The sequence below is a fragment of the Tauraco erythrolophus genome, chromosome Z (assembly GCF_009769465.1).
Source record: "Tauraco erythrolophus isolate bTauEry1 chromosome Z, bTauEry1.pri, whole genome shotgun sequence".
Taxonomy (NCBI): Eukaryota; Metazoa; Chordata; class Aves; order Musophagiformes; family Musophagidae; genus Tauraco; species Tauraco erythrolophus.
In genome coordinates, this window is record NC_141496.1 from 77,201,761 (window position 1) to 77,345,939 (window position 144,179).

At 39.1% G+C, this 144,179-nt stretch overlaps 2 protein-coding genes across 2 annotated transcripts in view; one reads left to right on the forward strand and one right to left on the reverse strand.

Annotated features, from left to right (window-relative positions):
- The first annotated feature begins 466 nt into the window (after positions 1-466).
- On the forward strand, positions 467-72,660 carry FANCC (FA complementation group C). Its single transcript, XM_009982346.1, has 14 exons — positions 467-631; positions 2,246-2,330; positions 7,947-8,041; positions 40,839-40,958; positions 41,784-41,848; positions 45,725-45,889; positions 48,890-49,046; positions 55,051-55,103; positions 58,039-58,138; positions 62,814-62,889; positions 63,674-63,755; positions 67,312-67,483; positions 70,441-70,641; positions 72,517-72,660. Exons 1-14 carry the CDS (start codon positions 467-469, stop codon positions 72,658-72,660), a joined length of 1,680 nt encoding a protein of 559 aa, XP_009980648.1.
- Positions 72,661-96,804: 24,144 nt separating this feature from the next.
- The window catches only part of AOPEP (aminopeptidase O (putative)), a 188,370-nt gene continuing 140,995 nt past the window's right edge, over positions 96,805-144,179 (reverse strand). The window contains exons 10-12 of the mRNA XM_086629909.1: positions 108,454-108,621; positions 107,159-107,275; positions 96,805-97,176 (exon numbers count right to left, since the gene is read on the reverse strand). Of these exons, the coding sequence (XP_086486035.1) occupies positions 96,805-97,176; positions 107,159-107,275; positions 108,454-108,621 (657 nt within the window). The remainder of the gene's footprint in view (positions 97,177-107,158; positions 107,276-108,453; positions 108,622-144,179) is intronic.

The window sequence follows — 144,179 nt, forward strand, 5'->3', positions numbered from 1 at the left end:
ATCGATTACAAATGTAGAACTGACAGCAAACAAAGGCCCCCTAACCCTATTTGTTTTGATTTATCTGGAAATGGGCATTTTCAGTTTTTCATCATGCAAAGCATTCTAAATAGATGCACACTCACATTATGATAATATTCTTTGAGTGAAATATTGGTGAAGACGAATTCAGATAATAAAAGCCTGAGATGCAGCTGGGTGGTACATTCTAAGGTAATTTACTGATTACTGTGCTCCCTTTGCTACTTTGTCCCAATGGGGTTATTATTTTACCTTCTTAATACTACAAAGAAAATTGACACTGTTATAAGATGTAAATACAAAGATACCTCCCTCTCCCTCCCTTCACATGTCAACACAAAAGAAGGTAGCAGAAGTCCTCCTTCCCATTTTCATTCTTGGTTCGAAGCCAGTGTTTAGTGTTGCCTGATGTGGAGTTACAGTCTTTTTTTTTCAGGATTGTGGAATGGCCCAGGACACTACAGTGCCCACACTGAACTTTGAATATTGGTTGGATAAAGCTACTGAATGGGGTCAAGCCACCACGTTAGAATCCCAGAAGGATGTGTGCCTTCACTTGCCCCAGCTCCAAGAGTTTCTACATCAGGTTTACGAAACTTTAAAACATATGGTAAGTGACTTTAAAAGGAAGAGTGACCTATTTTGAAGACACCCTTGGAAACAATCCGCACCGTGTTTTGACAGGGCCAGAAGCTAACAGTAGCGAAGAGGTTTGTGTTATTGACCTAATGTATTGCTGGATCAGTTAGGCAAATTGGGGAAACAGTCACAGGTAATGCAAACAGGAGCATGCTTCCTGTTTCCCTGATTTATTGTGAAAGGAGCTTTTTCTTCTTGATTGGTTGTTGTCACGTGAGATTTCCCAGCCAATGCTCTCGCCTCCTTAAAAGACTCTTTAAAATAAACAACAATTTGATTCTGGTTGTCAGGTCATAAATTGGATTATTTAAAGGCCTTAACATGCAAAACTGTAACTGATCCTTTAAATCTTAGAGAGCCTGTTGACACGTTAACCCCAGTGTTGTGGCACACGTAGTGAATTCTAGCAGCGTGGTCAGATCGTTGGCATATGCTGCTGGCTGCTCTGTTTAGTAATTTAATTACTGTCTGCGCTCACTAGAGTGCTTTTTTAAAGAGTAAATTTAATTGTTTACACGTTTAGTTCTGTATATGTTTTTCTGAGCATTGCTTTTTCAGTATATGTATTCAGTATAATTAGCTTTAGAAATATTGCATTATGACATGAGACTGACTTCTTATGGAAATAGTTTTTAAACATTTTTCTTATCTGAAGGCTGCAGAGTTGTTATTTTTCTCTGAACTGCATTTAACTTTTAAATAAAAGATTTTTGGAGAGTGCTGTTGCTTCCCACATTCTATATGTCTTTTTCTTAAGAGGGGAAAAAAAAAAAAACAACCCTATTTTTAGTGTTGGTCTTAGAGTAATCTGAGGCTTGGCCTGAAATGGACCTTGTGAATATGGCCCCAGAAAGTCTAGGGCTAGCCCCAAACATGAGACAAATGTAAGGATTTTATTGCAGCAGCAGGAGATGGTTATCGTTCTTGCTACTAGCATGTTATCTCAGCACAGCACTGTTTTTAAAAGCCTTCATTTATTAGATAGTAGAGCTACAAAAATGGAAAAATAAGACTGATTACACCGGATTGTGTATAAACTGCGCTGTCTACTACTTTTATAGTGAAGCTGCTTTCTATTTGGTTGAAAGTTAAATTGCAGTTTGTTACTGGCTAGTCATTACTTAAGTTAATTTAAAGAAAGCAAGTGAAAGTAACAGAAAGATACTAGTTTTATACTGTAGTAGGTATTCATTTCTTCAGAAACTCTGTGAGACAGTACATTAAAGCAACGAGAACCAACAAAAACATGGCTTAAGTGTGCTTTTATTGTCATGAAATCTTGGTTACTAATGCTATTTTCTGATTGGTGGATGTGAAGCAAATGAACAACTTTTCTACTGTAATTAAGAATTAGGTGAGGAAATCACTTACTTAAGCTTTAACTTATTTGAATTATGACATTATAGCAAATTCCAGGAAGTTCTGCTTTTATGACATACCTGCAGGTGTTTTGGTTGCAGAGCATTTCAGAGCAAAACCATTGGGATTGTAATTTACAACAATCTGTATCATTAACGGTTCTCCTAACCTACTTTTGATGTGTAGTATACTTATTATCTTTTTATTTGTTTTTATGTTTTAACAGGATTCAATTGTAGCAATCCAGCAGTTCCCTTTAATTGGCCAGCTTCTAGGAAGGCTTTGTTGGAATCCTTTTGTTATAGGACATGGTAAGAACATGTAATGATATTTCTGCAGCAGTTCCATAAACTTTATTCTGTAGGAATTAGGAAAACACAACTTGTTATATACTTTGATTTTTTTCCATAAAACACAGCATTCTTTTTTACTTAAGTAAAATTTTGAGATGACAAGATTAGATAAGTTATTTAAAGTATGTGGCATTGAGAAATCTTAAATTTACTTTCCAAGCTAATTAATTTCATGGATTAGTTACAGAATCTTGGTTTGGGAGCAGTAGGTTTTAAAGCCAGTGAGTGTTTATGTGCGTCATGATTTCCGTTCTTATTTTCTTGTTATATTAATTACATTTTTGTTAGGTTCTCAAAATGTACAAAATCTAGTGTTTCTAGATTTTCTTCTTTTGATTACTTTCAACAGAACTTTCTTCTGTTTATACATCAGGATATTCTATTATATATGCTAATATAGAAGATTTAAAATTTATTATACTTGGTTTGTTTTTTTAATTGGTATGAAGCTCTACTAAGTTATGATTGTGTTTGTTTTTATTGAGTTTATTCTGAATGTGTGCTTTCCCCATCTTGCAAACTAGTGAAAATGCACATAGAATCAAAAGCAAAACAGTGAAATGGCAACGTAGGAAAAAAGTGTATGAAAAACCTAAAGCTTCTCACTGCTGGTGTATATGTGTTTAAGTGAGAATGAAGAAGAGAAAAGAAATTGGGGACAGGAAAATGGTGGGGAGAGAGGAGATGCTATTTGTGCTACCTCACCAGCAGTGCCAGTACATTTTTCGGGAATCGATATGTTGATAAATGACTCGGGATCTACTTTTAAGGAGAAAACTAATTCTGAGCTTCTGTGTGAGCCCCTTAAAATAATCTTTTGCCAGTCTTCTGCTACTACTACAACTACAAAAAAGTCACATTTTACCTCTTCTGCTATATTCTTGGTTTTGGGGAAATACATGAAAGGACAATTTTTATGTTCACCTGGAAGGGCTTATTAAGTCAAGCACAGCATTGAGATAAAGTGATTATATGTCTTCTGGTTTGGCTTTATCCTGGTCAGCTCTAAGCACAGGCAGAATGAGCTTCTCTGCAGAACACATGGTAGATGTGTGTTATGTCAGCACTTCCTCTCTGAAAGGAAAATTAGGGGAGGAACCATAGAATTACACATAGATCACTTTCGCAAGCAGCAAATGTATGCTTTTGTGGCACCTTTTGAGAAAATCCTTCTCATACTTTATAGACGTATTTTTACAGTGGAGAGGTTCCCTTTTTAACCGTAGTTCCAGTTTTTGAGAATATTGATAACTGTTGATGTTTACAATTACACACATGCTTTTCTTCTAAGTTTTTTGTTTGGAATATTCAAGTCTTTAGACCATCAGTTTTTCTGAGCTGGCAATATATTGTGGTATGGAAAGTACCTTCATCTATATATTTCATCGAAGTTGAAAACCTAGCAATACGTTCTTGGTTTCCTCTGCTTTTGTCTTCTTTGGGATTCCTCAGCATTTTCTAAAGGAGAAAAGCACTTATTCTGCAAGTTTGTCGTTACCTCTAAGGATTGCAAGAGAATGGAGTTTTACTACAGAGGCTTTTTTTGGTGTCAAAGTTGCAAGCAAGCCAGTTCAGAGAACTTCACTTTCTCAAAATGCAATCCTTTCCTTTAATGCTTAAAGATGAGTCAAAGAGATTTTCTGACATCGACAGACCTGAAGATGTCTGCTTATACATTCCCACCACTGCGTCTTTTTAGAGCCACCGGAGCACTCTTTGGACTGCTGATGTTTTAGGTTCAGCAGACTTTCATTTTGTTTGGCACTAGTTCTGAAGATATTCTTTAAGATAGTGCTGGCTATAGCAGATGCTGACTCTCAAGTGGGTTTCATGTAATTTCTCATTTGGATAAATAGCTCATTTAGGCATGTGTCTGAGACCAGGCCACCCTTGCAGTAGAAGGAACTAATTTTGTTCAATTCAGTCTTTCATGCTAATAAATGGAGGAGGAAAAACATTATACTCTGCATCATGTCCAAACCACAATACCTATCACCTTAGATGAAACTCTGTTGGTGCTGGAAGCTGACACGGCTGACCACGCAGTGCAGGAAGCGTGGTCTCCAAGGGGAAATAATCTCCTCATAAACACTTCTGAGCAGGAGGTGACCAAGTTAGCCTTATTTAGAACACTAATGTGAAGGAAGCACGACCGAAGAAAATCTTATGGCTGTACTTGTGGTCCTAAACCATAAGGAATACATGAGGAATTCAGTCTTGGTAAGGAATTCCAATGTTTTTTCTGTGGGCTAGGGGATTATCTTCTCAGTAGGACCCTCCTGGTTTGAGTTTTGAGCCCAAATGTCTTGAATCCCAAACTAATGCTATAAACGTTGGGGAATTTCTTGGTGGCTCTGTATGTCAGTGTATGTGTGGGAGCATGCATGCTTATGTATGCCTTCATTTCCACAGAAAGTGCAGTTTTAGCTTATCAACATTTTCTGATATATTTCAATAAAATTTTACAACAAACTCTAAAAAGAATATTTCTGGCTTTAAGATTAGGGTTTTCTTATTAGTTCCTTGCGTCTGGCCTTGTTCATTACAGGGTATTTATAAACTGACTGTATGATAGGATGATTGAGACCTCACTGGGTTGTGAGAAAAATATTGCCTTTTTTTTTAAAAAAAAATTTTTTTTGATGTGAAACTGGCAGGGAAGAAGTGCAATCTGATTCATTATAAAGGTTTGGTCTTTTGTTTGTTTATTTGGTTTTTGTTGGTTTGTTGTTTTTTGTTTTTTTTTTTAACAGCTTCCAAGCTGTCTTACATTTCCTACAGAAAATTTCCATTCTTTTAGTTGGAGTTACAACATTAACCTACTTAAGAAGTCCAGTAGATAGTGACATTTTTGGGGATATGGTTTTCCCCTTTGAGTTACTAGTTTTGTTCCTCTGGATGTATTAATCCAGTAGTTATTTGGGTAGTGATCATTCTTTCATACCATAATAAGATCAAATGCTTTTGTTCATATCCTGATAATGGTTTTCAGTGCATACCATGATGGTATGTTTTCCATGGGGATCACAGTTACTAGAAAAATGGGAGGAAAAAACCCACCAGTAAGTTTTCTGTGGCTCTCTGTGTTTGGTCTTTTGATGTGATTATCTTTTGCAGCTGCCATAACTATTTTAAGATCTGTCCTCCTTATTCTTAATCTTCCCATCTTTCATCTCTAGTTCCAAAGCATTTGTGAATAGAAAACAATGAACCCGAGAGCGGTCCTCAGAGTGTCATTGGGTACTTCAGCAAGGGGACTGTATTGTCCCTTTTCCTACTTTTCACAAATCTATGGGAGGCTACTTCAGTTTTGGTTGTAGCCAAAAAGTAATTTTGACTGGGAAAATTGAGAAGCTGTACAAGACTCTTACTTTTTGGGAACTGCTGGCATAGCTATGACACAAATAAAAGTTGGTTTCAGTTAGGCTGAGATTTGACTGTATCTTGCTAAATCTGTGTAAACTCATTATGCTGGCAAAGTGCACTAGTATGTAATTTATCTAAGCTTTGTTTTCATCGTTTTAGCTTTCATCATACTGACATACGTTTCTGACAGGCAACAATATATGCAATTTACTTTATAGTATGCAGCAAGTCATCATTTGCAATAAAAAATCTTCTCATCCAAAAGTCTAATTAAGAAGTTACATGTATTTTTTCACTTCTTTCCTTTATTTTTTTAGGTCAAAAGAAACTATGATTTAAATAAAACGACTTAATGGCACACTGTAAATACACAGTGTGAACAGGATGAGTCAAGAAACGCTAGAATTATGTATGCTTTGTTCAGGATAGGTGATTTGGACTTGATTTTTGTTTTTGTTTTTCTTGTCTCTGTATAGTTTGACTTTTTTGAAAATACAATTCGTATAATTGAAAATTTTCTCAAAAGGCAGACTTTATAAACAGCCAATATTTAGTACTGGTAATTAATAATGTTTAAAATCTTCATTTTCCAAGAATCAAATGGCTATAATTTAGTCATTTAAACCGATGAAAGAGTATTTCTTCATTTTTCCTCCCATATAATTTGGTCTCAGAGTTTAGGTGAAATGTTTTTTGAAGGAGGTAGAGTTGCTTCTTCATGCTAGTTGGATATAGTTACAATCAAAGTATAAGGATACTTTGAGTTTCTGCTGAGCAGTAGGCAAGATGTCTCCTTTAACTCCAGTCTTAAACAACCTAGAAAATTATTAGCCTTGTAAAAATCCATATTAAAAAAGACTCCCCAAACACACAATGGCAGAATACCCCAAACTGAAGTCAGTCGAATGTGTATGTTTGAGAAACCGTTTCTGTGCAGAGATGTTAGTCAGTGGGAGGCCAGTAATGGCCTACAGGCTTGTTGGACATTTATTGAGGAATACTGGTTTAAATCAGTATTAGCTTCTCTGATCACCTGGTTAAAATACAGGCATTATTTAATGGAGCTTTTATTTTTTCTTCAGGCCTTGCCAACAAAGCACTTCTAAATAATTCTGTTTATTACATCCTGGATAAAAAATACACAGAAAACAAAAGAAATCACTTGTTGAGCTTGATGATCAAATTGTCTCCTAATATGATTTCTAAAACTCATGTGGTATTATTCATTTGTATTATATTTAACAAGAATAGTATGGCTTACTAAGTAAATATTATATCAGAGCTACGATGCTATGTCCAGTTTTCATAATTTTTAATACAATCATGCAGTTTTATTCTGGGATGAAATTCAGTGTAGAGATTCTTAGTATCTGCCAGAGAACATTAAAAAAAAAAAAGCAAACCTATTCAAAACAAAGTTGTGGGAAATAATCATGAGTTAAATGGCTTTTCAACTGCTTAGTCCAAATAATCAGCTCCTCAATAATAACATTTGTGTATCTGAGCAGTCACAGTATTGCTCAGTACAGTAGATTTTTAGAGAAGGCAACGCATTTCCAACAATGGATTAGAATTAAGTAAAACCTGATCTGATCCTGAACAGAAAATCACAACAGGATTTTTTTCCATCAGCATTTGGCTAGTCTGCTGTCTGCAGAAATGTCATTTTCCTGAAGCATGGAGAATCTTAATATATTCTTACAGAAAACTCTGTTTTACATTCTTGTTATGAATGATTTAATACTTCACAAGCTTAACTTTTTCAGAAATGAGATTTTTTAGTTGTGCAAGCTTCGGACACAATGTGATAACTATTTTACTACTCTTGATTATTATTTATTATTAATGATTTAATTTAGATTCTGAATTGAACGCTCCTTGATGATAGCTTCAAGTATTATTTATGTAAATGATTCACTGGATCATGCATGTTTCTTAAGACCGTCTAAATATTGTTGAGATTTTGAACTCTTTGGTACCTTTTAAACTGCTATTGAAGGAAGTGATTACACAAGAACTACGTATGCATAGCATTAAATGTATGGTGTGAATCTGGTAGAATAGAAGCATTATGAGTTGAGGCTGATATTTAGGGCTTTAGTTTTGTGGATGGATAGAGATCGTTTTGTGTAATTCTGTCTGTGTTTTGATTTTTCTTTTTTTTTTTTTCCCCTCTAAATGTATCCTTGTTTGCTTTTTTTCCTGCAGATGAAAGCCAGAAGACTCTGATGTGGTGCTTATGTTGTCTATACAGCAGTGAACCACAGAACCCTGTGGAACTGAAGGCCAACAGCTGGGTACGAGTAAGTGAATGAATCCTTCCCAGAACTGCTTTGAATTAAATTGATTATTTAAAGGTGCTGCATCTATAGCATAGAGACACTGTCATTTAAGAAACTACTCATACGTATTGTGTTGAAGTACATATCACTCTAATTATACACAGTCAGTGCTAGTCTGTCATTTTAAATATTAAAAAGATGTGGTGTTTTAAAGTGGGCAGTTTTGATGGCTTTTAAGCTAGTAGATTCACCAAGTCTAGTAACTGTGAATAGTGAGCAACGACCACAGATCAGAAGGGAAGCAAGTGTTATCAAAAAAAAAAAAAAAAAGAACCTTTCAATTAGGATGAAATAAATAAGCTGGAGAAATGCCATAGTTTGTTTTGAAAACAGCTTATATTTGCTCTTTAATTTTATTCTTTTTTGGTTTTGTTTAATCTCCTGCCTATGAAGAATTTAATTGTATCCAAACTTTCTTCAAAGGCAGTCAGAGAGGGGAGGCATAGTGCTTGTGTGTGGATTTATATTTAGTGATTGAAGGAATAATGAATCCTTAACTTCAATCCCAAATTTAGGGTTTTGCATGACACATCTGTTCATATTTTATGTATTTCCATACTGGACTAGCAAAGCACATCAGCCTGTAAATAACTTGCAGCACATTGATGCTTAATGCTTTACATTGCTGAATAGTAATTTGAGGGGGCAGTGTTGTTGATTTTACATCCTTGCATTCTCCATGGATGCGTATCAAAATATGGTTAAAAATATTAATGGAACTGTTAATTTTTTTTTTTAACATCTTATAGTCCTCACAACTAGTGAGAATGTAGCAGCCTGACTCTTATTTATGTATGTCTGCTAAAGCTGGATACTTCTAGAGTTCTCTAAGTAGTTCATTTCTCATATACTAATTGACTTTGTACCTGTCAGTTTATCTAGGTATGAATGTAATACTAGGATGTACAAATTATTATAAAATAGGTAATGATACTGCAGATGTTTGTGTTGGTACATAACTGTATTTAACTGTGTAGCATTGTTGATTTAGGTGCAGTAGTCTCAGCAGTAAATTCTCACAAACTTTCAGATGCCCCTGGGTGCCTGTGTGTTCCTATTTGGTGGGTTGTACCACACACTATGAAATTCTCAACAACTTAATATTATTTTCTTCCTGTCTTTAACCTTTTTCAAGAGGCTTTTGCAGAGGTTAGCATACGTGGAATTGACAGTGTGGCAATGCTTGAATACCAAGGTAAAGTGATGCAAAAAGAATTTTATTTTTCTAATGTACTCTTGCTGGTTGGATATGTTCTTCATAATGATGTAGAAGATGCACAATATCATGCATTTAGTTATCAAATAGAGCAAAATATGTCATTTTGCTTCTTATTAGCAGCAGCATATGCATTAATGACGGTAACTGGTGAGGGAGAGTTGTACCCAGACAATCTTCTCCAGATAGCTTCCATTTCTGGGAGGGAAGAAAACGGTTGTTTTAGTCTGGATACTTGCCTTATCTGATTGATGTAACTGAACTGATGGTGTCACTGATACAAGAAAAATTATCAAGTAAACAAGAACTCACACTTGGCGATGGGTGAAGGTAGAAACGCTGCTTTTGGCAACACTGCCACCTGAAGTGGGCTTAGATTGGGACTAACGTGAGCATTTGATTCAAGCCTCACTGTAGTCTGCAGGCATTTTTCCACCCACCCTATGTGTTTGAGTCAACCTTTATGGTCATTGTGACTTGATGGGTCAACAGTTAACCAAAAAGTGATAGGGAAGAGGGGATGGAGGAGTTCAAACCACAAACATACCTTACTAGCTATTTTTGTCATTCAGCGCTTCCCTAGTTGCCTACAGTGAGTGTAGCATAATATGATCTGAAATGTGATAGGTTCATATTCTGATTGGAGGGAAAGAAACAGCTCTTGGAAAACTTCTGATTAAAAAAAAAGCTTGTAAAATGTACAACGTAAGGCTACAAAAGTTGAGATTGGAAAAAAAAGTATTATGAAATTGTTTTCTGTAGTCGTTAGAATTTCTTCTCGGTTTCTTGCTGTCCGGTCTGCACCATCACAAAGCTTTTTGAAGAAAGTGGTTTTATCTTCTTTTCCTAATCAGCATTGTAATTCTAGTCACCAGCAATTGCAATATAGTAAGCACTATCATGCTTATTTGTATGGAAGAACCTAAGTTAAATATTCTGCTTCTCCTGAAGGGTTTCTTTTGCTATATGTGATAAGGATTCATATTTAAAAAAACCAAACCCACTAAGTCTGTTGACCCACCTACAGCATACTTAACATCATTTCCTCCTGAACTACTTTATTTTCCATATTATGTGTGTCTCAGAAGGTTGCCACAGAAAGGGTTCGAGACACATTTGCTATGAGAGCCTGATTTGAAGTTTGCATCAGCTGTTTTCATATTGACTGGATGACCAACCTCTGCAGTGGTCTGATCTGACCTCAGCCTTGTTTAGAGTATGGCAGGAGCTCTTTACATCAGGGATGCTCACTCTCTGGTGGAGAAGATGCCAAATACACTGTGGCATACTATGCAAAAAATGGCCAAAAGTCTAAAATATATAGCTGAAACAAATTCTTGGAGGTGGAGAGGAAGGTTAGTTTTGTGGCTACATAATATACAGGGAATTGAAATCCAGAAATTAACTCTAAATGAAGCTCTGAAATGTGAATACTACTTAAAAGATTTTTAGTATTATGGAAAACTTGCCTGTGCTTGAAATGATAGATTATCTAAGGTATTTAAGCTCTCCCTAGAGGGTATGAATGGAAAGCCACCCATGACCACACAGAATCGGGCTCTGTATCCGGTCCATATATGCTGATACAGGAGCCATGGAAAAGAGGTTTATATATAGGGGCTGCTGTTCAGCTTCTGCGGAAGTGACCTCCACAGTAGCCTTGTCCTTTGGCCCTGCAGCTGAGAGTTAATTTTATTTCCTCAACTTAATATTTCAGCATACACTGAGGAGGAGTACTCAGTTTTTAAAAGGTAAAGTAGTTCAGTGTGTAAGCCAGTGTGCATCAAAGAAATTGGGACCTCTGGCTGTGCATTTAGTTGACAATAGAACAAAGAAAATGTAGAAAAGCAAACCAAACCAACAAACAAAAAACCCCATCCAAACAACCAAAAACCATGGAGGAGTGTGTAATGAAGACAGACAACTTTACCTGCTTGCTATTAACTGTTTAACAACAACCAAAAAAGCCACCTTTTTAAGATTGCTTCCTAGTTTTGTGGGTTTTAAATGTGACTTACTTAAAAATTTTCCTCCCAAAATGCAAAGTTATATCTGATTGGAAAATGATATTATTCAGTCAAGTTAGTGGTGAATATTCTTCTTTCCTTTGTTTTCATAGCTACGTACATTGGCTATTAAATTACACCTTGCTTTTTGTCATGACGAGCGCCAGTTCCTAAAGAGCACTTTGTGGCCTTTCAATGTGTCTTTGACTAAGGTCATTGATAGGAAGGCTGATCTCAAGTCTTCTGTTTTCAGGTGCTAAATTGCATTTTCAAAATAGCAAAAAATGTATCTGATGCTTGCTTACTTTTTAACTTTCCTGCCATTGTCAAGGAAAAGCTGTGTTGTTTTTAATGAGAATAGGGATAGCTACCCACTTGAACCACATTGTTAGTAAGTTTCGGAAACCAAGTTGCAGGTCTGTAAGTCCTGAAGAAATTAGGAAATAAGGAATAAAAGAATAAATGTGCAGAAAGAATAAAATGTGCAAAGAAATGGCTTGGAATTTAATTAAAACGTGCATTGTAGACTGCACTATTTTTTAGAATCAGATGCTATTTAAAATGGTAAAAATATATTTTATGATTCTGAATTTTAGTGCTGGAATCTAGGTTCCGTAGGTCAGATGCAGTGTCGGAAGCCAAGATGCATGCTGCCACAGATTTCTCACTGATGAAATCAGTCATGACCTGGTGACACCAGTCTCTAAGAAAGAAGGCAATTTAGTTTCTCCAGCTGGCCACCTCTGAGCAGAGTTTTGGAGCTGTGCAGTAAGTGTGGTTCTAACGGGACTTCTGACTGGTGGGCCTAGAATAGCTTCTTTGCACCACGGGTTACTCTTGCAATCACATTGCAGCAACTAGAGACCTTTTCTGAAGTAGATTTCCATTTTATTAACTTGATCACGCCTCCTTCTCTGCTGTCAGTTTATAAACTGTGTTTATGAATTGTTTATGGCTTTCCAATTTGTTTCGAATTCTGCCTTCATTTTATTGCTTTGGAAAGCTATGCGTACTTGTGAGAGTGTTACAGCCCATCCCGTTTCAAATTGGGTAAAATAGGAATAGTTAATATCCCTTTCTTTAATTTTTAAATTTTATTTTAAATACAAGATACATTTTTTCCAATGCTGTACTTTCCCCATGAAGGTACAAGATGGTGTGTACATAATAGCTTAAACATAGGGGTGAAAGGCCTATAAGCCTTGGCACATGTTTTCAGAGGTGGTTTTTGTGCTTGGCTGAATTTTCGTTTTTGGAAATGAGTAGTTCTTTTGGGTATCTATCTATATCCTATGCAAGAACATGTTATATTAATGGCCACAAAAGTAGTAGGTGTTCTTTGTTAGAGTAATTTTTAATGGCACTGTAATTATAAAATTATTTTTATTGTATTTTCCAAAAATACCTAATGAAACTTATGTGGTTTATCTTTCATAAGATTTCATACATGTTTTCTTTTACCAATGTTATTCTGGTTAATTTTTGAAATGAGGATGGTATGATGGCAAATTTATATTTAAAATTTTGATTCAGAACGTTTTAATTCTATTGCGTCAGTGAGTTTCTACTTTCTCAACAGAACTGTGTAAAAATAATGTTCCTATAAAAATACTAAAGCTGATTAAAAAAAAAAAGGTAAAGTGTCTAAAATTCTGTCTCATCTATTAATCATTTGTGAATGTTGCTGGGATATTTCTGCTGGAAGATCAAGGTTTCGAATTATGGTCTACAGTCTTTCCCTCCTCCTCTTTGTGTTTAAGTTCTCAATTTTCTGCTGAGCTAAGCAATGTTGGTGGAAAGGAGGTGGACACCACTTATTTCCAAATGTATGCAACGGAAAGCAGAGACTATTATTTCCTTTGGACGCTGTCAGCACTCAGTGAACAGAGTTCACCAGTTGAGAGCGCCTCTTTGGAAATGCAAACATAGTCTTTTCAGTCTTTTCAGGTAAAGTATTTCCATTTTGCCAAATTCAATGTTTGCAGTAAAACTGCAACATTTGCTTGCTGGAGCTTCTCTGTTTTTTAGGGAAATAGGAAGTATACCAGAACTTCAATGTCATCATGTTATTTTTTGAATAGCAAACATGGAAATGTGTTTGAAAACCATCAATTTAATACAGTAGCCTTGAACATCTCCAGGGAGGGGGCATCCACAACTTCTCTGGGCAATTTATTCCAAAGTCTTACCACCCTCGTACTGAAGAATTTCTTCCTAAGATCTAATCTAAATCTGTTCTCCTTCAACTTAAACCCATTTCTCTTTGTCCTATCAGTGGACACTCTTGTAAAAAGTCCCTCCCCAGCCTTCCTGTAAGTCCCCTTCAGGTATTGGAAGGCAGCTATTATGTCCCCCGGAAGTCTTCTCTTTTCATGGCTGAACAATCCCAGCTTCCACAACCTGTCCTCGTAGCAGAGGTGCTCCAGCCCCTGGATCATCTTTGTGGCTCTCCTCTGAGCACGCTCCAACAGATCCATGTCTCTCTTATGGTGGGGACACCAGAACTGGACACTGTATTACGCAGTATTACCAGAACTGGACGACGTATTACAAGAAAGCAGTTAGAAAGTAGATGTTGATGGAACTACAGGAAAGTTGCAGGGAATAGCTGAGAAAAAAAATGGAAAGAAGTCATAGTGTGTGAAATGTCTCTGTGTGTGCATGTTTTCATGTATTTTGGTTTCTATCTGGAATGAATTACTGAAGTATTTTTCAATATTTCTGTCACAAGGCATCACAGTACATCATGAATGAACTGAGAGGGACAAGATTATCTTTGAGAAATACAGGAATTCTCATCATATCTTTATGAAGCATCCAAAATAGCTTTTATGTGACGTGGAAGATGAAAAACAAAAGTAGACTCTATAATTCTGATTATAGAATCATAGAATAGTTTGGGTTAGAAGAGACCTTTCAAAGTCATCTAGTCCAACTCCCCTGCAATGAACATCTTCAACCAGGTCATATTGCTCAGAGCCCCACTCAACCTGACCTTGAATGTTTCCAGGGATGGGGCATCTACCACCTCTCTGGGCAACCTGTTCCAATGTTTCACCACCCTCATTATAAAAAATTTCTTCCTTATATCTAATCTGAGTCTACCTTCTTTTAGGTTAAAATCGTTACCCCTTGTCCTGTTGCTACAGGCGCTCCTAAAAAGTCTGTCCTCATCTTTCTTATGGGTCCGTTTAGGTACTGAAAGGTCACAATAAAGAAAATTATGTTTTCTTCCTGTAACTGAGTTATGGGGAGAAGCCTATTTTGCAGGATAGATGGCTTATATGTATTTGTTAAAATGCAGTATGCCAAGTATGTGAGGAAGAGTTTGGAACTGGACACAGTTGTTCGCGGTTGTCATGGTTCAGCCCAGCCAGCAGCTCACCATGAGGTCACTCGCTCATTCCTTCCCTCAGTGGGGTGGAGAGGAGAAAAATGTGACAAAAGGACTGAGGGTCGAGATAAGAACAGGGAGGAGGGATCACCCACCGACCATGGTCCTGGGCAAAACAGACTCTGTATGGGGACAAAAATCAATTTAATTTGTTAATGGCTCATTCAGAGGGGATAACAAGAAACAAGCCAGATCTCAAAAAACAGCTTCCCCTCACCCCTTCTTTCTTCCCAGCTCTACCTCCTCCCCTTGCAGTGCAGGCAGACAGGGAATGGGGGTTGCAGGTCAGTTCATCACACATTCTTTCTGCTGATCCTTTCGTAAAGGAGGAGGACTCCTCACACTCTTTTCCCCTGCTCCAATGGATCCCCTTCTCACAGGACAGTCCACAGACTTCTCCAGCATGAGTCCTTCCCGCAGGATGCAATCCTTACTCATCAGATTGCTCTGGCGTGGGCTTCTTCCCCACGGAGTCATGACTTCTTAGGCAGCTGCCACTGCTCTGGCGTGGGGTTCTCCATGGCCTTCAGATGCCTCTCTGCCTCTGCATCAGCCTCCAGCAGCTCACGCAGACCATTCTCTATGACTCCCTTCAGGCACATGCACCTCTGCTCCAGCGTGGGGTTCTCCAAGAGCTGCAGGTAGATCTCTGCTTCACCGTTTCTCTCATGGGCAGCAGTGGGGCCGCTGCCGTCTCACCATGGACTGCAGGGGAATCCCCACTCCGGCACCTCCTCCCGCTCCATCTGCACTGACCTGGTGTCCATGTGGCCATTTCTCTCAGGTCTCAGTCCTCTCAATGAACCTCAGCAGTCCCAGTAAGACGAACTCATCCCAGAGGGTGCCCCAGGATTGGGGCGCGTTGGAGCTCTTCCAGCAATGTCACTGCAGCCATCTCCAGTCAGACAGCAGCAGCCCAGTGTGGGCAGCTGCCTGCCCAGGAGCCTGGGGGCAGCCCCCGCTTCCTCCCTCCTCCGTGTAGGTCCAGCCCCAGTTCGAGCTCCTTTGTCCTCATCTTAAATACAGCATTTGCAGAGGCGCTGACTGGCTCAGCCCTGGCCTGAGGGGATGGAGAGGGTCTCACCTGGCCAGAGGCCAGTCTGAAGCTTTTCACAGCTACTTACAGGGGCCATTTCCACAGCCCCTCTCATTCACCGCAGTACATGGTAATGACAGCTTTGTCAGTTATTGTGATAGCTGTTTGCTACCTTATGAACAGTGGTGTATATTCTTACATACCAGTAGATGGCATTCATCATATTACGTGCAGGTGCCTATGTTCGTTTTATATTAATATGTACACAGGTTTCCATTTCACTGCATTCTCATGCGTATTCTTCTAAGGGAAGATGAACATTTTCTTTTAGTCTCTAGATTAGAAGCCAGCTTCACTGCTGCCCAGGTTGTATGGCATTATTCTGAGACTTAGCTGTCTAATGATGCTCGCACTAGTGAGAGTTCTGTGTTAAGATTCCTGAAATTTTTGGCAACAATTTAGAATACTCACTAACAGCAAAATTAATTTCATGATCTTTTTTCCTGTATGCACAGTGCATGCAGTTGAACTGATTTTTGTCTTTTCTTGCCTATAGTTATGCCTGGGATGTGAAAGAATTCTACCTGTGTTTTCACTTGTTATGATAATGGCTAATTCTTCATATTTATATTTTTTTATTATTTAGAGGCTTTGTATCTGAGGGGTTGTGGTGTTAAACACTGCACATGAACACTTTAGAAAACATTCTTGGTTCTAAAGTAGTTACAATGAAAGACTCATCATGCAAATAGATTTAGAAAAAAGAATCAGAAAGAAATAATTATTCCTTTCCTCCAGCCGCCTCCTTGCCTCAGTGTTATAAAATTAAAAATAGTATTCTGAACAGTGCAGATTTTTTGTATTTCCCCTCCTCTGGTTTTCTCTAGACAAACCTTGTTACACAATTTCATGATGACCCACTTACGTATGGACATGCATCGTATTTTTAAGGACATGTCATCTGTCTATTCCAGAAAGTTTTTAGTACACCTGTCATCATATTACTTGGTTTGCTGCTGCCATGTTTTAATATATTCTGTCACCTTTTTCACCGCTGCTGGTTTGAAAAGTTTATTTGCTGTAGGCACGAGACTCTTCCCCCAATATATCACGCGGTGCAACAGAACATCCATTCCTTTGTTTCTGGTAGCTTGTTAGGAGTAAGCCTTTTGCAGTGCATTAGCACAGCAACTCAAGCAAGCGTAGTAAGCTGCAAAAAATTATACCAGTAGATGTCACTCTCTGTATTACGTGACTGCCAGGATGTACATCACCCAAACATGCAAGCATACAGAATCGTGCGCTCTTACAAACCCGTTTTAAGAGTAAGGTAATGTAGCTGTTGTTAGGGATTAAACTAACAGTAGTAACATTGAGGCCGTTCACTGGTTCCATCTGGATGTATTTTGTTAGAAAGGCAGTATTATGCGGTAGTTTGCCTTTAATTTGTCAAATTTGTCATGAGGATGGCAAATAAAGAGGAGTGCTTCCTCTAAGGAAGGATCAAGTTGAACTTGACTTCTGCATCCAGATTAATGGGGGTATAAAGTAATGCTGTTACAGAGTAAGCATGAACAGGCTATTCACTGGAGTTAGTAACCAGAAATAAAAAATGGGAATTAGCTATTGTGCATTATACTTTCACTTAAGCTGTTCTGTGATACAAAGTTTTCCATTCTCAATTAAAACTAAGAGGAATTATTAAATAAATATGCCCCATAAAAATGGAAACAACCAAAACCAAGTTTTCTGCTTCTAATTGTTGTCTATCCTGGAGGCTTTTGTGGACATGCAAGAGATTCTGGAAAATTACAGGCTAGTGATCCTTTTTCTGATATTGTTTTGTTTATGTTTGGATATTTTTTAGATTATTGTTGTAATTCATGATTGGTCAGAGCATTGAAACACTTAGAACTTAATGCGATTTTAGAAATTTTATTGTTATGCAGTGCAATTATTAATGTTCTCATCACGCATGAAAATTTTAATCCAATTTTAAATCCTACATAGGCCTATATCCTATGGACAGGATGGGAAATGCAGATTTTGATGGCATTTGTAAGTGGATAAGCCACCCAAGTTGCATCCAAGAAACCTGAATGTTGTTTTTTGACTTGTAAGCCAAGGAATCATTAAGGAGGCATATTAGCTTTTTGAATAGGAAAAGCTGATTTTAAAATGTTTCCCAGATACAGGGGGAAAACATAAAAGATACTGCTTCTCAATTTTATGTTTAAAATTCTGTTTACATAGTTTTGTTTTTTACGTGTGAAACTAAATATACAGGTTTTCTTTTTGTTTTAAACCTGATCTGTCAGTTTAATAATGAAGTTGACTAAAGAACAGCAAACATACCTGAGTGAATGTAACTGTCACAACAGTTAAATTGACAGTTTTCCCATTGTTTATTTAAACAATAAAGGATCAGAAGCTTTGCTCCACCCTAGCTTCTGGGTAGTTGTCAGTCCACCATATTAAAAGAGGAAGTTTAAATATGTAGTAATGGCCCTGACTATAAAATTGTGTTTTGCTCACCTCATCCACCTCTCTTGATACACAGTGCATAGGCACATTCTTAGACTAGACATCAGGAGCAGAATGAAACAGGTATCTGAAGGCACTTTATTCTAAAGTGGTTTCTCAGTTATGTATAGTAGCAAAACCTAGAAAGCTACTCTATCTGTAGACAGAACAGGTTAAAAGCCAACAACTCACCCCACCATATAGCTGAAAGGGCACAGAAAAGATTCAAATGTGCCATTTTGTCAAAGACAATGATATTAAAACCCAGAAAAGTCAGAAGACAGATTTCCTCTTTATAATTATTGGAGATAAATTGATGTTTTAAAACAATTTTCAGTTACCTCAGCCAGTGGGACCTGAGGGAATTGTTATTTCAGACACATATGCCAAAGCTATACACATATATATTGTGTAAAATGAAACATAAAAATGCTTTAGAGAATGCATAAGGAAAATGAAAATAGTAAATCCTGTCAAACAGTTTGTAAATAAGACAGAAAAAACTCCAATCTTACAAACTTAAGGGCTGACATACAGGTTAGAGACTGTAGTATGATCCGGATTTGGAACAAATGGTGAGACACATGTTAGGAGGTGTAGACCTAATTTTTCATGCCTTGTATTTGTTAAACAGCAATTTGACAAGTAGAGTTTTGTCAACAGCAGACAAAAAAGCTTGTGTCAGTCAAAGCTAAAGCATGGAGAGATGGAGTGCTCATTTTGTGAGAGCTAGTTAGCAAATCAAATCTGACGGGGAAAAAAAAAGATGAGCTGAAAAGGCACACAGATCTAAAAATACTTTGTGAAGCTTCATCACTTTTCAGGAGCTGAGGCAGTGGACAGAAAAAAAAAATTAAAAAAAAATCCTCCAATTCATAAGAACAATACTCAAAGTGCAGAATAAGGCTGAAAAGGCCTAAATATTCCATGACTTTTTCCTGAAGGCTGGCTGTTCTGAAGAACACCTAAGTTTGTTGGCCATGTATAAAACCAGCCCAAACCAAAACCACTGAAGGGTTACTGGATTAAATATTTAAAAAGACAATATCTGATAATGACACGCAAAGAGACGTTTCTGATTAATGCCAGATATTAACCTTGCTGTAACGTCAGGGTTTAATAGTTGCTCTTAGAAAAACAGATCAAAATTTTTCGAGTTCAGCCCTCTCCATAGAGAAGACTTTAACGAGCATTCTGTGCAGTTCATGAGAAGAGTTTGAGGAACAGAAGGGATTAATTTAAGAAAAAGATGCTGAATTCTTGTGACCATCTCTGAAAAAAAACAGAGACAGTATCACTGTAGTCATGTTAGGTAAAAGGAGAATGCTACTTTTTGTTCCATGGGCCTAACAAAAGCAAGAGTAAGAACCTGCTCTTTCACTGGCCTCAGTTCATGCAGCAACATGTTTGGAGGTTTTTTTGGTGGAAGTCGAGCTTAAGCTGAAAAGATAATAAACCAATTGTGGCCATTCAGGAAAAAGGTCTGAGGATAAATTTAGTAATCACTTTTAATCTCTAAATATCACGTTTGCAGACATAAATTCAGACCTCAGACAGAGTTCCTGTTTACTGGAAAACCCAGTAGGTGTTTGGAAGAACCTCAGTGAAGCAAAACTTAAGTGTAGATCAAGTATTTTAATTCGTGTGAGATCTGAGAGTATTCAAGACAGAGGCTAATGGAGAAGACTTGTTAGCGGCACCTGATGAGGCTGAGTATTGAGGCAGTTACATGCCAGAGGACGTTGAGTGTGGATAAACGGACAGTGATGCGTTTGGTGTGAGGGAACGCCAAAGGAGTCTGCTCCATGGGGGAAGGTGAGCCAGGACCCGCCGGTGCGGCTGTGGCTTTATGCAAAACTGGCGCAGTTGTGTGAGAAGAGCAGAGCGAGCCCAGTGACAGCCACCAGGGTCAGCCATGAGTCCTGCGGTTGCCAGACCGGGTTCACCACGGTGAGGGAGGTCCGAGATCAAGCCAGGAAGTCATGGCCATGGGTCAGGCTCCAGAGCAGCGAGGTGCATGACCAGCCACAGGCTGCAACGTCACTCTGGCAAGGACAGATATCCTTGTTGGCCTGTGCTTAAATCCCTAACCAAGCCAGAAGGACCCAGCTTCTTACAACTCTTTCTCACCTAGCACTGCGTGACAGCTGGCCTTGAGCATGGGCAGCCAAACCCCTGGGAAGAAGGGGTGAGGAAGATACAATGAGATGCCTGCTCTGTTTGTACAAGTTTTCCTAAGACTTCTGCATTTGACTCTTGTCAGGCACAGGATACTAGCTGCACAGAAAGCTATTTTTGTGATATTTCTGTTCCTGTGCAATTAAGCTTGTCTTGTTTCAAACATACCGTATGTAGTTGGAGGTAGCATTGGGGAATGTAATTTAAGAATACTAGTTCAGAGGGTCACAACGAAGTCGTTCTGACTATTGCTGTGTTGTGATTTAGGCGACTCCGGCAACTCAACTCCACACAGCCGCTCGCTCACCCTCCCCCACCCTCTGGGGATGAGGAAGGGAATTAAAGGAGAAAAGGAAAAGAGACGCGTGGGTTGAGATAAGAGCAATTTAATACTACTACTACTAATATATGAATGTATATTTATATATGTATGTCGTGGGTTAGGCCGCTCCGGCAACCAAACCGCCCCCCCACAGTCGTTCTCTCACCCTCCCCCAGCCCCAGAGATGAGGGAGAGAATTAAAGGATAAATGGGATAACCATGGGTTGAGATAAGAACAATTTAATACAGATGATTTAATACACACTGTAGATGCTCACCACCCGCTCTTATGCGAAGCCCGTCTTGTCCCGAAGCTGCAATCCCGGACGAACGCGAGGCCCCGAAATAGAGAGGGGCAGAGAGAGAGAGTACTCCGAGAGTGGGAGTACTGGGAGAGAGAAAAAAAAAAAGGCAACAGAGCAAAAGCGCAGCAAGCGCAAAAGAGCAAAAGCGGTGAAAGAGCCAAAGCGCCAAAGCCCTTCTGTCCGCTGCCTCTCACTTTTATACTGGGCATGATGCTGCGTGATATGGAATACTAATTGGCCAGTTTGGCCTCAATCTTAAGTTCAAGTACAAATCGTAGGGAGAGTCATGGACCCCTTGTCCCGGCTATGCTCCCCCCTTATCCTGTGGTGCTCCTGCACACTGGCAAGAACCCGGCAAGCTGAAAAAGTCCTTGAGACCTCAGTGCCAACTATAAACATCAGTGAGCTGTCAGCGTTCTTCTCAGAGCAAGTCTCAGACTAAAACCAAAACACAGAGCTCTTCTGGCTGCTAAAAACTGCAGTACTCTGTTGGTTTCTTTAAGACTTGTCAGAGTGGTTCCTTTAAGACACTGGAAAAAATACATTAAAAGAGAAGAATAAAGCTTATTCACAGATTTAAGAATTCTTAGTTTTGACAGAAATGTTTTAGACTGCTCTCAAATGAAACAAAGAAATCTGTTAAGGCTTGTTTCAGAAACTGAAATTGCAGGCCAAGTCAAATGAGACTCCATTGGGGTTTCCCCACGGAGATCTACGAGTTGCAGGAGCTGGGATTGTTCAGCCATGAAAAGAGAAGACTTCCGGGGGACATAATAGCTGCCTTCCAATACCTGAAGGGAACTTACAGGAAGGCTGAGGAGGGACTTTTTACAAGAGTGTCCACTGATAGGACAAGGGGAAATGGGTTTAAGTTGAAGGAGAACAGATTTAGATTAGATTTTAGGAAGAAATTCTTCAGTACGAGGGTGGTAAGACTTGAGAATAAATTGCCCAGAGAAGTTGTGGATGCCCCCTCCCTGGAGGTGTTCAGGGCCGAGTTGGACAGAGCCTTGAGCAGCCTGGTCTAGTTGAGAGGCGTCCCTGCCCATGACAGGGAGGTTGGATTAGATGATCTCTGAGGTCCCTTCCAGCCTATGCCATTCTATGATTCTATGATTCTGTTAAAGCCAAGTAGGCATAGATTTACTTACTTTTTAGAAAAACTTTGATTTTTGCTCTGTTTCCCACAGATAACCGCCCTATAAGATACTATATTTAATAAAATGATTTCCCCCCTATTGACTTATTTTTAATAGCCATAGCATGTTCAGTATATGTATAGTGCTTGAATGACTCTTCTATATTCTCTATTAGGCCACAAATAAGTAGGCTGGTTTTGAGGTATGCCACACTAGGGATTTTATTTTATTTTTTCTTTGTTTTCAGATTGAGATTTCTTTCAGTCTTACTTGTGCCTTGAATTATTTTTGAGTGATGCAATGTGAGGTTTCTGCAATGTGAATTAGAAAACCTAGGAGTGCGGTTGCTGCAACTTTACATGAAAAGCCCTAGCAAGGCTTAGGCAGCTAAGCTAATTTTCCTTTGAGTTGCTGCTTATGTACAAGAGGTAACCGGACAATCTGTGCACTGTGAGAACAGCTCTACAGATGTTGACAGAAAGGACTTTTAGTGGGGAAGTGGGACAGATTATTATGTGTGAATTTTTTCTGCCCAAGGGTCACAATATGTTTCTCCCAGATGGCCAAGGCAAAGTTTGTTGATTTAATGTTTGAAAAGCAAAGGTGAGCATGTTTGTTAGAGATCAAGGATAAACTAATGCTGGGATGTCATGATCTAATATAAGCTTGCTGGAACAGGAAGTATTGTGGTAGATGAAAGAAGCATCTTGTGATGTGGAAAGCGTGTGGCAGTGAAGTGGTTTTTCTACTCTCCAGATACTTTCCAAATCCCTCAAAGGAGAAACCTTAGAAAGAGTTCTCCATTCAAGCATTCTCTGCTTGGTCTAATTGGTAAGTAAGAGGTCCACAAAGGGACTCTAGGTGACTCGATTCAAAACTGATACGTTTTGATCATCATGGTTCTTCAGGTAAACAATGAAAAATATTTTCTCCTTTGATACACTCGGTTGAAGTAATAGGGGGACTTCAGGATTGACTTGGTCTCCATTAACATAGTTCTTTCACAACTGCTTTCACACTAGAATCTCACCTGAAGGTTTGAGTCAGGTGCCTTTAATTCTTATACAGGACTTCACATAGGGGTCCTTTACGCTTTAAATGTACAACTGGTTTCTCAATTTAATCCACTCAGTCAGCTTTTCTGTATCCCACGCTAAGCTTTCTCCTGTGATGATGAGTCCTTTCACATATGTCAAGGGAGCCAGTTTCACTTGTTGCCTCTTTCGTCTGGATGATTATTATAGTGACCTGCTTTGGGCAGGGAGACAATTTCACAGTGAACAGTTTTAATGTTTTTGTTCTGCTGTCAAGAGATGTTTGCATATTAATGTTTGAAAGTTCAAGGCTGTTTGCAATCCCCGTCTGCTGATCATCCTAACCAGATCATAGCGGGTAGCATTTTAAAGTATTTTGCCTGAGTAAAAAGAATAATAAAACATGATCTTCTCTGAGCTGGGCCGTAGTTCTTACTGACAATCATCAAACCTCCTTGTTTGTAATTTCTCCTTGGTTTTTTGAAGGCATCTTTATGACACAAGATTATGAGCTGGAGACCCAGGATCTGAGTTTTCTGGGGTGAACCATTTTGCCTCAGTAATGAAGAAGAGATCCTTTTGCCCAGAACTTGTCCACATATTGTTTTTTTACTGTTCCCATCCTCATCTGTTGGTCAGAGACTGATACGCATTCTCCCCCACGTCCCCTTTTTTCCCCAGGATCAGTGGTTGTTTAGTGTTTGCATGTCTTAGTCTCTCCGGGCGTAGCTGTAGTTCCTGTCTGTGTTTGTGGCTCAGATTCACTTGGCTGTGTTCTTCTCCAAAACTCATGTTTTATATTTCTTCACATTTAGGTTTTTAAAAAAAGAAACACTTCTGTTATTCTCCCTATTTGTTTTATTTCAGTTGCTGATTTAAACGTGTATGGGGTTTGCATGGCAAGGTTTTGGTAGCGGTGAGGGTACAGGGGTGGCTTCTGTGAGAAGCTGCTGGAAGCTTCCTCTGTGTTTGACAGAGCCAATGCCAGCCAGCTCCAAGATGAACTGGCCAAGGCTGAGCCCTTCAGCCATGGTGGTAGCACCTCTGTGATAACATATGTAAGAAGGGGGAAAAACACGTGCACAATTTGCAGCCAGAGAGAAGAGTGAGAATATGTGAGAGAAACAACTCTGCAGACACCAAGGACAGTGAAGAAGGAGGGGGAGGAGGTACTCTGGACGCCAGAGCCCCTGCAACCTGTGGTGAAGACCGTGGTGAGGCAGTCTGTCCTCCTGCAGCCCATGGAGGTTAACAGTGGAGCAGACATCTGTCTACAGTTCGTGGAGGACCCCACACCCGAGCAGGTGAATGCCCGAAGGAGGGTGTGACCCCATGGGAAGCCCCTGCTGGAGCAGGCTCCTGGCAGGACCTGTGGAGAGAGGAGGCCACACTGGGGCAAGTTTGCTGGCAGGACTTGTGACCCTGTGGGGGACTCACACTGGAACAGTCTGTTCCTGAAGGACTGCACCCTGTGGAAAGGACCCACGCTGGAGCAGTTCGTGAAGAACTGCAGCCTGTGGGAAGCACTTGCATTGGAAAATTTCATGGAGGACTGTCTCTCGTGGGAGGGACCCCACACTGGAGCAGGGGAAGAGTGTGGGGAGTCCTCCCCCTGAGGAGGAAGGAGCAGCAGAAACGTGATGAACTGACCACAACCTCTCTTCCCCGTCCCTCAGCTCTGCTGGTGGGGAGGACGTGGAGAAAATTTGGAGTAAAGTTAAGCCCCGGAAGAAGTGAGGGCAGAGGGGAGAGGTGTTTTTTAAGATTTGGTTTTATTTCTCTTTGCCCTACTCTGATTTGATTGGTAATAAATTAAACTAATTTCCCCAAGTCAAGTCTGTTTTGCCCATGACAGGAATTGGTGAGTGATCTCTCTCTACCCTTATCTTGACCCATGAGCCTTTTGTTATACTTTCTCTCCCCTGTCCAGCTGAGGATGGGAGTGATAGAGCAGCTTTGGTGGGCAGCTGTTGTCCAGCCAGGATCAACCCACCACAACGTGACATATTGCTTATATGAAGAAAATGTCCATAAAGGTGGCGAGTTCTCTTACAATATACTGTAGGAGTGCAAAACTATTCAAGAGGTCCAGGCACATTCCACCAGAAGTTGGGCCTCATTCCAGTATGCGTGGAACGATTCCTTGAAGTTCTGTCCATACCTTCACAAATGGTAGGTCGTCTTGGAGGCTCTCTGAAACAATACTATCCTTGGCAGAATGCCTTTTTCTAAGACAACTCCAAGATCCTCTACTAGACTGAAGTTTCCCACAGTATGAATTTGCATACAGATAAGTACTCAAAAGTGAGAGATTTTTCTTTTCGCTACCCAAAGAGCTGTTGTCTGTTAAATGTTCACTAACTTCCTTACCAACTTCTGTCTAGTTGGGATTGAATTTATTAGGGTGTATATTACACTTTTGAGGTCACACGTCTACCACAACGTAGGGCAGGGTATGATATGCTTTTTTTTTGCAAAACATTCCCTTTTCCTTGAATGCCCTTGTGATGGAATAGATGTCTGCATGCCAGCACATCTCAAAGAACTGCAACTCCACTGTAATCTATACTTTTTGAAAGAAAGGAAATTACATTAATGGAGAGTATGACCATCATAAAAACATCTTTTAGCTTGTTTTTACTACTGTTGCTTATAAACTTGGTTTAGCATAAATAGGATCATTGTGATTTAAGGAGACAGCATTCCATCTCTTTAGTCTCCCTCTAACATTACCAACTTTAATACAGACGCATTAATTTATACATGAAATTATAGGTTGTACATTGAAATTATGATAGTTTATTCTTAGGTGAAGAGTGTTGATGTGTTTTTGTGGCCAATATGCTCACTACATCCTGTTTTTATTTATGTGCATGCTTTGTCAGAGTGTTCCATCTAGGGCCAAATCTATATTTCCAAGGTTGAAAAATAACTGTGGACCGTAATAGGAGATCTATGGAACTATTTACTTGCAAGAACACCTTAGAAAATGTTGGTAGGAAAAAACATGATATGTTAAGAATAATCCAAATATAATGTAAAAAGCATCTCTTTTTTTTTTAAAGTATTGTCTTTACAAAAGCAAATCTACAAGCTCACATTTTTCTAGGAGTTGGGAATTTAAGGTAACATGAAGAAGATATTCAGTGCACAAGTTATAGTGAACCTCAAGATCTGTTTTTTAGTCTGCTTTATTAAGTTCAGAAGAGCCTGAATAATTTGCCATTTGTCATTCCACAGGGGCAAATGGGCCCCAAGACCATTTGATGCAGAAAAATATTAAAATAATGTTGGATTTATTTATAAATGATGTCTTTATGAGATAAGGATACTATATTAATGACACATACAGGTAATGTGTCTGTTAAAAGGCTTATGAATTCCTAGAGGTCATACTGAGAAACACATTTTTTCCTTCTTATCTAGGCAGTTTTGAAAGAGGCAGATTAAGAGCTGAACTGAGATATCTGAGCTAAAGTTATGAACATACTTCACCTGCTATTTGTTATTCAGAAATTTAGAGGAGAGTCTGTGTCACGGTGCTTACGTTTTAGCATGGTTTTGTTACAAATACGTTTGAAACTTTGTTTTTGTTGTTTCCCCCTTCTAAGGGGAGAACACTAATTTTAGTAATATTCAGACTAAGGTAAATAACTAGTTGCTTTAGATTATTTCTTATCTTTGTAATAGTATCACTATAATATTTCACCATAGGTAAAATACAAAATAATCAGAAAGGAATGCCAGTTTAAGAGGGAAGGGGAGACATGGACCAGGGGATCTGGTTTTCCCTAGCAGTTGTGGGAAGAGAGAGAGGTCTGTGTTCCAGGGGGCATGCGTCCAAGAGAGAAATGGAAAATGTTAAGTCTGCTGGAGGCCAAAGTAGTTCAAAGTTACTTAATCACTTTCTGAGACTCACTCTTGTGGCTTTAGGGATCTTAGGGCTTTTTTGGTATGTCTGGAAAAGAGGAGTTGTCATTCCTTCTCTAACCTGTGCAAATAATCATCAGGAACTTTGATCGCTGCAAAGACCATAGTGTATTCCTTCAGATGAAAGACATCTGATGGTGATTAAAGTATGTATCTTGTTTATACTTTTCCTCTTAATTTTTTCTGTATTTTTCCCTAGTCCTTCAAGGATCTTTGTGGCACTTTTCCTCAGTCACTATGTGTGGAATTTACCCTTGCCTCTAATCAAAGGTTTATATCAAAGAGAGTCTAAACACATTTCCTCAGGAAGTGGTCTGGAGTGGGTGGAGACAAATGGGCTTTTACCCAGTCCTTGATTTTTTTTCATTCAGCCTTGCTTTTGGTACATCCTTCTTCGTTTCTTTGCTAGGCAGTGGCACACTGGTTAGTGTAGCACTTCATATTTATAGCCGGTAGACAATCTGTGCTTTTCACAGAAGCATCTGTGCAGCCAGCTCCTGGCAAAATTGTTGAAATGGTACAGACTGCCTCATAAATTTGGTAGGAAAGAGTGCAACAACAGCTATGTGTTGTGCTTCTAACGACAGCATTGTACTGCTTAATTTTGTGTGATAGAGCACCAGACAACATCAGGAGAATGCGTGGAATATAAGTTTGGAACTTTTTTACTGTTTATTGCAGAGATCAGAATTTGAAATAAAATTTTCTGCTACGAGAACTGCTGCTTATTTTGATGTTTAGGGCTTATTTTATTGTTTTCGAAGTTACTATTACTATGAAATATTAAACGTTCTTAAAGAGAAGAGGAGGGATTGTAATGTATTTAAATCATAGGGTCATCGGAACTTTTCAATGTGTGTAATCACTTAACAAAGTGACAGATGGAATTGTAATATTTCATTGCTCTCTAGATACACGTCTAATCCATAATTCACGTAGTTTTTATGTTTTAAAGATCTAAAGTAATGACTTAGCTCATTATAAAGATATGGGGTGAAAGGGCGGTGTGTCAGGCTGTATCTTTTGGTGAGTGGCTTGAAGTGAATGTTTCGGTGGTAGATCTTCTTTCACTATGGTACTGGCTATACTGTAAGGCAAAACGTTTTAATAAACTTTAAGGAGAAGTATTTAAAGTATCCAGTTTTTGAGCGATTTGTGCACATTAAAAATAACACGCTATTAATGTTCAATGGTTTTCTTGTTGGACAATGTGAGGGGACTTGCCGCAACAGATGCAATAGATTATACGAAGACTGCAAGTATAATAATTACAGCATGGAGCGGGCTGTGCTGGCAGATACAAGAACATAGCACTCTCTTTAATCATAGTGCTTCCCATAGTGTGGGTGGCCATGGGCTGCAGACGTTTCAGTCAGTCCTTTCTCTGTGCGGCGGTGATTGTAAAACAGAGCTGAAGTAAACAGCATTCCACAGGCTTTTTAGGGGTTTTGAGTTTTCAGAAAGTATAGCTTCCCTTCGCCCCTCCTTTTGGCTGCCTGTTTCTGTCAGCTGTAGCCACACAGCTCACACTTTCTACCAAATCAGTTCTGCTTGAAGTAAATAGCATATAATGTAATATGTATAGGCTCTTCATAAAGTTTTTGTTGGTTTGGTTTTGTTTTGTTTTTTGTTAAAATATATGCTACTTTAAGACCTGAATGTTTTGTTGTTTTGTGGCAATAAGAAGTAATCTCTGCACTTCTATTAAGTGCTGTGTAATGTTTAATACTTTTTCAAAAGCCTTTCGTCTTCTTTGTTCTCATTCTCTCATTTTTCTTTGCTTCAATGCTCAGTGTTGTTTTACTGTTCCTCTAAAATGTTTTACTGTCACTCTAACTATTAGCCAAGAACTTTTCCTCCAACCAGAATGAAGAGGGACTTTTTTTTTTTTTTTTTCTTTTTTCCCGGTGGTCAGTTTACTGCTTTGGAAACTAATTTCACCTCCTTAATGTTTGACATATACTGTCCTGGAATCTTGAGTTTCATGAAATAGATTACAATGGCTAAACTTAGTGTCATACAAATACTTACACAGCATTTACAGCAGGCCTTTTTGGAGAACGTGCATCAGCTGCTGCTGAGGACAGTTACTCTAAATCTATTATATAAGTGTGCGGGCATGAAAGAATACGTTTTGATAGATGAGTTTTTACATGGTATTTAAGCATATATGGAATTAAGTATGTAACTGAGCTTGAAAGAAACATCTTAACGTTCACTGGGTAACTGATAGCTGAAAGCCAATTTTCCTGTGAATCAAAACAGAAAGCAAAAGACTGTTAAAGAAGATATATGCATGCTTTTAAGGCCTGACATCATTAATTAGAGCCCAATGACTTAATGAACTCCTAATGTGGTATGGAACCTTTCAACTTTTAAATTACTGGTTAAAATCCAATTTTGAGAACCCAGTCTGCTTGCTTTGCAGTGTGTCTGGAGCGAGTAATGAGTGGGAAAGGCACTTTCCTTAGTCCTTTGTGCGATTTGTTTGTGTCCCAGGTAGCAACCTGGAAAGGGAAAGAGGCTCCTCAGAGCTGCTAGCCCCCTGTATTCCTGTCCCTGCTGTGTATGTCCTGTGCATACACAACATACAAAATGTGGGCCAGAGACAGGGTGACATCAGACCCATTGTTTAACATTTTTGTTCAACTGCAGCAGCTGTTGAAGTGTATGGGTACACACCTAGGGAAACCCACTTCTCCTAGTAGTGCTTGCCTAAGATTTGACGTATCTGTCTCCTAAACTCACCGGTACACAGTTCTGCCTCTAGTAGGTTAAAAAGCAAGATTCTTAGGTGTGGTTACAGGGGGTCACAGCTGGAGGAGGAGGAGGAACATTGCAGTGAAAATTGGAATTGACCCACGTTGTCAAAGAGTGAGTAGTTGGTACACTGATAGTATATATTCAAGAATTCTCATAGAATATGTTCTAAAACAATTTTAGTCATAAAGGACAGGAGTATGATTGAAGATGTGTAGAGATTTTTTTATTCAAGAAGAGATTGCGGCTGGCTCTTTTTTATGTAGTGAGAGAACATTTAAGAATGAAGGTGGGTTTTCATACACAGCACGTAATTAATTTCTGATGCTAATTTTCCTGAAGTTATCCTGAGTTCATGGAGAGGGTTTTACTGTTGTTATTTGGAAAGTCAATCCGAGAGAGTTCTTGGTTGTTTCTAACCTATTGAAGATTATACATCTAAATTGTTAATTAGCCTTCTCACTAACCACTTGGTGAATCATCTTTCTGAGCTGTTGACAAATTTGAGAATATTAGCATGTTCTGCTGGTTAAAAGTGAATGGGCTGGGGGAAAACAGACCTCTCTTATTCTATTTTAAAATAGATAATTCTTTAACAATGCCAAGCTAACATGAATATAAATAATTTATTGGCTTCTGAGCCAAAATAAACAAAAGCTAAGTATCTCAAAGAACAAAATGAGAAACTAAGGATTCTGCTTTCCTGCAAGGCTGCTTGATCTTTAACAGCAAGTGTCACAATTTGCTAGCCAGCTGACGTTTCTCAGAGCACTTTAGTAGTGCCAGGTGGCTCTAGTAAAGAATAATGATTTGTTACTGACAAACAAAAAGAGGTCTCTATTTGAAGAAATTCTACTGGCATTGGATATTTTTGCTCAACTTAATATAATTAGTGACCAGCGGTTGTTGATCATCATTATAGGTGTGTTTTGTGCTTTTTTGCTCAAAAGTTTAGTGAATGTTTTTCTCCTCTTAAACTTTTTAACAGCTTGATAACGTGCAAAGTCTGAACCCAAGTGATTAAAAGTAATTTCTCCTGAATATCATCCTGGATTAGATGATCTTTGGGTATTTGCAATGTCCATCTGTTGAAAGTATAAAAATCTGACACTGGGCGTGTATACTTGTGGAAAAAAGCGTAAGTTTAGGATTATCTTTTTTCAAGAAATTACTGAACTCACAGATTTGAACTAAAAGTGAAACAATTTTATGATGCATCAACTCTTTCTAAACTTAAATTTATTCATCCCTCATTTCCACTTTTTTTTTTTTTGTGTCTGTGGATTTAAGGAATTCTTTTGTGGGAAGCTTGCATTTTGGCTTTTCAAAATTATGGAAGGAAGAGGGAAATTAATTCTAAATCTCTGGCTAGTTAAACCAGAGGGCTTTAAAAAAAAAAAAAAAGGATTTATGGTTGACTCTGGTAAAGCTATTGAATTTCCTTTTGTAAGTTAGTGTAAATGTGTGTTTTATTTTAGCAGCAAAAGTCTCCCCATTTTTAATACGAAGAGTAATAGCACTTTCTGGGTGGGTGTTTCTTAAAGAGAGAGGAGAAAGAAAAGAGAGGAGATTTGAAACAGCTTTTCCTGTCTGAGGCCAAGAGTGGGCTCAAAGCTTGCCAACCTCACAGTTCTTTAGCTTCTTTCTTATGATTTCCAAGGGTTTTGTTAGTGATCTGCAGATGGAGCTTAGGCTTTGGAACTCATCCATTAAAAAGTTGTGTGGTCTCAGCCGCAGTAGTAGTGCAACATGTTTTTCTATGCTAGTTTCACAGAAGTTAACTGAGCTTGAATTGGTGAGGGGACAACAATGCAGCTTCCCCCCCCTTCCCATAATGTTCTTTGTGGCATAGCATTTGGAAATTAGGATCAGGTTCATTCTGAATTGTATGGAAGTATGTAACATTTTTCTTCCATTTTAAGAAGCAGAGGTAGAATATAAGCCTAGTCTCTTTAATAAGCTACATGTATCAGCAGGATTAACACAATTCATAGCACGCAGTAATTTCTAAAGAAAAAATATATCTGTCTGAATGGGGTTTTGATGTTTTTCAGTGAAGTTTTTCTAGTAGATTTCCATGGTCCTTTTGTGTATTTTTGCCATTATTACTTTTTTAAAAAGCAAATTGCAATTACAGTTGTGGAAACAAAGTTAAGGAAATTGGTCTAATGTAAGAACACTTGAGCAGTTTTACTGCAAACACTGAGGTAAAAAGCGTTGGGCAGGGCCGGGTGTCTATAAAGTTGCGTGAAACTTCAGGGACAGAACAGGGTGAAGGGCTTTGTTGCATCAGTTACAGTGTGGAGAACTTCATAGATTCTATGTTTTACTCTCTCGGAATGAAAGCAATGAAGTCTGTGCATCTGGCAACATTAATTTCATGGAAGAATAATATTATTCCTGGATATTTAATTTTTAACTTAAAGTAATATTAACTCAGTCTAGTAATTTATCTATAGATTTTCTGTAACTCGATCATATGCTTAAATGGCAAGACCCTTGTCTCTTTAGGAGTGTTTAACAGAATAATTTGTTTACCATCAACTGGTCCTTCATGGTTATCAATGGAGATTTAGAGGTGGGCAGATGTCAGATTGTCATTCCAAGTGAATAAGGAGAAAAATGAGAAGCTCCAATAAATCCTAAATGTATACTTGTGCCTAACAATTTTACTTAGTGTGCTGGTAGAGAATTTAGCTAATGAAAACCATCCCATAAATGTGAAGAATGTATATCCATAAACTCTGCTGAAACAAAAAAACTTCCTGACAGTAAATGTCAGAAAGAAATGTAGGAATAAACCCCCACCCTGTACTTAGGCACGTTGGCCCTGATCCACCAAATTATTGAAGAATATTCTAAGCTTTCTTGAAGTTGAAACTAAAGTGGTTTCTTTGTGCAAAACTTCTGAGTGGTTACTGGAATAGGCTCAATATGGTAAAGTGAGAGGTTGTGTTGACTAGTTAATCATTGAAATATATGTGTGTGAGTAGTGTAACATTTCATCTATTTGAAATATGTTTTAAACAATTTTAATTTCAATGCAGAAATTGGAGATTTTGATTAGGTTATTGTTGAGTAAGTAGTTAAAGAAATTTTTTTACTAGCTTATGAAGTGCACTGTCACAGGCTGATAATAATTCAGTTGTTAACAAATATGTCATATAATTTTCCCTAATTTACACACTGAGATTTTTAGAAAATGTTGAGAAAACAAATTTTTTTTTGAGTAAACTGGTTCTTTGAAATCTACATTATGTTTAAATCTGTATGATGTTTTGCTACCCTATTTTTTTACATTTTGGTTTTGGCTTATGGAAAACTAATTTTCTGTCTTTTTCCTGGAACTAAGGAGCAAGCGAGCAAGAGGTCTTGTAAGCAAAATTAAAAATCACAGACTTCATTATGGTTGGATAAGTGTGTGGAAATAATACGAACTGTGTTATGTCAGCATCCTACTCGCAGAATTGGTTTCATAAACAGTTGGTGTTGAGAGAGTCTCTGGATTAGCATGCTGCCTTGTCATTTATGGACATATCCACTATGATTCTCCAGAACTGGCTGTTTATTTTGTAGTAAAAAGGTTCTAAAAATACCAGACCTGTTTGCATTTTACTGTCAGTCATTTAATCTAGAGGGTATGGGACACAATAAAACTCTTAAGCCTTCAGGCAGGATTTTAAAGAAAATATTACTAAAAAAATATTTGCAGGAATTTGGTTTGGACTGAGCTGCTGAAAGCCAGCAAACAAATGGATTAATTTACATTCAAACAAATCAAAGCAATGTGAATACCTTGCTTCCTCTATTTAAATAATATAGGAAATAATGTGAGATGTTAGAATCCTACCTGTTTAAAGACAGAAATAGTACCTATTGTATAGCTGTTTTTTTAAAATAATAACTGAAACTGGTGTTATCTAATTTATCATTCACGTTGTAATTAATTACACAGTTTTTTTAAAGTCAAGTTGAAAATAGAATTCGATCTCTTGTCTTCCAGACCTGTGTTGAAAGCAATTGGCCATCTGACTGTACAGAGAACACCTACAAACAAAGTTGATGTACAGACTCTTTAAATCACTGCCATCCAAGAAATACTTATTCGAAAATCTGATAAAATGCAAGGAGGAAATAACACTTACTTCTAATGCTTCCTCTGAATAAGATTTAGTTTTTCTTATTCTACCTGCATTTTCTTCGCAGAGCTGAGGAAATCTGGTTCCCGTCAAAGCAGATGAGAAGGTCAGAAATAAACCTGTTATTTGACCACGTTTCAGAAGTTTACCCTCGGGTATCCATGTTGTACAAATTCCAACAAGTTTACATAGATCATAATTTTCAGCAAATTGTCATTAATGATGTCTTCTCAAAGAATAATGGCATTCTGTGTTACAAGGAGAATATACAAAAGAGAAATATCCTTTAGGATTAAGTGATAGATCCTTCTGTTCCATTCTGCTCTACCTGTCATTTTGACTGACTCATCCAAGTTGGCAAAAAGAGCCCAGTAGTGTCACTGAGAAGTCTTAATCCGTACCAGGCTTGTCATGTCGTCCTGTAATAAAAATCAAAAATTGTTTCTGTGTTGATGTCTAATTTCAGAGGTAATTGTGCCTTTAATTCAAGCTTCTGTATTTTTCCCCATCAACATGAGCGGGAAGATATTTCCCGTTTCATAAGAAGGGGAAAAAGGCTTCAGGGCTTTTGGATCCCTGCTCAGTAAAGGCGATATTGGAAGACTAAAGCACCTCCTTTCCCTTGCTGAAGTTGTGAACAGTAGCGGAGCTGATGTCTGCCTGGTGCTTTGCTGCTTACCTCAGTGGAGGGGCAAATTCTAGTCCAGGAAAATAGTTTCCAGGCTTTCATAAACGCATGTGTTCCAAGAGATGGTTGTCTCTGAGAAACAAACTTCATGGCATAACTCAACGAATCCCTCGTAGCACATGGAAATCAACCCTCATTCCTTAAAAAGAAGTATCAAAAGTCTTGAAAATTGGAATTAATTGAAAAGTGTTATGTAGGAAATGTTTTTCAGTTGCTTAGTCATTTTTAGATACAGGTGGATGGTAATCAGAGAACGTAGTGACTTGTTTTCTCCATTTGTGTTCTCAGAAGTGTTCAGTTTCCAGTCTGTTCTCATTTCCTCCACTTTCCCTGAGTAAGTTAATAGCGGACAGCCTTATAGCCAGTCTATAAATCAGAGGAGTAAATGTTAAATCAGGCCGCCTCCTCTACAAAACCTAGTTGTTCAGGTTTCGGCTGGGATAGGGTTAATTTTCTTCTTAGTAGCTGGTCTGTGCTGCTATGTTCTTGGATTTGGTATGAGAACAGTACTGATGCTACACTGATCATTTCAGCTGTTGCTAAGCAGTCAAGGACTTTCAGCTTCCCATGCTCTACCAGGTGCACAAGAAGATGGGAGGGAGCATAGCTGGGGCAGCTGGCCCAAACTGGCCAACGGGATATTCCATACCGTACGACGTCATGCTCAGTGTATGCGATCACTGTTTGGAAAGAGACTGTGCATCCGTCAGTGGGTGGTGAGCAATTGTATTGAGCATCGCTTCTTTTTTTTTTCTTTTTTCCTTTTTCTTCCCTGTCTTATGAAACTGTCTTTACCTCAACCTAGCAGTTGTTCTTTTTCGATTCTCCTCCCCGTGCCGCTGCAGGGAGGGGAGTGAGCTGTATGGTGTGAGGCTGTGTGGTGCTTAGTTTCAACTGAGGTTAAACCACAACACTGGTAGATACAAAGTACTGTGTTTGCACTCATAAAGTAAATGTTTTTATGTCTTCATGCAAATGCTCCTAGGCTCATCTGCCTGTTAAAGACATTAGAAATCTCTGTGCAGCAGTGGATGTTAAATTGAGTTAGCTGGAATATTACTCAATATAAATGGCATCAATAAAATAAAGCCACGGGCAAGGTTGTTCAAGGAAGCTGGTCATTGTGAGGGCTGTACGAAAATTCGTTAATTCAATTTCAGGCTGAAAGGGATTATGTCACAGAACTTTAATCCAAGGCTGTGGGGATGGATGTATTCTCTTGCAACTAGAACAAGGTTGTTTCCTTCCTGCTTCCTCCTTACTCAATGATGCGGGAAATCGAGAAAGAAATAATTTCTGATATCATAGTATGCCTGGCTGCTCTTCATTTTACAGAATCATGACACCTTGTTATTCTTCCTTCTGAATGCAGCGCTTCTGCCACAGACTCATCCACTTTTCTGGCTTGTAGAATATGGCATTAGTGGATTAGACAGCTAGTGTTAATTGATTTACTACCAGAAATAACTGATGATTATGTAGGTCTCTGATTGTCTACTTCGCTGTAGTAGGCCAGGACTTCTGACTGAGATCATCAATAAAGGAGTGCATTCAGTATTGATAGCTTTCCTGTCATGTTCTCGAATACCTTCTGTGGGGTTTGAAATGATTCCTTAAAAGTCATTAGTCTCAAATTACTGATCTCTCTGACCCCAGGAATTCACACTGTCGCTATGTGAAATGTTATGTTTTTTTTTCTTTTCCAAAAGGCTTTTCAGGGGCTTCATAATGCAATAATGGAACCTGTTACTAGTTTTGAATATTTCTATAGCATCCTGTAGGAACCCCTGTGAGAAAATATCATAGAATCATAGAATGCTTAGAGTTGGAAGGGACCTTCTCAATTTCTCTATAGTATTTTCTGAAAGAGTGATTTCAAAAGTGAAAAGGAGAAACTTATATATGAGAAAACATTGTTTCACAGTCGGTTTTGGAGCTGGTTCTAACCAAGTTCTGCAGTATGATGTGAAATAACTACTGATACAGTCTTTTCAGATCTGAGAATTACTGGAATTTACACAGTGTCAGCTTAGAGGCTCGAGGTAAAAACAACCGTTTTCACTGCTGTTTAGTTAAAAATTAGCAATTCCTGGTTTACACTGTATTTTTGATAGTCAAGTTAGATAATAATGTATAGGATGTAAGAGGATGGACAAATATCATAAGAAAATAATTACCTGATGATTTTTTTGTTCTCAGTTTCTGTCTTTGGAGATTATCTCTTAGAATAGTTTGCTTGTTTCATCTTTCAATGTTCTAACTGGAAAGTTTGGTTTCTCACAACTGCTGAGTTGGCCTTATCTCTAGGTTACCTACTAAGTGGCCCTACTAAGTGACTGGAAAAATCATATGAAAAAAATAATTGTCTTTAGTTGGAGATTATTAGGTATAAGCTTTATTTTTGACCATTATACTGCCTTTTCTCCACCATTTGTGTACTGACTCAGTAATGTACTGTTATAAGAGTATTATGCAATAGAACAGCTGAAAGCATCTTGTTTTCAAGAAACAGTTTATCTTACACAAATCATAGAATCATAGAATGGTTTGGGTTGGAAGAGACCTTCAACTATCATGTAGTCCAACCACCCTGCCATGGGCAGGGACACTTCCCACTAGATGAGGTTGCTCAAGCCCCATCCAACCTGGTCTTGAACACTTACAAAGATCCACAACTTCTCTGGGCAACCTGTTCCAATGTCTCTGGCTTTCTGGGCTGGAAGTGCACATTTTTAGATCATGTCAAATTTTTTATCCACCAGTATCCCCAAGTCCTTCTCTGCAGGACTACTCTCAATCCATTCATCCCCTGTTTTGTATTGATATTGGAGATTGCCCCAACCCAGGTGCACGATCTTGCGCTTGGCCTTATTGACCTTCATGAGCTTTGCCCAGGCCCTCAAGCCTATCAAGGTCCCCCTGGATGGCATTCCATCCCTGAAGTGAATCAACTGCACCACACAGCTTGATGTCATCTGCAAACTAGCTGAAGATCTCACTCTCCCACTCAATCGCATCGCATTGATGAAGGTATTAGATAGTATTGGTCCCAGTACTGACACTTGAGGAACACCATTTGTTACTGGTTTCTACTTCGACATTGAGCCATTGACTGTAACTCTTTGGACACAGCCATCTAGCCAATTCCTCATCCATCTAGCAGTCTATTTGTCAAATGTAAGAGTGAATTGTCAGTATTTGTTTTTCTTTCAGACAGCTCCTTGCTAATGCAATATATAGCAGTAACAGAATTATCACTTACAACCAGAATCTTGTGCAGTAAATGAGCTACATTTTCTAGAGAGAAGAAGAACTTTCTGGACATGTTTTGGACCAAAGAAGGCGTTTAAACCTCGAAAGAGAAATGTTTCAAGTTACTGTTACCAGATTTCTTATCTTAGTTGCATGTAGGTATATCTGAGGCTTTGCACAGGTAATAGCATCTGTAAAAAAATATGTAAAACATAGAGCTGAATTCTAAACGTTTTTCTCCTTTAATACCTACCTGTCTTTTATACATACGTAATACCTCCTTTCGTCTAGACTACAGTATCTCCTTACCCCTGTTTCCTTTGCCCCCTTCTGGCTGTTCAGAGATTTTGTATCTTCCAAAAAAAATGACTGAAGTGATCTGTAAAATCCTGGCTTATAAGTAGTAAAGTGCTCAGAAAAGGAAAAACAAACAAAAAACCAACCAGACAAAACATAACAGGGAAATGTTGGAGGCCGTAGTCAGACTCTGGTGATGCGTAGTAATTTCGTTGTGTCTTTCCTCTTTTGGTTGATTAACAGTGACTTACATAAGGGTAGAGAGGAAGTAATTTTGAAACTGTGCTTCACGCTAAGAGTGTTTGAATAGTTTTATCCTTAGGAAAATTCTGGTTACAGAGTGGGTCACTAAATAGTATATTTTGTAGTGTTGCAGGTGACTGTATGAGTTTTTAAGCTACTCCCTCATTTAGCTGTCATTAGCTGCCATGCTCGCCTGTCATACCCTTTTCAGAGCTTTTTATGTTTGTTTTTCTCACTGGTGAAACTTTTTGCAAGTCTTTCATTGAGCGAACCAACAAACTTTGTGCTTTCCAATCTTCCTCCTTACCTCTAGCAAAAGTGTCATCCCAGGCTTGTTGTTGCTAACTCCTCCTTTATTTTGTTTTCAACTTGCAGTCTGATCCCTTATCTTATTCTGCTTGGCAAACCATCCCATTTTGTAGGAAGTACTTGTCTGAAACCTTGATAGCGTTCCAAAAACAACTTTATCTTTAGTAAAAGTTGCAAAGGACAATAAAAATATATGTGGTTCCATGTTAATAGATTGATTAAGGGGTGTTTGGAGATGGTGCAGTTTAATAGATTTGAGCCTTCACTTTTGACCATATTTAGATGCTTCTACATTTTGAAAATCCACCTTTTTATGTCTTTTTCTTAAGAATGCAGAAGTTGCGTATAAATTACTTAGTTGAAACTCTGTGCTTCTGCAGCCTTTTCCTTTCTCCTTAGTTATAGGGACGTCACCAGATGGCGGTAAAACAGCAGTTTCTCCTGCTGGGGGCTGTTCCGGGAAAAAAGCTTTACAGTGGAAGAAAAGGATATTTAGGCATTTAACATTAAGTCTGCAAGATAATAAAACAATCCTAAACAAAAGTACAGTAAATAAGGTGTTGCAAATGCATGCTACTTATTTGGATAGTTGTGAATTTTCTTTGACCTCTAGTGTTCTTCTCCTGATTGTATCTTTTCTCTCCCATTTAATTCCAGGACTTGTGAAGCATTTGCTTAGGGATGTTCGACAAAAGCGTGCATAAGTATTTGGATTTATGAAAGCAGAAAGCAAGCTAACTGATTTTTATTTTTTTGGTCTCGAATCTTTCATCAGATCCCTCTTTTAAAAAGAATGCGTAGAGTGAAACCCCCTAGGACTGCAAAAGTCACAGACCTTTGGTCTGAACTTTATCTTTCTAATTATATATTTTTAAAATGAAGGTGTTTTTCAATGTTTGCTAATCCTGACCCTCTGTTACAAAGGATTTTATACTTATTGTCATATGAATTGTAATTTAGTTTATGTTTTAAGAGTCAGTGATATCTATATTCCCTGAAATGAACCTCTGCAAAGGGAATGTAGCTGTTGTGATATCAGCGTGTAGCAATAGACAACAGGAAGAAAAGAAAACTGTAACAAATTCAGAGCAGGTCATTTGATAAGCAACATAAAATTACCTCTGCTCAGTTAGGATGCAAAAACTTGCTGAAGGTTTCACACAATAGCTTTCATAAATGAGTTCAGTTGGGAACTGGGCTGTAAGATCTGTCCGAAGGACAGCCAAGCTGTAGCACAGCGCTGAAGAGCTGGGAAAGCACGAAACCCGAGTACAATGTTCAGAGTCCCCTGTACGTGCCTGCAGAACCAGTGCATCAAATGTGTCAATCTGACCTTACTCTGAATCTGTCATCAAAGGATTTTTTTTTATTTTTGTGTGATGTGTTAGAAAGGTTTTATTTAATGTGACTTAAAGAATTCCGTAGTGAAGTTGGTAGAGAAGTAAATGTCGAACTAAAATTTTGTCATTGTCTTTTCAAGATAATGAGGAAATTAAGCAAATTAAGTTACGAGGCCAGACCTTGAAAGCCATCAAATACTGGGGCCTCTTGAAGGAGTGATACGGAAAAGTAAATGTTAACTTCATATTTCTCTTCTTGATCATGGTACTGATCAAGACTATAGGTCAGTTTTTTTGCTGTGCATTAGTGACTACTGCTATCCAGACCGTATCGGGCTGAAATGTTTCCCGAAGAATTGAAACCTGCCTAAGGTCTGTCTGGTTTTGACATGGATGGCCTCCATTGCTATTGCACAGCCACTGAAATCGTGTGAGGTGTGAACCCACAGTTGATTGTAGCAGCTGCAGCATTTTCCTTGTGGTTGATGGGAGCGGCGTGCTCTTCTGCGTCGATGACATCGTGTAAAGTGGCCACAAGCGATCAAAAGACCTTGCCCCAGATATAGTTCAATAGCACTCAGTTCTTTTTACACAGCATGTTGTAGCCTGATACTTTTTTAAATTGCCCTTCTGTTGATTTCTCACAGAGTTTGCTGTGCCATCTCCTTTCTTCTTCTAAGTGGGAAAGTAATGAAGCTGAAACCAGTACATTCATATCAACTCTTGGCTACACGTCAGCAGATTATTATTGTCACTTAGTTAAAAATGTAAGTATTTTGTGCAATTGAGATTTTGTTAATAATAAATCACCAATTTATAAGCACATATGTGGAGTTGTCATTGTTATAAGGAACATGAACTTGATTTTGTTTATCTTTCCTTACCTCAGTTACTTTTACAGCCTTTTAAGGGAAAAAATGAAGTGGGAGATCTCTGGACAAAAGAGAAATTTTTTTATTAGATTATACTGTAATAGATGTTCATAAAAACGAAAATTCCTGTTGCTATTGTGGTATAACAAAATAAGTCTACCCTATCATAATTTTCTTTTCCCCTGTGAAGTTTAAATTATATGTTTTATTTTGTGTATTAAAACATAACTTTTGGAATGTTTTCTTTGACTATATGCACTGCATTTAAAATGGTAAATAAGCCCTCAATCTTAGGAAAAGTGTCTTTTACGTTTAATAGGTAAGAATAATGGGAATAATATTTCATAATATGTTGACTTAAATGAGATAAAGCATATAAAATTTATTAGTAGTGCTCTTCTGAAGGTTTTGCCTCAATTTGTGGGGAAGCAGAGATAAAATAAATAGCTTCTTGGTTTTCAAATGCGGAAGGTATGTAATGTGTGTTCAAAAACATTTTGCAGCATGGTTTATTCAGTGATCTGGACAGCTTTAATTTGGCACCAATAATTAAAATATTAAAAAATAAAAAAATCAACCTGATTGAAAAAAGAGAGTTATTAATCTCCACAGTATGTCAATCACACAGAGAACCATGTGACTGATGTCTGCTTATTTGCAATATGTGTAATTTATTTTATTTTTATTTTATTTTCATGTTATTTTTATTTTATTTAACAGATGGTCTTTTCATTAGTAACAGAACTCAGAGGAAATCAGTTCAATGGACTTAACATTCAGGGGAGGTAGGTGTTATCTAAACATCATTTTGATATGTTTTGATTTGGATCATTACAATTCAGTGAGGACCTTTTTACGGTCTTGGGCAACTTGGGCCTCAGATGGAAAGTCCTGGACATATACGTAGATAATTTCAGATGCGGACATGCTTATTCAGTTGTGCTTCACATAAGAGTTTATACTTAACCTGAGAGTTGCAGAATGGTTCAGGTTGGAAGGGACCTTCAAAGATCACGTAGTCCAACCCTACTACTGTGGGCAGGGACACCTTCCGCTAGATCAGGTTGCTCAAAGCCTCATCCAACCTGCCTCATCCAACCTTGAACAATTTCAGGGATAGGGCATTCACAGCTTCTCTGGGTAACCTGTTCCAGTGTGTCATCACCCTTATAGTGAAGAATTTCTTCCTTATATCTAATCTAAATCTGCCCTCTTTCAGTTTAAAACTGTTGCCCCTTGTCCTGTCACTACATGCCCTTGTAAAAATTCTCTCTCTGTTTTTCTTACAAGCTCCTTTTATGTACTGAAAGGCCACAATAGGGTCTCCTTGAAGCCTTCTCTTCTCCAGGCTGAACAACCCCAACTCTTTCAGCCTTTCTTCACAGGAGAGGTGCTCCAGCACTCTGACCGTTTTCGAGGCCCTCCTCTGGACCCACTCCAACAGGTCCATGTCCTTCTTAAGCTGGGGGCCCCAGAGCTGAACGCAGTACTCCAAGTGAGGGTCTCACGAGAGCAGAGTAGAGGGGCAGAATCACCTCCCTTGACCTGCTGGCCACATTTTTTTTTCATGCAGCCAAGGATATGGTTAGCTTTCTGGGCTGTGAGCGCACATTGCCGGCTCATGTTCAATTTTTCATCCACCAGTACCCCCCAAGTCCTCCTCTACAGGGCTGCTCTCAGTCCATTCATCCCCCAGTGTGTATTGGTATTGAGAATTGCCCTGACCCATGTGCAGGACGTTGCACTTGGCCTTGTTGAACTTCATGAACTTCACAATCATAATGTTGGCTGCTATATATGTTCTTATAACCAAAGTTAACTGGCAAGTACTTTAAGAAAAAGCAAAAAAAAATTTTTCCCTGTTTGTGTGAGTGATAGTTTAATATGATGGAATAGTAATGACTTTACACTTTTTATTAATGATAAAATTTGTCCATGCTTATTTAAAGAACCTCTCATTTTCCTTCCCTTAGTTTCTTGATCTGGTACCAAACAGTACTGTGGCAGTACTGCATGTTTCATACACAACTATTTTAAATGTACCCAAGCACATAGTATTTCCAGCCTTTAAGTGCTTCCTTGGCCTGGTTTTCTAAGGATGAAAATCTGAGAAAGTGGGTGGGAAGGAAATTATGATGTGCTCTGGCCAGATCTCCAATCCAGATTGTCAAGAGATGCTAATAATCACCTTGCAACATTGTGTGTGGTATTTCTACATGTCTAAATGTAGTCGGTGAGAGTAGTCACCTTATTCATCCACACTACATAAATCCTGGTAATTAAGCCAAAATCTATGACCATAAAAAAGGGAATGCATTTGCCTAATGCTACTGTTGTCACTATTTTTGATATGATTGTGCCTTTTCACTGCGTAATTTGTACCTTTCCCCTGACCTTGAAATGCAGATCATAGTCTTTTGTTAATACTTTAAAAATTACTGTATTTGAATATGCCAGTAGATCCGTTTGACTGCATGTAAATTAATTATATTCCATCTAAAACCAAAAGCAAAAATAAGGATAAATATTTTTAGTATGGACTTTATACTCAAATTGTGTCTTCTCTTTTAAATGTATGATTCTCCTGTGCATATTCTGTTGGTCTTCAGAGTCAAAGCTGCTGACATGAAATGAGTTTTATGACCTATTTAACATCACACAGCTTGTAAAGTTACAGGGAAGAGGAGGCTGTTTGAAATATCTTGCTTGTATCTTAAGCCAATATCTTGGCTATTTTTCTCCCTTCCTTCTTGGTGTTTTTGTATGGAAGAGTAAGTGATTTGAATTCATTTAGACCTGACTTTAGTACCGAAGTCATGGACATAGTTAATGAGGAGCATCACAAAGCTGTTCAATGTGGAAAACAAACACTTACTTTTTATAAAGTAGGGTGAAGCACGTGTAGCTGAAAAGCTAATGATGCTGTTGGGAAGAGAAATATCTGATTTCAACCAGGAGAAATGGAAAACTTTTGAACTTCAGTGGAATTTTGAGATAGAAATTAGGGTATTTTTATTCAAGTTGCAGAGACAAATGTAGTTTGCAGTTAGAGGTGTAGATTGTCCCGTTTCTCCATTCAGCAGTGCTTAGAGCAACACAGATGACAATGTCTGTGTAAATTCATTGCAGTGGGATGCACTGTGCAGTATTCTCCAAGAACATATTTTGAAGATTATGTAGAAGAAAAAATTGCATTTGCAAGGTTTTTCTTCTGAAGATAAAGGTAGGAATAAAGCAAACTGCTAAAGTTTGCTAATCCTGGATAAGAAATTAGAAACAGCATTTTGTAAAGGAGACTGATCTAAAGAGACAAAAATCTGTGAACTTTACATGTGTATCCTGGAAAACACTACTGCATAATGAATATCTGCCCAATAGTTACCATTCCTACAGAAACACTTCTCACAGTAAAACTGCATCTGAAAGTATTTCATTGTAAGAAATCTTAAACACATATTTGGTTAGGTACTTACTCAGAAATTTGAGTCTTTGAAAATGTGTCGTGTTTTATTTCTCTTATTGTGGATACCACAGTGGTACCCCATGTCCACAAATCATAGCAATTCTGTCACAGCATATGCCAGTGACCATTAGGCAACATCTGTTTGGGCGTAGCTTTAATATGTGTAGGACAATAGAGTTAGCTCTTACTCAGAGCAGCATCTAGCCTAATTCCTGTCTCAGCTCTTCATAGACTGTATCGGTAGCTCCTCAAAGAAAACAGTTTTGAGTTCTTGCAAAGAATGCACCCCTTTGAGTGAACAATGCAATCAGGAGGAACTTGCAGCAACTCAAGGAACTCTTTTACAAATAATCTAGTACTTTGAAATTTGCTAGAATTCAGTATTTCAGAGTTCTTGATCTTCATAAACGCCTTCCTGTCAAAACTGCATCTAGAAAAATCTGCAGTTTAATGAAATGATATATACTCAGGGCAGCTTGTGATTTCGTTTTGCAAATGTTATCTCTTACATTGTGTGCTATTTTTCTTTTTGTTTATGTTCCAAAGGTTCCATATTTTGTTTGTGTTCCAGGTTGCACTGTCTTCAATCATTTCCAAGCACGTATTTTTAGCAAGCAGGTCTAGTGAGTGGTTAGTATATTAAGATCCAAAAGTGTTACATATTCCTTCAACTGCAGGTCTGCAAGACAAAAGTTTTTCAACGGATCACTTGAAGACAGCAGGATTCCTATTGTTTTGTTGATGGAAGTTGTCTCTGTTGAGAGAAGTCAAAGAAGTAACAGGAGGCCTTAAAAGCAGCTAGGTGGTCTCTTATGAGGGTCTATCAAACCTACATGGGAGCTGTGAATCTGTAGTCTTCCTTACCTGTACTTCACTGATCCTGGGAAAGACAAAGTGTTCCCTGCTAGGAAGGGTGTGATTACTGAGCAAACACAGCTGGCTGCACTTCAGAATTGAGTTGATATTGTGGTTTGCCTTGAGCACTAAAATATCAAAATTTTATCTGACTTCTCCCTAAGATTCTTCAGGCAATATGTAATGGCATGTCAGCAGTCATTCCAATAAATGATTTTTCTGCAGTTAGGTATGCATCTCTTACATTTAACCTTCTATAATTAAATTAATCTTTTACCTTATCAGTTTAAAAATTAAAGTTTTCACTTTTCTGAAATATGAACTGTGTTTATTTTTCCCTCAGAGTTTCAGCCAGTCGTGTGAAGGCTGTGTCCCTTTTCTGTCTCCCTCTCATTACTTTGCCTGATCTAACTCCATTGCTGGAAAGTCTCCTTCTATACCATGGAGGTGCATCAAAAGAAATTCTCAGTTTGGAGTTTCTGGAGGCTGTGAATGAGGCGTTTTTAAAGTAAGTAGCATGGTCTGTATGAATTTTATGCTCTTTTCATAAAGATTATTAATTCAATTAAATGTCTTTTCTCTGGGTTTGTATGCTGGATGCACTGTACATCTCCTGCATTCTGGTAAAATACTTCCGTTGCAGTTGAATAGCAGAGCTCAAGTTGTAGGCCAAAGCAGAATTTTAAATTGCTGATATACAAATTGTGGTGTAACAGCTTTAAATATTGCTTGGAACTTCGGCCCAGCTTTTCTCTAAAATGGAGGTTAAAGTCTTCAATAGATTTTAGGAATTTTGTGAATGATATTATTATTTTTCATACAAATGTAATTTACTTTTCATGTAAGTTTATAGACATTCCTAAGTTGACATTTTGAGAGCCATTTTAATTTTCTGTTCACAAGATAGATCCTTATGTTCAAGGGGCTCAGTATTTCTCTTATGTTTTTCTGTGGAATTGGTTCTCAAGATTTTAAATTCTCCTGGTTTTCAGCAGATTATTTTTAATGAGCTTGATAGGAGCAATTTGTGAAATATATCTTTGCTTGTTTTGCTGCCACTAAAACCAGTTTTGATAAAATCAGCCTATGGATAAAAGCCAGCTGAGTGAAGAAGAACATCAGCAAGATGGGCTACGTCAGGACAGGAACGATGTCAAGGAAAGCACAGCCTACTTGTGGTGGAGAGTTGCTTTATTCAGGTTGTAGCTGAGGGGCTGTATTATAAATGATTTTTTTTTAATACTAGAAAAGGTCCCTCGTGAACACTTTACCTCAATTATCTGTTTGTCTCCTTTTTAATCAAAGTTTTAATTGCTTCCTCTGTACCAGACATTATAATTTCTGAGATGTTCCAATGAGGATCGTTATTTTGCTCCTTTGGGAGGGCTCTTGCTATAATAATTAAAGGAAAAGCGCAGTTACTAAATTGTACATGTTACCAGAAGCTGAGGAAAGCAAGTGAAAAAGGAGTGTGAAGGTCTGCAGTGAAAGGTGCGTCTCGAAATGAAAGCACTATCTTTCACTTGTCCGACTTTTGTGGCTTCAGACTGGAGGTGTTCTACAAGCAGGATCACAGTTTGGAAAACTTTCAGAGCAAGTTCACAGGTTCAGCACAGATAGTCTGTACTAATGTCAGTGAGCCAAGGGGTGGTCCATCACGACATACTTTTGCCACTTCATAATGTGAGTCTCATCCTTTAGATGGTCATAAAAGGTTTTTCTGATGGAAACAAACATCCCTTTGCTTAACTTTTGAGCCACTTGTTTATCACAGTGAGTGAAAATAATTCAGTTCATGTGACTCTTCACTAAGTGGCTGTTGCAGGCCTTTTGACAAAAGTGTATGGTTTCCTTGAGAGCAGATATAGGCTCACACGTGCTTTGCATGGTATACTCCTGGCCTGTCACTGAAGCTCATTTGTTCTTAACATTAGTGTGCTTGTATTTGATTTTTTTTCCCCCACTTTGACAATGAATTATGCGTTCCCTAACTTTGTCATTATGTTCTGAACATTTTTTTTCCTTCTGAACATGGGTGAAGCCTGCTCCAGGAAATAGGGTTACTAAATACTGGGGCTTGCAGTGCTCCACAGAGCTCAGCATTGTCCCAGTGGGACTGTCTGCAAGTTCAGTCACAGAAGGATAATCACTACAGTTTACTTCCTGTATGGTTTTCAAATCTCAGAGTTGGAACAACTCTGTGTAAGCCTATTAGATTTATTTTCCTGGCATAATATCTATAATATTGACCATGCCACCACAAAAACAACAGAAAGAGGATTGTGGCAAAATTAAATAACTCTTGTCATTCTTAATTTACTCTGATGTATGTGCTTTAATAGTGGTACTTAATTAAACAGCATCTTGAAATTGAGCATTGCTTTACAGTTTTGAAATTCTACCTACTTTGGTATATTTCTTGTCTACAGATATACACTTTTAAGTTAAGCTATTACATATTTTTGAATGGAAAAAATACAGCTTTTCAATGGAAATCAGAATTCTGAAGGCTGATTTAAATGAATGTATGGTAAAATACATACATTGAAAATAGATCCTAAAATGCTTTTAAATCTTTCTTTCTGCTGGTATTTTTCTTTTTTGTCAATAGCTTGTTTGCTTGTGCTGTCCAGCCTAATTTTAGGGTTTTTAATTTTAACTTGGTTTAAGACCAAGGCACATATTTTGTGTTATTTATGTATTTTTCATTTTTAACCTTTTAATTTGCAACTGTCATGATAGCTGCAAATATTCCAGGATGTTTAGTGCTGTGATATCTCTTCTTCTTGGGTGGTTACTTGAGTATATTTTGATTTGTGCTTGTCCACGCAAATTAGGGTGTTGTCTCAAAATAAACTATGCCTTTTATTTCCTAGTGATGCAGCACTGTACTTAAGCTGAGCTACAGCTGAAAGCTTTAGGTGAAGAGATTAATCGCCTTCTTAACCATTTGTCTTTTAAAAGGGTCCGTTCAGTGTTGGTGGGCTGAAAACTTAAATACCTCTACCTCGGTTTGTTTTGTGTTTGTTTTTTTTTTTTTTCTTATTTCACTGCAAAGACAGGTAATACTTTGATGCAGCCAGTAGTAATATTATCAAGGACCTTCCTGCTTATCCATCAGCTGCCGGCGCTCTCTGAGCAGACCGATTTGCAGGAAGCAGTCTGGGTTTGAAGAAGTGCAAGTGTGGGGCAGGACCTTTCTCTGGAGAGAAAGGCAACTCCAGGTTAAAACTTACGATTCCATTTGCTGGGATCCATCATAGCCACATTTTTAGTTTTTAAAGACATGTGGTAAGGTTTCGTTTGTAGATGATGGTGATTCCCTGTTATTCTTTGCCATTATTATTCGATAGTGAACAGCGTCCTGTAAACAAGATTTTTCTTTCTCTTGCTGCAGGTTGATCTTTGTGTCTTCTTTTTCCTCAATGTGCTTTAAAAAAAAAAAAAAGTACGTTTTGGTCTTCCTTCCAGTTTCTCAGGGAAAACAGTATTTTTCTCTCTAAACCAGGAAGAAGATCTCTCTCCCTGAATCAGCTATCTTCAGCCTCTGGCTTCGTCACCTACCAAGCCTCGAAAAAGCTACATTATACCTTTTAGACCAGCTAGTTTCCATTCAGATGAATTCACTGGAAGAAGTGGCTCATGTCATAAAAGATTCGTTACTGGTATGTGCAACATGTAGTACATTTGATTATGCTCTTTCGTGCTTCAGAAGTGACAGAGAGTTTTCAAATACATCAGCATATTTGAGGGAAATGGCTGTCATGGCACATAGCTTGCTCATGCAAAGGTAAATCTTGAGTCTTAGAAATGTCACTAAATTTTTAGGTTTGATGCTGGATTGTAGGAGCAAAAAAAGATTTCATCCAGTGATCAAGAATGGATGAAGAAATGAGAATCTGACTGATGGGGGTGCAGAGTACCTGCCTCTGTCTTAAAAAATCATAAATTTTGGCCAGGGAGGATAGAAATCTGTTTTTACTTCAAACTCTGTGCCCTTGGGAGATTAGCAGTTTGAACAATTGACAGTCCTTGTAAATTATTTTATTATGGACTGCTTAGTTACTTGGTTTTGTTTGCAAACTTGAACAAAATTCTTAATGCAAAATATTTGCTGAACTGTAATTAAAGTTTGTTTTCAAATGCTGCGTTAAGCGGTGCACCAAAGATCTTTCCTGTGAGAAAAGATGACACAATACCTTTTTTCAAAATAGTGAGCTAGTTTGCAACACTAAATGTAAATTTGATTGTTAATTACAGTGTGAAATAGCATGTGCGCTGTGCACTTAAATTCTGTATTTCATAAAATCAATAAAACTAAAGAATGACACGTGATATCTTATTTTCAGCCTATGAAACTGCTTACAGACAATGTATTTTAGAGAGGAAAAAAATGATACCTTTAAATATTCTTTTTTTTTTAGTTGAATCTGCAAATTTCTATTTTAGGGATCTGTTCTAATACTTGCAAATCTCGTAAATGCTTGGCATCAATAGCGCTTCGTATGTCATCTGGGGATCTAGATATTCCAGACGACAAGGCTATATACAAGGCCTGTGCCTAATTTTTCTGTATTAGATACACTGTGAATTGAATATGCTGTATGGTACCAGACATGGCTAAGGGAAAAAAGATAATCTAGGTTATATATATAAAAGCAGTAAAATCTTTGTTTTAATTATTGGTTTATTGTTGTTTATTAACAATGTTCATATTGACCTTGTCTTCATATCCTGATCCCTGAAAAGAATGGAACATTACTGTGCTAGCACGCTTAGGTTGTCATTTCTTGCCTCTGCTCCAAAGACTTTGTAATTTCAAAATTGGGTATCCATAGAGTGGAAAGACCAGCGCGGCAGCTTTGAACACTGGTTTAGAGAGGACATCCTGTGGACAAGGAGTGGAATGAATGGAGGCATAAAGAAGAGAGCAGTTGGAAGATAAATATTGCTGATTGATAGGTATTGATGAGAGGAAGGGTGTGTGAATAGGAGATGGAATACCAGTTAAAAACAACAGAATGAGAAGCTTCAGAGATGCGCTATAGAAGGAAAAGATTTGATCCAGAAATTGTATTCTACCATACTTAATGGTATTTTGTGCAACTTGCACGTGGTACTATGAATATACTTGTGTGACATTAGATCAGTGAGGACTTTGAATCTGACAGTATGATTACTGTTGGAAAGACAGTAAAGACATTTGAGTATCTGACAAATATTCAAATGAAAGACATCTGAATATTTATTTAGGAATATGGATATGCATATTATGGCAGTCGGATTATGTTATTTGTAGGATGTGACCTCCGTTTGCCTTATGCCTGTGGTAATGAAAAATGGTATCATGAGATAAAACTTGATTTATACATTTTTTCTATCTAGAAGAAAACCTCTAGAGTACAAATAGACAGAAATATGATAGTAATTTGATTATAGTATATGATAAGAAGGAAATTTCAATAAGCTCTTTCATAATAGCATTATCATTTATCTAACTAAAATATCTTGATACAGTGACCAAACTGTACATAAACCTCATAGAGATCTATGGTACCCCGATAGTTGTAAACCACCATATTTCTATTATGAAAGAAACTTGATATGCAATAGTCTCATATTTTAATTGAAAGAGTAATTGTAATATGATGGTGTATATGGTATGCTATTAGGTTTGTGCTTTTGGAGCTAAACTGGAATTAATACCGGAAATAAAAACAAATGAAGAGACCATCACAAATGGTCTTTTAGCTTCTTCAGAATTGGGTGGGTGGGTGAATGTCTGCCTTTCTGGAGTAACTTTGAGGTTTGTATGTGTGCGCTAACAACTAAAATTTAAATAAATACACATGGTAGAATTTTACACCTTACCGGAAATGCATAGATACGTACGTAAACAGATTTTCAAAGCACATGTATGTAAAAAGAGATGTGAATGAATCAGTGTCAATTATAGTTTGTGTTCAGTTCTTGGAGAGCTTTCCAAAGTAGTTTTTGCTATTTTTACTACAGCATTGCAGAGCAAATACAGTTTTAGTGGATGGTATAGTGAGCCTTATATTACCTGGCAGGATACCAAGCTGGAGACTGCTGTGCTTCCCATGCCCTTGCATTGCCCTCTCACTGTGCCGCGTCCCCAAGTTTTGAGCCTAGCTGGATCCACACCCACCATTCATTGGGAGCTGTGGCAATGAAACAGGCGTTAACGAGGGAGAAAGGAGGAAAGATAGAGAAAATGAGAAACTTTTTTTCTTGTCGTAATACACTCCAGCTAAGTTACAGTTGGTTCCCTCAGTATTGATTGTCTTCAAAACCTCTGTTGTTTTAGTAGAAAATTTTGAAATATTGTACGCTAATTTATTCATAACGTTGATTAATTCAGGAGCTTTTTAAACATCTGTAAAAAGATGTTTGTGCTTTCAAAATAAGTGTATGCTTTGAAATAAAAATACATTTGGCACTGGTATAAGAAAAATATCAAGTGACTCTTTTTTAATTGGTAAATATAAAATTCGAGAACACAAGTAAATATACAATTTGGAAACACAGACAACATTTGAATTACAGCAGTGTAGTAGTTTCTTAAAGCTAATTGTGTTTAACTGTAGAAGTGTTGTGTCCAATTAATTGTATGTAAGCCTAGAAGTTGAGAAAGCTGGTATTTGGTGTTACCACCTCAAATCTGTTGCTCTGTGATCTTGGGCACAATTTGTTTCTCTATGTTTACTCTTATGTGCAGCTGTTACAGAGCATTCTATGATGTGAGTAAAACACAGTATATGATAATTAATCTGTTTCTCTTTGTGCCATTTACTTGCATCCTGTAGATACGAATGCATTTTTCTTATGTCTTCACTCAGTGCTGGCTTTGTATTATAAATTAGTTGTTTAGGATTCTACTTCCTGATAATGAAGATACAAAAGTAGAGTAGGTCTATAGAACTTGCACATGTAATACTTTTTTGCAGTATACTTTTCCTATTTAATTTGTTTTAAAAATCCCTATGTTTTTTTGTGGTGTTGTGTTTTGTTTTTTTTTTTCTGAAGAGGCACACATTCTTAAAATATGTAATCATGATACCACACATGCAGGTCCAGTTCGCTGTGTTTGGATCTGTCTGGTTTTAGCGTGTGTTGTGCTGTGTGTATCGTGCATGTTTTAGAAGTGATGGAACAAGCTCCTGGTAGACAGTATGTTTGGTTTGCTGAGCTTTCCATGAAAAACATTGCATAGTCACAGACAAGATTGTTAAAATGTAAAATGCCTTTTCATTTTTAAAAAATAAAGAGATAAGGTCAACAACTGAAAAACCTATAAGAATCCCTCTCGAAACTGATAATCCCTCTCAAACCCCAGAACTGCTGCTGGCCACAGCAGACTTGTGCTGCCTGCTCTGGTCCTGCTGCATGACAGGCACGTCATCAAATTGCTGTGGTGACTTCTGCGCTATGGTAGCATTCCTGCTTCGAGTGCTTGCAAATTAATTCCATGCAGTCCATTGATCAAAATCTTGTGGAATTAGATAACAGGGGTGGGTTCTGAGGGTTTTTTTGTTTTATTTTCCCCTGTGAATACCAGTGATGAAATTTATATTGATTTCAGTAGTGTAGATTAAATATAGGAACTATTAACTGTGATTTCTTGTAGTGAGTGCTGTAGATTGCTGCTGGCTGCCAGGAAAAGGTGGAGAGTTTTTAAATTGTTGCATACAGCACATTTATTTTGATCGAGTCCTAAAGAACTATGTTTTGATCTTGGTATGGGTGGCACTGTGCTGATGGACCCTTTCTAGGTTCAGACTCAACCTGTCAACCTGCAACAGCAGGTTTGAACTCTCGTCATAGAAGTATGTGTGCAAAGGTAGGTAGAGTATCTGAAAAGACAGCGGAGATATGGCTGAATTCGACCATTTAGCCCAGAGGACTGAAACACACACTTCTTTTTTCACTCAGAGGGTGGTAAGGCACTGGAACAGGTTGCCCAGAGAAGTTGTAGATGCCCCATCCCTGGAAGTGTTCAAGGCCAGGTTGGATGAGGCTTTGGGCAACCTGGTGTAGTGGAGGATTTCCCTGCCCATTGCAGGGGCGTTGGAACTAGATGATCTTTGAGGTCCCTTCAAGCCCGAACCATTCTATGATTCTATGATTCTGTGATTGTATGATTCTCACTTTCTGCTGCTTTCACAGAATTGCCGAGCGGTTGGGTTTGGAAGGTGCCTTGGAAGTCGTCTAGTCCCAGTTTTTCTTTTAAGAAAAAGAGATGAATGTGTCTCTTTTCTGTCTCATCCAGCCAGTGTGTTTTTCTCCCTCTAGCAGTGGAAGTCTGGAGACCAGCCTTGCAGCAAGCTGCATGCTGTTCTTCACGCGTCCGGAGAACCGGCTGTAAATGCTCTCTGACAGTAGATGGCACACGTTCTATAGGACAGCTTCACTACAGCCAAGTGACAAAGAGAAAGTGGGGTAGAAGGTGAAAATGAGGTGCCACCTGATAGTTCCAGTATGGCAAAGACAACTGTGAGAAACAAGGACCTTTTCTAGACAGCTTGTATAAAAGGTTGCCTCTTTATTTTCTGAGGTTATCATACAGGGATTGTACAGAGTGAAGTCCTTGTTCTGCCTGGGTGCACAAGTAAAAAGAAAAAAAATTCTGTTCTACTTGGTACTTTTTAGCTTGAAACAAATGTCTAAAAGTTTTCTTCGGAATAGTGCATCAGGCACTTAAAGCTGTTACAGTAAATGCCATTTTTAGATACTATTCCTTCCACGCATCCTGCAGTTTATAGAATGCATTTTATTCAACGTGCATTATTACTCTAGATTGTTAACAAAGAACTATATTCTTGTCAAATCTTCAGGTGCTAACTTCAGAAACACAAAGCGTGAGTTTGTTTTGTAGCCTAGAGAAATATGCTTTCGGGAATGCGTAAGTTATTTATGCTTGGTACTCTGTAAAAGCCTAATAAATCTTAGAATTTAAGAATAAGCGCTTAGAAAGTAGTGTGTTTACTAGTGCGTGTTTAATAAAACAGCTTTCTTAGAACTGTATTTTGTGTGGTAGCATGATAAAAAGCTTCACAGTTTAAAAAAAAAAAAAAACCAACATTTTGATGCACTGAGATATTTAGCTTATACTAGTAACTCTGAAACTCAAAGAAGTTAATACTGTGAAAAAATGTCTCGGGCCAAATGTGTGCAGTAGTATTAAAGACACAGGGATAAAATAAACTTAATTTCTGGAATTTAATGTTGAAGATGTAGCAAGAACCTTAAAGCACATCCAAAAAGAATTGTGAAGAGGAGAGAGAAGCTTTTTGTAAATCTGTTCCCTGTCTCTTGCCTCCAGCAATTGCATGCAACAGCCTGTTCTTTCTATCTGCCACCTTTAGTATTTTTAGTGATCGTTGTCACAAACTGTTTGAGATCCCAGGTGTTTTCATTTATCAGCTGTTTAGCCTTCTTGGTATCACTGTGGATCTCCTCCCATGACTTTGATGTAGTTATTTTGAAGAACCTAATCCTGAGAAAATCTGAGGGTTTAGTAGGAGTTGACCTGAGATTTACAGTTTGATAATTGCAGTGTAATAGCATCCATGAGTTAAGCCGTAAATTATACAGTGGCAGTTGTTTAAGTTGTTTCTTATTAATAACTTTTCTTTCATTTATCAACAGCCACAAGCAGCAAGCCATCCTGCCATTTTCAGAACTGTTAATGAAATTTTCAAGTAAGTTTTGAAATTATAGTGGGAAATGTTTCAAATGATCAGTTTATACATTGAGGTTTTCTTCATGAAAAGAAGGATTATAATAATCTGGGATGTATTATTATTTCAGGATGTCTTTTTCCTTTGCTGTATGCGTTAATAGCCCCTTCTGTGTAGTATACTGCAAATAATGAAAAATGTTAAAAATCTTGAGAACTTTACATGAAAGTTACGTTATAATAATCACTGATACAGTTGACTTAATTGTATTTTAGCCTTGAAAATTTGTAATTTATTTTGTACTTCAGTAGAGTTTTGTGGTTGAAGTACGATTTTGAGGTGAAAATTATAAATGCTGAAATAGCTTGGCCCATGCCAGCATGGAGACGGAATTTAACTAAAACATTTGCACTTACCAGTGTAGCCTCTTTTACATTGTGTTAATAGTCTTCATGATTGATATCAGATATGCTCTTAATGGCAGTAGACTGTTGCTCTGCCTGTTAACAATGAGTTTGTTTTTGAATGCGTTAAGATTATTTTGAAGCAATATATGCTGTTTACCACATGGGGGCTTCCAGTCCTTTGTACTCAGTTTTCAGTGGCTTTTTACTTCGCTTCGCTTGGCTTAGTATTTTATCATTCTTTTTAAGGAGATCCACTGCTAGGGCTACCAGTATGACAGTTTCAATACAACGATAATGTATTTAGTGACTGATGTTCTTTGTTCACCAAGTGCTTTCTTTTTAAAGAAAACAGGGCTGACATGTGCACGTGTTTGGGGGATTTGTGTGTCTGTGTGTGTGTTTAGGTTTGTGCAGGCACTGACAGAAGAGTCTGCTGTGGAAACTGTAGACTGCTGTAGTGTGAGAGTGGAACTGCTCCACAGCTTTTGCTATGGCAGTCCTTCCTGCTGTGGTCCAGTGTCTGAGCATTTTCAGCATAGTTGAGACCAGTCACTTTCCCAAAGCAAAATGCACTTGAAAATCGATGTGACTTCAACAGACCTGTACTCATGTCTTAAGCTGGAGGCTGGATGGTACAGGGAGACAAGATTTGTTCAAGCTTCTTGGCTTATTTAGCCTCATGATATGTAAAATATTTTCTAAAAATAACGCAAGGCAAAAAAACTCTTTTGCACCCTTTCCGTTTGGTAGACAGTAGCAATGGATGAGATGCTGTTTCTCAGATAATGCAGGACTTTGTCCAGCAGAGTTTCTTAATAAGCTTTGCACTTGTATTGATGTTCCAAATCATCTTAGAAATTCATCATATTTGTCTGTTGATCAGCCCACATTTCTGCTCTCTTGTTTGCTTTCCGTTGTTTCTACTTAGTATGCTTGTTCCTCTACATTGTTGGTAGTAAACCCTTAATATGTTTTAAAGCTGCTATGTTTCAGGTCTTATGGGTGTTAAGTGAAGCTGTGTATGTTAGCTGGCTTTTGCAGACCAATTGGTTTCTGCAGATTTGTGTTCATTTCTGTTGTATTTCTCTGACATCTTTCCAGCTACTATCAAGTGGTGTGCAGACGTTAAGATACTATTCCAGATTTAGTCACATGTGAGATTTTAGAGAGCTGCTGATAAAGAACTTGTACTTTATTGCTTGGAAACTGTGTTATGTTTCTACACCTGGCAGAAAACTTCTATTTTGGGGCTTAATATGCTGTTAGAAGCACAGATCTAAGCACTATGTCTCATTCAGGAATACCTTTTCCTGCTATTTACATGGTTTTTATTGAGGTTGATTATGCTAAATTGTTTTGTCTCAGGGATGTTAACTTGTGTTTTTATTTCCCAAGTAGAAGCTTATTTTGTTGCTATGTGTGGCTATACGGAAGTCCATACACCTAGACTGTCTTGAGTTTCTGTGTATGATTACTTCTGTTTATAGTAGTGATCATATTTGCCTGGAGTTATGTGAAATTCTCTGTTACAGTAATGTGTAAGCTGTTCTTATCTTTTAGATCATTATGGAAAGAACGAAACCGTTCTCTAATAAAAAACCTTATGTCTCAGTGACAGCTTACTTTGAACATTTTTTTCTCCTTACTATTACGTGTCTTCAAATAAGAGAATGAAAATTACACCTTGCTGCCCATGTGTTTTTCTGCTCCGTTTCCTCAAGGTTACATTATGCCCTATGGAAGGCCAGTTAAAGCGTTCACCTTCCTGAACCTCCAGAGTGTATTTTACGATTTCACCATCGAAAGCACATTGGAATGCATTGCCCCCTAATTAAATCTGTAGCAATTACTGATCTAAAGTACGCTTTTGGTATACACTAATTTCTGTTTGTGCTTCTGATTCATTGCTTAATGATCCCTAAAGGAGTCACAGTGACTGAACAGCAGCTGTATTATTTAAGTTCAGTCTCCTTGTGTAATTTTTAAAATATGTAACTTTTAAATTTAATTGACTTTTGTTTGTTTGTTTCCCTGGCTCCAGTAGGAGTGTTATATTTAACAGTGTAAGTCAAGATTTTTGTTATTATTTTTTTTGTTCCAGATACCATACCAAGCGGGATGCAGTCCCACAAAGCACTGAAGTATGCTTAACTGTAGACATGGAAGTGGTTGCTCTGAACCCAATAAGACTGTTCAGATGCCAAATTTGACTAATAAAGTTGTGGTAGTCTCTTTTTTTAATTTTACATTTTTTTCCCCTATTCATAGAGTAAATTATGTGTGTCAGCATGTATATTGCATATACTTACTAAATCTAGTTAGTTCATTTGTAGGAGTTGCAAATGCTTTTTTTTAGGTAAAAATAAAATTTAAAAAAGCCTGCGAAGTTAGTATTTCTGTCAGTTTCCACACTGGCATAATAAGCTTAGACACAGCTTGAATCTACAGCATACAAAGAATTATTTTTTTTTTCCTTCAGCCCAATTAACAGTGGTGTGATGGGCAGACTAATTATCTGATCTGTCATAATCTAACTTTTCAATGCTTAGGAATGCAGTGCTGGAAACTGATGGAACTCCAGAAGTTATGACCATAATACAGGTGTTTACACAGCTCTTCCTTCAGGCTCATCAGAATGAAAACAAGCAGGTTAGTCAAGCTCTATTTCTTAATGTTTCTTTTCAGTGAGAAGGTATGAAATTTCACAAGAAAAGAACAATCTACTGTTAAGAATGGTGACTGAACATAATGAGCTGAATAATAGCATCTCTCTACAGCAGTATATACATGCCAAAGTTCGGTTCAAACATTTTCACCTGTGAATAAAATGATAATGTGAAACCAATATGTAAGAGCAATTTACCTGACTTTACCCTGGAGTAATCCTGCAACCTGAACTGTGATTTTCACCAGGGAAGTTCCACTAGTGCTGGAGTTTCTGCTTGTGTAGTGAACATGATCATGATCATCCATCTTTGATGGACAGTATGAAAAACTTTAGATGTGTTTTTCTTTTGTAGTAACAGGATTTCTGATACTAAATGAAAGAGAGATAATAACCCCATCCCTATTCCCTCAAATAATTGTAAGTAGGACACCGACTAGTCAGATTTGTCTCTTCAAAATACATACTGGTTTCAATTTCTAGTCTTCAACAGTAGCCTCTCAGAAATTTTTCCTAAGACTAAAGCTTCAAATTTCCCAGCTTAGTGTCTTTCCTGCACAGATTTTTATACAGATCTTACTGAAGTGAATTAAGTAGAATTACTTTTGTTTGTGTTAATTTAAACAAGAACAGGATTAATTTCTCATTTTTAAATTTCAAAATGGAGATATGAAAAAATCTTGTCTTGTTTATAGGTTGCAAACTTCTTTCAGGTTCCAAAATTACACTGTCGTTTCACATCCTGACCATTTTGTTTGGTTGCTTAACTCCAATTTATATGATGTAAGTTTGGAAAGCATTCTATCATTTAATAGCTTTCACTTTAGACTTAAGAAAATTTCCAGTTCCTTTGATTTATTTTTTGCATGTTTTTGGGGAAGATGGTAGTTAAGCAAATTTTGAGACTTCTTGGCACTTGTGATGTACTGGCCTTTAATTAGTGTGATTGAATCTGTCTTCTGGCTTCAGGCAATATGAATTAAGGATGAAACTGCAGCTGTGTTGCTTAATATACAGGTGCTGTGAATGTTAATTTTATGCCACCCTGACTACATAGCAGCAGCACACTGTGTTGGACAGCACACCTCTCCCAGGCGGAGAACGCAAGTGAAGGTTTCACATCAGACACCCAAGAGCTAATCCTGTTGTGTAGGTGATGCATTTGCTTCAGGGTGAACGTCCTTCACCTGCTGGCATTGCCACATGGACTATTGCCCACTTTTTGAAGTGGTTTTCTATGTTGAGTTTCCTCTACTTAGAGGTACTTTATACCTCTAAACTGGTATACAGTTTAATTCATGGTGCTCTAATTCAGGTATTATCTTCAATATTAGAATTTAAAATCCCTTGTTTCACAGTTTATGAATCAACCATAATGTTAACTAACAGTTGGCATAAAAAAAGCTGGCACAGACTGCTTCCTAAACTTTTTTAAAATCGTATTTTTTTGTCATACCAGTATTACATACATTCATAAAGCACCCATCTTTGTAATATCTGGATGTCCTTGACAGGACATAATGTGCTCCATTAGCATTTCACAGAGGAATGGTAAAACCATTAATGACAGAGGATGAAGAGGGTTCTGGCTGGGTCATCTAAGACTTTAGGAATTTATAGTACAGTTAATTGAAAAAGGCTAGGCAAACAGATGTGTCCACAAAATTTTCAAAAGAACCAGGTCATGTCTGGCAGTTGCACAAGTTTGCAAAGTAGGAGAACAATTCTCTATTGCAGTGTGGCAGCTGTCAGAAATAGCTGTCTTTTCTAGTAACTTTGCAGACCATTTAGAGAGAACAAGGTTTGGCAGAAAAAAGCTGAAGAGTGTGAAAAAAACAGGTATAAATGGAATATGGGGTTTAAACCCACTTAAGAAAAGAGACCATTTGTGTTGTCATTGAATAAGAAGTTTAAGAATGGGTGCACTGAGATCACTGTGGGATACTCCTTTCCATGTTTTGTACAAGCAGATTTTCTTCAAGTTTATGATGGTGGTGAAAGCTGACCTAAGGATATTTGCGTCATGTTACTTGTAAATTTATGAACTTAAACTTCATGTTTTTATTTGATGGAAATTATAATTTCCTCCAGGATTATTTTCCCTTGATCATTTCAGAATTGTCAGTGGTTTTCACCTGGGAATTTTGTTTTAAATAGCTGGATAAATATTTTACGCTAATGTTCAACTTTTATTTCCTGTTATACGTTATGGCAATTACTATAACAAGCCACATCCGAACTCGTCGTGTCTCTTTGTACCTTGTTTTGCCCTTTGTGATGGCTTGTGTAAGGAAAGAACTGCCTAAGATACTGTGTTTGTATGATAGAAAACAAACATTTTTTGCTTTGCTTAAACAGTATGCTGAAAACTGGTTTTCACTTACTTTACAATACTGTTTTCGTATGTACCTCATGGTGTGGGTTGTCGGCTACTACTAACTGTGTCAAGGGCTGCTTTTTCATGGGGATTTTTGATGCAAGCTAATTGGCTACACACATACTTTAGTATAGGGATTATTAATTTTTAATTAACCTAATTCCACTTGACAAGTAGACTTTTAGAGTCTTACCATACCAGTGATACATAGACTGTCTAAGAATACTACATATATTAGTGTCCTGTTACTTCCATTAACTGTTGCTTACAGAACAAAAAAAAAATGTGTAGAGAAGGAAGATGTCATTCCATACATGCATGCATGTTTATCTCAAGTTCAATGAGTTACTGAATATGGTCTTCGTTGGATTTAGAAATGTATCATATTTTATAGAGTCTGTATTCTCAGATCATGTTTACAGAGGTGATCTATTTGCTAAATAGTCTCTCATTCATAAAGAAAGGAGACAGAATTCTAAGGTCATTGGTATGTAGACTTGAAGACTGAAATGACTCATAGAGTCATAGAGTGGTTGAGATAGGAAGAGACCTCTGGAGGTCACCTTGTCCAACCCACCAGCTCAAGCAGGGCCACCTAGGACCAGTTGCCCAGGACCATGTCCAATGAGCTTTTGAATATCTCCAAGGACTGAGACTCTACAACCCGACTGGGCAACCTATGCCAACCTATGTCAGTGCTCAGTCACCCTCGCAGTTCAAGAAAAAAAAAAAAAGAAAGCATTTTCTGATATTCAGATGGAACCTCCTGTGCTTCAGTTTGTAGTAATTTCTTCTGGTCCTGTTACTGGGCACCACTGAAGAGAGCCTAGCTCCATCTTCTTTGCACCCTCCCATCAGGTATTTATATACATGGATAAGATTCTCCTTGAGCCTTCTCCAGGCTCTCTCAGCCTTTCCTTATAGGAGAGGTGCTCCAGTCTCTTAATCATCCTTGCGGGTTTTTGTTGAACTCTCTCCAGTATGTCCATGTCTCTCTTGTACTCAGGAGTCTAGAACCAGACATAGTACTCCAGGTTTGGCTGCTGTAATGGCTGCTCACTAGTGCCAAGGAGAGGGGAAGGATCACCTCCCTTGACCAGCTGGCAATCCTTTGCCTAATGCAGCTCAAGATACCATTTGCTGCCTTTGCATCAAGGACAGATTGCTGGCTCATGTTCATTTTGGTGTCCACCAGGATCCCCAGGTCCTTTTCTGTGAAACTGCTTTCCACATGGTTGGCTGCCAGCATGACTGGTGCCTGGGGTTGTTCCTTCCCAAGAGCAGGACTTCATATTTTCTCCTTGCTGAACTTCTTGAGGTTCCTGTGAGTCCCGTTTATTCAGCCTGTTAGGGTGCCTCTGGATGGTAGCACGATCCTCCGGCATATCAGCCACTTTTCCCAGTTTGGTGTCCTCAGCAAACTTGCTGAGGGAACACTCTGCCTCATCATCCAGATGATTAATGAAGATGTTAAACAGGATGGGATCTAATACTGAGCCCTGGGGTGCACCACTAGTTACTCACATCCAGCTAGACTTCATGCCAGTGATCACCACCCTCTGGGCCTGGCTGTTCAGCCAGTTTTCAATCCACCTCAGAGAGAGTTCATATTGCACATGCGCTGGCATGCTGCACATCAGACATGCCAGTAGTAGATGTCTGCAGAACGAAAGATTAGAGTTATGCTGCTGCTAGTCTCAGTTACACAAGCAGCAATGTTCACAGTGCACAAATTGCACAGACCCAGATAAAGAGAGGACAGGTCTGTTATCTATGACTACCCTACCTTGTGCTGAATCGGATCCTAAGAATTTTAGGTTTCTGTTTTTGAATATAAGGCAATGATCTATGTCACAGCCTCAGATTTGGTAGATGCTACTAGTTCTTAAATTATTATTAAAATGATCTCTAAACCTGTTTAAACTGGAAAATGAAATTAAACTAATTAGTATCTCTTTTAACCTCTGCATATTAAGAGGGAAGGCTTTTCTGATTACAGGGAGAAAGCGTAAGAATATTAAGATGTAATCTTTTTCATACTCTGAATCTGTTTTTAATGCATGTATTTTAAAAATCCATAAATAATTACTTTTTCAAAGCAAGCTTCTCCTAAATATTCCCCTTCTTTCTTTGTGCAAATCCTAAAATTAACTGTAGAGTTACTTTTCTGTTCACTTGCTTCACTCTGTAATGCTAATTACTACCTTAGATGAGATTGTTCACTGTGGGTTTGTTTTGAAAAATGACCGGAAAGCTCTTAAAATAATGATTTTGTATCTTAGCATAAATTTCCAATGAAGGCCTACTTCCCTTGCCATTACCAGCCCCTTGTAACAGCTTTACTCAGACATCCTTTTGGTAAGTTTCCTCATTAAATATTTGCAGCATTAGCCAACCTGCATGAGCTATTTATGTCTTAAAATAACTTTAAAAGTGATGAAGACAAAATTTTACCATTTCCTAAATAGAGTGTGTTGACTTAGCAATTTGAATAATATTCTTTTAAAGTATTTTTTTTTCAGGAACACTTAATTCATAAGTAACAATAACAAAAATGTAACTTTGTGAATAACAAAGAAAGAGTGCATAATTTTGTAGGAATGAAAATAAGTTACTGAGATTGTAAATATACTAAATATTCTTATCTTATGAGTAATTGTCATTATGAAAATTTTCATATGTATATTACAAGAAATAGCCTTGCTGTTTGTCTCTGAAGCTTGAATTCTGCTCATCTTTTAGATTGCAAACCTAGTATGTTTTTTCAAGTTTTCCATTTTTATACATCAAGAAACCACTGCTCAATATGGTACAGGTTTTCATGAGCAATAATTTCAGCTCAGTACAAGAGCTTCTGGGACTGTTACTCCACTGATTATATATTGATATTGAGGCAGCATCTGCACAAGGGTACATTTCTAGCTGTACTTCCTCACATGACTTTGTCAGTTAATTTTTCTAAGAAACACAGTAATAGGAATTGTTGAAAATCGGGAAATTTTAAAATGAAATTTTAAATGCTTTGTGATAAATGAATCAAGTTGCACAAATTTTAATGCTAGCTTAGTATGGTTAATTTCACTGTTCTGTTCTAGTTGGACAGCCTAGAATTTTAAGTTTTATTTTCATCCTCCCTCTTCAGAACTACCAACTACACACTGGTCTCAACACTTGAAACATATTTCGGATATGCTCAAAGCATTAGTAGAAGATACAAACATTAGGTAAGCAGCATAGTATTTTCTAACTTTTTGCCGTTTGAATATGTTACTCTGTGAAAAGCCATGTCATTGAAGTCTTTAGTGGCTACATTTCAGCATTTTCTTCTGATTCTCTAACTAGAGCTTTGTTTTAAAGAGTAGGACTTAGATTACTTACTGAACTTTTGTAGCACCTATAGACCTGACCCATAAGCCTCTGAGTAAACAAAATCTTGTTCTTTTCATTTCAGCAAATAGGCAGCTGTATAACAGAAATGCTTACTTGCCTATTCTGCCATTTATCCCCAAAACTTTTAAAACTGATTCTGGATTGAATAACAAGAGAACTCTTCCAACCAGAAAAGCAGCTAGTATTGGAAAGAGCCTGTTGTGAGTGGTACTGTTTTAGGAAGGAGATTGCACTGGCTTCCTGCAGGCTTGTGCAAACATCCAAACTTCAAACTTCTTTTTTTTTTTTTTTTTTGTAAAGATATGACTGCTAGACTGCAGTATCGTCGTTTGTTATATTACTCTTTGAGGTGATACCCCATGTTTCTGACCTGTTGCCCTTAGGTTTTTTTTGTCCAGGTTTCTGACCTGTTGCCCTTTGTTTTTTTTTATGGTTCATTATAGTTGCTATAATGAACAACAGTGTTTGTGTGAATTCTGCTTTGGTAGCAGATGCTCCAAAACTGTATGAAAAGAATGAAAAAAAAGTACATCTCTCTGTTGCTGCCCTGTAATTCTTTCTTATCAGATGTGTAATGAGACTGACTCATCTGGTGCTTGGATACGACTCTGCTTAGATCTACTCGGACAGTGAGCTTTCCAAAGAATCTCAAACAGCTTTTAAATTGAAAGAAACTGATTTGATTTTGATTTAAAACCTGAAATATTTCAATAGAAACATGGAACGCCTAGGCCAGACAGACTTGCAAAACAAGATACTCAGCTGTCCCCTGTGTCCTGCAAGGCAGATAACTTGCATCCACGCTTGGTTTCGGTTAACTCATGGAGGCTTTTATTTTTGTTGTTGAGTGGCAGAAAAAAGCTTTTTGTTGTTCCCTCTGAGGCCGAGCTGTCTGCTGGCAGCTTCTCACTTTCTGTGTGAGCTGCAGTTCCGTGCTATGTCTCGCCTCTTCATCCCTGAAGTCTGTCAAACCTTTCTGCCCTTGGAGTGTGACCAGTAGCTGACCCTGACTTCTTAAAGAAACACATAATTCTAACTTAGAACAAACAAATAAAACAAATATCATCCATCGTAATGTGTTACAATAGTAGAAGCAGGTCTGTTCTCCTTTGTTGCCTAGCCCTTTCTTGGCTTATATTGTCTTTTTTCCCCTCTGCATTGATAGTGCACTAGTTTGAATAGTATTGTGCTTGCCAGAATATCCTCTTACTTCCTTTAGGATTCATGCAACAATTATGTTTTCTACCAAACCCCTCTCAGTTACAAGGAAAATTGATCTGGCTTAAGTTTTTAAATACTAATATCCATGAGGAAACTGTATTCAATGTTCTTTTATTGCTTTATTCTTGATTCTGCATCCTTTCTACTTAATAAGTAACAGAGGAGCAAAAAATACTACTACACAGCATATCCTCTTGCTTCTTGTAGTCAGTGCTCTCTGTGTATACAGCTTGTTTTTCAATGCTTTTATTTTACACCAAATATACGTCTTACAGCAAGATGCCTTCTGTGTGCTTCTAATCAACAGATTGCTCCTGTGCCATTATTTATTATTATATGTAGTCATCTCAGTGAACAGTAAATATTATGTGACATTTTAAACCAGAAATCAACTTATGTACATTTTCAGGGGGAAGTTCCAGAAAAAGTGAAGGCCCATTTTTGGCAGTGACAGTGAGTAGTTGACATAGGTGCCACTGCAGAGTGGGCAGAAACAGCAGTGGGGACAGAAGTGGAGGGTACACAACTCCAAACCAGGCACTGTGATGGTACAGGAAAGTTATGGTGAGTTGTTAGTGCAGTGGTGCCTAGGCTCTCTAGGCAAGAATTAAATTCTGTTCTGCTAAGTACCTGTTAAAATTAGTTTAAAGTTTAAGGACTTACATTTACCCTTTGAGCTATGAACTCTGCCAGTCATAAATACTGTCGTTATTACCCTTAGTTACCTGTTTCCAGAAATTAACTTTTAATTAAATTTCGTCTTTGATTGTACATCACTGGGTTTCAGAGCTAGCCTATCCACTTACATGTCACAGCACTGAATTATGGTCAGGTAAGTAGATTATTTTGCTGAAGGGAGGGCTGTTGTCCTAGATCACTGTCACATTTGTTTGTTTTTTTCAAAGGTTTTTAAGTGGCTTTTTCAAAGGTTTTTAAGTGGCATTTCCGATTCTAGTATCTTCAAAGACTTTAGCAGTGCTGATCCTGTTCCATTAGCTAAGGAATTTTAGGCTCAGATTTTGAGACCCTCAGATTCTGTGGATATCATTTACAGGATCAGTAATTTCTGGGACACCTGTAGACAACATCAGTCACCAGTATACTCCAGACACAGGATACTATCTGCACACATCACACCTTCATCCATAAAACTCTGCCTCCCACCTCTTAAGCAAGTCTTAAAGATAAAGCAGTTTATTCCAACTATGACCATGTCACCTTCTCTAGATGCTGTGATGGTATCGGATGACTTCATCAGCTCCTGAAATTTGTAAGATCTCTTGTAGTTTCTGGGAAGGGTGGCACAGCAGTTCTTGGAGTACCAAGGAATATAACATAAGAAAAACCTCTAATTCTTAAAACTTTTGCCAGACTTCATAGGAATAATTGTTTCTGGTTCCTAATCTCCTTCCAGCTGTCCTCCTATCTGTCCTTCCTTCCACGCCCAGTTCAACTTTTTGCTTCAGAGACACCTGCCATTGGTGTACATCTCCTCATTATTTCTCTTTTCTTTAATCTCAACTTTAGAAGAGTACATGTAAGAAAGTGTAGAGATGAGCTGTGATCTGCTCTCACCTTTCTTTTTCTTACTGCAGTAACCCAGTTGTGAATGTCTTCAAAAATTTAATTAAAGAGGACCTGAATTTTAAGAAGCAGGAGATGAATATCCTTAAAAACTTATATTTGGTCCATCTAAATGTAATTCCTCATAAATTACCAAAAACCATGTACCTCATGAATTACCAGAAACCAGAAAATAACCCTGGAAAGCAACAGAGAGAAACTAGAAGACAATGTAAGGCAACAGTATGTTAGAATACAACACTTGAGATATGATTTAAAGTTTTGAAAATCCTTCAGCTGGAGAGTATAAACAAAGTTTAATTTTATGATGTATATTTTAATACATAGTATTTTTGTCACAGCTTATTAGAAACTGGTCTTATGGATAGTCTGTTCTACTGACAAAGTTAATCTGTTAGTAGCACTGGGTGTGTCTCATTTGATGGTGACCACAGATGTAGAGTAATACATGGCTGTACGCTTAGCAGGTAAGGCATTATCTGTTGAAGAGTAGTTAAATGATTTTTCTTTTCATGCCAGCACCCTTTGCAGTTTAAAAATGTTAAATAACAAGAAATACTTAATGCTGTCTTTGTTATTTTCCAGTTCTCTTGCTGACCTTTTTGAAATCTGGTTTTTGGTTGCTCGTTTTGGAGAATGGCTGGATATCGCGGCAGAACAATTACTGCAGGCTGCTGTAGAACCAGATGCTTTGCTGTGGCTGCTGGCATTTTACTACTGTCCTCAGAATGAAAATCAGCAAAGGACTCAAACGATGGTGGGTAATGTAGCAATAGTAAGCAGCAATAAGCAGTCACTAGTCTGCTTATATCTTATTGCTATAAAACAGATAGTGCACACCACAAAAATGAAAGATCTGCCCTGGAGAAGGTTTTGGCTTTACAAAGTCTCCTGGGAACTGCAGTGGAGAAGTTGGAAGATGTTTTTTGTGGATTTTTCTTGGTGACAATTAGGAAACATTTTTCCTCTTTATAGTATATTATGCAGATTAGCACCTTCTTGACTTTCTTTTGGGTAACTTGGGTGCTTTTAATCACAAGTAAAACTGCTCTAGGAATACTATTTCTTAAATCGCTGTGTGGCAGAATTCAGCATTGCTGTGTTAAGGCATCTTGTGAGAAGGAAACACAAGAGAAATCACATCAGCAGTCGAAGCAGTAAAGATACTTTTCAGGCGCAGCCCTGAATCCTGAATTTTCCCATCTATTCTGATTCCTCTTGTGTATCTTTACTGGTTTTTGGCATGTATGAGATTGTAACAAGTATGTTACATTCCCACCTGCTAGCTTTCTAACAGAAGGAAGCAGTGTTCTATCCTCACGCTCTGTACTGCATGATGAGTGCTGTGTGTCTGTGTGTGCATGGAAACACATTAAAGTCTTGAACTTTTAGACCTATTATGCAAGTTTGAACTAGCCGAAGCAATGCGATCTGCAAAACCCTTATTCAAAATCTGGCTATAGCATCTCTAGCTTTCCTTAATTCAAAACCGGATTCTGGTTGATTTAAAAATGCCGCTCTGTACACCATGCTAGTAAAACATCATGCCTTCATTTTACATCTCATAGCCCATGTAGAACAGTGTGTTTTGCAACTTTGTACTTCCTTCTCATCCCCTCCCACCACCCAAGTGGCACTGCAAATGCAAGCTCACATCCCAATCACTTTTAATTTTTTTTCACTTTAATTTCTTACAGCCTAGGAGCAGGGGTGGGGTGTTGACTGGGCAGAGTTAGGTTAGTGCTACAGTGAAGTAAAGAAACCAGGCTTGGTTTTAGAATGCAGTTTTGGGAAAGAAGGCAACGCCCAGGCATTAAACATGAGTGAATGAAACGGGACTACCAATGCAGATCTATGCATGGAACATTGTTTTAACTTCAGCATCACAGAATGAAATCACATTGTCCCATATATCAAATCATCTCCCTGTGTGTATCCTATTCTGTCAGTTTGTTATAATGTATGACAAACTTTAGTGAGAAAAAAGCTTTTCCACTGACAGCCCACGCAGTTACTCATCTGTTCCCAGAGGTCTAGCATTTCAGTTCATTATGATTCTTTTCTTTAGTTACTTCAAGTAAGACTTTTTTTTTTTGTCCCCCCTCACAGGTCAGGCTACTTCAGAAGCATCCCCAAAGTTAATGCAAAACTTCTGCCTTTAGTTAGATATTTCCTTTTTCTCTTAATTTGTCCTTTGGCAGGTTAGCTGTCAGCTCTTTCACAGAATCATAGAATAGTTTGGGTTGGAAGGGACCTTTAAAGGTCATCTAGTCCAACCCTCAAATTCTAATGGAGTGGTTTCTTCCTCAACCACTGCACCTTTCACCAGTTAAAGATTAAGATGGGATGAGAACTTCTGGCATATGCCAAGCTGGAGGACTTTTCTTCAGCATATTTTTGTGTGGAAAGGCATACACTCATGACTTAAGATTTTGTCTTCCTGCTACTTTAGGTAGTAGCTTGTATATGAGGAAAAGTGGAATACATAGGGTTAAAATGATTTAAAGAAGAAAAAGGCTACTTTTGCTGCTCACTAGACTTCACTCATATGTGCAGGACTGAATATTCTGCTCCTCAGTATTTATTCATTTGTTGGAGTCCTTTCATACCTTTAGACTCTGAAACACTGGAGGAACAAAACTTGGAGGCTGGTCGTAGTAACTTTGGCACTAAGAATGAGTCTCCTAGAGGCTACATGAGTTCATGAGCAGAACCTGCTACTATCAGTCTTCAGTCTCTGGAACCTGGGATGGAGGCACACCAAGACTAGGATGTACAGAGGGATAAAGAATCTTGAAGAATGCCAGTTACCTTTCTTTAGGTTCTGGTGTCATTTGTTGCTGCATGTAATTGTGGGTATAATTGAAGAATAGTGGCTTTTTCAGACTATTTTATGTGGAATTGTTATTAGGGCAGAGATGAGAAAAGCAAGGTCAGGTAAATGGCTGAAACAAGTTATCCTAACAAACATGGTTGAGAAATGAGTGTCTTTTTTCCTTTGGGTCTGCAGTGGTATATTTTTCCATTGTTCCTGCACTTACTCATTTGTTTTTTCTCTACCAGTTCGTTTAGTTTATTTTTAATATAGTCAAGAGAATTATTGTTAGGATTTTTTGCAATAGTTGCTTATAGTTCTTTTTCCATTGTGTAGGTGCCAAAATCTTCTGGTTTCTACTCCCAGTAAAAATTAGTTTTTATTGTCTAACTCAAAAGGTAAAAGCATAAGTTGCAAACAACACAGGAAGAAGGAAAAAAACTGCATTCTTACCAGAACATTTTATCAGCCGAGGTCAGGTTGCATGGAGATTTAATTGATTTGTAGCAGAAATACTGAAATGAGCCCTTGAGGAGCCTCTGTTCTTTTTCCCACAATGCAAAAATCTGACCATGTTCTGCTGAGGGACTTTCTCCATTTCCTTTTATTATTAAAAAGGTCAAATCCTGGCCTGGAGCCCTGCCTGCTTAATTTGCAAGACCAAAGAAAGTTAAAAATCCATTTTGTCCACCTCTGTGTATGTGAATCACTATAAAAGAAATGTGTACAGCCCTTCCTTCCCTGTTCTCCCTGCTGCTTAAATTCAAACTCTTTTCATGTTTGGGTAGTTTCTGCCAAGGATTCAGTTTCCTGTTGGTGAATAAATCCAAAGGAAAAATATCATAGATATGACCTTTACTCTTCTCTGATCCTGCCTCCTTTGAAATTGTTTCCTACAGGTAGAAGCTCAAGCAGTCTACAATCATCTAATGATGCTCTTCAGCTCTGCAGTCCTTTCTGTTGAAGATCTGGAGGCTGCTGTATACAGTATGACGCATATAGAGCAGTGCTGTAACAAGCATCTTATAACTCATCTTCTTACCAACTTTTTGCTCTTTTCTTCTGGTGGACATATGATTGCCCAGCAATTTATTTACCATGTAAGTGTTTCTTCCTGTTTTTTTCTTCAGTAAAATATATTTTTTTTGGCTATTTTAGATTTAAGTTCCTACCTCTTAATAAAGAAAACACATAACAGAGAATTGAAGGTCGTGACTACAGCAACTATAACTAACCAGCAACATACTATTTCAGCTGTATTTTTGCCTTCTTGACACTTCTTGACAAGATCTCACAGAAATAGTTGGAGTAGTAGCTTACAGTTAAGGGATACTTACAGTTAATTTACACCTTGCATAGATAGCGTGTGCAAACATTTTGCTTTTCCCAGCTATAAATCACTCCCTTAACTATCTAGCTGCTGCAGAGATGGTGGAACTGTCTTCTTTCTGTTTCCGTTATGTGAAATAGGCAGTTACTAAGTGTTAGCATTGATGAGGCAGAAGCTTGGTGCTTTAGCAAAGCCAGAGAGAAAAATGGTGTGATAACTGAGAGAAAAGAAGAACGAAGACCTGAGGGAGTGTCCCTTAGGATGTGGAAAAAGCTGAAGAGTTTTTGCTGAAGAATAAAATGTTGGAAGCCTGCCACCGTATCTTGCTATTGTTGATGAGAGCCTTCAGGTATATTGGTGCAAACAAGATAATGTGTTTGTGTTTCTCAAGATAAATAGTGCTATCTCAGTATGAGATTAGGAATTTATTCCTCTCTAGCTATAAAACCATGCTCTTTTAAGAAGTACAAGCCTCCTATGCAAGCAGGTCTAGGGGCCAGTGTGTCGTTTCAGCACTTCAGAAGTTTTTCCTTTCAGCAGCAGTGTGCTCTTCCATCTGTATACGGTAAATGGCATGTATAAGGAGTCTGCTTTTATGACACAGCGAACTGGAAACCTATTTTGGTGGCTATTCTTCTGTCTGACTAAACTGACGTAACGTTTTTCTGTTTAAGATACGGCTAAGATATTTAAGATATTTAAGATATCTGGCTAAGATATTTCTAGTATTTTAGTGTACATTCACAAATGATCAAATTATTCTTAGCAAAAAAATGTAATGATAAAATTAGGGGAGTTGTATGTACTTTTATAGTCTGCTGGTTTTAGTGTTTATCTTTTGAGGAGCGTGGCTGTTGAGCAGTGATGTTGTAATATGCTAGTCTGCTGCTTTAAACCTCTTCAGGAAGACCGAAAGCAACTTCTTGTTTCTTTATAGAAGGCAACATAACTAACTTTCAAAACTCTGAGTATTCCACAGTGCAGAGTGGTCATGAGCTGTTGTAGGCCAGAGTATGTCAGTCTGATTAATTTTGACTGTATCCGTGTACTCATTAATGTGTAGCTAGGCTCTCCATGTGATTGGCAAAGACCTGAAGACAATGTATGAAAGGCAGAATGGTGTGGAACTAATTTGGGATGCATGGTAGTGGTTTTGGTTAGCATAGTAAACTTTAGGATTAACACAGCAGACAACATGGAGTAAAGTCTCTCCTGCTCTGCAAAAATTGCAACTTAGGGTCTTTTCCTGGTACTTTGTCATCTTTTGGGGGAGAGATTTGTTTTTACTTTTGAAAGCTTTACAGAATAGAATTGTCTCCCTAAACCTTCATGTGCTTTTAGTTGTTTTCTAAGGAGATGACTTCTAAATGGCTACACTGTCCATTTGTGTTTCCTTTAAACGCTTCTTGACCACTTGATTTGTTTCACTTAAATTTGAGGGAACAGCAGAAATCTCAAAGTTGCCCAGTTCTGCCACGATGTATGAACAGAGACGTCTTGGGCAAAGTTGCTTTTGAACTCGGAAGCATCTCACATGTTCAGTGGTGAGGGACAAATCTGTGGTTTTGTTCCAAATATTAATGGAGAATTCTTAGTACTTAGCAACATAGCTGCATTATGTCCCATCTTCTCTGTTTCCCTTCAGATTACTGAGACAACTGATACAAGCAAAGAAGTTCGTAGCCTTCTTATCCGTACTGCACACAGAATTAACCATAACGGAGAAGAAAACCAAAGAACTGTGAAGCTGCTGAATGAAATTCTTCAAAAACTAACCTTGAAAATTTAGATTTTTAATGTCATCTATATTAATGTCGTCTATATTATAATGCCATCATCAAGCCAACAAATCAGGTCTTTATCCAGGTGTCAGACTTTCATTAACATCTTGCACTGCAGGTTACCACGGGTAGAAAAATATCTACTTAAGAATATTGTGCAACTTTATATTCTATCATATATATCTAAAAATAATCCTTTGTTTGGAAATATTAACCTTTTAGAACATAAGAGCAAATATTAAAGATGGTTGAAAATTTTGTTCTAAGCACCTTCTTTAACAAGAGACCTACATCGTTTAAAACAGTTCACTCATCTTGTTATTTGTCTGGCTGAGGATCAATTTTTCTCCCAAATTACATGTGGTTTTATTAGCAAATCATATCTAATTGCTTGGTTGGTGAGTTGTTCCTAAAATGTTTTGTTCTATAATTCTGCTTTTATGAAACTAATGATGATCTCAAGTGAGAGTTAGTGATTCATGGTGAATGCACTCTGTGTTCTTAGGAAGTCAACAATGTTTCCTGAACTTTTAGTTCATTTTGAAAATGTTTCCAAAACGAAACTCGTCTCAGATTTTCTGAATGATTTTTTTTTTTCAATACTGCAGCTTTCACGGGAGTGTTCTCTGCAAAGTACTATACCAATAGCTCGTCTCTGTCAATAGATATTGCAGGTAGAAGGTTGCTTGAAATACAACCTATTTGTGGCGTGCCATGACTGAGGATGCTATTGTTTTTTCATTTAAGAAATCTTTTTTTCATTCAGACAAAACAAGGCAAGCACAAGATAGGCATAAAGAAACTTTCCAGATTGAGGGCCAAATTTCCTAAATAGAACACATGGTTGCAACTCATCTCCTTCCTTTTTGTGTCCAGATGTAGTTTGCTTGCTTCTTTATTTAGATTTTTCGTGTCATGCAAAGAGCAATAGCTTACTGCGTTACCCTCATGAAAGTATTTGTCCCAAGAATTTTTGTGAACCTGTTTCTAGCTTAACTAGAAAAAGCAGCATGGCAAATAGTAATGACAGATGATCTTAACTCTTTTTAGTAATTTGTTCTCATGTATTACCTAGCTTTAATGTCAGCACTCATGCTATGTTCAAAGATGCTACTTGGAACTCTACTCTTGCATGTAAACTCAGAGGCATGTATCTTAAATTAACATGGCTTTCTGACTATAGCATTTGTTTTTGAGCAAGAGAAAAGAAAAAATGTACTTAGTGTCCATTGGCTGTAAGAAGTGGAAGGATATTTTCTGTAATGCTGTTTACTGATTTCTAACAATTTGTTCCCAGTAACTCATATCAGACCAAATTATAGAAGTTACAATCCTCTCAGTCAGTTTGTTAATGTTTGTAATATTTGAATCCAGCATATGAAGAAATAGTAAATACATAATGTATGTCTGTGAAGATGTTTGGGTTTTTTTCTCTTTTTGGATTAAAAATATTTCTGTATGAAAGATCAGAGATATGTTGTAATTTTTCCATTGTTGGTAAAAAAGCAAAATCAAGCAACCCAGTTTTCTGTTCCCTGAATATCATACCTGAAAAGCATGAAATTAAACTAAATTATTTGTCGACTACAAACTCTGAGATATTTGTCTAGTGGGAACACGTGGAGTGCCCTACCTAGAATGATAAATAATCTAAAATGTTTGGAAGAATTTTTTTTTTTCCCTTTAATTTCTAATCTGGTTGTTAGATGTGAGATTCTTTGGTTGTCCTTAAATTCTCTCCAAATTACAACTACATGTAATTTTAACTACTTAAAGATTGGCAAAGAGTTGCAATATATGATTCTTGCAGATTTGTTAGGTGAATGATACGGGTATTTTATGTGTATTACAGTTGTTGGTGATGAATTTGTAACTGTCCTTTCACAGTGCAGTTGTTTTTTTTTCACCAACAAAGTGCATGAAAATTCTTCTAACTTTCTTAAACAAAATCAATATCCTGTTAAATAGTAGTAAGTCAATTCAAGCAGGAAGGAAATGTGCAGAAAAGGCAGAAAGAACAAAATTAGTAGTGAATTGGTACATTCTTGTTTTTCTTTGTTTGGCTTCTTAAGAAATACTGCGTGATTTAAATATTACAAGGAGGGTTTGCCCATTGCAAGAGGCTTTAAGGAAGAAACCTAATTGATGCTCTCTGTAAAGATCCATCTGTACTGGTATTCTTTTTGCTTTATTTAGCATAGTTTTTTAAAATCTTTGGTATTTCTTTTTCCTTGCTCTTTAACAGTGCTTGAATTATGATTTAACTTTATAAACCATGATTTTGTGGCATGTCGAAGCTACTTTTGTTAGTTTGCCAGTGGAAGGCAACAGTGTGATTTGGTAGATCTGACTACCGGAAGATTTCTCATGTGGTGGCTACTGCGTTATCCATCTAATGTGCATCTTCTCCTCTGTAATCACTGCTTTCTGGAAAAGCTGTTTGGAGCCTTCAGGGCTGTACCTTTATGCAGAACCAGCCAACGAGTCCTGAAATCAGGCTGCAAGTAGCTTGTTCCCTTCCTTCCAATCTCCATGTCAGCACACCCCCTAACCCTGGATATTATACTCAATATAGAGAGCTTTTCAAAATTTTTCTGCTTTGAAGAGTTACTTTGAATAGGAGTACAAACAGTGAATTAGACTTGTTTGTTGATGATGCTTCTTTCCAGTTCAAGGCTCCTAAATTACAGCTTTTCGAATTCTGCAGGCTTTCCAGCATGGGGCTGGGTGTTTTCTGTGGATTTTCTTTAGCAAACAGCCACTTCTGTGGCTTTCATTCAACCAAGATCTTAGTACAGCGCGTATACAAAGCAGAATACATTTTATTTTGTGAGGTATGGTAGGAACAGATATGTTACCAGGTATTGCAATTTAGCTGACCAGCAGTAACCTGTTAACCTGTTGCTTCTGGGAGTTGTGATTGGGTGTGCATGCTTACAGCATTGTAAGTGCAAAGAGGTGTTAATAGAGAGTCAGACTGAAGATGCAAGTGAGTTAATATTAGTTCTAGTAAGTTAGAATTAATGCCATGGTGGTATATGTTTGGCTTTGTTTTGGTTTGGGGGGTATAAAATAAAATAAAATCCTGAAAAATTATACAAGTTTAGGATTAAATGTTTAGCAAAAATTACTTGCAATTATTAAACCAAACACTACTAAAACAGGTTTACTCCATTTCTTTGCTATGTTATCCAATGACAGAACAAAATGCTAATGTTCTGTGTAAGTGGATAATATTGTGCTAATTAAAACGCAGTTTTTTTAATGATAGAAGAAGAGCGTAGGAAGGTGAGAAATTCTGACACTGAAGTGCAGCTTTCTATTAGACCCAAGTTTGAAAAGTCAAAAGATGGAATGTTACGTGAGAAGTCCTCCATCAGAGCACCGAGCATGTTTTTCAATCCCTGGTTTTATACTTTCCAGATAGTCTACAAAGGCTTTGTTGTGCAATCAGCATGTTTTGCCAGGCAACACCAGAAGTTAAACAAATGTGGCTGAATTAGCTGGTGCTAGAGGCAGCCCTCTAGCACTTAATCCATAACAGTATTCCCACGTGGGCCTGGTCAAGTCCACCTACTTCTCTGGCAAGTCTTTCTTACTTGTGATACAATTTTTCCTTAAACGCTTGCCTGGATTTAAAAGATATGCTCATGGTAGCAGTTTCATTTGCTGCCTTAGCAGAGAGTAGCTTATTCTGGGAATTTGCTGTTAGGTGGTCTGTTCACTAGTGAATGCCAAAAAGGAGTTTTCCTTGCTTGTGTTGGACATCTTCCTGTAACCAGCTGTCTGTCTGCTGGAAAGGAATAAGTCTGATGAGCCCCTTCTGATGGCTTAAGTGTACTCACAGTGACAGGGGCCTCGTAGCAGCCAAGAGCCAGCTAGGGATAGGCATTGGATTGCCATCAGCCACTGAAACAGATTTGAAACATCAGCTGGCTGTAGCTGAGTTGTAGGCACGGATTGTGCCTTGGTTTGTGTTTGTGTTCTTGCACGTGTGTGAAGGGAAAGAGGGCAAGAAGAAAGAAAAAACCCAGCATCTTGAAACTCAGTGGCAGAAATTTAGCTGTGATTTTTATATTATATTTAATTGCAGTACTGATAGGATTAGGAAATAACAATTCCATGTAAAACAGTTAAACTGAACATCAACAAGAAGCAGAAAAAAAACCCAGCAACACTGTGTCTTTAAGAAGTTAAATGTACACATTTAACTAACTTCCCATCTCTTAACAAATCTTGCTACTTTAAAAGCATGTTTCATAACTCTTCTGTATTACATCAGATGATAGAGTCATTTCATAAAAAGCAGCCCCACAGGAACAATGACCCTCTCTTTTCTATTATTTTGAACAAAAATATATGCTAGGCCCATGAACTTTTGCAGATGCATATTGCTAGCTTAAAAAGAACACATTTTTACATATTCTTGACCATAATGAACAGTTCCACTTAGTTATCCACATGGTGAATTACACTGTCCTTGAGTTTCCCATGCATATGTGCCAAATCAGCCTGTACATACAGTTTATTCACTCCTTGCTGTTTTGATTTTATTTCTTAGCTTGTGAATTTATTATTTATTTTGAGGCTCCCAAAACAGAAGCATGCAATATATCATTTGCATGCTACTGTTAAAAGTTCCTTAATTTTTCACATATGAGAAAGCAGTTTTTCTGTGTTTTGACTAATGATGCTGTAACTTCTACTGCATGTAAGTTGTCTGAAGATAGGACTGCTTGGTTTTTTTGTGTTTGTTTTTTTTTTTTTACTCTAAACTAACTTGTAATGGTAGCTGAAGATACAAGTTTCCCATCTGTATTTGATAATAATCATTCCCTGTAGAGACGACCAGTAAGTGTTTAAGCACTTTTAATCTCATGATTGTGCTGCACTTCCGTATCTGCTGGAGATGTCTGCGAATAGAGAGGGAAAAGCCAGTATCAAATTCCAGTGAAGAGGAGAGAGGCCTTGAAATTTGCTACAAAATTAATTACAATTAAGATGGAAATGACTGATACATGCATCTGCAAATTCAGGCATTACCTGTGAGTTTCTAGTGGGCAGGATCATTACCGTCTTTTCTGGAGACACGACAAGACTACAAATGTTGTCTCCATAGACCACTGAATTTCTTCTTCAAATGCATTGTAAAAAACACTATTATGTTTCAACTTTCCTTTCTTGTGGGTTTGCCTCTTTGCTAAAACACAGACGATCAGTGCTGAGCGGTAACACGGTGCAGCACTCCTTTAGTGCCCGATGGGACTGCTGCAGCCGCTTGCTCCGGACTGCTTGGCCTGGGCTGGGAAGGACGCTGAGCAGACATCAAGCCCAAACCTGGCAATCAAGCCATAACATCCGTTTTGGAAAGATAATTCTGTTGGGATTTAAAGATTTCAGATGATAGCTGTGGACTATTTTGCACCATAGCTTTTCCAATCTTGATTTCTTTTCAACAGTTCTGCCTCTGCTCGCTGTATCGGCAGCGCGAGCTCTCAGGCGCAGTTACCCTTTAGGCTTTTGTTACTCTTAGGCTTATTGCTTTTTCTTTCCCTCCTTCCTCCCTCTTTCTGTCCAGGATCCAAGATGACCATAATAATAGGTTTCTAGGAGAAAGTGAATCAAGCAATGAAAACCAACTGGTTTTTGCTAGGCTAAGTTAGGTAACGATGCCTGTCAGGGAAGGGGAAGATACACGTCGGCCCCTGTATGTCCCTATGTGTGTGATGCCAGCTCTGCTTCCAGGCACTACCCTAGCACAAATTCTAATATGTTGATTACTGTTAATGACTCCCATAAAGTTAGTTTATTTTTAGTAAGATTCACTTTGTTCCGACAGTCTGTTCTGCCTTTCCAACAGCTTAACTAGAGAGAGTATTTTCTGTTTTACCTCTTCTCTGTTGATGTGCAGGCTGTACAAATGGTAGATCCAGTCATTTTGCTTTTGTTTTTTTTTTTTTTAATTTTATTTTTAAGACGGTTATGCAAACATCACAGGATGAAGTTGAAGAACTGGCATATAAAATCACATATTAGCTGAATATCTATTCTTTCTACTGAGATCCTTCACATAACATACTTCTGTCTAACCACACACCAGTCTCTAAGTCAGCTATTCTCTGCCCTGATTTCTTCAGACTTGGCAAACTTAATTGTCATGGAGTATTGAAAGAAGAAGAGAGTTTGGTATTCATATCCACACTGCCTCCCCTCTGTTTCAAAAATGAGGCATTTGAACAGCCCAGTAATGGTATGCCACTTAAACAGTAACTCTGCTTTTGGAGAGTTCTTCAAAATGTATTGCAGAGTCTGGCAATCCACGTGTATTTAATGAAAATATGAAAAAGACTGCCATGTGATATCCTGTTGAGCTGCTACTTTCATAGATTTCTTGTTAATTCAGGCTTTTTTGTTAATCTGAAAGACAGTTTAGCTCTGATTTTTCAAACATTCAGAAAGCTCCTTCTTCCTGACTGCACTGGGAGCAGTGGGTCTTTACTACCTCTAAAACATACCAGAAACCCCAGTCTTTACTAGCTGTGTTTCAAGACCGAGAGAAGAATAATTTTTGGTGATTTTGTTTCTTGTCTGTTATAAAGCTGTGGTTTTGGTGCTGGATGATCTTGATGCCAAATATAAATTACAGTGCTAAAAAAACCCCAAACTTGTTCTGTGGTGTAGAGCATTTGCTTTTCTCACCATCACATCTATCCTACAGCTGATGATGACATATTACTTGATAGTGGTTAAAAAAGAGTTAGATTGCTTAAGCCTTAAGTAAGACTTCGGTCTTACTGTATTCTTGCTATGACTGCTTCCAAATTCCCACTCCCTTGTCTCAGCTATGGAGTGGGAAACCCATGCATTCCTGTAATTTGACTGAAGAAAGGAGAGGCAAGTGCTAGGGAAGTGGAAAAAGTGTGTACAGAAACAGGCTTTTGCATAGTAGTACTGTGGGTATTACTGCTGTTGTGGTACTGTGATCAATACAAATCAATGCCTAGCTGAAAAGTTCTGTGTTCTGATGTGTAAATTATCACAAAAAAAGCAAATCTTTACATGACTGCAATTTCTGCATGCCTTTAAATAATGGTTATAACAAATGCCTGTTCTTCTGGCAGCTATAAGCAGTAAGAATCAGGCCTTTAATTTTGTGCAGATAAGACACCCTCAGTTTTACTCACAGTAAATGGACAAACACAGTTCATCTCCCAAGCCCTGTGCAAATGTCTCGATTTCCTCATGCACTGGCATATTTCACTGGCACAAAAAGTAAGCCTGACAGCAAGGTAAGTTTTAACAAAATTCTTCCAATATGTTGTGTCCACAGATACGAGGGAACATATCCACGTTAGTGTATACATGCACTTCAGTATTTTATGTGCCTAAACTCCACATACTTGTGGTGAAATTCTGTATGAGTCAAGCTACTCTGTTTGGTTGCTTCCTTGTCCTTTCTTGTAATTAATTCTTTTTTTGGACTACTAGTTTGGGCATCAAAGATTAGAGCCAAGAACAGAAATGCACTTACATATCTGTTAAAATCTTTGCCTGTTATAGAGGATGTCAATCAAACCTGACCCACAAATACTGGGAATTGTAGCCCAAATGTAGCTATTTTATAGTTTTAAAAGACCACGAAATATATTGATTTACTTTGAGATAGATACTAGGAATTAGTGTCCTGGAATAGGATTTGCAATGATTTAGAGTAAGGTTTTGTGCTCAGTATGTGTGTTTAGGTCAACTGGCAGTCTTACTATAGAAGTTCATTATTGTATTAAGAGAGTGCTTTGCTCAGAGGAAAATACCATTAAGTTACCGATGTAAAATTTGAACGTTCTTAGATAATTCATACACAACTACTCCTGACTCATAAATCATGTGTAGTGAAAGATAGACCCGTGAAGGCACGGACATCCCTCCCTCTTCAGGCACAAAAGCCAAGAGAGGGGTGCCGTGCGGCAGGACCATCCACACTCGGTGCAACTCAGCTGCGTTCATGCACCAGCACTGCAGCACCTGCAGGACCCACCACTGCCCACCACCACCTGCCCGCAGCACAGGGGGCCGAGGGTGGCCCAATCCTGAAAGGTGTCCGTTTTCCAGGTATTTCCAGTCCAGTTTCTGCTTGGCAAGAATCAAACCAAAACCAGTAAAGCCTTTGACACGTAGTGGCACACAGTAACCTAGCTGCTTGTTCATTCTTAGAAAGGTACCATGGTTTCCTCCTGCATACTTACACATGCAGAGAAGCCTGCATCTGCAAACTTTTTAACAAAACAGCTAAAATTTTCTGTAATAGAAACACCAGTTTTCATGACTTTCATCAGCTGTGGAGATAAACTGGCTGGCTGTAGTTCTCCACACAATACATCACCGTGTCCTATGTCTGTAGAACTTTTTTGTTTTGTTTTTGTAATATCCTATTTCGTAGCACTTTTTATGTGTCAGAAATCCATATCGGCTCCTTATGCCTTGAGTCCTACTTGTTTGCTCAAGCTGCCCGCTTGCTCCGGCTGCGTTTCTGGCTAGATCTGTTGTTTCCAGGCTAGACCATTTTCTCTTCCCTCTTGTGTGCAAGGAACGGGCAACAGGGTACAGCAAATTCCCTCCTAAAGGACAAAGCACAGCGCCAGCAGCAGCTGCAAACACCTACTAGCAAAGCTGAAGACAGAAAACAAAGGGGAGGAAGTGCTGTCAGCAAAACGGTATGTTTTACTCCATGTTTGTAGCAGACAGCGTATGACCAGAATGCATCGTCTCTCAGGAGCAAGGGATTGAGAAGGTCACCTAACAGGTCACCTCCTCATTATGGTCTTGCCTTTGTTCTGAACAAGTGACCCAGTAAATGGCACAGGAAACTAGATGGTGATCCTTGCCTAACTATACAGATACAATTTTGTCTTAATCTGAGATTCATTTTTGCAGTTCAAAGCTATGTCCAGAAAAGAATCATCGAGATCCTAACCAGCTGCTGGCCTAATGAAATAAATTGTAATGAAATAATGCAGAAGTCCAGCCTTCTTCATTGGGCTTTCTAATGCTATCCAAAGTAAAACTACCTCTGTGTTTGGAACACTTTATTTTATTCAGAGAGGGGTGACTATGAAACGGAATTAGAATGAAATGTAAGTAGGGCAAGGACACACCTATGTGAGTGCCTGTGCTTGCCATAGCTAGGTACATTGATATGTAAATATATGTTAGCCTTGAAGTCTTAATTTTCACCTCCAGCAGAGATTTAATGTTCTAACATTTTTGCCACTTTTCCCAAATGCCTGACTTTACTTAAGAACAAACGACTTAAAACAAACAGGCAGTTTCACTGCATTTTAGTGTGTTGAGAGTCGAGTCTGGGTAGAGGTATCGTTTGATAAAACATCACTTCCAGTAATGATTTCAGTTACAGTTAAGTTTGGAAATTGATTTTGTTGTTGTTGTTGTTGTTTGATTTGCTGTCATTAGAATCTATGACTTCTTCCTCTCAGAAAATTAACATGGAAACACCCACCTTGGGAGAATCTTGAGTAAAATAAAAACCACTGGTTTATTTTTTTTTCTGCTACGCTTTCACTAGGGTCTACTAAAAACACCCACCTTGGGAGAATCTTGAGTAAAATAAAAACCACTGGTTTATTTTTTTTTTTCTGCTACGCTTTCACTAGGGTCTACTAAAAACTTACTTAAATAATTAAATGACACCATGTATGGTTCACTCCCAGAGTTTTTACATGCTTATATCATGTTAATGAAGTTACTATATACTACGTACAGGAGCCTCCTGATCTTTCTTAGTTCTGATGACTTATGGTGACAATAACTATTTGAAGCCATCTTTAGCTTCCTTCTTAACCTGGAGCCTCTCTGTATGTAGCAATGCTTGGATCAGCAACCAAAGGCCATACAAGCCCAGATATAGGGCCAGGGCAACTACCTCTTTGACCTTTTTTTAGGTTATTTGGTGTTAGTGTTTTATTTCCTGTTCATTTTTCTCAGTTGCTACAATACATGATGGATGACAAAGCTGTTGTGTGGGGAATCAGTGTTCAAGTTCATGCTCATGTTAATACTGCTGAGACAGACTGGAACAGCTGTAGCAAGCAAAATAAACTACTGCTGTGCTCAATATTGAAAAAAAAAAGGTAGGAAAAGTATAGATTGCTTTGAAAGAATAAAAATTTGGTGGTATTTGCAAATGTGCAGAATATTTTACCTGCCATGTAGTTTTTAGCAGTACTGGCTATGAACAGGCTTACAACGTATTTAATTGCTTGGTGTTTTGTGCAAGAGCCTTACCCAGCAGTGGGTTCTCTCCCTTACTCAATGGCAAAGGCAAAAAGCAAGCTGGTTTCCTTTGCAGAAAAACCTGTGAAATGAAGCGTAACTCTTTTATGAATGGGATCCCTTAATAACTACATCTGTGAGCATTAACTACATTAGAAGTCGTTGCGGTATCTCAGTGCGTTCTTGGACAATTTCCTAACTCTTACTGTGTTTGAAAGAAGTTGCTGAGTGTCTCTTAATTCAGGTATTGACACTGTGTGCCTGGAAAGGGGGTCAGAAAATGTAGTGAGGTAAAGAGGAATTGTACTCTTTGGACTGAAGTCACTGCTGAGGCATGCTCTTACTTTAGATTCTGTGCACAAGAACTTTAAAAAAAGGTAATTAATTACCACATTTAATTTTTCTTGTTAATATCCATTAACTAATAACTTCCAGCTGCTTCTTTCCTACTGCAAAAGCTGCTTCTTCCTAAGTTTGTAAATTAATGTTGAACCACTGTGCAATAGAGGGACTACACATACTTGAAAAAAATATTTATTTTTACAAGAGTATTTGATGTAAAACAACAGTGTACAAAGTAAATATGTTCACAAATGTTTGTGTTTTAAATTCTTACTCTCTGAAAGGAACAATTATGATGTCTTCTGATCAGTGGAGCAGTAAGTTCCTAGGAAAGTAGGGCTACACTTGATGTATCACTATGCAAAAAGAGCAGTGCAGGGCTATGGAAGATATTTTCTGAAAATGGAAGGCCTGACATTTCTGGTAAAAGTTAACCTAAACAAGACAGAAAGAGAATTCTAATCTTTGTTTTTCCTTCAGTCCCATCCCATCACCAGGATGATGGTTTGTCACTTTTCACAGATTATTTCAGCTTCCAATTAACTGCCCCAGCCCCACTCTGGCTTCTGCTAATTTTGTATGGGCTTTTTAATTTGCCATAGAAGTTACAAACAAAATTTTAAGTACAGAATACAGTGTCCTTGAATTTCAGAGGTTACTAACATTGGCCAAATTACTGGCGTGTGCAAGATCATTCAAATCAAGAGCCTTTGGCATCTGCAAATTGGAATGGCTGTTATAGCCAAAAGGCAAGGATAACCCTCAAATTTCTTCTATTAAAGAATTACCCAGAGCCACAGTGAGGTACACACGTGTGTGTGTGTGTACGTATGTATGTGCATGTGCATTTTTGAGTGTTCTTGGTTACAGTGAGCCTCTGGAAGACATAAATACGGAGAGGTAAATGTTTCTGTCAGCTGATTGTTTTAGCAGTCACATAATCTTTCCTTTGATGTCTTGGGTCAGTGAAATCCTAGTACCATCGGAGTTTAGTAGGAGATATATTAAAAGAGTTTCTCTGTGATCTTTCCTGCAATGGAAACAGCAGTAAAAGTTATTACTCTGTCACAATAAAGGAGTATCTGTGCATTCTTCATTGCCCCAGCTTTCCAAATGGAGTTATTTTTCAGGTTACTGGCAGAGCGTAACTGTGGTTATGGAGTAAACAATGATCTCTTTAGATTTGTAGAGCCACCACAACAATGTCTGGAGAAGACAGGGAAGATCCACAGTGCAAGCACATTCCTTTGGTTATTAGCAGGTTACTCTGAAAATAACGCTGGAGGTCAGTTACCAGAGCAATGCTGTGTGATGCGCTGCATATCCACATACCTTCTCGTCTTAAGCCAACAGTTCTCTAAACAGTACTGAGGTAGCTTTTCCGCCTTAAGCTGTTCAGCGTTTAACGTCAGGACATCATAACATACACTGACTCGGTTTTTGAGAGAAAACGGTAACATTTCTCAAGAGCTCTTAGAAAAGGTACATCTTTTTTTGCTCTAGGGCTCGACTCCTGTTCCTGCTGAACTGAGCCAGTGTGTAAAATCAGAACTGATATCAGCTCAGTAGGCACCGGAGGACGGGTCCATCAACAGCCTGGAACAACAGCAGCAGCTGTAAGCGGCAGCTCCAGTCAGAAACAACCATTTCCTGTGAACGATACGGAGCGCTAAGCTACAACTGCAGAGAGATCATGACAGCATCCATCAAAGACAAGACTATGAAACAAAGCTTTATAGACAATTCCAGTTTAAAGTCAAGAATATTTATTTCCTCTGACCTTTAGAAAAGCATGGTAACCAAATAACTGTAGGCGACGCTTTACTTTTGCAGTCAGACTGAGAATTTAAGGAGCACCGTTTATTCTCAACTGAACCCAAGAGTCTTTGGTCCTCCTCAAGTCCCCTCTGGCTCTTATCCTCGATACACTGCATCTCACAGGCGCATTCACTGTAAATCTGCCCGTTCAGCATTAAGGCATCTCGGGCAGCAAACGCTCTCTGCCCCGCGTTAAGCAAAATCTCCTCTCCCCTTCTCTTCAGGTGCAGAACTTAGCCACTGTGAACAAAGAGGGAAACAATCACTGTTCACCAATCAGCTAAGCTCTGCACCTCGCCAGAGAGGTCTCCGACTCCGTACAGCTAATTATCGGATGATGTTCTTCCATGATGCGTCTGCTGCTTTCCTCTTTTTTTTTTTTTTTTTTTTTTGTTTAACGGACGGAGAGGATTCCACGCTGCGCACGGATCGGAGAGTTATGGTGGGCTTCATCCTAGCAGCTGCGGTCATGGCTGTGTGGTAATCCCTGGCAATGTGATTTTAATCTTAAATCACAAATCATCATGCCAGGAACCCAAACAGCCACAACATTAAAAGAAAGCTGTGCAGTCACAGAGGGTGTTGTTCTCCTAATGGTATCTTTAGGCTTTTGTGTTATAGCTCGCTACGCTCTTCCAGTCTGTCAGACAAGTCAGATGGAAAATTCCAGACTACGGCTAACACAAACACACCATGTGACTTTCCTGGGCTAGATACTTACCACTGGAAGCTTGTAGAAATTTTTAGTTTTATTTTATGATGGAAAGAACTACAGGAAGACAGTTCCTAGTACAGTAGTACCAAGAACATACTGCATCTCCATGTTTCTGGCCTTCAGACATCTGAAGGTGTCTACCAGATTAAAAATTGTTGAACATAACTCAAATTCCTTTGGGTCCTCAGTAACTGGGAGCACACAAGCGAGTCTTTTAGCCCTACCTGTTTTAGAAGGCAAACCTCCTACCCCATAACTGATAACCTGGCACTCTACAGTCTAATCCACTTTTCCCAAAATGTTTTCCTGGCAGGCACAGTTCTTGTCTATAAAGAAGAACAACATGGCTGTTGATAAACAAACTTGCTTTCAGGGTATCTATATCTGCTGTATTTCTTCTAAATAAAGTAAACTGCACAAATTCAAGTGGAACTCGCTATCAAGTACTGCTACATCTACAGGCTTGAAGAGGAGAAAATTAAGATTTCTGCTCAGTACCAATTAGAAAATAGTGATTTTGCTAAATTAGATGCCTGAATTTTGATACCACAAATCAACTGTGAAGTTACATGAACAACCAAGGCAACAGTCTGTCAGATGAGTTATATCATTAAGGAAAAATCTAAGGTATGCTGTACTGGAAGAGACCTTCATACCAATCCTAATTGGCTATGTGTTAAACATGCATGTACAAACACTGTAAGGCTACTCAGACTGAGAAATGGAGAATATCTTTGCAAATTACCAGTTTATAGCCTGCGGCAATCTTTATTTCATGAATATTTCTTGCAATTCTGCTTTTTCTCTGGTGATTCCTCCTCATTAATTTCAGAAATAAGCTAGATTATGTATGATATTAAGCAGCTTCTTCATGTTAAGGCTACTCTTCTTACCTCATACTCAGTCTTCAAAGGCCTCGCTAGACTCAACACCAAAAAATTTGAATTATCAGCTTGTTCTCACATGATTCAGATTTGCTTCCAAGTACACGGCTTCATACTTCCACTGTGGGCTCAGATTCTTTTCAAAGACTGTGCTGCCTATCCAGTCAACATGCAGCTTCGTTAAACAGAAATGCTCCTTGCACAATTACAATTTCTGTAAGCAGAGGTAAGAATACAGAATGGGAAACAACTGCAGGTGGAGCCTGGCCTTCTCTGGCCATTCTGACTTAAGAGTTGCCTCTTGTTCAGTCCCTTATAAAGTTTACAACAAAGCCATGCTCCATGCTCTCCAGATAGTGCCTACTCATATCTAACTGCTTCAGCAGCTGGGCTTAAAAAAAGGAAAAAAAAAAAAAAAAAAAAAAGGCAAGATATTTAACCAGAGTTACTTCTCAAGCTAAGCAGCCACAAGTCGTACGGTATGCCAAAGTTTACTATGATTAGTGAGCTCTGCATATTCTTTCTGTATGAGGTAAAATCAGGGTGTTTAATTTAAAAAAGAAAAATCACCTCTTCAGAACAACATCTCAGTCACCACTTTGGCTGAGGACGCATCCATATGTTCCTGTGCTGCAGCAAAGCATTTACGTGCAAGTTCTTGTTGTTTTGCGTCTTCATTCACCATTAATTCACCATAGAGATACACACCCATTGCCTGAAAGAGGAACATAACACACAGGCATCCCATCACCTGTAACAACTAATTAGCTGTTTTTTCATCCCGTTGACCTCCCAGTACCCATTTAATTAAAAACAAAACAAAACAAAACAGACAACCCAAAACAGAGAATATACCATTTACTTTATAACACCTACCCTTCCCCCCCAAAAAAAAGTAGTTTTATCTGGATCTCTTTACTCTAAGGATGGCTGTCTATATGTTGTATTGAGTGGATAACAACAGAATATTAATTTGAGGTGAATGTTGTGTTGTGACAAGAAAATGCTTTCTCGCTCCATTTTTCTTGCCACTTTTCAAGTTGAAATCTGTTTTCTTTTATTCACTACCTGAAATATTTCCAAATGCCCCTTAAGAAAACAGCTTGTCCTTTCTTCAACAGGATACACATTTTCTTTCCAATTGAGCTGTTTACACACCACACACACACACAGGCACGCACGTATGTGAATAAAGACAACATCAGTCGAAACAATCTACTCTAAAATTCCCGTTTGGCAAGTCTGTAACTGGACATGAGTTGAATGTGGTCAGGTCTGTGTTTCAGACTCTTCTCTTTCCATCTGAGAGATGGTTGAACACACACAAATTCTGGTTTGGTAAGAAGGCAGGCTACAGCCTTTTCCTGACTACTCATTCTGGACATAGCAGCTATCAAGAAAGATAACTGGGCACCTGGGGCTGAAACTCGGGCCCCTTCGAGGACAGGTAGCAAAACGCTGGCTAACTTAACATGAAATATATTAGGGATTGCCATTTTTTTCTGATGATACAATTCACCTAATTACAGGAATTCAGTAAGTGTCTAGCTGCACTTATCAAAATAGGATTATACATGTGACGAAACATGAGCATCTTAGCACACTGACTTTTACAGTTGTCCTTAGTGTTTGGACAGTTGCAGGAGAGGAAAAATTTGAATAGCATTGAAAAAACACTATTTTTAGTACTATTCCTCACAATTTGCTAGCATTGGCTGATAAGACTTTAAAAAAAATAGCTTTAACAAGCAGGGAAATTTAGAGTTTAGCGAAGACTGAAATTAAAGCAAAAAGTCCCAGAGTGGTAGAAACCTGTCAGACTCCTCGCCAGTCCCCTAAGCGTACTCTCTTCCATCCAGAGACCCAAGAACTCAGACTTCCAGGGTTTGCAGCTGCAGCAGGGTCTGGCAGCCACACCAGGCACGCACACAACCTTGGAGCTGAGCTCCAGTCGCTTTCATAGGGAATTTCAAAACGTTGGAATTTTGTTACAAATAGGAATTACCTTCTCTACCCGATGTTAATAATTTTTCCCCAAGCCTAAACATTAACATGCAATAAACACAGTGGGTTTTTGTAGTCCTGAAAAGGATTTAAATAGTCACATTTGCATTTTCCCCAGACTTTAAAAAAAGCCAAGTCTTTCATGATCAGTAAGGACATGCAACTGCTCTGATTTGAGTTGTAACCACTCCAGAAGCTGGTTATGCCATAAACTGTATGCACTGCTGGAGTAAATTAAACAAAGGATATTGAAGATTACATATAGAAAAAATTTGAAAAAATTATTTTTCTGCACTGCAGAAAATGTTGTCTTTATTTGGCATAATACCTGTTCCAAACATTATGCAATTCAATACGTTTGATTTTATGAACTCAAGGATTTCCCACCCCACCCCAGGCTTCTGCTGGTGGTTATCTCAATCCTTTCACAGGATTAAAATACGCACAATATATATAACTCCTTATTTTCATAAATAATGTTGGTTTATGCCTTTAAAAAAAAAAAAAAAAAAAAGTAAAGAGCTTGCCAGGAAGCCTGGAGCCTGTTTAATGGCTAAGATATAAATAGGAGGTATACTTCAGAGCTGGAAGAGAGCATAAGAGACTGCAATAATTTTATTGTGCTGTTGTGACAAAATGTATTTGCCTGAAAGCACAAAAACTGTAATTTGGCTGTAAACGGCTTTGTTCATTGTTAACATAAAAGGTAAAGACATTAATATCTTGCCTAGACTTTGAAATATCTTGCAACGTTTTCTATTTTTTACATATTTTAAATATATAACAGTCATTCTAGGCAGTGAATATCTTGATTTTACAGAGTCCATAGTGAATAAAAATAAATAAAAGAGAAATAGAAAGAACAAGGCAGAGGTACAACTAGGGTTGTAAGTTCCTAACGGCTTAAATAAAAAGCTCTAGTAAAGATACCATGTATGGCCAGCCTTTTAAGACCTTCAAATCTTCCAGTAGCATTTCCCTAACTGTGCATTCTCTGGATGTATATATATCTTTATGCTACGCTTCTCCTTCTGGATGTCATCTTGAAAACTGGTCACCCAGCTCTGACTGCTTTGCCCCTAGCTCATATGTACGTGCGTTAACATTCACAGCTAGTCTTGCCTCTGTCATCCTGCAAAAGGAACCAAAGCTGAGAAGCATCTTCCTAGCATCATTGCTACCTCTGGCTTGCATAAAGTGGAAAGAGAGGAGGGAATATATTCTATTTCATCACTTACCAGAAGATCAGCATGCTTAGGTGGGGTTGAATATCCCTAGGTGGCTTCCTAAAACTACAGCATTTAAGGGGCAAAAGAGGTCAAAACTGAATACATGTTTAAGTTTTTCATAAACTGCAGCAAGAAAATAGATTAAAATAATTTTTCAGTTTCAAACTAAAGCTGTCAAAAAGTTGATTGTTTTCAAAACGCTAATTAAGTGTAACTGACCTGATCTTCTCTGAGAAATTTCTCAACATCTCCATACCCAGGCACGTACTTGTGTTTAACAACGAGTTCACACCATCGATGACGAACCTTTGGGAAGAGAAAAAATATTGGGGGGAAAAAAAAAGAAACTGTCTTGTATCTGTGTGAGTGTTGATAAACAATACATCTCTAATCAGTTTGGTTTCATCATTATTGGGCTTTTTTTCCCCAGTAGCCAGGCAGGTGCCTCTTGACAGTGGTCGGTAAGCCAGGCAGCAGTGCAGTGCTCTGTGGGCGTGAGCCCAGGCTTCAGAAATCCAGAACACCCAAAGACAAACTCTTGGTTGTCCGTTAGTAAACTCAAACAGATTCAGCCACAGATCTGCAGCACCTTCTTGTCCACTGTTTCCAGTCTTGACTTTTTTCCTTTAAGTGAGGCTAGAGGTTATCTCTTTTGTACTGTTAGGAGTGGGGAGGGGGAGGAGATTTGCACTGCAAACATCTGGAGGAGTCATAAGATATAATTGATAATTTCCTCTACGTAAGTGCATAATCCAAGTGATAAAAGGGCTTAAATATAATTCTGTACCAATATTAAATCCTTGTCAAAAGGACAAGGGTTAGACATAAACCTCTGAAACAGGGAGCTTTCAGTTAAATGAAGCACAGTTTTGTCACTGTATCTTTGCCAGTAATAGATTTTAAGCACCTCGCAAAGCACTTAAAATCCACCTACACTTAAAAAGCTGGGATGTTCTACCAAATGCACATTGACAAAACCAGTTAGTAACATACTGTAATGAAAAGGATGGAAATTTTCAAGGAAATCACTATTGAAAAATACTTTTATTTAAGTAACGCGAACACGAATTACACATGGGTTGTTGTTTTATTTTGTCTTTAAATTTCTGACGTTGTTCTTAGCCACTCCTGTGGCATAAGTGTCATCTTACTCTCCAGCAAGGCTTTCTCGGTTGTAGGCAGTGATCAGCCTAGCATTTTATATTTTGTTAGTGGCTCAGCCCTGATGCTAAAGAAAAACAGTTCAGTGCAATAAAACCCACCCACCCTCCCAATCCTTCTGTTTCAGTCTTTGTTCTTATCATCTTTCCAAAGACAAGGCACCTACTAACAATCACCTTTCACAGTAAGAGTAAAATGTTAGCAGTTCTAGTATTTTTCAAAACTGAGCCCAAATTGTGCTCATATCAAGTAACTGAACATGAACCTTTTCTGAATGATAGATTTACTGATAACATCAAGAATGGAGGCCAGAAAGGGAGGGAAAAAAAGTCACTTAAGTATACTGTTGCTTTTGGAAATAAGGTATTTGGAAATACTTTCCTTGTCATTCTAGTCCTTGCCAACTTTACATCTCAGGAAAAAATTTCACAGACTTACGTAATTAGATGTTAACTCCATTAGTATAATTAACAAGTGATAAATGCTTACAGGTCTGGGAAGAGTCCTTTTTGGGTACCTGATATCTCTTTCTAGCTGACCTTTTATATGAAATACTTTGAGCACAGCTTATGAGTGAAATAAAACGCCGATGGGTTTTGTGGCTGAGTGGAGTTTGCACTCACAGCATGTAAGATGCTGAACAGTTACAGTGCAATGCACAGCAGGGAATGAAAGCTCCTAAAGCTTTTTGCTGATGAAAGAAGAGCTGTCAAGACTCCTGCAAGTGGAACCAGAGCTAAATCTACAAAAGTAAATAGCTTTCCAAGATTCAACTCACTTTGCTGTAGATGCCCATATCCACAATGCAGACCTTCAAAAATGTACGCAGCTGCTGCTTATCCCGGGAGACACTACGCATTTCACCAGTAAATCTTCCCAGGCAATCCAGTTTTGTTACAGGGCGTTTCTCACAGCACCAAGCAGCTTCATGCCTGGACCAAACCTTTGAAGCTCAGAAATTAAGCGTACACCTCTCTCATCTGTAGGGTGACTTAACCGAACAGAATGTAAACACATTTCAAAGGTTGCATATCTTCATCCAATACACTTTATTCCGCACCTCCTGTCATATATTTAAAAGGAAATAAATAAATAATTCCTTATGTATTCACATACATGTATGAGAAACATAAGGATGAGAAAGGGACTGTGGTCCTCTCCTGTGATCACTGCTCTTCTGCATCTCATGGTCCAGCAGTTACAGCACTTACTCAGAAGGTAAGCAATCAACTCCAGTTCCTGTGTCTGCTCAAGATCCCAAACTGTGCCTTCAGGGAGAATATTTCAACAGCAGACTATAAAGTATACTGGGATGGAGTGGTCTTCGCACCCCCTTGTGAAGTTGTTTTTTCCCCTCCAGTTATTAAAATATTTATTGATCCTAAAGGAGGTTGTCACAAGGCTTTAGGGCCTTAATTTCTGAGTACTTTCAATATGAAGCTGGGTCCTGGCTCGGGCAGCACACGAGCCAGCTCGTGCCCAACACACCTTTCCTGGTGCGACCATGACGGGTGCATGGAGAGCAGAACAGAAGTTCACCCTGCGAAGGCGTTCATGCAGTCCTACTTCCTCACACACTAACGTTGTGTATGTCTGCTTTACGTTTGTATCACGGCCTGATCATCTGTATCCAAACAGCTCTGGAAAACGCAGAACAACTAAGTTGTTCCCATTCCCTTAACCGTTCCTTCCTCCATAGGGTTCCTGTTCTTGGCAACTGACCTCCTTTCAAACGGTTTACAAGAAAAATATCTATTTGTTGAGTGAGATCTGGTCAGCACACACTTTCCTTTCTCCCTTTCACTTTTTCCCTGTTCTTTCCCAGGGCAAGTACAAATCCCGGCACATTTCCAGATCCGAAAGGCTGGTGCTTCGCCAGCTGGGGCAGGAGCAGCACATCTGTTATCCTCAGATTACACGTCGGCCTCCCGCTTTCCAAAAAGCCCCGAACGCTGTGGCGGCAGAGCCAGCTGCTGAAGAACCAACGGGGCTGAGTGTTGAAACCCGGGCTGGCTCCCAGCGCCAGAGGGGCTGGAGAGGACCTGCACAACGCTGGCTGTGAAATCACCGCTACCATGTGGACTGAACATGCACCTTGGTGAACCTCCTGCCCCTCACGCTGCGCAGATGGCTGTGTAATACCAACTGCATAGAATCATAGAATAGAATCACGGAATGGTTTGGGTTGGAAGGGACCTCAAAGATCATCTAGTTCCAACCCCCCTGCCGTGGGCAGGGACACCCTCCACTACACCAGGTTGCCCAAAGCCTCATCCAGCCTGATCTTGAACACTTCCAGGGATGGGGCATCCACAACTTCTCTGCAGCTACAGTGAACACAGTCATTTCTCAGATACGCGCTATAAAGAAGTATTTTTTCTAGTACAATCCACGCCCTAGGCTGATATCACAAACATGAGAATTTTATTCACATAAGAGAGGGACATGGGGAAAAAATAATAATTAAAATTCAGTTCCCAATGTCTCATCCAATGTTCAGAGCAGGAAAAGTAAAACGGGCCCCACAGCTTCACAGCCTAACGCATGAGTCATGTGAACAGGCACTTCTAACAAACCGATCTCAAAAGGAAATTTTGAAAACTAAGTAGCTTGTGGTAGGACTGAGCTAACCATACCACATCCTGTGTACGCTCTTCTTGGCTTTTCTGTTCCTCCCAGGAGCAAATAGTGGCAAAAATAAGAGATCATTAGTCCTCTCCCAGTTTTCTCTCTGCACGTTTCTCTGTGCTCTTCTGCGCGGTTCAGAGATGCACACCATATGTCGTTTTGGCTGGTTACACCATAAACAAAATAAACTAAACCTGAAAAGTAATTTACAGCAATCCTTCCTGTTACTGCTGGCTGAGAGCACATACGACTTTGGATCTGAAGCAGCACCTGTAACCGCCCGCCCACCCACCCACCCTCTTACTGGTTTGGCAGCTGCAGGGACCCACGTGCCGAAGTTGGAAATGCAGTTTATTTTCTCAGCCTCCGATTCTGGGCTGAGAGCTGTCCTTCCGAGCCCGTGACTGATGGCTGGTACTCCTGAGGATGGGGAGAGGCGACTGGGGGGAGCAAAGGAGGTCTGCTGGGACCTCAGGTTCCTTGTGGATGGATCCTCATCGCCTGGAAATCATCCTTTCCTCCCGCCCTGCTTTCGCAGCTGGTGCGGATGTCTCCACAACTAGTTTTTTTAAGCTGAACGAGGAGTGTTACTGTGAGTTTTGCAAGATGCTACCCATATTAGCAGTGTATTTCTGAGGCACGGGTCAGTGGCAGGAAGACACTGAGACACTCACTGTCTCAGGTACAATGTTTGGAAACCAGCTCTTACATTTTCAAAAATATCAACCACATCAAGATCTAAGTATTAGCTAGCACTGAGATGAAGTGTAGTGAAGGGACACTACTGTCAGATAGCAGAGTCCCAAAATTAGGAGTGGCAGCTTATGCAAATAATTCCAGTGATCTCATATTATTTTTTAATTTCATTTTAAGAAAAATGCACATATCATTGTGCAATACTGTGTAACCCAAACACTACCTGTATCTTGACAGTGCAATGGAAGATGCTGAGAAACAAAAACTATGTTGTCTTAAGCTGTTTTCAGAGAATGCCAGCTGTTGTATGACATTATTTAACAGAAATAAACACTTACGTGAAATATACTAATAATCTAGCTCTTAGACAGTCCCTTTGTTTTAGCAACCTGGGCCAAAACCTTTTGGGAAATGATGCTTGAAGCTGACTGACTAAACCCATCAAATATGTGGCTTGATTTTCAAAAGAAAAGCTCCTGGTGACATACCTAAGAAACAATATTTTTTAACTATTTTGAACAGGTCTTAAATGAAGGTAATTTTTTTTTCCTGACCCAGCTAACAAATTACTTTGACTAATCCATATTATTCTCCCCTGCCAAAGGACCAGACAAGCCTAAAACAAACATCCTCACAGAAAGCTTTATATGTTATACTGTAATGATCTAGCTTGCTAATGTTCTCAATCATATGTACGCAAGCAAAAAACCAAATATTATACTTCTGAGGTCTACAAGTAAGATTCAGAAAGCAAGTAATTTAAACCATGCCTTTATTAAAGGGAGAAAAAAAGCTAGATTTTACTAAGTCTTTGGTCTGCAGAATGGGAGACTAGCTTCAGGGAAAATGAGTACGTTTTGCTAATAGCTGGATCCAATTTAAAAGGCGCCATGAGACAACAAATCTAAATCACTGAACAAAAGCAACATACTTAGAGATTTTAGAAAATGAGGCAATTTGAAATACAGTAAGAGCTATTGTCCAGCAAAATGGAACGTTTATTAAAGGAAGGAGGCATATATGATCTTTATTTGAAGCAGCTCGGAAGGAGAAATGAAACAGCCATGTGTGTTACAACTGTGCTGACAGAGTATCAGCTTGGCAATCTGAAAAATTGTACTCAATAGCCAAGAATCTACTGGATGCAAGCAGAATGGATTCATAATTCTGACAAAGATTCTGTAATTGTGATTATTGTACTTGCCAAAGGTTTCTCGGGAGATGAAGCAAAGAAGCTGTCTGACAGCTTAAAAGAGCTTGTATTTTGGACCAAAAACTCCTGGACTTTTCATAGCCTAAGTTACCTCTCAGGTCTTGCAGCACTTGCTCTGATAACACTGCAGGGCCAAAGAAACCATGAGCAGATGCAGTGTCACAGCAGCAGGCATCTTTGATGGCAACCTTTTTCTGAGACCCTCACAGCGTCAAAGTTCAATCAATGGTGTTTCTTACAGTGCAATGCTCTTCCTCAGTGTTAAACATTTAATTTTCCAGATCCATGGCCAAAATTTTGATAACACTTCAAATTAAAAAAATGGCTTCTGGTTGCCTTACTCACACTGTCTTTTATGTTGAGTACTGGGAATTGCTGTTCAGAGGGGACACGGGCAGCTGGACCCAAGGCTGGTTGAGTTCACTGAGCCCCATCATGCTCTGCATTGGACATCACTGATTGTACAGGCAGCCCCATGCCAATTCTTGCCACCTCAGACAACCTCCTTTCCCTCTGTTCATTCCACAGCGTGAGTATCTTAGTCCACTGACCATCCGGCAAAAAGTAGTCATTCAGTCATTCAGGAAACACTAAGGTAATAATGGGCTGGCTAATCAAAATGTGTTTTGTGAGGAGCTAATTGTCATTTTGAGGAGAACTATGTTCTGGTGTATGAACTGGTCATTACAAAGCAACTTAAAATCTAATTTTAGCAGAATACCAGACTTTAGATTTTGTTAATATTGTAGCAATATCCTACTTCCTTACTTCATTTTACTCCTTCTGACTTGTATTTCTGCATAGATCAAGCAACTGCACACTAGGAGGGATGCTGGCAACTGGGGAGAAGGACTTGCAAGCCCTCTCTCTCCTTCCCCCGCTCAACAGCACTGATGGAGCACTGTGGGTAGAGCTCATGTTCCATTTAGTAACAGAAAGGAGAGGTGTTGGACAAGCAAGCTTTTAAAAATCAGATTCTGTTGTTTGGTCAAGGAAAACCGGCAGCATTTGAACCTGTAACTGCGCAAGAGTGCCATCAGGTCAGGCAGCGTGCTCCCACAGCTGTGCAAGACTCAATGAGTGGCAGGTGCAGGCTTGAACCTTCTCACCCTTATAAATGTGACTTATGGGCACGTATTTCCTTCCCATCCTTTCCCTTCCCCTCCAACCACGTTTTAGCACTCGCCCAGTTCCACATAACACAACTGAACCTTACTGTTAAAAGTCTCTGTAGCGCCACTGTCTTGCTTAAGATTTGCTTCTCTCACCGACCCTAAACACATGACTCCACTTCCACCTCCAAAGCAAACACATGCTTCTCCACAGCCAGCCTGGAACCTCTTTCCCACAAAAGCACACAGAAGTCCAGGAATCACCAAACATGCTGCTTGTGAAAGTCCAAGCCAAGCCAAGAGCATGCCTGCTGCTCTCTGCGACCAGAAAGGCGTGATGACTGAAGAGCAGCGTTTCAGGACAAGATTCATTCCTGGCAATGAAGCGCACACCGAGGATGACTTGTTTGGAAAAGACAAATGCCCTTTTCCACCCTTTTTCAGAAACAGAAAGTTCCCAGTTAGAGACCAGACACTTTTCTCCCTATGTGGGCCCCATCTGTGATCAATGACATCCACATTAGTAGAAGAAAATTTCCCAAGAGAAGCCAGAAAAAGCAAGGGACTAAGAAGCCGTGTCTAATCCTTCATCAAAGGTGGCACAGGCGGTGCCTCTCTTCTGGTGTTAAAGCTGCCTCTGTGTGTGAGTGACTCGGTTAGGACGCCTAATTCCGCAATCCCAGTGCTCCTCAGCCTGCCCCTCCTCACCCCGTCTATCAGGAGACGGACACGCCACAGGATCCAGCCTCCAGTTTTCCTTCTTCTTTTATGGTGGACCAACAAAGCCATGCTAGGACAGTGACCTATGGCACGGCTAGAGGAGAAGAGGGCCACCAGCACCAAGGCAGCGTGACAGCTCCAACAGCGTCTGCTGGGAGAGCGCATCCCCGCTGTGCCCGGAGCCTTTTCTCACCACGCTCCCGTTGGCGCTGCCGCCATCTCCGTGCCACAGGAAGCAGCTCCTATATCGTAATGCACGTGAGGTAAGGAAATGTTGAACGCAGCATGTGAACTCGCTTGATTCGAAAAAACAAGGGTTTTCAAAAATAAGCCCTGACTGAAAACATAAATGCGTTTTTACCCATACAGTGTTTGTGTATATATTTCAATACAAGCTATTTATACATGCACATAAAAGCACACTGGGCTTATAAAACCAAACGTTGTAGTAGGAAAAAGCACATAAACACCATACATCTGAAGCAGAATGAAGAGTCTGAGATCAAGGACATCAGCCATCTGCTACCAATTATTATTAAATTATCACTTCTCTTGAGCAAAAGGAAAGGCTGCTGCGAGTATTGAGGCAGAAGTAAGCTGTCCCCTTTGCTTATGCCCCTCTCTCCATCCCTCTACTTCTAGCTTCTCCCTCTTATAACTACAGGCAAAAAAAGCACCTTCCTTTTGTCTTTAGTCTCCCACAGTGACCATGGTCCAAACATTTGTGATTTCCAGGCAAGATTAAGGTCGTAGACAGAATCTGGGGCTCCATATGAAAATGATACTCAAATTCCAGGCAATGAACTCTGTGGCTGCTTGGCTTTTCCACAGCTTAGGTCACAGCCAGCCTACCCAGCCTGTGCTCACATCCTTCCAATTTTGCGTAGTTTAAAACTTTGTTTCCAATTTTGAAAGTAATTTAAGGTGAGATTTTGACTCTAAAGACAAAGACCTTTCACATCACTCTCACACACGCCCCTTTCCCCAACCTCCAGTAAAAATTGCTAAGCGAAACAAGTATTGATTTTATAAACTCAGAAGAAACATGCTTATTCCTGCAATGGGAACATCTAGATTTTACTTCATGTTTCAGATTTTTGAGTCATCTTCTCCTTTTATTCCTGACCTCAAGTACACAGTGACCATTGCTGCTTAGGATGATGCTTAACCCATGTGGAAGACAACAAAATACCTCTCCAGGACACTGCAACCTCAAAGGTATTTAAATGGCATGTAGTTGAAAGGAGGACATCAGTCTTTTACCCACACATTAGTAAGTCAGTGACTCAGTGGTGGGACCAGATCTGTGCGGCTAAGGTAATGACGTCAGAACCAGCTACGGTTAGCAGTTTTGAATTGTCCTGTTTCTTGCACTATTTAGACCTCACAGGCTTATGGCATAGCAGATTTTTTCCAACTCTGTGGTCCTATCCAGGCATAATCTGCATCTGGAGTCAGCCTTTATGCAGGAATGAGAAGTACTAGATGAGCTGTTTGGATGTAGCTTCAAAATCTGCTTATTTTAAACCGCAAGTATCTTCAGATTTTTTTTTTTTTCAAAATTCAAAAATCAACAAACAAAAACAAACAAAGAGGATGCACCACACAAGCACAAAAACGCCTACAGCATTATAATGAAATTAAAAAAATTACTGTTGATAGCTAGGAGCTTTTGTTTCTGTTTTTAAAACCGCATTCTCCTTGACATCCTGGCTGCTATGTCAGTGCTATCATCATAGGCAAACAGAGTAACCTTTTAAATTTCATGACAAGGCCAGGTGGTTTGTATTAGGTTTGTATTGCCCTACACAGAAACACTCCATAGAATTTCGTATAAAGCAGTTGCACCCAATTCAGAGCACCATTGGGACTGATTTCATAAGCCCAGAGCAGTACACCACTTCATTTTTCTTTCCGGACAACAGGACATAGAAAAGCAGGAACCGTCTCCAATCCTTAACTCCATGGATTCTTTGGCTAAACGGTGAAAAACCCCCAAACCAACCTGATTCTCTATTTGTTTCCCTCTTACCATCAGCTCCCCCACTTTCCAAGTCTCACTGAGTTGTTGAGCTGCCAGATAAAGGGGAAATTAAGTCCCAAAGACAGTTAGAAAAATAGGGGGTGATAAGCGAACAGCACCAGTAATAGCTTGGAAACTCCTGTTAATGCCACCCAGCAGCAAGTGAGATCACTTGGAACACATGTGTTGCTGTTGGCTGCTGGAGGGGTGCGGGATCGGGAGTGCTGACTGGGACAAAGCTATTTCCAGTGCTCCATAAATCTCGCGCTCTGATCATGTCCCTTCAGAGAGTTAGTGTTGATGGAGTGATTTTCTGTTCTTCTCAAGTGGCTGGAAAAGCCCCCACGCTTCGCATGTAGTAACAAAACAAACCCAAATTATAGCTACTTCAGATTATCCTTCGGCCAGTTTTACAAATTCGTCCCACCACACCCACTCAGCTACGACGGACACATGAGCCAGAGTCAGTCCTAGGAGACAACTCCCACTGCTGTTACTGGAAGCATTTTTCCTCATCCTGTTCCAATTTTCTTAAGCCTTACGCTGAATTTTGGGCCTTGTCTTTGGGGAGGAAGTGCGATATTCCTAGAAGCTACTCTTTTCAAAGTTTCTTTCACTGGGAAAGAAAATACAACTTCTGCGAACGCATGCTTGTGAAAAACTGTCTTTACCCACAGTAATACCAATACCATCTGTGCCAAACAGCCTGCAAACTGCATTTAGATGCAACACAAGTAAGAACATGAAACAGGGTGAAGACTCAAAACACAAGAAGATGACCAAGGACCTTTTAACAAGTGGCTGCTGCTCCGGTCAATGCGTTTCCTTTGTAGGAGATGGGGATAGTCTACTGTACTCTGAAATTAGCCCCTTTACTAGTGAAAATGGGAAAGATTTTCTATGACAGTGAGATGTTCTTTGCTAGTATTTGCCAGGGGAAGTATCAGGAGAAAAGCAAGGGAAAAATTTAACAGTTCTGTGAGGATGAGTGTGAAAAGCATCAGATTGATAATAGTACAGAGATTTCACTTTGTAAAAGCTCACATTTCTTATTTTTTTTTCCATTTAATGAACGTACTGCCTGAGTAATGGTTGAGTATACAAACCTCAAATCTCATTTATTCCATAAACAAATCTGGGATGCAGGCTGACTGCTCTACAGAGCTCTTTCTAAGTTCCTAATTCCTAAATACTTAATTGCTGATTGCAATTCAATTGCAATCAAAAAAATTCTTCAATGTAATCCTACCTATCTCTAACGCCACAATAATGCTCTGACTATAACACTAAGAAAGGAAAAGGCAGGTGAAATTTATTTTGCATCCGTGATAAACTTTCACAGCAGCTTTGTTAGTCCTGCAAAACATACTCTCATATACGAAATAAAGCACCTCCTCCTGACTTGAGTTGAAATTGAATAGTAAGCTGTATGTTTAAATACGTAATAAGTAAAGAAGCTATTTTTACTTTTCCAGAAACAAAAAATTACTGTATTCACTTATCTTCTGAAGAAAGTAATGTCCTGTAATACAGTCATCAGCTCTAGCTGTTATCTTTTTCATCTGTTGAGTTGGTGGTTCATACCAACAACGTCATAGGATAAGGAAAAGGATCATGTATCTCCCTGTTCGGTTGCAACGCTGCTATCTGAAACATCCCTATCTGTGGCTCCGTGGTCCAGTCAAGAAGAACCACCAAGCCTGCGGAGCTAATTGCAACTCATCACTAATGCTGCCGGAAAGCTGGAGACTGCTCCTGAGCCCCTGCCCCAAGGAAGGACCAGGTCAGCGGTTGTGATGGAAGGGAAGCTCACGGAGTGCCGTTGTCTGCCTGCAAGCACGGACTGACCTTTCCTGAGCAGCTCCCGTTTCCCACCTGCTGTTACTGTGTGCTCCACAGAGCTCTGCTCCATAAGGGTGCCTTCCAACAATGCCCAGCCACAGGGAGCAGGTCAGCTGGATGACGCAGCGTGAGAACGCGCTTGGCTCAACGCAGTCGCCATCGGACAGGAAGCGGCAAGACAGATATTGCATTATAATTCATCTGTGCTTCCATGTCTGCCAGCTTTTCACGGGCTAGGAAAGATCAATGAATCAAAGTTATTTTGTCCTAAACACAGTTCTCACCACTTTTAGGATGCCAAGCACCTTGTATGGTTTGTATTAGCGTGACTGGATTTCTGTCAGTGAAATCAGATGCCACCACTTCATAGCCTCGGTCTCATAGGCAGGCCTCGTGCACAATGAAGTAGTTGTGTGAGAATGGCTTTATGCCACCCACATGACTGATGATATTATGATCTTAACTCATTTTACTCACATTTTCTGCAGAAACAGTTACAGTCTCTCCTCGTTCCCTCAAATACACCATATTATGATCCTGAATACAGGGAAAGCATTATGTAAGTGAAGAGCATTTCAGCCAACTTGCTGAGACAAGGAAAACTAACAAAGCAACTTTCCATATGCTGTGCAGGCAAGGTATTTTCTAAAAGAGTGATGTCTGCAGTAGAAAAGAAGGAAAAGCTAACTCTACAGTGAAAAGTCTGGAGAAATACACCATAAACCATTCTGCTCCATCTACATTCTGTATTTTTTTTATCACCAGGTCCTGGATAATTCAGCAAGAAGTAAAACACACTTGCAGAAATAGTGTCAAGTTTTTAATGCTGATGAAAGGGCTGGAGCACTTCTCCTCTGAAGACAGGCTGAGAGAGTTGGAGTTGTTCAGCCTGGAGAAGAGAAAAGACCTTCTAGCAGCCTTCCAGTTCCTAAAAGGGGCCTACAAGAAAGCTGGAGAGGGACTTTTTACAAGGGCTTGTAATGATAGGACAAGGGGCAATGGATTTAAACTGAAAGAGGGGAGATTTCAATTAGATCTAAGGAAGAAATGTTTTACAATGAGGGTTGTGAAACACTGGAAGATGTTGCCCAGGATGCACCATCCCTGGAGATATTCAACGGCAGGTTGGATGGGGCTTTGAGCAATCTGATCTAGTGGAAGGTGTCCCTGCCCATGGCAGGGAAGTTGGAACTAGATGATCTTTAAGGTCCCTTCCAACCCAAACCATTCTACGATTCTATGATTCTATGAAATAGGACTGAAAGTGTCACACACACCCATTGCCCTTCTCCTATGGCCTTACTGATCTTTTCCCTGTTGCTTTTTTACTATTCTACATGCTACTCTGCCATCCTGTGACCTTGTGTACACACACGTTACAGATCTACCCTTGACCAAATGGAGATGTTAGAACAGAAATAATGGAAATAATCACAGCATTCTTCTGGTTAATAGATTCATAGAGTGTTATCCAGAGCTCCAGGCATTGTCTTTAAATACTTGTAACTAACTGATTCCAATTTTTTAAAATGAAAGTCCTCAACAGCCTATGTCAAACAAGACAAGCTTGTATAGTCATATCAAAAGAAGTGTCATCAAGGTTAGGCGGACTTAAAAAGATACTAGCAGCCAGAAACTTTCCATGCAGACCAACTCTCCGCATTCTACCAGACACTAAATACAGAATAAATTAAATGTCTGCATAAAACAGCCACCTCAGAAAGAAACAAACCAAAACCAACCCCAGATCCACCTTCAATTGTCATCTTACTGCACCATCTAATGGCAACTGGAGCTGCTTTATAACATATCCCAGTTCTCTTTAGTCAGCTGAACTTCCAGCTGGATTTTCTGATCTTCAATCTGCAGCCAGCTTCTGTAACGTTTCTCTTGGATACAGGATGTGGTATGCCATGGAGATATAGCCTGTCTATGAGTTATCTTAGTGTGCAGCACTAAGCAGCACAGCAAGAAAATAGGGAACAAGAAGTGAAAACTGGGCACACAATCGTTCTTCCACGCAATTGCCTCCCACTTGTCTGACAAGGTCTGAGCCATGATGGGCTCAAGGCACTGAGAAGTGATGGAAAAAATGGCTTTAAACTTTGAAACTTTCATTGCTTTCAAAACATTGTTTAAAGATATATCGAATATGCTCAATTCAAATAATTCACATCACTGAATTTAATCTCTAGGAAAAAAACCTTGTAGTTTTGCGCCTTCTCAGATGTTCCAAGGTTTGAACAGTAAATGGAAAATGAAATCAGGATTTGTTGAAGAGGTGGACTGAAATAAACAGCAGGGAGTGACAAATTCTGCAATTAGGAAGATGCCCGACAAGCCTCTCATAGCATCCAAGACTGAGGGCAGATCAGTTAGGAGTGTGATTAAGCCATCAGTATCTCACTTCTTGCTCTCGCGGCTCAAAGGTCGCTATCAGAGATGTGTTATGCATTCTGCACCTAACCTCTGATTTTTTTTAGCTGAAGCATTCAAATCCGTGTTTGTCTTAGAAGGGAGACACTACCACTGACCTCCTACCCTCCTCTGAAGCTACATATCTGTAGTGAGACCTCATTTGAGAGAGGACAGCAAGTACATTGAGCTGCTGAGGACACCCCAGGAAGGACACAGCTTGAGCACTCCTTGAAGAGAGATCAACAGTCAAACTCCAGGCAAAGGCTGACTCACACCTCTCTCCTCTCCTAGTTGCTATGAAGGAACCAAAACAAGGCAGACAACCTGTTGCAAACCCCGGCCCCCCTTTCTGAAGTAAGGTGTTCCCTTGAGTTGGTAAGAGCGGACATGCATGTGGTAACAAGGGTCAGGAGCTTCCCGACCCAGGACAGACCTGCATGTCACTGTGGGCTGTGCAGACCGTGCCAAGTGCATGTCGCTGTACAAGTGTGCTGAGCTTTAAAGACACAATAAATATGCTTCAGAAATATAGATATAAAAGCTTTAAGAAACACGAACCAGGACTTCCCGTGCTGTGTTTGCATAGGACGAAATGACCCCCAGTAATGAGCTCTCTTGCAGCATTTATGAAACTTGAGTTATTGAGCTGTAACACGGGCTTCTTGATGAGTGAACCGTAAAGTAACTCAAAGATGAAACAAGCCCAATGCACATGTATCCCATTTCCAGTCAACCCGGCTCAAGCAACCTCGGGTGACTTTCCCCCAGTACTTCCCCAGCACTAGCTTTGGTGTGGTGCTTCAACACCAGTGGGCTACAGGACTGAAGTGTCCATACAGAACATTCAGGTCCTTTAAAACAGGTAGAGACAGAGGGCTGGTTCTCCAGTGACTTCATCCCAACAGTAAAATCCACCTGGCAACTCTCCCCTTCACTCCTCCCAACACATATATCTGACAAGGCAAGATTATCCAAATCCTTTACTTCTTCCAAGTAATGTGTGTGGAAGATTCTCACCCTCACAAGAGTACTCGGCAGCACATATACGTGCTATTCTTTACATTCCCTCTGATGCTGTAAGGTGGCCTTTTAGCTTCCTACAATACATACAGGGAAAGCCTTCCAACTCCCGAGTGTGGGGACAACATTTTATGTACAGTTTTTAAGAACAAACTTTGTTTAAAATACAAAAACCCACACTTTGTATACCACTCTCACAAACTACTGGCCATATCACTGCTAATCTGTACCACAAGATTAATGTGAATTTAAATGCTACTTGTCAAAAATAAGAACACAAGTTCTTATTTCTTAACTTTCTGCTGCTGGATGGAACACAGCTGACAACGTTACTTACAAAAAATCCCTGAATAAAAGTTCTGACATTGACAGTTGTCCTTCCTCAGGGGCTTGCCTGCAATTTTTTATGCTTGTATTTTTAATGATCCATTTCTGATGTTTAGTTACTGAGAACATTTGCGCTCAAGTAACATAACAGGATCACTGTAAGTGATTAATGTCTTCACAAATCAAATCTAGACAAGAACGGCTCAGCTACAGGCTTGGACTGTGGTTCTTTGCCCCTGGGTCATGACAAGAAAAATCCCCTGTGCGCACACTGGAGAAAGAGGCATGAAAATTTCTCTCAGGTACACGACAGCATGTGAGCTCATGTTCCCTTTAAAGGACTGTAGGTGTCTGGCGTCTGATGACTGGTAAAATGCTAAGGGTAATGTTATCTTAGTTGTACTTCTCAACATTTGCTAAGTCCTCTGTTTCGCCTTGTAAAATAAAATGGACATTACGCTCCTTTCACTGAGGCTGTAATTTTGTGGTTTTTGTGTTTTTTTTTTTAAAAAAGAAAAATTTCTGACAGATCGCTTGTGTGCTTTTACATGACACTGCAAGGAAGAAGAAAGCATGAGAGTGGAGAGGAAAGAAAAACCTGAGAAACCAAAGCTTGTGGCCTGGTGCTTACAATTCCCAGGCATGAAGTGGCAACACCACCGCTATTGCTTTGATCTATCTCCCTAGTAATTTCTCTTCCTATTATAGAACCCCTGACATTTCACTGGCATTCAGATGTGATTAAAATATATTCTAATATCTATAAATAGAAATGTTGGTTCAAGTACTAATTAAAAATAATCTGGCATTTGGAAACCTGTATCAACAAAAAAGTAAAAAGGTGCAGTAAATGGCAACAGGTGAAATGTTGTCCATCTTTTTTCTGAGAAAAAGCTAGATCTCTGTTTTACTGATCTTTATGTTAACGTTTGGATTCCCAAGTGTTTATACAAGTGTCCACTCAATACCTTCAGCCCAACACTCACAAGAGGGATTTTGCTCTCTCTTTCAACTGTTGCCATAAATTTCCAGTTATAATAGGGTAAATCATGTACACTGACTTTCTGCAGCATTCACAGTAGTTCTTAATTAAACAAGAGTCAAATGTCATGTTAAGTTTACTGTGCTCTCTCATTGCACATTAGTTTGATCATATGCTACTTCATAACTAATCCTTGTTTATATATAAATCTACATATCTTATATTTTCATGACTGATTCCATCTTCTTACCTCATCTCCTGAATACTACATGCTCAAAGCAAAGACTCATTACAAGGGTGTTTTCAGCCACAACTTCTGTCGCCTTAATCATCACAACTCTCCCATCTTGAGAAATCCACAGGTGCTACAAAATAGTCAGTGCTGCGTGTAGTAATCAGGATTTACTTGTTTGTCCCCAAAGACATTAAGCTCTGGAGCAGGGATGCTAGCCTCAGATGTGCCTATGTGATGGGGAAGGCGTGTTTACAATATCACATAAAACAGTGTTTTCCTCAGAGACTTAATATCCGTGGAACTTACTAGCAGCAACTGTAAAGAACTGATTTCCCCTTAAACTCATGTCCAAACCCAGAACATACCATAGTCTCTCTAGAAAGCAAACTTTGCTAAGTTCCTGAGACTTCAGAGCACTCAAAGAAGAACAACACGGGCTGACCATGGGGAAGAATAATTTTGGACTGTAAGAGACACGATTGCATTTGGAGACAACACACACAACTAAAATGAACTGGTCTCTAATACACAGTCGCCATGACATGGTGAGAAATTTAACACTTGAGCAAATGTGCTGCTCAAGGTACATGTACAACAGTAATGACACCAAGGCTGCACTGTCTCCTGCTACCATGGTATGCAAACACACCTGGACCTACACAACCTGCTCAGAAATACTGAGTGACTAAGGCAGCTGAGGATGCAACAATACTGGAGTCAAGAACATCCCATTTCAGATTCAGACATGGAAAAAAGAACCTGAATGAGCTCGAATCCTAGTGGAACACTATCGCTCCTAGTCAACAATGCAATGGCGTATGTTAGGGAGATTTTTTTTTAAGTGAATTACCTCAGCATCTTGCTCTCGGAGCTGGTACGTTTTCTCTAAGCACTGCAGTATTCTAGGACACAACGTCTTCTCCTCCAAGAGGGACTCCAGAAGTAAGACCAGCTGGTCAGGGAGAAGCTAAGAGGAAAATAAATGCCACATGTGAATAAAGATCTTTACTTACCGAGCAATTAAATGGAAACAAATTGAAGAGGACAAGACTGTGATAACCTGTGTAGTTCCAGCAAGTGCTTGAACTACAGGAACTTCTAGCTGTTTTCTGAAAAACCTCAGGGTTTACGTGTCTGTGTTCTGAAAGACTCGGTCGTAGGGCCCAATTAAGACTCATTTTCCATGGTTTTCACCACTATAGTTAGATCAGATCTAAACCATGCTTATCTTATCAAAACATAATTCTAGCTTATTAAAGTAAGATTTTTATGGAATACATATGGTAAGTAATTCCATTTTGTTTGGGCTTGGGAGGAATAAAAAACGAGAATAATATACAGTGCATAATTTCAGGAATCAACCAGACATATGAACATAAAATTTTTAAGAGTGGTATTTTTATCTGTTATATGAGCAATTGCACGGTATTCTTACAGTGAACAAAGAAACACAACACAAACCAGTGACTCACAAAACAAGTGTTGTAACGACACGTTTTGAGGCATATTCTAGTGCAAGGAGTCACAAAGCATCCATCATTACATGGTAAAGACATGTGAATGTTATGTTTGTGGTGCACACAGTATCTATCTATCTATACGTGTACATATATTTAGTAGTGAGTTGCCTGACTCCAGCACCTATCATTTTCAAGTTTAACCCAAAGTAGTCGAAAAAGAAAAAGCACAAGAAGTCTGATGTAGCAAGTGCTTAAGTGCTCTGTTTAATAGCCTTCTTGGATGAATGAATAAATAATTCAAACGGAGCTCAGAGAGAAATTACACCAGCTGCCAGGAAACATCTATTGGAAATTGAGGGTTCAGGGTGATTATTCAGAAGTTTGTTACATGCCCCAAAGCTTTCCCCACTATTTGTCATTGTGGGGTGCCAAAAGAGGAAGGGGGAAGGGAGGAAGAATGTGAATTTAAGCTTTTGTGCACAAAAAGAAACTAGCACTGCTCACTTCTAATGTTCTCCAGATAATGAAAAAAGATACCCTGTTACACTAACGCTACTTCCAGCTTTTACCACACGTGGCAATTCTCACTCCCTCCTTGCTGCCCCTGTCCCCCTCTGCTGTGTCAATGCGTTCGGCAGGTACAAAATGAAGTTGACTAGAGGAAATGCCTCTTCCAACAACACACCCCACAGCCAGGGCTGTCTACGTGGACTGAACAAGTCTGGACCCCGATCTCTGACAGCGAGTCCGTGAAGATGTCAAGGATCTTCTGATAAGTCTCAATCTGTAAACAACCATCTAAGCAACATGACATTTTCTTCCCTTTTAGTCTGACATAATTTGCCACTAGTACCTAAATCAGAACAAAGAAGGAAAGAGATCTCTAGGATTTTAATGCTTTAGTTTCCTTGCATTTTGATTCCTTTCTATTTTTTTATTAGTAAAGTTGCATTCTTGGAAGACTGAAAAAACCTCACATCTTACTGGCTCTTACTGCAACATTTTCTAAGGGATACCAAAGACTGTCAACAAAACAGAGTTGTTAAAAATAGTCAGACGTTTAAAAATACTAAATATTTAAATTTCAGGACAACTACTAAAATGCCAACTTGAATGTTTACTGCGTGGTCCAACAGCGGCTGCCTGGGGGATGGTGAGACGCTCTGAAAAATAAAACAGGGAAGGCTTCTGGGAAGTGACTCTGCTTGGAAACCGAATTCATTCTGAACACTAATAAAATCTGAAATGTTGCAGAACACCACGCACAGAAAGGTAACTTCTGGTTTAGAAAGCTTTCTCTGCTAACTACAAAGACAGCAGAGCAATACTTATTTTGCAGAAACTGTAGAACAGCTGCTTGAATACATAGGTGCAGAACAGCTGAGAGTTATTATTTTGTAATATATCTCCAGTATAATCGCTATACAGATTCACCCACAGAAAGCTATTGTTTAAGATAACATTACAGAATCTCGTTGAAGCCAACAAAAGCACAGCCGCAGAGCAACAGTCATGTCCTTAATTTACCTCTGCCCTGTGCTGCATGATGAGTGAAGAGTTTTCAGAATTACAGGTTAAACTCTTTATCAGTTTAGATTTGAGACTGCAGAGAAAAAACGTCTGAGACCACAGCTTCCGTCATTTTCCCACGTTCCAGCTGCCCGAGACGAGACTTTACATACCAGTTTCCAGCTCCCGGTTTAATTACAGTCCAAGGCAGGAGCCAGCAAACACCAGCAGAGAGGGTGGGGGCACCAGCAGAAGAAACGCTGACAGACCTGTAACTGAAGTGCCACTGGCGGGCGTAGCTACTGCAGTCTGTTCTCCCGCTACTTCCAACACAAAATAAAAGGAGGAACGTTCTCTTTCATTTCTTACCCTTTCCTCTTAAACAAAAGAGACTCTGCCTAGGAGAAAAGCCTACTCTAAGCAAAGAGGCAGACTGCTCGGCCGAAGTTTCACAACAGAGACTACTATGCAGTCCTGTCAGGGGTATAGAAATCTTCTTTTCTCCAAACACAGCAGTGTGAATAACTATCTCCATAGCAGTTTTTTAATTGTTAACAAATAAACGTCATAAAATTATACTAGAATTTTCAGTCAAAAAACCCACACTCCATTATTTTTTGTTGGTGTTTTTTTTTTTTTTTTTCCCCACTACTGCCTTTATTTGTCCCACCCACCTGTTACGTCTCATCTTTCACACCATGAGAATTGTTTGGGGTACACGCTGTCCATTTTCCACTTGTTTGCCTTATGGTTAATAGAAAGGGGCCCCTGCTTTTAAGCACTACCAGAACATTAATGCTGGGCAAAACAAAAAGCCTATTTCTTTTCAAGTCTTGTGAAGCTATTTTCCTTTACAACAACTCATATTCTGTGAATGCAATTGAGTATCTAACACACATAAAAAAACCCACACAACGCAGGTATAGCGAAATACAGCAGGATAAACTTTACTGCATTCATGTATATCTCTACATTTTAAACATTCAGAAAATAATCATAACATCTCAAACACCAAACTTCAGTCTTCCTGTTAAAAAAAAAAGAAAGAACAGCCATATCTACGTAAAAAAAAATCACTCTCTGAACTGTATTGGAGGATGCTCAATCAAAATGCTCAAATATATGCAATTATTGAAGTAGATCACTTCAATCAGGAAATGCGGCGAGTATCAAGAAATAGTTTTCATTACGGCAATGACTGCGGCAACAGCATCTATTTATATTGTGAAATAGACAGCTCCTGCCCCAGCCTATGCCTAACACATGGAAATCACACTGCTTTTCCCAGGGTTCCCCCTCCCCTTGTTGTGAGCACGGACTCTAAAACGTGGGAATAAATTAGTATGTTGCGATCAAGCACACCAGAGGTTTTCTGTCATGTCCCATATAATTAAACACCATCCCCACTATAAAGCTGTATCCCAGCACTGCATACTTTATCTTGCCCTTGAGACTGTAAAACCTCTCCTGCAACTCCTCAGCCTTTTCGAAGAGTTCACTTTGTCCTGCCACTAAAGAGCCATTTGTCCCCTGCTTCTCCTGTGTTACCTGATGTGGTGGTTTTAAAGTGTGAATAATTAGGCCATTACCTCTAAAACAAACTCCAAATGATAGGGAGCATCAAAACCCGGTCTCTATTTGAAAAAGGCAAGATGAAAGAATTAAAGAAAACGTAAACAAACTGAAAACAGTATAACTCAGACTATTACTGAAGCAGCTTACTGGGGCTGAGAACAACGTATATACTAAATATCTGTAAACTAAGAAAAAGCATGCTTTGTATTTTATTCATATCAGTACACAAGACACTTAGGCCATGATACTGTATTACAAAAACATCTCAAAACGTTAGTAGGTTTGAAAGAGTTTCCACAAATAATCCTGGAACAAAACTACTGAGTTTTCTGAATCCTAGCCCTAACCTGTAAAAAGCACAAAGAAAACAAATCTTGCCTCTTCAAAGATCTGGTATAGCAGCTACAGAGGTCATCGACCTCACCTCCCAGAAGACCACCCACGCAAAGAAGCGTATTTATCAATTCCTACATTAACAAATGTAATAAATGCCAGATTCACCCTTTTTACCAGAAAAAAAAAAAAGCCACTGAAACTTTTGACTACTGACCTTTCACAGCCATGAAATGTGACACAGATATATCTACTTGAGCATCCACAGCACCAGCGCTTGCACTGCACCCCTAAGCCAGGACACAAATCACGAAAGCAGTACAGCTGGTATGCTGAATATCCCATTTGCTCCTGCCTGCACTTGAATGAAGTCATTGAAAGCCTCCTTGGAGGGGAAATGTGCCTCAGACTAATGCAGCAACCGATTGACAGTGGCGTGATTTCTATTATTACTCCATTATCACACTGGGATCAGTGCCTAAACGAGCATACTTCCTCCCTGATGCCATTTCCTTTTATCCTGGCTCTAGTCTAAAAGCGGATCAATGGGAGTAATATATATGATGTCACTTCAATTTACAGCTACTGCCTCCCTCTCTCATGTGCACAGATAGATCGATTCTTCCCAAAAATGGTTAAGAAATGCACAGGGAGACTCTTCTCCCAGAAAAGGGTTCTCTGCTATATTTGTCTGTGTAACCACAGCAAGGAACTGTTTACACTGAGCAAAAACAGGGGGAAAAAAAAAAAAAAAAATCGCTACCGTGCACTGGAAAATGCTGGCTAAAATACAGCATAAACAAGGCCCAAAACAGAACTAAAGCAATTTGACCTTTGATAATTATACAGAAAAGTTTCAAGTTTCTAAGGCACAACATTTTTCTCCCGTATTTCTTTGAGAGAAGGTCATTTTGTGTGTCGTCCATCGTCCCCCCAAAAAAACATGAAATGTCTTTACATTTACATTTTTCCAAGATTTCCTAAAGTCAAACCTAATTCCTTCCCACCCCTCTCTTAGGAAAGAAAGGGAAAAAACCCCGCCCCAAAGTTCAATAGTGAATGGTTCCCTTCAAATAGAATTTCCTCATTAATTGCAGATAAGAAGGCACTGCTACTAGTCCAGGAGACGGGATTTATAGGGCCAGGCCATTTCTGTGCCTATACTCTGAACCGATCAAACAAATCCCTGAATGAATCTCACGTTATGAACTCTCCACATCGACAATTTGCCTTCAGGGCTGTTTTCCACAGGCTGCGATTAAACAAAAAACCTTTGTAAACCAAATCCCCCCTTCCCCAAACTGTCCAGAAAATTGTTAGCTTGAAAATTCAAGAAAATACTAGTTATTCGACAACATTTTCAGACAGGCTTTGTCACTGTTTACCTCAAACGATATTCTTCAGATGCTGTTTTCATCTGCACTGTGGCTTCTTTTAAAAGAAAACAAGGCTTCCCCTCCCCTTCAGAGGCTAAAATGTACTCATATCAAGTAACATATGAATTCAATAAAAATGTCCACGCTAACAGCTGTTAACTAGCGTAGTGCGATACACTACTTAAGAGAGTCTAACACTGAAAGAACTACTCTGCAGTTTGATTAATATGCAGAAAAAAAAAGTATTCTGCAGCTGACAAAAAAATGCTTTGAACTGGTCTGCAAAATAAAACCCATTTATGCCGGAGGCTGACAAAATTTCAGAAGTGTGTGGCGAAGCAGACGGTTCTGTTTAACTTTATTTGGGTCAGTTTGTTTACGACTTCCCTCTTGCTGAAAAGTCAGCTCCCCTTCAAACGTTTATGAAAGATAGCTAGACCTCATTATATTTAAAAGCAAAATAAATATCTCTCTCTGCAACACATTCTTGTCTACCTATGAATGACCTTCTTATGAAATGTCTTCCCATTGTGTGTAATTTTTCTAAATCTCTGCTCAGATGGTTCTTTCTGTGCTTGGCAACTCATTTTTCAATATCTATTTTAAAAACAAAAAAAAAAACCCAGGAATTGTACTGGGTTTTTATCATGGAGAAGAAATTCCTATGAACTCTACTTCAAAAAGCCTTACTTCAAGAAGTAATGATAGCAATAAGTTCATCAGCATTTGATTTGCATTACACTTCAGAATGCTGTTTCTGGGACATTTACATCACTTGCTTCATACTAGCAGGACACAAAAATGACAGTGAGAGCAATTTATTTAAAAAACAACTGCATTTGCATTTAGTTCCCAGTCACTTTCCTCTTTATAACATCAAAATCAAGGATTTCTTATTTTTGGAAGCAGATCATCTATGCCAGAAATATTTTAAGGCCCATACCTACTCAAATATAAAGGTTTGATTTATTCTGGCCATATATGTGAAAACATTGCTAGGTGAAGGACGCAAATCCCAAAGAATTGCACAAACTTAAATATGCACACAAGTCAAACGACCTGATCTCGAAAGGCTTTTAATGCTCCTTTTCAAATGCAAGGACAAAAATAGCAGTAGTCTGAGTGCAAAGGTCTGCATGCAAGCAATAAATGTTATGACACAGCTACAATTTAAGGTGGGCTTCCGGAGGGCTTAAAAATGTTTTGTGCATGTGTTTGATTTTAATTACAACTTAACCTGATATGTGCAACACTAATATGTCCACAAATCAACAAAACTTGGGAACTTTTTCTGGTGGAGCAATGTATTCCGCATTTGTGAAAGATGGGCTGCTGATGGGCAAGCACTTTACAAAACAGGGCTACTTCTTAGAGACGCCCTCCTCAAAACCTATCCAAAATTAACATTGATTTGTCAGGTAATGTTTGCATAACCAAGGCCATACTTCCCTAAACGGGGAAGGCTCTTGAGATTACTTACGTGCTTAAACTTCATCATATTCACACAGGGGTTTTTTTTTGTCCTGTTGCATTTAAATGTGATTTTGACACTGTACAAATCATTGTACAAATCACTCACAGTACTTGCACCTAACTGGTTGGTACTTATGCATGAAACTTATTTTTTTTCTTAACACTGAAAAATATTTGTAGGGCAGCATGAAAGTAAAAGCAGACAGGGAATGGGTTGGGGCAATCCCATGCACAAGTACAGGCTGGGCGGAGAATGGATTGAGAGCAGCCCTGAGGAAAAGGACTTGGGAGTGCTGGTGGATGAGAAGCTCAAAATGAGCTGGCAATGTGCACTGGCAGCCCAGAAAGCCAACCGTATCCTGGGCTGTATCAAAAGGAGCGTGGCCAGCAGGTTGAGGGAGGTGATTCTGCCCCTCTACTCTCTGCTCTTGTGAGACCCCACCTGGAATACTGCGTTCAGCTCTGTAGTCCTCAACATAAGAAGGACATGGAGCTACTGGAACGAGTCCAGAGGAGGGCCACGAAGATGATCCGAGGGCTGAAGCACCTCTGCTATGAAGACAGGCTGAGAGAGTTGGGGCTGTTCAGCCTGGAGAAGAGAAGGCTCTGGGGTGATCTCATAGCAGCCTTCCAGTACTTAAAGAGGGCCTACAGGAAAGCTGGAGAGGGACTTTTTACAAGGGCGTGTAGTGACAAGACAAGGGACAATGGCTTTAAACTGAAAGAGGGGAGATTTTGATTAGATATAAGGAAGAAATTTTTTACATTGAGGGTGGTGAGGCACTGAAACAGGTTGCCCAGAGCAGCTGCGGATGCCCCATCCCTGGAAGTGTTCAAAGCCAGGTTGGATGAGGCCTTGAGCAGTCTGATCTAGTGGAAGGTGTCTCTGCCCATGGCAGGGGGGTTGGAACTAGATGATCTTTGAGGTCCCTTCCAACCCGAACCATTCTATGATTCTATATGTTACAATACTGTGAGATGAGAATGTAAGGATTTAATTTTATCAATATTTTAAGCTGACTTTCAATGTCAGAATCAGCAGCATAAATGAAAGTTTAAAGCTGTTTCATGTTCTGTGTCTGATATTCTGGTTACGCGTTACCAGTAGTGTTTTTAAAAGGCCAGCCATTACTACCAGTCCATAAACTGAAATTTTTTTTCTTAAGCTATAATAGAAAATACTTTCCCATAATTTACTTAATGGAGAGAAGATCCACTTACGAAGAAATTCAGCATCTGCAATCTAATATAAATGCACTGAAATGTCAAAAATGATTAAACCTTTATGATCTAACATACTGCTGAGACAGCAAAATGAAAACCAGGTGGCTTCCACTACAGGTTCAGTCAAGTTATACAGTGCTTTCCCTCAATCCTAGTTTTCTCAGAGAAATGTTTCACCATAACTTTACCCGCAAGCAGAATAATTCCCTTTTGAGCATAATAGGCTACATGTTGTCTACTCAATGCAGATGATCATCTCTGCCACTTACTACCGTGCTTCCTGAATGGGCTTCTCCTGGTTTCAGGTGAAATGGCCACAGCAAGATAAAAGTGGACACGAGAAGCCAGATTCCATGTCTGAAATTATACTCCACAGGATCATTACTTAAGACACACTGGGAACAGACAGCATTGCTCTGACACAAGCAGAGTGCCACACAAGACACGTCAGCCCCATGGTTAGTGCTCTCCAACTACACGAAAGCAGCTGGCACTAAGACCACCTTCTCATCTAACAGGAGACCCAACAGAGGCACTTCAGGTTCTGCAAACTGTTCTTCTAACTACGTAAAACAAATCCAAGGAGAACTCCGGTTTTGTTTTCCAGACTCTTAGACTACTAAAATTAAAGGACTCGTACAGAAGACCAACAAGTCTTAGTTCACAACTGGTGGAAAGATTTCACACCCACATTGTAGCAGATGCTGAAGTGGAAGTATTTGCCTCCTTATTTGTCCACCTAAAACACTCTAGGTCGCAGCTGCTCCAGGCTATGTGCTGATGCTTACATCAATGGCAGTATAAACCATCTCACCGTGAATGACCATCATCTAGATCCTCTGAAAACAAACAGGCCAGTGATCGTCCTCTGAGATGTTGAAAGTTGCAGACTACAGCAGACGCTGAAAACCACTGTTTCAGTGGCCAGTCTGAAATAATACCAATTATGAAATGGAAGAGTTGAAGAGCCATTGTCACTGTATGCAAGCCACAACCACCAGCGAGAGTACCCTCAGACAGATTTCCTTCATTTTTCTGACTGTATGTGCTATAAGAAGAAAGAGGGATGAAAATCTGAGAGCCAAAGAAAATTAACTAACTTTTCTAAGCTTTGCTATGTTGCAAATTACCGGCCAAGTAATCTCATCACCCAGCACTGAAACTGCCAAATCCTATCTGTAGGAACTACCCTGGGCAGTTAAGCTACCTTTTCAGTCCAAAATCCTTGCAACAGAACTGAGCAAGGGCTAGCCTGAAGAAGTATCCTCTCTTTCCTTAAGAAATTGGCACATACATGGAGATTTCTGGAACAGAAATTTGTTCTACCTATGCCTACCAACGCAGAACCCAGTCAATACCCAGACTTCATCTAGGATTGTGGTCTTCAAAGATCATAGGAATTCACTAAGTTTCCCAACTCTAGCACAGTGTGGTCAGGTCTTGGGGACACCATGACTTGTTCAACAGAACATGTTCCTTTCTGATAAGTCAATCACAAAAGTATTATAGCTGCCCGAAACAGCTGGCATCATTCAGAGAAAGAACCTGAAGCAGGAAAGAGATGAGAAAGAACTTTCTCTCTTCTCTAACCTTTCATCAGCCTGGATGCTGCTAAAGAAATTCATATCAATTCCACTTAGCTCATGGCTACAGGATACAGCACTGCTTCACCAGAAGGGTGAGGACTGGCCAAGGTTCATCATAAAGCACTAATAATGTCACAAGCCTTTCTGAAGGAAAGGATGAAAGCACAGATGGGAAACTGCAATTCCATCACTTGACCCTTTGCTCCTGGAATCCACAAGAATCAACCACCTTTTCTACCCTTTTGATTATCAAATAGGTGGTAAATAATTTCACATATAATTATGTCAGTCATCTTTTAAAGTTTGTAGATCAACTGCAATTCCAGATCTCAGCGAGCAATATTTTCGTCTGACCTGAAATCTGGCACTGATGCACTGTGTCCAACACAGCCTGTGCATACTCACAACAGTTTTTCCAACACACCACCTCCGTTTGATCCTTCATTAGAGGGGTTTCGTTTTTCCTTCTTTTTTTTTTTTTTTTTTTAAGTTTGTCAACAACACAACTGAGTGGACTCAAGTTCCAGAAATAGACACATACCTCCCAGCAAGCCTTAACCACAGACAACCTTACAATAGATGTAGCTGGAACAGTAGGACTACATAGGTGATGCTGGGAACTTAGACAAGCAGTATGTGGAGTTTGCAGTCACGAAACAGACTCCACTGACTGGAGATGCAGAGATGCTAATCTACAGCCATCAGCTTCTTGGATTCTTTTTCTAACATGTCACAACGGCCACGACTAAAAATCTCCTGTTGTCTGAGAGAACTCTTTCATCGTGGCTGACAGTGATCCAGTTACACAGCCGCTATCACTTCTCAGACCAATTACCTCAGTGTCTCAAAACGAAGCCTTTGGCACTTCGGAAGGTAACTGGTACTGAACCCTGCACTGTGACTCTAGCAACACAGCTTACCGCATGCCTGTCACATTGGTCTTCTAGCTTCTATGCTGGTTCCCACCAAGATCACCTCTAACCCAGCCTCTGCAGCTGGTGCTGGTGACACTGAGAAGGATCACAGGCGACAGCCAGGCTCTTCCTCCATTCCACAATTCTCCACTCAAAGCACACAGAATTCTTGAAAGGGAGCCTGAACTTCGTAATAGGTTGATCTAAAACTTGCTCTGTGAACTAAGGACTGGTCACAAGCGCCACTACCTTCCACTTCAGATGCATGGCAAGTTTCTCAGTCTTGCCTGCTCGAGTACAAATACATCGCAGCACGTACTTAAGGGGGGGGGGGGGGGGGTAACCTTTCCTGCCTCCGAAGAAACTCCTTCTGAAACAAAACACTCCACTGCACGCAGCTCTCTCCAGGGGGAGGGGATGAGACAATAAGCAACACATGACAGATGTTAGTTCATTGCTTAATGCACTTGTGGAAGCTACTCAGATTCTATGGCATTGAGTGTGGTATGGAACAGAACAAGCATATCCCATTACTTTTTATTCTTGATTTAAAAAATATGGATAAGATTTTATTTAAAACTGTTGCGGAAGAGAAATACCATTGGAAAAAAAAAATCAAGCCTTTAAAAGATCTGAGGACAAGTGGATGAGTGTTGCATGACACCCTTACTATGCCCAGTGCTATTTAAAAAGATGCTGTGGTTATTAGCAAGGCTCTAGCTGCCAAATTTCTCTTTCAAAATTTTACACAGGAGCATTAAAACTAACCATAAAAAGCTGAAAAAAAACCCAAACCTAGTTGAAACTTGCTGGACATGAACTTTTCCAAACTGCAATTTGACTTGGATTTTTAGCTTGAAGGAGTGGAAGAAATCGAGTCGCTCAAGACAGGATTTGCACACCATTAGCATGTGTAGGAGCAGGACTTCACAAAAAAAAAAAAGAAAAAATCAAACCAAACCTTAAAGGTTAGTTGAAATACTACTGTTCTTAGAAGTAATTACAAGATAAAATGTGGTAAGAGAAAAAGTGCTACATGCTGCTTATTTCTCAGATGAGACTTTCTGTAATGTCAAGGCAGATATGTGAATTATTAAAAGGGAGCAGGAGTTATTTTGTCACGTGTACTGACCAGTACTTCCACATATAGACACAACATTAATAATTACTTTTAGATCCAGATAATGGATTTGTTTCTTGACTCATAACTACAGCTTCATGTGGGAACAACTCTTCCATTTAATAGAAATACTTCAAAGCACTAGCCTATGAAGAGCTCTCTTAAAAAAAAAAAAAAAATAAATCAGTACTTTGTTGTGATTATAGAAGTGTGTACTGGTTTTATGACAATGCAAGTGGCAGAAACAGACAAAAAAATATTTTAGACATAATAAGCAACTACTAAGTTGATGAAGAAGTATGAACAAAATACATGACATTTAAGGCACAAACTCCCTTATAAATTCATTCTCAGAGTACTGGTAAAACTAGAAGCTTTAAATATCTTGATTTCCTTATAAAATAGGGATAAATGTATTTTATTATGCTCATTTGTAATATTGGTATATGCACGTGAGCATACAAAGATACGCTTACATAGTAAATCACTGAAAAGTTTTTACCTCTCTCCAAACCCTTCTTTTTTAATAAAAAGTCCCATAATTTTTTAAACATTTTAGTGGTGATGGGTTTTGGTTTTTTATGTATCTGTAAGGAAGATTCAATGACTTGCTTGGAAGACCTTAATTTCATACCCCCCAACCATTAGGTTTATGTGTCACATTCCCGACTACTTGGAATCGTTTAACGTATTTATAAAAATCAGGCACTTGCAACTTCATTTCCAGAAGCAGGCAGAAAGCCTTCTTGCCTAAATGCAAAAGGGTTCTAAGTTCTCCATTTTCAAATAGAGATTAGCTATGATGTTTTGCATCAATCATTTACTACAACTTTCATTTCTAAAGCGATTTGAAAATCTCCAATGCTTTACAAAAGTAAAAGTTGTTGCAAAAAAATAAAAATGAAAAATCCCACTCTGAAGTTGTTATTTATTTTCAGCCTACAAACATGCAGAGAAATTATTCAATTTACTGCCATTCATTTCCATACTATTTTCGCTTTAGCAAAAGGCTCTGATGTGTGTAAAGCAGAGTGCCCCATATACCACTCCTGACCTGTGCGCTTTTGGGTTCCACTCCAGACATTTCATGTCCTGCTTAACTCAGACCTTTTTAACATGGACTCAAAGGAACCACTATGGGCCACAGCAGGACGTGCCTGGTAAGCAGGCATCAAGCAAACCACTGCAATCAATAGCAGGGGAGCCTATCCTCTACAGAACAGCATTTACTTACTTACTTATTTCTAAGGCTGCATGCTACTTAACTTCTCCCTCATCAGGAAAGGAGGGAGAGGAAAAAATGTTGATCTCCAGGAAGGATATGTGGAATATTTGCTGTCCTATGGCCTCATTCCATGCTCCTTATGGAAAGAGAGCTCCCACTAACTTCAAGGGAATATTTACTCACATAAGGAGAACAAGACCAGCACTTACTCACTGAAGCTACATACAAATGTGAAAACAATCAAGCAGATAATGCCAGGGAGCAGTGGGCTGACTGTGCAGCAGTAGAGTATTATTTATATATGAATCACGGGATAACGACTAAGTATAGTGCTTCAACAGTAATTCATAATCTTATCTACAAATAGAAATAGTTGACTGAAAGTCGGCTTTAGCAAGAACCTACAGTGCTGTGCACAGCGACAGAACCAAGTTATTTACATGAAAAGTTTAAACAGTGCAATCCCACAGTAATTTAAGAAATTGCTTGGTAACAGATCATTTAAACCTAATTTAAGGTAAGTAATGAATGCTTTTGAACACTGAAATGCAACCCATTCCACAGTGCAAGTAAAGTATCTGCTTAGTGTGGATCTCGCTCTTAAGAAGCAAAGGCAAGTAGTGTCCACTCCATCGGCTCTTTCCATCTAGTGAAATCAATCTTTAGAAGTTTCATTTCGGGCATGTTTATGCTGGTGTGGCTATTAGGGACCTGCAGTTTTCATTATAAACTGCAATTCTCAGGTGTTTATAACTTAACTACATAAATTCCAACCAGCAAGAAACTTGGCATTAAAGTTCTCAGTCTATAAGAGATTTTTAAAAAGGTACTTTCACTATTACTATTCCAGATAAAATGTCCAAGGCAGTTTACTGATTTAAGACAAGTGCCTACTTTTTAGAAATGAAAATTTAACAATTGATTACTCTAGGATGAGTCTAACAACATTTGTAATTCTTTGAAATTAGGACAGCTACGGTAACAAACGGCGAATAGCTATGGCTACTTTAAGGAGTAAATCTTTTCCACTGGCAAAATTAACCCTTCATAACTCTATCTTAAATAACATAAAAGAAAACAGTAGCACTTTTTCTTTTCTTTGAAACTAGGCAGTAGAGATTTAGTTTGCTGTGGGCTTTTCCCCCCATGTTTAAAAGAAATCCCTTGGATATGTCTCTCAAAATCCCAGCCACATCATCACCTACCTCAACAAAACCCCAAGACAACTGCACTTTATGAGCATGACCCTGCAAACACTTAAGTGTAATTAACTTTGCGTGCATGAGTACCTCCACTGAGAGGAACAGCACTCTACATGTGCTCACAAGTTTGCAGCATTAGTCCCTCTTAAGTGTCCCTTTTAAAAGGCCATTACAGCGTTCAATAAATGAATAGCAAAGTCACACTGTAGAATTTTGCAGCAACAGTGTGGTTATTGTTTTTTTCAAACTAGCTCAAAACATGAAGATTCTACATTATATTATACAGACTCATAGAGCAATATCTATTATATGCTGCTTATTATCTGCTAATGAACTCATTAATTTGTATACAACTTTAACCAGTCCAGGCTGACAATACGCTGGGATAAACAACACATTCTTGGAAATTTAACGCTTCTTACTACCCCCTTATTTTCAAACATGGACATCTTAGCTACAACAGTATATCAGTTTTTAAAGCAGTTTCTGTGCATCACTGACTTCAGTCTGAGAAGCTGCTGCAGCACTGACTTTCAGATGTATACATACCCACAAGTCCTAGAAAGCTGGGAACCAAAAGCACTCAGCACTTCTGGAAATTAAGGACCTCACAACTATAGTGCGTACATTATAGTGGCCCACGTGAAGCAGAGGCTACACACTGAGATCGGTTTCTCTTCTGTTTCTCCAGCAATCTTACAGTTATTTCACCATAGATTGTTAAGAGGGTGAACTCCTGACCATGATCAGCTTAGCTATGAATCAGCGTATCTGTCTTCCTTTTGCCAATTATCTTTGTCTAAATTCCAGAGAAGCCGAAATATCCACTTTAAAGAAGGAAAAACATGCTAAACGGCCTTGGATCTCACCATTAAAAAAAAATTTAACCTGGAAAAACATCCAAATAGACATAGGAAGCCGACTACAGGGGTATTAGATATATTTTTTTCTCCATGTTAACTATTCCTAAAGAAGTTGCCTGTATTTCATATACCTCTGAAGTCACGGAACAGACACCAGCTGGGCTGTAAATGCCCAGCCTGGCACTGGCAGGTAGGACACTCTCAGCTGAGTATTACTGTTTTAACATTATGATTGAACTCTGCAACAGATAGTGGTTTTCTTTCATAAACACCCCTAAAAAAAGCGACTAATGATAAATCTAAGTTCTTAACCGCTACCAAGTGCAAATGGGCAATAGAGGCAAGAAGGTGATACGAAAGGAATTTCACCCATTTTCAAAACAAGCGGCGTAACCAGTAACAGCTGAATTACTCCAAGAATTAGTCAGGCATATGACAAAAGAAAGGCAGTATTATTGTGAAAAGGCCAAAAGACAAGGGTATACTTACCGAAAATGCAATTTCAGTTCCACTCAGCTGTCGAGAGCACAAAGCCCTTTAACCTGATTATACCTTTACTGTGGTGCCTCTATAATATTCGTCTTCTCTTCAGACTAAATACACAACCTCTTCTTCTTAATCTAAATCCAATCACAAACCAGTCTTGGACATGCTCCACCCTTGCAATTACATATTGCTCTCAGTGATCATATTCCACCTCTTTCCTTCCCTCCTCCTTTTCCGTACTGTAGCCCTTTTTACTCAATGCTCTTCTGGGAGCATTATGTCTCATCTAATAATCGCATTAATTAGAAATTTTAATTTTAGCATTTAAACAACATGAAACTAGTTTTGACAAATCTTACAATTCCAGGCACAATAACAACATAAAAGTAAAGCCCTTTTTCATCTGCCCCTGAACGTATATGAATTTCTAAAAGACAAAAACGGAAGAAGAAATGTTACTCTCTTGCCTTCTGTAACAAGATGAGAGTGTCCATTCAGTAAGAGCTCTGTTAATTTCAGGTGCTAGTGCACTGACTTCAAGGAAACATAAGCAATAAACATATCCTTTTGCTTTAATAGCTGAAATACCAACTATTTCACTGAGGTTTGCCAAAGGCAGCATCTATTTCTTAATCTTCAGAAGAACTGCACCTTATTTTGTATGAAATTTTAATGTAAATAAAAATGATAAAAGGAAAAAGTAACAGTAAAACTGTAGTTTCTGTTAATAATGAGTATTATATAATTAGCGTGCTTACAATAATCATAAGCACGGATCTCCGTGAATTCTCAACGCCAGTCCCAGCTCACAGGGAGTCTGGCTCGAATAAACAAATAAAGCAATGGTATTTCAGCAGGTCTGTATCATTAACAAAGCCAGTGTAAACGAGCAGCCTTTCCGTTACACACTGCCCTTCTATATTAACCTTTGGGGTCAAAAAATAGTTTGTCCAAATAGAAACAAAGTGTTTACAATGCTGATTAGTTTTGAATGTATCTGCAGGGAGCAAAATAATAAGGATCCGTACCTTTCTGAGAGGTATCTCGAGGGAAAGAACAGGAAACTGACAACAAAGACATGTTGTGATACAAGAGCATGCAATTTTTTCACAAAGCTGCCCAAGTTCCATACAGTGCTGAGGACTGGTTTTCCCTGGAAAACCTGTTTCCCTTTTTTCAGTCCCCTGGGGATCCTTGACCGTACAGACATGAAATGTAAAGGGGGCGAAGTGTGGGGAGGTAAAACCCCAAACCGTTGTGACTGTTCTTTTCAGCATTTACATGGCTAAACTTATGTCACCAAGGCAATTAGAGCTTATTGGCCTGAATACTGAAAATTATTGACTTAGGCGTAGCAACCCTGCAAACGACATTTGCTGCACACAGTAAGGAAGCCCAAGTCAGGGCCTCTCATTGTATACAATATCGCCTTCCTTTATTTATTTATTTATCTGTTTTCTTTACTAAAGCTCAGGTTTCCAGTTCCACCAGTAAGTGCTCTCTGCGTAGGCCGGTGGTACTGCGGAGATACACATACGCCCTGTGTATCACAGCACGGCTCTAAATTGCAGGGGCAGACAGCAAGAGGGATGAGTTTAATCTAGATTTTGGATGCCTAAAATCGCAAAAGACAGAATGGAAGCTGGTGAGTCAGGCTGACGAGACCTCAAAATCATGGGAAAACATACTGCAATTTCTTGAATGTCTTTGCCCCTTTCCACTTATACCTGCTACTGTTTAGAGCAGTCAATCAAGCAGTGTTATCTGTTTTTTAAAAATGGGTTGCAGGTTATCTATAAGAGAAAATGTGAGCTCCATTACACTAACATCTTTCTTTTTCTTTTTTTTTTTTCTTTACTTATTATATATTCATTGGGGTTTTTTTCAGTTCTTGGTGATTGGATTTTTCTCTATTTTTGGAATGTTTACTTAATATTTGACATCTTACTGTTTCCTCTGGACAGTCAGTTTCGCCAGTATTTGGATTTTTTTAAAATTACTCACACAGCAACAGGGAAGAGAAAAAAACAATAATAATTTTTAAAAGCCCTCTCCAGGAAACCAGACTGTAAAACCACAAAATCTGGCAGAGTGACAAAGCAGGGGAGGACCGTACATATTTTTAACTAACATTTTGAAGCTGACTAGATTTCAAGTTGAGCTTTTAAAAAACAAAAAGGAAAACAAACATGCTTTGCTCAATCAAAAGAGAGGGCTTTGACAGGGAACAGAGGGGAACAAAGAAGCATGCTTGTATTATGAAATTCAACAGAAGGCAAGAAAACACTGCAAAAAGAAAAATATCCATTGATAGGATGACATTTTCTTCCCACAGAGACTTTACACATTCTACACTTTTCACCACTTTTCCAAGCCCCCATATTTTTTTCCAGCATTTCAATATAACTGAGGTTGAAACTCTCTCTTCCCTCTCACTTTCCCACATTTTCTGTATTTGACACTTGGTTAGGACCGTCCACTTCCCCAAGGAGACTGTGGCCAGAACGCAGCGTGTGGAGGCGAGGGCTGAGCTGATGCACGGCAAAATAAACTGCAGCCATGAAGTGGCTACTTCTGTGTGCACGCCTGAGGCCACCTTGCCCGGGAGCAGGTGGGAGGCACCGCTTCCCCACGGTATGGGGGACACACGGGACATGCTGCCACTTGGCACTTCGGGCACAGAAAATAGTTCTACTTTGTTTTCAAAAGCCGTTTCTAAGCTACTTCTGTGCAACTCTCCTGAGCTCCGTCTACAGGCTTTCAGTGGTGGAGTTTGTGTACGGGGGACAGTCAAACATACCTGGACATCGGGAAACACTACAAATAAATTTTCTGCCATTTGTGGCTGAAACAACTGAATTCAGTAATATGCAATTCAGGGCGGACACACGCTACATGACGCTACCTAGCACCTACAGAAGGATTTCGTCAAACTACTTTGCTATTGTTCATTTTCTACTGCATCTTTGTTTCTATGTTTTCATATAAAGCAAATATAAAAGTAATCAAATGGCAATAAAAAGAAGTAAAATCTGTTGTATTTTGTGCAATTACTATGAAAACCCCACATATTTCTGTTACTCATACAAAATATATTCAGTACACCACAATGAGCTTATATTTGAAACAATGCTCAAAGCACCTTATTATGAAAGGTAGGTAGAAGTAGTCTTCACTGAAGTGGAATTACTATTCAATGAAAAGTAAAAAGAAAAAAAAATACTAGAAGGAAAGTCAAGCATGGAGACAATAGGATCAAATCAAGGATCTGTATTTTTCCACATTAAATTTTATGTTAATTTTCCAGCTATGGAAATTAACATATGGTCCTGTACGCAAAACTTACCACATACATTTTCATAATTACATTGTATAATGTGCAATAAACATACTAGGTAAATATCACATGCACTTTAGTTTAGCACAAGGGAGCATGGCCATGTATTTAAAATTAGTTGCATTTTCCTGATACACTGCTACTGTGAAAAAAGTCCTATTGTGAATAACTATAAATCAGTTTTCCCCAATTACACAAATCAGCAAATATATGGAAAAACTAATCTGCAGCAGATTTTTAAATACAGATTTCATTACAACTTGAATGGAGTAATGAGAGCAGTTACTGTTCAGATAAATGTTATATACATCTTTTGCACATTGATGCCTTCATCACAACTTGCAAACAAAATTGCGCTTTGCAGAGCAGATTAGTAGGTCCTGATGTAAAGAGCAGCTATAGTTTTGCACTACTTTTCTGACAGGTGTGCATATAATATTATGCCCTTACTGGGAAAAATACAAATTTCATACAAAGCCTTTAAGAACAAGCAAGACAACATTTAAAACATAACACATTGAATGGATACTTGAAACAGTTCATGAATGCTGATAGAATGAATGTGACTGAACCCACTCAAGGCTAAAACTTTTGAAGAGGACCTCAGAGAAACATCTTGTAACAACAGTGTTAAAGAAACAAAAATAACAAAAAAAGAGGACACTATCAAGTTATTTCTGACGATATTAAAATCAAGCAAGTTTGCGTAGCAGACGTTAATAGTCACTTCATATTTAATTATGCTACGTGTGGTATCTACTGCTCAAAAAGAGACTTGCACACACTTTTTAGAAAAGAGGGAACCTGAGTTGCAACTGCTTTGCACCAGATTTATATGTTAAGCATTTAAGGCATAACAAACTTGATTTTGCAGCAGTACTTGTTGAGACAAAATTCCCATAGATTTCAGTGAAACTCATCTGCATACAGATTGTAGGGTGGGGTACACGGCACCTTCTGAGTAATCATGTTAACAGACACTCTATGATAATTTAAATTTCTTTTGACATTTTATATTCTTTGGTTAGCTTTAAACTTTCAGCACAAAGCCTAAACACATAAACATTAAAGGGTCTAACATTAAATAAAGTGCTGCAGGCGACAGCCTTGCTCAAATCTAACAGAGGTTGAAGTCACCACATAACATACTCTAAACCACCTTGTTTACGGCTTTTATTATTGAGGACATCTGCACACTGCACCCATTCTTATTTAGGGATATCATATATAATGATGGCTCAAATTAATTTAATATAGAAGAAAAAGTTTCAAAATAATATACTTGTGTAGAGCAGTATAAAATCATACAAACCTACGCACTTATAAAATGATGAAATTCAGTACAGGTGTATCTTCCAACTCATAACACAGGAGGTTTTTAGAAACTAGGAGGAAGCTACCATAGAATCTAAACCAAGAAAACACATAACCAATATGGAAGAAGAATGTATTATCAAGGCATTTTCTGACATAGCTTTGGTCATTGGAGATATTTCCAAAAATTTGTTCTCGTAAGTTGACTTTCGATCTCTCTAAATACTTTATAAAAACAGTTTGTGGGCCTGTAGGCAAACAGACAAACGCTAAGCCTTGGCTTTTGCAACTGGAAACAGCCAGATTTGCATGAGCAAACAGTGAAAACAGGAACTTTGAAAGGCCCTGGATGGAAGGTTTACAATTTACATCTCAGCTCTAAAACCAGAATGTAATGTGTTGTTACAATAATTCACAGTGTGAGAAAGTTAGGGTATTTTATTCGTACACACACTGTGAAGCCTATCCTGGCACCTTAACATAGCCATCCTTCAAATGTTTTTGCGTGTACAGTAGTGGCAGAATGGGATCTTTTTCTCCAATTTTTGTAGTATTCCTTATTGGGATTAGGAGCCTAACTCAGACTTAGACATTCACAAGCCCCCTGTAAGCTGTAGAAATGTCGGCTTCTGAGCTACAGGAAACATATCCACAGCGTCTATGTACTTCCAACTTTGTAAAAGGTTGAGTGTACTTTGGCATATGGTCCTGTACGCAAAACAGATTTACCAAATGGAAAAGCAAGGCTTAAACATTTACAGTGGAGCTTAAATACACTCTTCTAGATAAACTTCCTTTCTGAAGAAACTCAGCATTAAAATCAAAACAAAACAAAAGGTAGTTGGATTAAATGAGCTTAGTTGCCTCAGTTCAGCCTCTGTTAAAACCCATACATATCACAAAAGCTGCCCTCACAACTGACAACCTTCATGGACATGGGGACTGAATGAGTGTGGAAATTGAGTTACGCTCGCTCTCCTTGTAGGTGGTCTTAACAAATCGGATCAGCATGCCAGAACGGGTCACAAGTTGGCACCACTCCTGTCCGTGGTGCATCTGTTCCACAGACACAATCCTTCAGACCACAGCTCTCTCAGTATGACACCATTCAAGGGAGCTAAATACAATTTTTAAAAAATCTCTCTTTGAAACAGTAATTTAAGATAAATGTCTTTTCGCAATAGACATTTGCAATAGGAACTCTCATTGCAGGCTCTTGCTAATCTGATTTAAGCATGATTTTGTTTCCACTCAGGAAGCTTAAATTAATTTAGTGTTCCTGAACACTGTTACAGAAGGATGAAGTACCCAGTGGCTCACAGCTACAGTTCCTAGTTCAACAGCCACATTTGCTACACAGTCAGGTTATGCTGAAAATTTGTTTGCTTTAGCTACCACTACACAAGGGATTTATACTATTTCACTGTTATCCCATTACATTCAGTTTTTGGACTTACACAGATTGCCTAGAGACTGAAAAGCAGAAGAATTCAGATCCTCATGCGTGCTAAATTACCAGCTGTGAGAAAATCTCTGGCATATTCCCCACACTGATGAGACTTTGTCATTAATGCACCTCAACACTGAGAAGTCTGATGTGATCTGATTTTCCACTATTGTCTGCTTTCTTGTTCTATAGGTTGTGTTTTATTATTATTATTATTATTATTATTATTATTATTATTATTATTATTATTATTATTATTATTATTATTATTATTATTATTATTATTAAGCAAACTTTCAGTCCAGGACTACTTCCTAATTTAAAAACTTGTGGTTGGCAATTCGTCCTGTGCATGGAAGACATCGTTTTGGTGAGCAAAAATGGGCAGGACAAAAACTATGATCAAAAATGTCAAAATAGGTAATAATCTATGAAGCACAAACTGAAGTCTCTCATTGTTTTTTTCACAGACTTGCAAAACAGTTTTTGAATAAAGGCAACCCTTCTGCCCAGCTCTTCTGTAATAACATGGAGGACTCCATCACATCAAGTAGAAAATCAGCACCCCTGACTCTCTGTGAAGTTTCCTAACTCCAGGACTTTTCTTCAACTGTCCCTTTCAAAATGAAGGGTATACTGTCTACCAACGTAAGACAATGAATTAAGACAGCCAAAATCACTGTTCAGGTGATGACTAATTAGATGAAGAACTCAGTTCAGAGGGTCAAGTTTGTTCTCTTTGCATGCCACTCCTGATATATACATGAAGGGAGGTATCATGAGATAACCCACAAGCAGGCAATCTGCTAGCATCATACAAGGACATACTTTGCTCTTATGCAAAAACTCACAGTATGGCTAGCATTGTCGGCACTTTCTTTTTTTTAAAAAAGGTAGATGTTTCCATTCATCACTTTGACGTGAACAGCCATGGGGAATGCCCAAGTATCGTCACTAAAATCAACATCTTAAGTTGAATTGCTTGCTATTCCAAGCAGATACAAGGTTCTCCCTGCTGATTTTTTATTTAAACTCACAGGCAGCTATCTATGGATGGCCAGCAACCCTCCCACCTTGTTTTCTTTACAACTTTCTCTTTAAAACAAAAATTCAACACATAGTTCAGGAAATATTGCAAGATGAAGCTGGCTGCACTCCTAGAAATAAAAAATTAAAGTTTAAGTAAAACCCGACGTCTCCGTGTAAATTACACCTTAAAACCCCCCAAAACAAACAGGAAAAGATACTATTACCTAATGTCTGAAAATTCAGAGAATATATTCATTCATGGAAAATACTTCTGCAAGTGAAATGAACTAAAATGATTTCCTCAGTTTACTACATAGTAAACAAGATATCCAGGCACCTTTTTAACCTATGCCTTCCTGAAAGTAGTACATTCTTCTTATTTATCAAGGAAAGTGAACATTGGTCTTGGTGTACATAATTTTATTAGCACAAAAACATGCTCAACAAGGCAGAACTGGACACTGTGTTTACAATTTATAGAGCCATGCTACATCAGTTTCCAGTGTGATCCCCAACCCCAACAATTCCTGATCTTCAATTAAGATAGCTACCCAAATTCATGCTACTGAGGTAAAAAGATCATATCCTCTACACTTTCAAGTGTATTTTCAGAGAAATAACTTTATTTGCAAGTGACATATCCAGAATTCATTCATCGCTAATGTGAGTGTGCAATTTAATCCCATGACAATCACGTCATCTTTCAGATCATTCATGTGGCCATGACTGTAAATGGGACATTTGTAGCCAGTCCAAAACACAGACAGGATCAAAGGAACGATATAAAGGCAGCCCCACCAGGGTGACATTACACGCTGTGCCTATAAAATCAGACTGCTGCTTCCATGGCCACGGCTTTCTCTCAACATTGAAGTTGTACCAGGCTCTGTAACACCTTAAGTAAACAGAAGATTCCTTCTCAGGAAGTAAACCATGGTAACTCCAACATTTGCTCCAGGGAAAGCACTGTCATGTTGCTTTACGTCACAGTAAAAGTGTTTTATTTCAAAGGCAACAAGGAGACGCAGAAATTTCCTGCAAGATGGAAACACATTGTGTGATTGTTTTCCTGCACTGTATTATTTGGGCAAACGGAAGGGTTTGTTCTCTCAGGATCAAACATCTCGGAGAGCCCTGGGCAGGGTCCCTCTCCACCCACGGCCCACGAGGGATCTCCCTCCCAGAGGCACAGACCTGGCGCACGGTATTGATGTTTTGGGCAAAGCGTCAGTCCTAATTGCAAGTGCAAAACCAAAGCTAAGTGCTGCTGGATTGTAGCAGAAATTAAAGCCCGTGGCTGCTCCTGCCTGCCCTGGCTCAGCCTGACAGCCACACAAATAGGTAACGAGAGTTCATTAAGCCTGCTAAGACACAAGTTGGCAGCAACTAAATAAGACTCCAGCATAGGTAGTAAGGACACTCTCATCTCCCAAAGGACCATGCAAGGCTGAAACTTTCTTAGCACCGTGTTCGTAACTCCAAGTTCTGCGCTATAAGCCAAAGATCAAAAGTATACATTTCAAAAGGAGCAGTCGCTGTCCTAATGGTTAAAAGAAGCATGCATCTGTATGTTTCTAAACGATCAGATCCTTAGAGTGCTCTCTTGGGAGAAAAAAAAAAAAAAAGAACATTATTTCCGTAATAATTATATTTAATACATGCCCAGTACACAACTGGGGTCCAAGGGCTATTGTGTCTTCTGGATGGCTCACTGACTACCCTGCTGCAGCTCCCTTTTGTTGCAGCAGGCTATGCAGCAGAAATAGAAAGCACAGTCAGCATGGTAAAGCCACGGTAACTTGCTGAAAATGGGCTCAAAAGCATCTCTTTTTGGATTAGTTCTATGACTGCAATTCTCATATGAGTCAGCAGCCAGAGAAGTAGATATTAATTTAGCAACAAAATTATTCCAGAATATGTGAAACAAAGCCCCTGTTTCTGTTAGCTGAGGCTCAGTTGCCGTTCCTGTTACTTCTGCACTGCGTGTATGAGTTACGATGATGCAGCAGACAAAATCAGAGAAAGTTCTTTAGAAGTGCCCCTTCCTTTCTACAGGCCTTTCATGCCACTGCTGAACATGGTTGTACATAACTCTGTATTATCTCTACATAAAGATAACCAATCAAAAGCTACATTTATGAAATCATTCAAATTGTAAAAAATTACACCTCTTGTCAAATACAAATCATTAATGCTTCGTTACTCAACTATGCCCTCAAAACGCACGGCACATTTAGCAGAAGTAATTATTTAAGGGATTGTAGGTTCAGAAATTAATTGATATACCCAAATACAATCAACAGTCGTCAACAGCACAGAAATGTTATTTTCTACATGGGTGTTAGGCAGAGAAAAAAGCCCAATCCTGAAATATCACACAGTTTTAACCTGAAATCTGAAACATAGTGTTCACTTCTCTTGCTACACATTAAGAATATTCTATCTGGTATTACTGACTTTTAATGAAATACATATGGTATTGAAACCAATGATTTTTGTTTCAACCTCTGAAATAGAAATTTACTCCTCAGCACAGCAGTCTTACAATGATTGAGAAACATAATTTCAGGAATCGCCACATCTCATAGTTTGAAATGGCTTTATATTTTGTTTGATAGCAACATCACAGGACTTTAAAAAATGTGGTTTAAAAATATAAGCAAATAAAGAGCAAACCGAGAGATTTTTAAATACTCAGGAACGTCTCTCCACTTCTTCATCTATATCCAGGTTGTCTCCTGACCTTGCCATGGCACTCGAAAGAGTTAGAAGCTTGAAAGAAAAGAGGAGAAACAAAGAGACTTTACACAAGTTCCCAGAAGGCAATTCTGCCTCTCCTTTACTTTTCCTTAAACAAACCCTGGTTACAAACTAGAACCATAATTTTTAATACCTTGTGAAAGTGGCCAGAAATAGATTGTAGCCTCATGATTACATGGTGGGGAGAGAGGAAAAGAAATACTGTGAGCTACTAAGTCTGCCAATAAAACTTTGAAGCTATGGAAACCTTATAACTCTTCCTAAATCCAGTTTTATCATTCAGTTGCTAACAGCAACTACTATTTGTTTGCATCAGCAATAAAAAAGCAAGGGTCCAGCCCACTGCAGCTGGCACTTTGACACAAAATAATGCAGAGGTAACGAATATTTTCACACTGACTAGCCTAAATAAATATAAAAGAATAATATTCACTTGATGGTGCAGCTGTCTGGAGTTACACCTTCCTGTTATGTTGCCATCTCTCAGTGACAACCATACAACCAGAGGATCACCAATATCTTGAGTTTCTGGGTGGGCACAAGGACCAACTCCACAGCAGCATCTGCTATAAATGCTGTCTCCTTGCCTTCTAAAAACGGACACAGTACATGGCGGAGTTTGCGTGCTCTGTAACAGCTGGTTTGACGTAAAAATGAGTTTCTACTAATGCAACTGAAACACAGCAGAAGTTTTGTTTTGATGCATGATTTACTACGTATGAAGGATCAAGAGTTTAGGAGAAACATGGATCAACTTTAAATTATTCAGAAGTAAAGAACTCACATCCTCCCGAAGTTTTTGAAAGCCAATAAACACAGTTACCTCCTCTTTGTTTCTAGAAAAAAATGGAACGATGGTTTTTAAAGTTATCATACTCAACTATCTGGCAAAGCAGAAGGCCCCTCCTGACAACTTCTCAGTTTTACAGCAAAACACTGCTTAGACATGATGACTCAGATAAGGTATCATACCTAGAGCACTAAAATCAGCAAGTTCTAAGTTTATACCAATTTCAGATTTTGAAACTAGAATAAGAAGATTCATGCACAAAGTAAACCATGCTCTCTTCTCATCGCGCTCTCAACAAGATACCACAGCAAAACCAACGTGAAACAAGTCTGTTTTGGTCAACAACTGGGCATAATACAGGCACTATATTCATTTATAAACCATAAAGTTTTGATGCATATCAAGTGTCCATAAAACTCATTTAACAAAGGACATTGAAGAATGAAGAGAAATTTCTAGTGTCAACCTAGAATCAACCAAGCACTTCACATGCAAGAGGCTCCACTGCCAACTCTTGGGCCGCCTCTCTTTTCATGAGGCAGAATTTCAGATGCAACACTCTGCTCCATCAAAATTAAAATCAAAACCAAACCCCTATTTTCAAGCAGAAAGCTATTTTACAGAAGTTCTATTTACCTCCCATTGGAATAGTCACACCTAAACACTCTACAATGTCAGCTGAAGAGGATAGAGAACAATTTAGGTTTCTATGCTCAGGTTCCAGCGTGATGAGTTGCAGCACAAAAAAAAATCCTTCCATTAAAAAAAGGAAGAGTACAACAGATCAGGAAAACCCTTGTGGTTTCCATCGGCCCAAACAACACTGAAAGATACAGAAGAATTATTTTTTCTTTTTGACAGAGGGGAAGGAGAACAAACTGAGAGGCTCTTACATTTGGAGCAAGAAGAACTCTTAAGTATGGAATAAACTGGAAGTTGTTTCCCAAAGTCATTGCTGATACTAGGGTCATTGACATAAAATGTCGTTTCGGATCAGTAACATGGAGAGGAACGAAGAAATAATTCAGGAATAGGTCTTCATGCTTTGACATCAAGACAGAGCTGGAACCACGAAACACTGCTTAACAGTCAAGCTCTGACAGGAGTTTTTTCCAGTGCTTAATTCTAAATACATTGATATTCAAAGCACACTTTCCACACCTTCTTTTACAGACACTCCCTATGCAAAAAGAGGTTTGAAATAATACACACTAGCCAAACCATAACATATTACATAGGGGAAGGAAACAGTCATAGAAAACAGCTGGTAGTATTGTGCTGTTCAGCCTATGGGCAAAGGAACACAAGCCATGAAAACACAGCATCTATTCTCACATGAATAATTAAAATATAAAACACCTTAGGCATTTAAAAAAAATTCTAGGGCCGTTCTTGCAAAGCATTAGCAGTAAAACTACCTTTTTTTTCCTTTCACCTTCACAAACATCGTCTCATGAAAAAGCTAACAAATGGTTCACCTAGAAATAAGATCCATTTCTGAATGGCATCACTACTCACACACTCTCCATTTCACAGAGGACCTGGTACGTTTCGTCATGGCAGAAAAACACAGCAAAAAATGAGCGATTTAAAATAACCAGTTGCTACATTTTTAGGTAAGAAGACAAAATCCTTCAATCAAAATTTCACTTCCAAACAAATGCAGTGTTCCTTCCTGGTTTCCCTAGCTCTAGTGAAACCAAACGAGAAAATGAATAGGGACAGTGGTGACTAATACGGTGCTGCTGCCACGAACCCGCACCTACACCTGGGGGAAACAGATTCCACCAAACTGTCTGCCTGGGAGATGGCGAGGTTGCATGGCGCACCTCTCAGGAAAGCGTCCCCAAATCGTGCAGTGGGGTGTGGAGGGCACAGGCATTCCCTGTAGCTCCCCTGGACATGGCTATGGCGCACAGCGCTGCTTGGCTTCAGCTCAGGCATTCACTGAGGCCACGGGAGAGCTGGCATCTCATCCAGAGACCACACTGGATCAAAGTATAAATTTTTTTTTTCAGGAGTTTTCCCACTCATTGCCATTCCCCCACCCACCCACCCTACCCAGTAAGTTCTGTCTAAAACCACAAGTTCTAAAACAACTTATTTAGCAAAGGTTTTGGCATTTTCTCCACAGGTTTCTGCTCCAAGCTTTACTACTCAAAACATATGCTGACCATACTTGACCAGAGTAGCACCATACTGCTGCTCTAAATCCCTGCTACAGTATGAATTAGGTAGAGTTTTATTCATGTCCCTACTTAAAGGGTGGACATTGCCGACACACATTTCACACGTGCTGCAGTGATGCCGTTCTGCCACGTGCATGCCAAATTCTACAGCTGGCTATCGATCACAGCTGAAGAGATGTCTGAATTAAGTTTTTTCTTCTGAACATGAGAGATGCTGAGACCTTGCAACCAGATTGTGAAGTTTTGGTACACAACTAAAGCACTGCTTCAGGGTAAAATAAAGAGTTATTGTTGTCTAAATGCATCAGTTAACCTTCAGACCACAGCACGCACAGACTCTTTAGTCAGATGCTGGATCTTTACACAAAGCAAAGAAAGATTTAGCTTAGATGCCAAAAAGGCTGCCAGGGAAGCCAAAGAATCATGAAAGGAACTAAAAATAACAATGACTGTTCTTTGCAGGAGGGATAAAGGGATGATGACAAGACTGTGCAACTTCTAAGCACCACATTTTATTTCAAGATATTATGTGCCTGAGCTTAAGAGATGGTGTGAAACTGGGTGTATCTAAATATTTACTTATCTTCCTGAAATTATTCATTTTCTGTGTTAAAATGCTCGAGACTGTACTTCATTTCCACCTAACCCCCCCAATCCCTTCCAGTGTTGAAATCAACGTTCCCTGGAAAATGGATGCAGCAGACACTTTTTAAAGCACTGTCCATGAATAAATCAATGGACATCTGTATTTTCTGCCTTCTCTTCCTTCCTAGGAAACCACTGTTTTGCAGTGGAAAATTTTATGCTGTATTGAGCTGCTCTGTAGGCTCATTTTTACATCGCCTTCAGCTCCTACCAACGTGAGAATTAAGAACATGGCACAGATGCTCAGTAAGTGAAAGACTTTGGATTACCTGAAAACTAAAGGGAAGCATTGAAACCACTGCTACTGCCGTCAAGCTGAGCAATATTATAGATTTGTAATACTGGTTATAAATTTGGCATCAATCCAAACCCAACATGCTTAAGATCACAGAATCATAGAATGGTTAGGGTTGGAAGGGACCTCAGAAATCATCCAGTTCCAACCACCCTGCCCTGGGCAGGGACACCCTCCACTACACCAGGTTGTGATGCCAAAGATGTAGTAAACTGGGCTCATTGCACAAGGGTGTGTGTTGTGAAACGTCTTGATGGGCACTGTAACATTTCACTTTTCCTGTCGAAATTTTTCAGAAAAGAAGAAAGGACTATATCAACATCTCTTATCCTAAAATTTATATTTTGATAAAATGGTTTCACTGTGAAATTGAAAAGAAATTCACACAAGACAGATTCTTTCATATTAGATGCACTACTTTGAAGAAAAAAAAAATATAACAAACTGATATCTGATCATAGCATTTACAGACACCAAATAAAAAGTTATTTGCTGTACTTTGCATTTACCCGATGGTTCTCTCAGCCAGATAGGTCAGGCTTGTCTCACAATCCACTCCAGAGATCAAACTCTACCTTTTGGACAGTCACTTGATCAGATTCAACGGGAATTGAGTAAATATATTTGACTATTTTAAAATTGAGGTTCAAGATTTATTTTCTTCTATGTATTTTACTTTCAGAGGCTATTACACATAATTCTTTCTGACATGGAAAATATTGCCAAACTGCATGGTCAAAGCTGGAAATCTTCCAATGCATGATGTATTGTACCACTATGTGCAACGCCTCTCTACAACAGACGCAACTACTCTGTACAACAGCCCCAAGGATTACCAGGGTTCTCCCTGTACATCTGTACTTCTGCAGAGGCACTGTATTCCCTCATTTGCAAGAAGGGGAGTCATCTATAGCTTTTTTTTTTTTTTCTTCTTCACTGATTTTACAAAGCTGAGCCTGGTCTTTGAAGGACATGCCTTCATCAGCTGGAAGACAGTTGATGCTGTACACTGGGTGGAAAATAAGAACAACAAAGATCATCATCATTGCATGACCTCCTGACCTGCAAAGCAATAAAATATATTGCACTCAGAACCTGCCAGCTGACATAACGACAGGGTGCTTCCGTGATGAATGTAAGGATTGATTTAAAGCAGTCGTTCTGCACATCTTATGTGCATATTACAAGGGAGAAGGATATTAGGACAGCTCTCCCATCCAGCTGAGAAAGAGAGGCAGAGAGACAAAAAAGTAAGAAAGAGAACAAAAGGAAAAGGCCAACAGAGGGCCAGATGGTGACTGCAAACCCCAAGTCTTTCTGAAGTTCCCTGTGCCTATCAGATCCTCAGAGAACGAAAGGATTGGATAAGAAGAACAGGCAAAACCTCTTCCTTCTGATCTTGTTCTTTTCCATTCTCTGCTATTAGCTTAATGAGTTTAATGGAAAACCACAATGAGGGCTGCGGAGAGCTAATCAAGCCACTTCTTCCTCTGAGTTCTGTAAGGAAACTTGGAAAGAAGATGCGTATTCATGAAAGAACAGCCTGTAAACTCTGACAACTTCTGAAAGCTTGGTAACATGGGAAATACTGAGGGGAAAAAAGAAAATGGAAGGATCTAAGCTTACTTAAATGGTCACTGATTTACACTTCCTGACAGCTGCAACAGTCCATGACAGCCAGAGACAGGGCTCTTGAAAATCGAGAGTAAAAACTTTCACAGTTGTGATGTATGTGCGCTTATATGCACATACTTAGCTTACTTGTAGCTTACAACAAAATACTTGGAGAGAAACAGTATTTTCTTCCTCATCCATATGATGCCAGAGAAAGATGTGAATCAGCACACTAAAAATCCTAGGACGGAGTTACTGCAATTACCAAGCATGGGAATGAATATTTTTCTGTCCTTTCAGGTTATGCACAACATCAAACAGAACCTGCTTCACAGGCCACTGTCGTTTCAGGTGGAACAAGAGAGACCAACACACTTGCTCTGTCCACACAAAGGATATAAGACGTCTCGGTTGCTGCTGTCACTAAGAATGTTAGTTTGTCTCTGTCTCTTCCTCTTTTCCATCATATGTCAAAGTTCATGATGGGGAAGCAAATGACTGGTAAAATTTAATATGATTCATGCAGTAAAAGCTCTGCTTGATGATGCTTTCCCTGAAGGTGAAATTAAGTAAAACAGGCTACACTTGTTGCAGGATTTTTATCTACACAGCAGCAAACCAGATAAACCTAGAATAAATTAAAAATTATTTGTTACTTTTATGCAAGTTAAAGAAATAGGTTCTTTTTCATTACCAAAGAATAATTCATCTTAACTAACAATGCACACACAGCACATTTAATTGACTACTGTGAACTACTAGACTATGAGAAAAGTAATGTACCTAAACAAGCTGGGAGGAGTTTCCATCCTTGTTTTAAATTAGTGTGTAAGACAGTCTGAAAAATACTTCTGTCTAGCTAATAATATTATTCACATGTGCTCTGTGGGAGAGGCCAAGCAGTGTGCTTTGAAACTGGCTCAGGAGTCTTAGTCCAGATTTAGAGATGGTATGAGCTTCCTAATGACTGGACAACCTGGGTGGAGCTCAACACTGATTCTACTAAAACGAATCCACATTCAGTATAACAACTTTTTGAGGGAAAAAAAAGACAAAACCCCCAGACTTGAATATGCTTTTTCACAAAGAAAAGAACATCCCCTCCATGAGCTGATCTGACTTTTCTTAAAATTTTACTCACAAGTAAAAACTAAGAAATATATTACTAGCAGATTTGGCATTCCCTTGCAAGATATTTCAACAGTTAGCCCTAGATCACAAATTAATCTAAGGACCTCGTCAGATTGTAATCACTACTTTTGCATTTGTCTTATCATACATAAGTCACATAGAAAATAAGGAGGTGATTGGTGACAGCCAACATGGCTTCACTAAGGGCAAATCCTGCCTGACTAATCTGGTGGCCTTCTATGATGAGGTTACAGCATTGATGGATAGGAGAAGAGCAACTGACATCGTCTACCTGGACTTATCCAAAGCATTTGACACTGTCCCACACGACATCCTTGTCTCTAAACTGGAAAGACATGGTCTAGATGGATGGACCACTCAGTGGATGAGGAATTGGCTGGATGGTCACACTCAAAGAGCTGTGGTCCATGGTTCTATGTCCAAGTGGAGACCAGTGACGAGTGGTGTTCCTCAGGGGTCAGGACTGGGCCAGTGCTATTTAACATCTTTGTTGGTGACATGGACAGTGGGATCGAGTGCACCCTCAGCACGTTTGCAGATGACATCAAGTTGTGTGGTGTTGTGGACACGCTGGAGGGAACAGATGCCATCCAGAGGGACCTTGACAGGCTGGAGAGGTGGGCCTTTGAGAACCTCAGGAAGTTCAACAAGGCCAAGTGCAAGGTTCTGCACGTGGGTTGGGGCAATCCCAAGCAAAAATACAGGCTGGGTGGAGAATGGATTGAGAGCAGCCCTGAGGAAAAAGACTTGGGAGTGCTGGTGGATGCCCCATCCGTGGCAGTGTTCAAGGCCAGGCTGGATGAGGCTTTGGGCAACCTGGTGTAGTAGAGGGTTTCCCTGCCCATGGCAGGGGTGTTGGAACTAGATGATCTTTGAGGTCCCTTCCAACCCAAACCATTCTATGATTCTGTGATTCTATGATACAGGGCTTTTCCTGATCACATTATGTTATCCTATTTGAAGGTATGAAAAAGCAAAATATATAGTCAGGAAGTCTTGTTCATTAAACACTCTGCAGTGAAATAAGAGCACCGAGTTGCTAACATCACAACAAATAAAACTGTATTTTCCTCTTACACAGCTTTACATGCAGTAACTGCGTACCACGTAAGGCACTAGTGCAATACAAACAGTAGCAACAACACCAAGCAGTTCTGAGCTATCTCCAATACTCACCTTTTTTCAAAGTTCTTTATTTTTGTGCTCATGTATACCATTTCTGAAAAAGTACTACAAAGTACAGGAAAGGATGGAGTTTTTGAAGCTGGAAGATAAAGCCAATAACATATGGCCAACCAGCCCATTCAGGAGCAGAGGTCTAACACTGGGAATCACCAGACTGCGCTCTTTGTGATATCCATTGAAATAGGTATTGCAGACATCTGCACTGAACACAATTACCATGTTGAGTCATTTGTAGAAGACCTAAGGTCAATCTGTTTGTCTAAAGGCATTCATTTCATCAGCATCAAAAGGAGAAATCGACTTGTGCATCCAGATTCCTAGCTGCAAGTACACCGGACATCCTACCTGTCTCTGACGCTACTGTATGAGAATGATAAAGTTTCACAAGCAACACCTTCGCTTCATGACAATGGCGCATCATGTAGCAAAACTGTGTTGTTCCAGAAGCATAAGAATCCAGGAAGTTCATGTTTCTCCTAGATATGTCTCGTGGTTGACTGTAAACTCATCTGAAGCTTATTCGGGTACTTTTAGAACCTTTCTACAGAGAGGTTGCCTGTGCCTAACAAATCACAAGCTCTCTTTCAATGGCATTATTTACTGACTCTCTTTCCTTAATCTGGTTAGTGTTTAATGTATTAGCTTTGACATCTGTCTTTCTGTCATACTTGATTTAAATAAGCCAGATTACTAGAGAAAACATATGGATAAACACATATACACCAAAATCAGCTTTATGTGAGCATATGTGATAGGAAACAAGGCTAAAATAATCTTCGATCCTTTTAGGAGGTGAAAGACAGCATCCATAAAATCTCTGAACAGCAACTATTAATAACACAATATCACATGCCCAGCCCCTGCAGTTACCAAAGGAATTTCCTGGGAGCTGATCAGCTTTCTTCTTCTCCTCTGAAATCAGATGGGAATGTCCTTGAAGCAAATATATCATCATAGGAAACAATTAAGGAAAAGGGCAGAAGGGAAGAAAGAGTGACTTATGTCATTCAGATAAAACACTCAGCGTAAGCGAGCTGGTGGTTGCCATTCAAAGATATGTAGTGGCAGAGGACTCAGTTTTCAGATCTAACCTCTTCTCTGGTAGCAATGCCGGAGAAGCATGAGGTAGGCCAGTGCTTGGACTTTAGCAGAAAGGAGAGAAAAGCCTGTGTGGCACTAGGGTGACTTCTCAAGTCAACTGAGGCACGAGCTACAGGCTATTCAGAGTTCTATGCCTTGGACAATCTTAAGGCTGAAGAATACAGCTTAGCCTGCACACAGCCAGCAACTCCAGGGGCTGTAAGATCATGCCTTGAAATCCTGTATTATTGTGCATGCAATGCCATCTTCCCTGAAAAAAGAGGAAAACGGAATGGGGAAAATTATTTGGCAGTTGGTATTCAGCAGGTCAGAAGAAGATACCTGCAGTAAGCTAGGCAGAATAACAAGAATACTATGGAACTAATGCAAACTTTTCTAATAGTGAGTCAAAACAAAACCCCCCAAAATTCAAGCAAAAACCCTGAAACTTACCCACTGGTAATACACAAATGGTATTCTACTAGTTCAGAAAAAAAATAACATTACTAATCAAAGAATCATAGAATGGTTTGGGTTGGAAATGACCTTAAATATGATCTAATTCCAATCTCCCTGGAATGGGCAAGGACACCTTCCATTAGATCAGGTTGCTCAAAGCTTCATCCAGCCTGGCCTTGAACACTTCCAGGGATGGGGCATCCTGGGCAATATCTTCCAGTGTTTCACCACCCTGATTGTAAAACATTTCTTTATTATATCTAATCCAAATCTGCCCTCTTTCAGTTTAAAGCCATTGTCCCTCTCCAGCTTTCCTGTAGATCCCTTTTAGGTACTGCAAGGCTGCTAGAAGATCACCCCGGAGCCTTCTCTTCTCCAGGCTGAACAACTCCAACTCTCTCAGCCTGTTTTCATAGCAGAGGTGCTCCAGCCCTTGGATCATCTTCGTGGCCCTCCTCTGGACCCGTTCCAGCAGCTCCATGTCCTTCTTGTGTTGGGGACTCCAGAGCTGAAAACAGTATTCCAGGTGGGGTCTCACGAGAGCAGAGTAGAGGGGCAGAATCACCTCCCTCGACCTGCTGGCCACGCTTCTTTGGATGAAGCCCAGGATACGGTTGGCTTTCTGGGCTACAAGCACACATTGCCAGCTCATGTTGAGCTTCTCATCCACCAGCACTCCCAAGTCCTTTTCCTCAGGGCTGCTCTCAATCCATTCTCTGCCCAGACTCTATTTGTTCTTGGGATTGCCCTGACCCACGTGCAGGACCTTGCACTTGGCCTTGTTGAACTTCATTAGGTTCTCACAGGTCTATCTCTCAAGGCTGTCAAGGTCCCTCTGGATGGCATCCCTTCCCTCCAGCATGTCGACCGCACCACACAGCTTGGTGTCGTCAGCATGCCAATGTGCATTACAGTTTTAGGGCAAGTAGATCCTTTTGGAAAAATTTGATTTCATTCTGTAAGAGTTGGGTAAAACATCTTGGCTAATGGCCATCAGTGAACAGAGATATTTGCAGAGGGGATCTGTGAGGCCATACACCCAACTCCTGCACTCAGGGGAAGGGAAGCCTCACAGGACTCTACACTGAGCTGCCTACTTCACTGAGGACCACTGTCTATCTAAAGATGCAGAAGCTCCACATTTGTTCCTCTAAGAGCTAACACAGAGCTGCACTGTTTCATCTGAAAAAGGTAAAGTCCAGGGAAACTCCAGGACACCCAGGAAAGTTCCTTCACTGTAAGTAACAACTGCCATGGCAAAACAAACACAACGGCAGAAGAATTCAGAGCTGCCATCTCAGCAACAGTCAGCAGGAGAAAACTTGCTAAAAAACAGGAAAGGCAGATGAGATGGAGGAATTGTTAAGAAGGAAGAGTGATTTGTCTAAACCGTAATCTCCTTCTCTCCTAGAAACCCATCTATAGTTGGCTTAAATAAAGAATGGTATCTTGCGCAGACCACTGAGCAGAAACAGTCTCCCAGAAGCATCCATATCTGGCACACAGATGTCTGAGCGGGTACACGTTGGCCCAACCCTTTGCAGTTAACTTACCATTTTGTCTCCTCTGTTACAGATGTGAAACACAAAGTGTTTTTTCTATGAAAGCAAAGTACTGACCATATCTGTAAAGAACTATGAAAAGCAATCCAAGTCACTAGGCCGACCTCTTCTTATGGCCATATTATCATAATGTGGCTGGACAGATCATTCTCTGTTATCCTACACTAACCTCTCTCAACTGATCTTTCTAATATTGCTAAATGACGTGATATTTCTACACTGTGGAAGAAGATCCAGAAACTGCTGGATGCATCCATTCTATCTATGCATGCTGTATGGGTCTCAGAACAATTTATATTGCTTATGTCTAGCCACTGTAATTTGAAAGGCACAAACACTGAACCTACAATGGATTACTGGAGGAGCTCAGTCACTTTTCTGTTTATGCAACTGAATTTCTCAATATTTTGAAGAAGGGGGAGAATTTAAAAATAAAACAATAGCTAATGTATTTGGACATTTAAATTACTCTTCCACGACCTTTTAAAACAGAAAATTATTTGTCATGCCACTGCCAAAATATGGCAGTATGAACATTTACGTAGGTGAACTAAAACAATCACAGAACTATTGAACTTCTCTGTAAGCTGATGTAGAGCACCAAGTTCTATGTTGTTTTACACTCAGTATAGTGCCATTGCACTCTTTAGGTTACACAAAGTTTATA

Excerpts from the sequence above, each read along its gene's own strand:
- FANCC (XM_009982346.1), top strand. The coding sequence starts at position 467 with ATGGCCCAGGACACTACAGTGCCCACACTGAACTTTGAATATTGGTTG. Across the intron at positions 49,047-55,050 it reads TCATAAAAGATTCGTTACTG|CCACAAGCAGCAAGCCATCC; the intron begins GTATGTGCAACA and ends ATTTATCAACAG. Across the intron at positions 62,890-63,673 it reads TTTACTCAGACATCCTTTTG|AACTACCAACTACACACTGG; the intron begins GTAAGTTTCCTC and ends CTCCCTCTTCAG.